At 43.1% G+C, this 119,997-nt stretch overlaps 3 protein-coding genes across 4 annotated transcripts; 2 read left to right on the forward strand and 1 right to left on the reverse strand.

The window, feature by feature from the left end:
• Positions 1-3,274: 3,274 nt before the first annotated feature.
• Positions 3,275-40,036, reverse strand: cfap74 (cilia and flagella associated protein 74). The gene is made up of 39 exons (XM_062563556.1): positions 39,921-40,036; positions 39,286-39,373; positions 39,070-39,148; positions 38,637-38,801; positions 37,825-37,923; positions 37,635-37,739; positions 37,216-37,389; positions 36,835-36,945; positions 35,843-35,945; positions 34,846-35,003; positions 34,485-34,698; positions 34,242-34,397; positions 32,733-32,876; positions 32,463-32,581; positions 28,203-28,269; positions 27,439-27,528; positions 27,044-27,226; positions 26,754-26,877; positions 25,538-25,653; positions 24,245-24,367; positions 24,007-24,128; positions 19,346-19,474; positions 14,622-14,709; positions 12,201-12,374; positions 11,095-11,228; positions 10,705-10,978; positions 9,970-10,104; positions 9,655-9,788; positions 9,165-9,299; positions 7,668-7,777; positions 7,494-7,549; positions 6,552-6,671; positions 6,281-6,436; positions 5,967-6,105; positions 5,571-5,725; positions 5,259-5,391; positions 4,407-4,540; positions 3,886-4,020; positions 3,275-3,512 (listed from the first exon to the last, which is right to left on the reverse strand). The coding sequence occupies exons 2-39, from the start codon at positions 39,371-39,373 to the stop codon at positions 3,408-3,410; spliced, it is 4,986 nt and encodes a 1,661-aa protein (XP_062419540.1). The 5' UTR covers positions 39,921-40,036; the 3' UTR covers positions 3,275-3,407.
• A 1,181-nt stretch (positions 40,037-41,217) lies between these two features.
• On the forward strand, positions 41,218-56,197 carry gabrd (gamma-aminobutyric acid type A receptor subunit delta). Of its 2 annotated transcripts, none has more exons than XM_037478614.2 (9): positions 41,218-41,608; positions 47,921-48,129; positions 49,871-49,938; positions 50,654-50,874; positions 51,758-51,840; positions 52,387-52,524; positions 52,833-52,988; positions 53,730-53,941; positions 55,170-56,197. In XM_037478614.2, exons 2-9 carry the CDS (start codon positions 48,018-48,020, stop codon positions 55,494-55,496), a joined length of 1,317 nt encoding a protein of 438 aa, XP_037334511.2. In that variant the 5' UTR covers positions 41,218-41,608; positions 47,921-48,017; the 3' UTR covers positions 55,497-56,197. The 2 variants fall into 2 exon arrangements, with proteins under 2 accessions (XP_037334511.2, XP_037334510.2); XM_037478613.2 differs by having other exon boundaries at positions 41,219-41,608; positions 48,014-48,129.
• Positions 56,198-58,939: 2,742 nt separating this feature from the next.
• Positions 58,940-63,073, forward strand: LOC119223743 (transmembrane protein 26). Its single transcript, XM_037481149.1, has 4 exons — positions 58,940-59,133; positions 60,550-60,694; positions 61,180-61,735; positions 62,982-63,073. Exons 1-4 carry the CDS (start codon positions 58,940-58,942, stop codon positions 63,071-63,073), a joined length of 987 nt encoding a protein of 328 aa, XP_037337046.1.
• The last annotated feature ends 56,924 nt before the right edge of the window (positions 63,074-119,997 follow it).

Raw genomic sequence — 119,997 nt, forward strand, 5'->3', positions numbered from 1 at the left:
TACAGCGGCGCCTCGGACCACCCGGGGGAAAGCGCTCACCGTCTGCGTTGAGCCTTTGGATGAGGAGAGCGGGACGGGAAGGATCCAGGCCTCGATGTGCCACTGGTGTCAACGCATGCGCTGAGTCAGTTGTACTAAATAAAATAGTCAAACTCTGTCAAATAGACGTGATGATCATGAGACCAACCGTTAAAAGGAGATTTCAGCTAATTTTATTCTCCTAAGAAACATCCCTTGATTTTATTAATATGGCCAATAGCGTGATGCTAAACGAATATATTCTGGTTGTTTTAATATTGTAGTTCTCCAAGAACATGTACTTTTTTTGAGCATTTTCAATCTCCCGCATTATTTTCTAACAACCCCTTTACGGCCCCTGTGGGTTGAATCCACACACAGACACACAGTCAGCCAGAGATGCACAAACACACACACACACACACACACACACACACACAGTGCAGAGACCGTAAGTAGCACTATCTCACAGTATTAGCCAGAGATCAGAGGAGAAATCAGATTAGAAAAAGAGGGAAAGCGGCAACACAAATACCGCCTAATATGATCTCATACTTTTCATAAAACGAGTGACATTACATGAGGCTAAGCTCATAATGACCTTGCTTTTTATAGGCAGGTTGGGGTACAGTAATCTGATTTAGCATAATCTCCTCCAATCTCTGATAAATGCTTACAGCATGTATCTCTTAGAGAGGTCAGATCCTATTGGTCCGTTTTGAGGCATTACTGACATCTGCTGTTCACATGGCCCGCTTCCCATAGAGTGGGACGCCGCCCGGAGATGAGCAAGCAAGTGAACAGCTTTGCAATGAACATTTCACATGTGGATATTTGTAACATCAGGTATTCCAAAAGGGAAATGATTTCTGAAATGTCCTAATAAAGAAATGTTTAAATAAATACTAGGGCCGGGACTCGATTAAAAATATTAATCTAATTAATTAGAGGCTTTGTAATTAATTAATTGAAATTAACCGCATTTTAATTGCATAAATATTTGACCTGAGAACAGTGAGAAGTCATTTTTTTCACATGGATTTTTATTTTTGTTCAACCAATTCCAGCAGACAAGTGTAGAGATAGCATATTTAGAAATATAGTACTTTCAGAAATTCAGGTAGCCTATAGGTAAGTAGACCTTCTGTAAACTTTGTTTTTTTAAGTAGACCAATACTTTCAAGTACATTCAGAACATCGGTTATTTTGTCAGACGTGGACTTAAACCAGTCATCTGGTGCAGTGTGGGTTGGGTGTGGGTCCTTGTACTCGTAGTCGGGCTAACGTCCACGCTAGCTGCTAATCGTTTTGCGTTGAGGTGATACTTGAGGCTCGATGTGAATTCCTTGTTGCACAGCTTGCACACAACCACGCTCTTATTGACGCTTCCATCCGTGTGTTTATTATAATCAGATTTCCCATTCACGGGGCCAACCGACACGGTCTCGTCAGCTTCTTCGTTCATGTTCACTGTGGTTTGTTGTTGTCTGAAGTCATGAACGCTAGTTGGTGCTCCAGTATAATCGGTCCTCCGAAACTCATCCAGTGAGAAACGTTCCGCGGTGCAAAAAATAAGTGTAAAAATGCGTAAAAATTGTTTATTGTGTTATTTTTTGTGTAATTAATTAATCTTAATTCACATTGTAATTAATTAATCGTAATTAACGCGCTAAAGTCCCGGCCCTAATAAATACCAATAAGTTGGTCCAGAGTATTTTTGTTTGTGGAAGCATTGTTTTAATCCATAGAAAGGCATGGCGTGCCCAAACTTTTTTCAAAGAGGGCCAGATTTTATTATGTTAAGCTGCCAACAGTCCCTTCTGACCTATTTTAACCATAAAGGTTACATGCAAATGATACACATTTTCCATTGTCACAATCATCTTTATTTTTCAAATGCCAATTATAAGCCACTCAGGCAGGCGTGAAGAACTCTAAAAACACAATTCTGCTTTCATTCATGTCTGGAAAGTACAAACTGTTTACGGAAAACCTTACACTTCAAAGAAGATGATAAATATCTTTGCCTCATGATCATTTGAAACAGTCATAAGTCATGCTGTCTGTTAAAGGAGCAATTGCATTTGAAAGTTTTATGATTTATTTAACAGTGCTAACGGGCCATAAATAATACATTGAAAGGGCATGATCGGCCCGGGGGCCGGACTTTGGACGCCCCTGGTCTAAGGTTACACAAAGGAATAGTTTATGCATTAAAAAACATCTTGTTTTTCCCTTTTGAAAATGTTGTCATGGAGTCCAATTTGATTTAAAAAAATATACTAAATATAAGTGTGAATCTAAAATTAACATTCAAAAAAAAAAAAAAGAATCAAAAACTGCTTTTGAGTCGCAAAAATACCTCCTTTGACTAAAGTTGATTTAAATCTTATTTTTTTATAACAAATGTTATCCAGTGAGCTGTATAGAAAGTCCAGCAGGAACAATAAGTAGAACTTGGAACGAGAAAGCAGTGGGCAGGAATATTTTCACATTTTCTGCAGATTATTGTAAATAAACTAGTTCTCAAAGCAACCCTTTTATAACACACGTTGATAATGCAGGACTTTTCCCAGAGTGGGAGGTCAACTTCCCTAACCTCCACTATTTCAAATACACTACAGCTCATTCAATTCCATGACATTCCAGGAATTCCATAACCACAGGAGGACCAGGGGGGGGGGGGGCATTAGGAGGCTCCTAGTGGCGGCTACTTGTAAGTGGAACATTCTGGTTCAGCACAGGCCTGGGCCCGGTCCAAGATAGGAGGCCAAAGACAATGTCTCAGTGGACACTGTGACAGTCGAAATATTTCCCCAACTGTGAATTAACAACAATTTCTCAAGACAACCTTTAAATAGAGCATTTGAGCTGGAGATTTGATAATCCAATGTAAACGATTAGGATCCCAGATCCCCCGGTTCCATTGTTAAATCAACCACCTTTGACTTTTTGACACTGGCCCTAATCTTTGGATTGAAGCTGCCAAAACCTGACCTCAAGCTCTCAACAATACAATAATAACAATACAACGATACAGTAATTACCACCGGCCTATTACGAATATTGATAACCGGTGTTATTGATATCACTGTTAGTGCCATCGAGCTTACAGCACCTGCTGCTTAGTTGGCATTATGCACAACCCCTGTTGGCGACCAGGCCCTTTAAAAAAAAAAATGAGGCTGTGACATGACCTGACCTGTGGCCCACCGGGCTCGTCGGAGAAAAATCCATGATTAAGACAATTAGCACATACAGTAACTCTTTTATTGATGTGATTAAATACAATCCATATATAATCCAATTTTTAGTTCATGCTGGCCACATACATTTCAGAGTGCGTGTGAGATGATTTCCAATTGGCCGGCGTCCCGACCCTGTAGAGGTCAGTCGGTCGTGGTGGAGACCAACGCCATCAGGGTGACTCTGTAAACATTGGTCTCATCCCCCGTCAAGGTAAGAGGTAAACATGTCTGCACCACCTCATAGGGCTGAAACACACACAAACACAGGAGGTTAGATGGTGGTATTGAAATAAAAGGTACCTAATAAATGACCTAAATTAATATTAAAACTGGATACAGCACAACGTACAGCCATTCATTCTCGTAAGGGTGCAAAGGCTGACAGAAGCTGGATCAGATTTGAAACAGTAAAAAACTAAAGACAGTGACTCCTTGATTGTTTGCGCTCTTCACTTTTGTATTACTTTTTGAAAATAGATAATTTAGCAAAAAATCAGACACTTATTTTCTGTCCATTCTTTAATTGATACTGTACATATTTATGCAAACTTTTCCATGCCCCTCCTCTGTACAGGTTGTTTCCCCCTTATTCAGTAACAGCCGCGGGACTCGTCTTCACCTTGTACCCACTGTGGGGAACCCACGTGACGGTGACGGTGCGCTTGTGGCCCGTCTCCACGGAGCCTTTGCTGGGCTCCACGCTGAAGCCGAGCTGCTGCAGGGACGCCGCGTTGTCCCACTGAAACTCACCGCCCTGGAAAACAAGAACACACAGACCTTCAAAACAAAAGCCCCACATTAGATCTCCTTAACAATGTTGGATCCTGGTTTGTAGTACACACAGCTACTAGATATTGCCTCTGCATATTGATGCATCGACACTCCTCACTTCATTATGTTACATTATGCTTTGTAGGTCCAACTATGTCGTTTTAAAAAGTTTTTGCTGCTTGATAATAATACTTTCTGGATTTTGGAGGCCCTGACAAGAGTACGGACGGAGGAGTCAGATCGATGGTTGATGGCAGAATAGCGTACCACACATGGATTTAAATCCTTTACGGCTTCAACTTATCAACTCATCTCGTCTCCTGATGCATCCCAGTACTCTGGATGAAACATGTGACGATGTCACATTACCTTCCTCACGGACTGTGTGGCGATGCAGCCCACCTGCAGCTCCCTCACCGCAGGTGTGATGACTCCTGCAGTGTAGCTGGCCCGAAGGGTCACCAGCACAGGGGTGGTGGGCTTCTCCTTCAGCTCCAGCTCTGCTAGATATATATATAGAGCGGTTTAGCCAGATTCAGCCTCATTAAACATCATTTTACTTCTTTACTTAAAGTCAGTGGAATTGTACGGAAATTGTATGGAATTACACATGTTCATGGTCGCTTAATAAATGTGACACAAAGTCGACATCCTCATTCATCCAAACTTTTGCTTTGAAGACATTCCCACCAGGCTCAGCCGTATTTTGTGTCCTGCGCTAATTAACAAACGTTGGATTGGTAGTGTTAGAATGTCGGTGCGCCTACGTACACACGATGAATGGTCTCATCTCTACTGTTGCAGACATGCGTTTGCTTCCATTCATTAATTTATTTCCAACAGATCCAAACATAAATATTTGACAGTTACTGACTGATATCCAGAGGTCCAAAAAGCATTTACTATGTTGGCTCACACAATTCAAGCAAGCTTGAAGAGTCTGCTGAGCATTTGATTCAGATTTATTTTCGTCCTGACTGTTCACATTGCTTTGAAACCTTGTCTTTACATGGTGCCACATTTGGATCTTCTGGAATTCTGGTTCCCTGCTGGCATAAATGATCCAATGTGTCTAGGAGTTATTATTGTGTCCGTGTCTTTATTTCTCTGACTGCGGTCGGGCATCTCGAATCCCTTTCCATTGATAATATTGATGCCTTCTGCAATGACTGCATGTCTCTTAAGACCCTGAGGAGGAGATGAAGGCGGAGGCCTGCATACCTGTGAGCGCAGGTCGTCTGGCTGCCAGTGGAGGGAGGAGGGATTCGATGGGCACCGTCAGCGCGTCTCCTCCCATCAGATACATGTTGTGTGAACAAGCTGCCCCCCTCACATCCGCCACGCACACTTTGCTCTGAGGGACAGAATCGGACCAGTGTTCAGGTCGCCTTAGAAAGCAAACCAAAGTGACGCGTCTCGAGCGGAGCCTTTCGCCTGGACCCCGTGATGCTTTTGAACCTGTGATTCAGATCGAGGTCCGGTCGAGTGTCTCCGTTCTCTCACGTCTTTGTGCGTGCGCGGCGTTGTGCTGACCTTATTCATGAGCTCTACGGTCAGCCTGTCAGAATAGCTGACAGAAGGGTGGTCGGGCCGAAAGGTGACGGCGATGTCGAGGCTTTGTCCTGGAGCAACGCTGCCCTCTGCTGGAACTGCGCTGAACACACTCAGCCCGCTGAAGTTCTGGGTTCCTACACGGGGTACAAGAAAGGCTCGTCCATCGTTCTATAGCCCGATTAATGCTTTATGTCAATATTCTATCAATGCAAGTCTCTCTCAGAGAGACTCTGGTTCATGGAGTTGTGTGCACCTGTTGCCTCTCCTCTCATTTATCCAGGTTCCTACCCAGATGTGTAAAAAAAAAAAAGAATCTCCTCCAGTTTGAGTTTTCAGGTTCCCTGTGGAATCTCTGCAGTGTTAGCTCTGCCTTACCGACAGTAGGCTGGACCGGAGAGTCCGTGGGAGTCCGCAGCAGGGAGGCCAGGCTGTCCGCTCCACCCGGAGGCCTTGAGGGCGAGAGGCTGGCCAGCAGCGCCCGAAAACCCACGGCCACCACTGAGCTGTTTTGCAGCTGCAGGCAAAACGGGACGTAATGTCAGTTGCTAGCCTGCAAACCTCGAGGTGACATGTGCAAATAACCAGTGACTGGAGTTGACGTGATAGGAGCAGAGAATATCTTCAAAAGCCAACAATCTTTGTCTTATTCGTCTTATCTTCCCTCTGCTGTCAGCGCGCTGTGGACTGACCTTCAGGACACGCACGGCGCTCTCCTTCTGCAACACATAGCCAAAGTCAAGGACACCTCCGGGGTGGGAGGAGGTGACGGCGGGGACCACGCCCACCCCACTCAGAGTCATCTCCAGGGTCATCTTCTGGCTACACACCTCCAAAATCTCACAGTACTAGAGAGCAGCAGAGTATTGTAAGTGTAAAGTATCGCTCAGCATGCACAGCTGGCGAGGACAAACCAGTGGATTCCAGCGGAAAACAGTGCCTGATGGTATATATTCTACCGACCTTTTTCTCCAGAGACGGACTGAAGGCCAGAACCAGAGTGTGTTTTTCTCCGGGTCTAATGCACCTGAGAGCATTCAGAAGGGAAAAAGGGCCGTGCACGTCCAGCACCGATGACCTCAGCTTGGAAGCGGTCAAAGAAAAGCGCAGTTTAAATGTGATGATGTTATTATCGGATGTAGTGTTATCTGCTTTAATAGATGTAGTAGTGGCATTTTAGGATAAAAACACACTACACTTAATGAAAAGTCTAAAGGATATGAAAATAACTAGTACAAAAAGTGCAATGTGGAAAATACTTCTATCTAGATATGATTATTACTTACTATCTTCCAATTATAATAAATATATTATATTATACACTCAATGGGGAAGTGTCCTTGTTACTCTGTACCAGCCGCACTACACTACTACTCACTTGAACAGTGTATCTGAGGGGTCAAAGGCTTCAACCAAATCTTATCCACACTCATTGCATGTCATTTACCATGCCTCTCTTATCTCTTTTTTAAAAATGCGTTAAAATACATTTTTAAATGACCATTTCCTGTTGCTGGGAGCATTTAAGATAAGGACTTTACTTAGGACAGCACTGCAAAATCAAATATACCCACATTTTCCGTCTTACGTGTGCTATTTAGTAATCCAGCTTGTTTTGGAGTTTTCTAGTGCTGAAGTTGTCTCCTCCTCGATATAAATTGACTATAGGGTACTCGCCATGTGGTGCTAAAAGTGAAAAAAATATATTTGAAAAACTCAACAGCAAAGTGTCTTCCCAAAGGAAAAGAGAAGAAATATGTATATCAGATTATAATGTGAACTGTCCAAACAAGTTTACATTTTCTACAGTTTCTAAGTTGAATTTTGTAAGAGTAATTAACAGTTAACAACATGAATGACTTTCTATCATTAGTAAAACTTTGACCCTTGCTTTGGACAGGATACATCCAGAGTTTCCCTTGAAATGTTCTGAACGGTAAACCTCTGGATCACTCGTTCTCCTGAAGACGGACGACACACCAAAAAAACACAATGGCTGAGTACCGGAAAATGTAATGTACGCCCGATGAACAATGCAACATTAACGCTGAAGCACCATGAACCTCCACAATCACTCACCCACTGCCACCTGATGGAAGTCTATGCTATTCTTTGCACTGTTGGATATGACCACTAGGGGGGGCTGGACAGCAGGACACTGCAGCTTGAGGTACAGCGTGTTGAAGGCACTGTGGAGATAATGAACACAACAAGCTGTGAAATACAGAGCATGCGTCCTTTGTTTTCTTAACATTAACAAGACCCGTAGACTTGAGGACTTTCATTCTAATCGCGCTGTAAGGAAAATACGTTGCTGAGCTAATAGTTCAAAGAAGAATGTTTACTCTTCAAGTGAAATGGCCTCAGGATATCAACTTCTTTTCAGCAACTTGGGTTTAAAAACAAAGAAGACATCCAGAAAACATTTATACTTACTGGATGAAAACAGACGTTATGAAGACAGAAGTGTTTTCCACACTTCACTTTTCACATACCTGAACATTCAATTCCACGTTATGTCAGACACATGGGTCCATGTCAAATTAATTATAAATAAATACTAATTGAAGACACCAACATGGAGGTATAATTGTTGCAGTCCTCAATAATTAAAAAACACAGACATGAGTACCAATGTTTCCAAATACAAGTGGAACACACCTCTTTCAGCTCAGTTTAGACCGTTAAGGATTCTATTTTCTGACTTTGGAACTCGCACATAACGTTATTCAACACTGCAAGGAAGGTGGAAACATTACTTGGCGCGACCACGCGACATGCACTCGTCCACCCTGGAGGTTTCACTTCAGCGGGGGCTCAATAGAGAGGAGAGCAGCAGAATAAAAAGCTGTTTTGACATCATCTGCACACATATTGGCCTGTGAATAATGACTGGCGTTGCACACCGTCATCGAAGGTCATTCCTGAGGATGCAAGCAAAATATCTTGCGTTTGGCCACCACAATTGGCTCGCTACAAAAGACAAATGGAAGCAAAACATAGTGTCTGGCTCAGTTTGGGTTCAGCAATCGTGGTCACGCTGAGGAGATAAGACAGTTAAGTCATCAGCTGGGAAGTAACATCTGGTAAACCCCCAGTGGTCACATTTAAATGGGTAAAATCCGATTTCAGTCGGTCACAGTTGGCTTTCACGGGTGATTCTAACCGTCCAGTCCTTCCTCGGTTCATCAGTGTGTTCCAAACTCATGGCATCAAAGTGATGAATCTTTTTCAGGGGCGGCCGAGATGTTTCCAAGACGGCGGCTGTTTTGGCTATTCATTAAAGGAAGAAAATAAGCTACATATCAACGCCACAAGATCCATTCCCACACAATCCCACACATTTTATTCACTATGAGATGGAAGCTGTAAATGCAATTTACTTGAGGGGCGTCCAGACCCTCAGGCTACACATCTTGCAGTGTGCACCACCAAAACACAATATCAAGGGCCAAAAAGGACATTTTGGAAACTAAATATTGTGAAATCAAAACACAAGGCGCAGATCGTTCGTTGTGACGCGATCACAGATCCGACACGACAGGGAGGCGCAGAGCGCTGCTGACTCGGCGCTACCTCCACGCGGGCTGGGCCTGTGGCTCGTCCTCCGGGGGGTCTCCGTCCGACACGAAGCAGGGCACGGTGCTCTCCCTGTAGCGGCGAGTGAAGGAGTGCAGCAGAGAGGCTCTGGCCTCCTCGTGCCGCTCCGACCTGGAAGGGGAAACAAATCAACAGCGTCTCCTGGATGCTAGCACGACAAAAGGCCTTCCTCTAACCTTTCCTGCAGAAGTCATGGGAATCCTGAGGGAATGTTTAAGAAGAGCTTTGTATTTTCCTTATTTCAGTGCATCAGTACAAGTCATAAATTGGGAGTCAGAATGTGAAAGATGATTCCTAGAGAATAACATATTTTTCTGAAATTTATATTTTCTTCACTGGCGTTTCAGTCCAGCGAACTGGACATGTACTCTTATGTAATTTTGCAGCATAAAGCCAGCCAACAACATAGATGAAATCAAGAAAAAAAGAAGCAAATCAGGTCTTTGTTGAATTGAAAGCCACCTACCATGGCCGCAACTCTGCTGGATTTGGTGACTCAGTTGGTTGGTCCGTCTTTGGGCCGCCGCAGGCCTGGCTCGTCTTTGGGATCACAGATGCCTTCTTCCCTTTAGCGGTGACCACGGGGACCTCTTTTAAAGCCTCGGGAGGCGCACAGACACACACACACAGACAGTTGATTGTTGGATTCAGAGGTGAGACGAATGAAGCATCTACAATCTGTACGAACACCAGCATCCACATGACAGTGAAAAGGGGATGAGTTCACAGGCTGACCCTCCCAGCAGGAGGAGGGAGGTTGAGAGGGGGGGGTTATTTGTACCTCCTGATCAGCGTGTCTGCTCCTCTCCAGCTCCTCCACGCGGAGCAGCTCGGCTCGCCGGAGGAGACGCAGCGCCTCCTCTTGGATGTCTTGGTCTCGCAGTCGGGGCCTGAACGTCACTTGGAGCAGACATCTCTGTGTGAGTGGAGGGATGGGGTATCATGTCGGGAATCCCTCATATTTACAGGATCTAGACTTGTATTTGTACTTTAAAGTAGCGGTCAGATTTCCATGCTCTTCCTCGCTATATTCTATTCAAGCCTCTGCCTTGCTATTATGAACACCTACGTTGTCAGATAGTGCTCCACTTGGCAAATACAAAATGAGCACTATTTCCTGTACTCATTGCTGTCAAATTGCCGTGCAAACTAAAACTCAAAGGCCCTTATTCACATCCTTCATATGTCCAGCAGAGTGCCTCATTGCACTGCACAGGGATCTGCAGCGAGCCAATGGGCAGCTGGCGTGTAGAACCGTGCCGAGTGGAACCGAAGGGCTTCCTCTCAGACCCGCCTGCTCTCTGATCGGTGCTCGGCACGTCTCTGTTGCAGATTGTCATTCAAAGTATAAATGTATTGTGCTAGTCCCCCGGTTGGGTTCATTTACGAGGCTAAATTAAAGGGCTTTGTTCAAAAACTCAAACGTGCTGTGTTTGAACAGGTCCTTATTAAAGGGGCATTTGGCGACATACTAATCGTCTGCAGGTTACGTGTAAAGACGGTGTGCTGCTCCGACCTCTCCCGGCAGTAGGCGGCCTGCTGAAGGAGCGATGCTTATGTCTGAATCCTCGGGCAGGCTGAAGGAGAAGAGCCTGGGGGTCGCAGGAGCCACGGCGCCCTTCCCCACTGGAGGGGTGTTTTTTTTGGACTGGTGGCTTGCTGAGGGGTTGATCAGGTGAAGTACGGCAGTGGATCGGTCCCCTAGGGCCGTGGCCCCAAACTGAACCAGAGAGTGGGAGAGCAGCAGCGGAGGGCGGACACCTGCCGCTCGGCATGACAGGAGGACATCTCTGTGGACAGTTACAGAGAAATTGATTTGATTACTTTTTAGGAATTTAGGTCATTGGACCAAATGCAATGCCAGCAATCATGCATGTATTCATTTTGGAATTTGAAATGTGTTGACCTGTTAATTCCTGATTTGCAGCGGAGCTGGAAATTGTACTCTTTGGCCTTTTTGGCACTGAAAATCAGATCTATCTCCAGGGTCTCTTGTGGGAGCAGAGTGCCGAAGCCATCATTAGGCTGCAGCTCAATAAACTGTAGTGCGAGAGAACAAGAGCAACACAAATGACACGTTTACAGTTAGAATCTCTTTCATTTTCATTAAATTAAACCAAATCTTTCATTGTATTATTATCTGGAAGTGTATTCTGCAATTCTGCCATGAATCTTACCCTCAATAATTATCTTTCAAACATTAAGCGTTTTAACATTAAGAAAGTGCTCATACTGTGTCTGTCTCTCATCTTCCCGTTTACATGGGGAGTGAGAATTTGTATTGGGGATGTATGTCAGCTGCTTGTGCCTACACTTAAGCAAATATCAGCACAGTTCTACCCTAGACAGGCTACAACATACAGCACTAAAACTGCCAGATCTGAACGAACATTAGACCAATACAGAAGAAAGTCTATACAGACAAACAGCGCTATTCATATAGCAGCGCTAATTGGAGCAGGGCTATTAACAGCGCTATGATCCCGGAAGTCAAGAGCGGAAAACCGGGAAATGTACCACAAAATTGGGATGACTCGTGAGGATAGTTGTTCCATTATTAGTGGCGGAGTGGGATTCAGGTTGCCTTCCTAAGAATGAAGGATTGACAACAGCCTTACTGCTTTTCACTCACTCACTTTGCCACCGTTGAGAGCTGTCTTAATTAAGTCACAGCTAGCTCTGCCACTGCTTCACAGCCAACTGCTATTGCTTTGGCTGTAATTTTACTGAAGTCTACTCAACGAGTGTTTGCTGTGGTGCTCAGCGGCATTTGCTGTTTCCACGGTAACTGCAGGGGATGTGAAATCGACCAAGTCTGGAAACCTAAGGACTACAACATCAAGGGTTGAACAAAAAGAAAAAATGAAAAAAAAAATGCGTGAAAAGATGGATGAACAATGGACGTCTAATTCATTTCAATGTCTGCACACATCTGACACGATCTAGTAAAGCAGCACGTTCTAAGTTTCTGCTTGTATGGATCCAAGCAAACGGACGTTCCTCACGCAGTACCTCTGGAACTGTCAGGAAGCCAAAGTCCTGAGGCAGCAGGGACAGGTTGGTGAGGCGAACGCTGCTCTTGACCGATTGGTAGATGGAACAGAAGCCAAAGTCCATCAGAGTCCGGTCGAACCGCAGCTCTGACGAGGTCACGACAGCTTGCACCGTGAAACGGGCCGGCGTCACCTGAACGCACAGACATGAAGCCGAGATGAATCAGCTGAAGAAGAGGATGGTCAGGATGGGTAACACTTTTTCTACTTCACACGCAGATCGAAGGACATCTGAGATTTGCACAAATATGTATATATGATGCTAATGAAACCAATTCCTGTTTAAGGCCAATCTTCTGACTGGGAAAGGCTTTTATGCACAAAGCCATGGCTGAGCAGATGAGATGGAAGACTTGTGTGGGCATGTGACTACGCACTTTAAAACTCGTATAGGCTTAATGGGAGATACAAGAAAATTAAAATCTCTCAGGCAAACCCGAGAAACTTTTTTATTATATATTTTTAGTATAAAATCAATCATGCAAGGCAGGGGTTATTCTTTTTTTTATTATTGTTGTTAAGTGCCACAAAATGAGTAGAAAGTTTGTTCTTTCCTCAGTCAGGAAGTAAATCTTTAAACACGTCACAAATAGGATTGAATTTCAAAAAAGCCTAGATCATTCTCTAATACCACAGGGTGTGGTATTGTATTGATTTCAGCAATCGCTACTCATACCGGTGTGCGTGTGTTAAGTAATACACATTTTTTAATCGTGATTGTGTACTAGACCATATTGATATTGGTAAGATCAATTCCTTTATTGCTATTAATCTTTTTTCGGAGAATCAAAATGTAGGGTGTTTAACGTTCCTTTATCCTAAATCACGTACATTTTACTTGTGAGCTGTGAATCGAGTCAGTCCTCAGCCGATGACCTTGCTTATTGGTCTCAGTACCATTGCTTTCCTGCCTGCTGTGACGTCTGGTGGCCATACAACGGGGTGTGTGTGTGTGTGTGTCTGTGTGTGAGTGTACATGCCAGGAACTCAGGGCCTGCGACTTGGGGCAACAGCTTTGGTGCACCACAGGAGCATCCTGGCCCAGTGTTTGGCCCAACACACACACACACACGCACGCACGCACGCACGCACGCACGCACGCACGCACGCACGCACGCACGCACACACACACACACACACACACACACACACACACACACACACACACACACACACACACACACACACACACACACACACACACACACACACACACACACACACACACACACACACACACACACACACACACACACACACACACACACACACACAATCCTCTCCACTCATTGTGGGAGAGGAAGGGTTTCTTGGACGATTTGCCAAGAGGACGGAATAGATTTAGATTTATTTAGAAAGAGGACTGGCATCAACGCAACACGGATGTCTAAGCAGCTGCTGTGTGTTCTTTAATAAAAGCTGCTGCTGACAAGCCGACGGAATTTAGTTGCTGTGAGCAATTTATTTCAACAGCTCCAGAATGAACTGTTTTTGTATTTCAAAAGTTTTTAATTTGCAAATTGGACGTGGTGAAGAGGATTTTGTATTCCCCTCAATGTATGCCCATTGAGGGGAATGATTTAGAATTTTCAATACTCAATAGCACATTATTTCTTGTCAATGTTTTGATGCACAATAAAGTATAACAAGAAATCGTAAACATTGATCCATCAGTTACATTATGTTATGGTTATCACAACAAGACAACATTAAGATTGTGTCATCAATTGGAATCTGAACTGAAATAAAGTGCAGAACTTGTAGTGAATTTATAAAGCTACGTGCAAATGGGCATAAACTGCCTTTGGATGGCTGCGCACCCTTCTGTTGACTAATGACACTAATTTACCCATAACATCTTCAATAAATTAAGTATGTGAGTGCGTATGTGTTATATCAAATTATGTTAATAACTAATTTAAAATATAAAAAACTCCTACTCGGTAGTATGCAATGTGCCATAAATGAAGGCCCCACTAATTGCTTTCTTTACCCAGTAAACACTAGTGAGCTTAACCCCATCTTCAACAATTTTGTTGTGGAATATAACATAAATAACTGCTCCAGTAAATGATAATATGATCATACTCCATGGAATAAGACGGCACAAAGATTTTCCTTTTTCTGAGAGATTCTCTGTGAAACAATTTGGGATAACCTTTATGCTTGGCTTATTAACGCCCGTGGAGCAACTAGGCCTTGGGGATGGGAGATAATTTTAGCTTTTTACCAGCAAAATAGGTTACAACTTTCAGTTGCTCTGCTTCTGTGAGGGACAAAGTAGGACACGGGCGCTGTAATGCGCGATAACAGCAGTGCTTTCAGGATCACAGGGAGGTTTACTGTGAGATAAACTGCACTGTGTTACTATAATACAAACCTGGCCGGCTACTTGGACGGCCATCGGGACCTCCAGGACTCCTGTATCGCTGTCAAAAAGATTCTCTGCATCTTTGGATAAAGAGCTTCTGTGGGAGAGCAGAACAGGTGCACTGTGAGGACACAGCATGTTCACAACAACACAATACATGTTTGCATCATCAGACAGAAGAACAAATACAGCGACTGAGGGTTGGTGAAAAAACAGTTGCAAATTCTCCCCCCCCCACACTTTTTCCCCCAGAACATCAGTCAAAAGACACGAGCCACTGTGGAGCCCCTTTAAAGACAGATCGAGATTCAGACCCCGAAGAACCATTTATTCACTTTAACCCACGACTGTAGCGCCGGCTCGCCTGGGAAAGCAAGGGAGCGATGTGGAGCGCGCCTCCACACTACTGTAGGTTGTAGCCATGGTGATGGGAGACGTGAGTATGATTCAAAGAGGCCCAGTAGTCGTGCACAGGCTTATGTAAAAACTTAAACATAGCATGTTTGGCTAATTATGATGTAAACAGTGGTCTACCCTCTTCTCCTTCTCTGGTTCCCCTGCCCCCCCCTGGCTCCTCCCTCCTCGGTCTCCCTCCTACTGTCTCCTCCGTCTTTCACCCCCTGTGTTTGCTCTTAATGCCGCTTGAAGGCTCGCCAGATGTCAGTGTCAGTTCTTTCAAAGCACCACAACCGAGCCTCGCCCTCAACACATCAGTCAGACGCGGGTCTCCTAATCCCCCCCCCCCCCCCCCCTCCCCCTGTCTCAATACCACGTTCTACTCAAACACCCTTCATGACCCGGACCTAGAAATCACGTCACCTTTCAATCTTCTCCTTTCCCATGGGTATTAACAAAAACGGGTTTTGTTTTTTATAATTTCCCCCCCGCCGGTTTCAGTTTGACCAAAGGGCACAGGGGGCGTATTTGAGGAAGCGCTCTCGCTCTGCCTGCAAATACCATCGCTGCTGGAGAGCCGCTCTTGAATTAGCTTTGGCAGGGCAGAGTGGAAAAGCGTGGTGGGACGTCGCCAGGACCATATGCTCCTGATAATTCTTTGCGGATGGACGGGGGTTTCAGATTTGTTCGGTGTCAAGCACAGATTTACTTGGGTGCTTTTCTTCTGTGGAGCCAGATTATCCGCACTGCCTCGATCCAAAATGGATTCTCCCCCCGTCTAAATGAAAGGAAAGGGGTCTCCGGCCCTGTCGAGGGTGAGGCTGTTGTGTGGGAGCTGCAGGCATTACCATGAGGCCCAGCAAGACGTAGTGAAAGGGGAAAAAAAAGGTGTTCCAACTGCACGGTACTTTACCGATCTCGAATGGTCACCGATATCTACTACTACTACTACTATCTCTGTGTGCATTCCTCAAAAACCTGGAAGGTCAAAGAGAAGACAAGAAAAGGGGAGAGAACGAGAGCGACACATTTGATTCTAGGAAAGTGGCTACTGGAGGGCTTCCTCTTACCCAGCGGGGAGCAAACTCAATGCTGCTGCTAGATTTCATCACCATTAAAAAATGATGATGAAAAAGGATTACAAAACCGATTAAGAGGCTTAGGGATTTCCCCCTAAATGGGGAAATGGATTGGTAGAAAAACAACAACAATAAATAACTTTAAACGTGAATTTGAAAAATTAAATAAACCAGACAGGTCATTTTCTTTGTTTGCAACTAACAGCGCTATCAAAGTTCCGGTGAGAGTTGTGGGTTGTGAACTATATACTAGCTGGTAGAGCTGTCTGGTGTAATCTGTAGTAAATCATCCTCGTAATCTCCCTTTTATCAGGCAGAACTGCCAGGGTGGGACACGTTGCCTTGCTCTTCAGGGATTACACCTAAAACCCGTTCATTCATGCGATCCTATCCAAATGTCATCAGGTTCAATTATTCTTTTGGTCCCGTGTGTCGTACTGAAATTCTCCTCATGCCGAATGCTTCACTTCACCCTGAATCATTGTTTCTTCAAAAGTAAAAGGCATGGCTTTCCCAATGGCCTAGGAAGGGAATACACTATAAGTAAGCGCAATAGTTGACTGAATACGTAAATACGGAGACGCAAAGCAAGTCGCTTTTGATGACAAATTCCCCCGATTTTGAGAAACAACTGACCAATCAGAGCTCTGTCCGTGTGGTCAAGAACAGGCACGTCATCTGTCTACAAAGCTAGCTCACCAGATGCAGTCATTAAAAAGTGTTTCTTTAGTTATAAAAAAACAACAACCTCAAAGCATCCAACTTCTGAGAAACACAGAAAGTGGCTGATGTGAACTCAGTGTCGGGCTGAAAGTAGTGTCCATTTGAATTGGAATAATTCCTCTCAGCTGAACAGCATCTCCAACATGTGAGCCATTGGCCTTTGGTGTTGTTCAGAGGGGATTGTGTAGTGAAAGGATATGTGAGAGGAACATGTGGGTTGCATGGTGACAAATAAACGTGGAGGAAGACGGGCAGAGAGGGATGACGCAAAGCGAAAGATGGTGGAGGATGTGGGCAGGGTGTGCACAATCCTTCAGAGCTACAGAAGCAAGGATGTGCTCACCCTCTCCCAAAAGCCAGAGGAGCGAAGGCAAGAAGCGAGCACCTGTGTAAAGAATGAAAGCTGTGAGTCATTTTCACTTCCAGATTTAACACTATGTGTGTGTGCGTGGATGGGTGAGACAGCCAGGGAAGGCACTGCTGCTAATAAGGATTTGGAAATCCAATCACAGGCTCACATTTTAAATGACACAATGTTGCTGCACGGAACCAAAGCAGAGAAGGGACATGCAGGAAGCGAGCCTGCTGACACGCGGGAAATATTGTCCATTCCCAGCAGGATCCGTGTGAGTTTTCGGGACAGGTGGAGGACTCCAAGGATGTCATAAAGGATCAATCTGATCCGACTTTGCGGGAGCTGTTGTCACTATTTAGATGGCAAAGTGCTCAGCAAGCCCCAGCATGAGTGCCTCAATGTTATTGTTGCATTGGAGTCACTGAGAAAAGCATTAGTTTTAGTAAGATAATCCCAGATGATGTTTAAATGACACAGAAGGTAGTCATTTCAGTTTCAAAGGTATTTCCAGAATCCTCAAAGCCTGAAAGGTTTCATCACTCACACAATAAAGAGCTATTCTGATGTCATTTCCTGAGTTGACCGAATAAAGGTGGTGTCCAAAAGTGGTACAGTATTTATTCTCATGCGAATTGGAATCAAAATTCAAATAAATGACCTTAATGAGTTCAATGCTATATTCCATGGATCAATTCTAGAAAACAAGATCCGAGAAGTAATAAACTTCAGAACAAATAATGAGCGCACAGGGAACTGGGTCTGGTGTCCGGCCTTATGTAAGCAGAATCAGGGTCAACATGTAAGCAGCGGTGGACGGTGGACGCACAGAGGGATGAGAGCCGTTTGAGAGTAACAGAGAGAGGCAGAATGGATGCAGAGTTAGAGAGGAAGCGGAGGAGCACAGAGACACAGGACTGCAGAGATGATTCGAGAAAGGCAAAGTGAGAGAAGCGCAGCTAAGCACGGAGGTCGAGGGCCAAGAAGACGAGAAGCGTGCGCGCGAGAGTGGGAGACTCAGAGGAGAGAGAGAGAGAGAGGGAATGTGTGATGGGTAGAGAGTAGGGAGTGGGTAGCCGTAGCTGCTTTAGCGCTTGTGAACGTTGCGCCATCTCAGCGGCTGTACTCTAATCCTCGCATTAAAACCCCTGCTGATTCACCGAGGCAGATTACTGACATTTCCCCACTTTCCCCTCTTGGCCCCCCTCCCCCCTCACTGAACGATGACCACTGCATGCCCTATCATTTTTGTCGTGTGTGAAGTGAAGATCCTCCCGACATCAATAAATCTCTCGGCCCGTCGACAGACAAAGCTGCGGTAAAATGTGAGAAGAAAAAAAAGAGGGTGGGCAGAAGAAAGCGAGCGCCCACGCTGGTTTTTTTTTACATACTGCAAGCCTCTCATATTTGGCCTGCAGCTCCTCTGTCCGCTCTCCTGGCGTTCAACTGCTGGCTCTCCGTCTATATATAGAGCACGTATTGTTGTGGAAAGAATTACCACGTCCTTCAAAGTCATTAGAAACCATTACCATCGCGCTCACAGCGAAGGTATGTAGAAGCGACACTTTTCGTGCCCGCTGGCTATAGATTGTGGCCATTTGCACACTTGTAAGACTCCACAGCTCGCCGCTATTAAAAAGCGAAGCGATCCGCTGTGGTTAACTTCAAAAAGCCGATGTTCTTTTAGCAAAAAATTGGATAGTTGGACAAGATAAAGCCTTCACAGCTTAGAAATAAGGGTTCCAAAATGGCTAGGACAAAATGTGTAACTAGAACCATATACGTTTGAAGAAACCTTTTTTTTTTAATATAGGGTTTTCTCTCCAAGACTAAGGGTTTGATAAATAAAAGTACCTCGTCATCAAAATAGAATGTTAGACGGTTTCTTATGGGGGGTTTACAGATGGTTCTAGGTATAGCCCTTTAGGTTTCGATCACCACTGGGTAAAAGCCAAAAAATACGATGCTGGTTAACACCTTTATTTCCAATAAAGAGCAATATGGGCCCACAGTACGTTTCTGATCTGCATGCGTAGCTCAATACATACGACAAGTCTCCTTGGAGCAACACAGTTTGCACTCTCACAGAAGGTTGAATCTGAACAAGGTGACTCTCTAAAATAAGATTATTAAATGCTTCATTGATCCCATTATCATAGCATCCTCTATGTGTCCTTCCTTACCTCGGCAGGAACTTGAGTTGGGCATTAAAGCTGGATTGGGCCTGGATGAAAGCAGTCTTTGGAAGGATCTCCATGTGTTTTCTCATTTCCGGGCACACCTCAAAGGTCAGCCTCAGGGCTGAGCTGGCTCTGTAATACAAGAAGATACATTTGATTAGCTTAATCCAACTCACCAAGTGCATTCCTTTAGAAATGGATCTAATCCCCGGTGATCTGCACTGTTAAACAATGGACAGGACATAACTACGACGGGGACACTAGTAGTCTATGAGATAGTGTAAAAGACACGACCACGATCCACAGGGTCCGAGAAAACCCTTTAGTTTGAAATTGCCTGGTGCTGGAGCGATGTACCCCAAGTCCAAGTCGTTGGGGTGACCCAGTTTTACAGGAGCTCCAACAGATGGTCGCGCCTGTGGCTACAGGCCTCGGTTATAGCCGGAACGTGTGATATAAATGGCTCCTCACCGTGGGAATTCTCCAACACGTCCAACCGCAGCCCACACCGGCACACCTTCAGCAAACGGTGGCGGCCCAACCGCGCTGGAAGAAGACCCTGTGTTTGTTGTGGCTGCTCCCCCCCCCTCAAAGATACAAAAGGTGGGCGATGAGCGAGCCGTGGCCGAACAGACTGAGGGACCCCTTGTTTTTATTTTTATATTTTTCGATTCCCCTCTCAAATGAAATGGCCCCCTTTGGAGAGCAAGGTCAACCAGATGGTTGTTTCCCCCGAGGCTAGGACTCTCAGGCCCACTTAGGGATATGCAGTCGCTATCTTTGTTCCGGCCAAATGACATCACTCTCAGAGGAATGTTCACGAATGCATAAATATTTAGGGAAATTAGGCATTTTAATTAACGGGGCATTTAACTGATCCTTTTTTTTTTACAAGCCGCCTTGGACCATTTCATTTCTGAGGTGATGTTTAATGATCACTTCCCAGCAATGACCATGATTTGCTTCCTCTGGGATAAAAATATGTTCATAATCCTGACTATGTAACCATTGCATTCAAATAATATTTGTTTGATTTTGTTGTGGATTCACATGTTAAACAGTTGCTGATTTCAGGAAAACTATTTATGAAAGTTATAGATGATAAAAAAAAAGAATCTCTAAGATTATTTTCTCAGAAGTAATATGCTGTATTTTTTAAGTTTACATTTTTAGTCTTTATTCTTACACCATAGACCAAATGTACTGTATGTGGACAACCATTTGTTTACTTTTGGAGAGGAGTCGTTTCTTATGGTTCGGGATAGGCCCTTTGCTTCCAATTCAAGGACATTTTAATATTTAATTTTATAATCCCAACATAAACAACAGTATCATTTCAGAAAGTGTCCTTAGGACTAAATGTGTTTGCGTTCAAGTGACACAACCCTCTGGGAACTGGACCTATTGTGAAAATGTGGCGGGCCATGATTATACTGTATAACCAATAGTAACTTATTTAAAATAAAATAACCATCCAAGGAACCACAGCTCGACACGATTCCCTTCCTGGGTTCGTTTGAGGCAGTTTACTCTGACAAAACATGACCCATTCTCTGTATTCTGCTGCCTTTGTATTATTGGAGCAACATTGATAATGACACTCATAATACTCATTGAGGTTTCTTGGCAATTGTGCCAGCACACGTTCCAGGGAAATGGCTCGTGTTGAGTTTACGGGTGCCTGCGCCTGCAGCAGTGCCTCTTTCCTCTTTCTTAAAGGGGCCAGGTGACTCTACTCCAAATGTATTGCAAAGCCTCATGGGATGCCAAGCCTTTCAACCATCCCCCATAATGCAGCACTGTCTGCTTAATACCATGTTTTTCAAAATAACTCAGCTGGAAGACTGAGGTTATTAATTAGAAACAATAGTTCTATTATAAAAAACAAAATGGTCCGAACATCAACAACACAGGACACAGGTTGGAAGTCATATTATGCACAATAGGCATTTTAGAAATACTGTAAGCAGAGAGAAAGCAAGGACAGAAGGCTTTGTGAAGGAACAAAAACTGGCTTTAAGTGTATATGCTGCCAGACTTGGGGCAGAATACTCAAATCCACAGAAGGAGGTAGTGGAGGAGGGTTTGAAGGTCCAGGCTTCCTCCTGGAAAGGAATTAAAAACAACATTCGCAGTGCTTCCAAAAAGGAAAAAAACACAGAACTTTGCCATCCGTCTGCGGAATATTCCAAACGTTGGCTCACTTCGCATTTAAAAGTCTGTTGCAGTTAAAAATCGTTGAATTAGTAGGAGTAATATTCAAATCACTGGCTCACAGACAAGAGAGAAATATTCAATTATGCTTCGTGCTTTTCTCCTGAAAAAAAACCTAGGAGGACTTGTGGGATATCTACTCATCTACTCAAAGGAAAAAGTGACAAATTGCATGATGAAAGCAGCAGCTTTCTAATTGTTCCCCCCAAAAGCCTGCCAAGCTATCTTGTGCTCAAATAAGTGTTTTGGAGGCAGAGTGACATGTTGCATGGTTTGCTACTGCAAGCAACATTTTCCCCTCTTTTATTTTTATTTTTTTACTGTGAAAGCTTCACACTGATCATTATCTTGTCACATGTGCTGGAGTGCCGGTACACCAGATGGCAGTTGTCACAAATCCCTCACCCCCACACATGCACTCCCTCCCCCACATGTAACACAATGACTAGGTGGTGGATGGCAATTCTCGACCTTGTGTTTGCATCATAATGTATCGCATCCATAATAATAAGGGCTTTACCATTCGTCCTGTCTCATTGCTTGAACCAAAGAGGATTGTGGGGATGCGAGATTACTGCTTCGTCCCTTTAATCATCTGGGTGTTTATGATCATCAATAAGCAAACGTGTCTCTATTTTATTATGTCTGCACATTTAATAAATATCTCAATACTTGGCTCTGAGTGCAGTAAGGAGACTTTGATGCGGGGCCAGCTGGCCCTGTCAATTTGAAGGGATTTCCGCGAGCCGGTTTTCTGTGAAAATGTCCGTTGTGGCTGAGTCTGGGCTGAGTACGTTTCAGGGAGGAAGTTTTAGTATTGCGCTCCGATGAGCCAGCGTGCTACATCAGCAGTGTGTGGCCTTATCCAAACTTGATTCCAAGGGTGTTTCCATGCCAACAAATAAAATGGAAATATGAAAAGCGCCACTCCCTTCTGCAATAATCTCATTGGCCTGAGGGGTTTTAATATTAACATCCTTTTTCTTAATAATTACACATCAATTCATGACTGAAAGGTTTTCAGTAACCTATTGAAAAGCAATGAGAGTGTGAGATTATATACCCATCTATCATCTTCTGCTCTCAGACAATATCCACAATGACGTTATAATGAACTGTCTAATACGCACTCTTTGGTAAGGACGTGCTGACTTGGCCTGATCTGACATGCATTCGTTTTCCCGTGTTTGTTTGACGTCTTTATCAGTGGAAAAACGTTGTAGTTTTGAACGTTGCGACATTACACAAATTCACATTTAAGTAAATTGCCTGTTAATTAGTGGGTAATGTGCAGTTTCATACGTGAAACGATTGTATATATGTATGTGAGTGTGTGTCTGACCATCTGCTCAAATTATACATTAAAAAAATCTTTTTTTTTGGTGTCTTTGAACTCATTGCTAGGTTGACCACAACTCATCACCACTGATACTGACTACAAGGACAGCCCTTTCTTTTATGGGCACTTTTCCCTGAATAACGTCGCAAAAGTAGTGGATGTGTGACTGATGAAGATAAAAAAAGAAATAATGATAATCATTTTATAAAAAAGATCACCTATTGCATTTGGTTATATTTCACACCAAATTGGTACCAGGTCTTATACAAGGGGTGAGTAGTCTTTTAATTCAACAGGTGGCTATGTTTATAACTGCAACGTGCACATCATCTTGAGAACTAGCGGAAGTGAAATTAGCCTTTGCACAGATTTTTGGCACACTTCTGTTTGTTCTTGTCTCCAAATGACACAGATAACTGCTTAGAGTTCATTGCTTAATCTTACTTAATTCGATGCGTTCAAACAAGGTTGTGGAACAAGACCTTTGATTTAATGGCTCACTCTAATATAAACCAATTGGACACCAACAAGGGACAGAAGACACTAGTCTTCTTCAATTACAGTGCCTTGTATGAGCATTCACCCGTCTTAGATCTTTTCCTTGTTGTTGCTTTTTTTTCCCTTCAAAATAACTCAACAAACTGATATCACAAAAAATCTTTGTCAAAAAGCCTAATTATACCAACCATGATTTCAAGGCAACACAAAGAGGGAAAGGTCCACGGGGGGGTAAATACATATGCAGAGATAGAGGGGCTACTCTACTCAGGTACTGTTGCTCTTGAGTGTGCCAGAAAATAAACTAACAAGGAAGGCAGATCATTGTTTCTTGCCTGTGTTTTATGCTTATGATTTAAAGTATCATAAACAAAAGATTTTGTTGTTCTACTTCATCAGGAAGTACACAAACAGTATTGCGGTTTGTACAGACATAATTAAGCGTCACGTTGGCGAACTGTTGAGTGGATTCAATGAGACCACTCGGTGTTACATTCTAGCTTTTTGATTTCGAGCCGACTGCTAAACATAAATATACAGAAAGGACAACATTTATGTATGTGTGTTTAAATATATGACTCGTCTGTCAGCCATCTACGGTTCTGGGACTCACCTGCTTTGGACCACGATACTGTCTTGATAGAGGTGGTCAAACATGCAGATCTTCAGGTCAATGCTGGGCTGCACCACACATACAGGGACACTGACTGCAACCCCCCTCACCTGGATGGGTATCTGTTTGTAATCACAAATGGTATGCAGGGAATGACGCTGGTACGACGTGTATTGCCCTGTACCCATTTTTAACTGCACCACTTATCGCGCTTTTTACACAATATATTGTGTCTTACTGGTTTGCTGATTGAGTCAGAGAAAATGATGTGGAAGTCCAGTTTGACCCTTCCTGGAATGGTTGGACTGAAAAGAACTTCCAGTTGGAGACTTTGAAAGGGTCCGATCTCCCCTTCACGAACCTGAGGGTGGGCACATGAAACATGATCAGTAAACATTGGATTTTTATAAAGATAATTTGTGTATTCTTCAAGAATTCCATGAAGCGAAAGTAAAAGTTAACGAGTTGTCGTGGTAGTGGGAGCTGTCGCACATTGGTGCAGTAACTCTCTCAACATTGTGGGGCCGCGATGGCTTGATGAACAATCTACCATTTAAGACACAATGTGATCACAAGTATCAGTCAAAATGACATTAATCAAGCAGAGGGCACCCGGGGACAAGCAACACACAAAGACAGCGAGAACAAGCGCCGAGGGAGAGGCATTGCACCATTAACCCCCCACCGGAGATGTAATGAACCCTGAACAGCTCCAGGACTTCACATGTGCCACAAGGCGCGCACAGAGGCAGAAAACCGTCTACAGGCGGATGTAAGATGTTTCTTTGCTAGACTAGGTCTAAAAGACGTTCATTCAGTGAAGGTCTTCAAACACGATCATTGTCACGCCACTATATATTTGGCTAGATTGGCTTGTTCCATATGGAACCTTCCTTGACATGTGTTGACTGGTCCTCTGATCAAAAGATCTGGTTCAGCAGCAGTAGCAGATCTTGTGTTGACTGGTCAAAGGTGAGAGATTAATCAATTGTAAATATTCATATACGTATTACTGCAAAATGATAATGGCGGCCGGGCCTGAGCAAATATTGAAACGTTGGATTGAATGAAAGGTACAACGAAAAAAGAATGGAAAAAGAAGTGGGTGAATATCCATGAAACGTTCACACTCCCTTGTCATTGAGAGATATCCCTCTGGTGGGTGTAAGGAATTCGTGTCCGGTCAGCCTTGTGAGGCAGGCCCCTCTCCGGAGGTCCATATAAACAAAATCCAGGGCTGTCACGGTGTGAGTCACCAACAAAAATAATCAATCTCCACGAGTCTCCATGCGGTCTAGCTGCCTGATCAAACCCCCTAAGAGACTCACCATATTTATAAGTCCAGTCTTTATATTTTGGATTTGCGATTTGGCACAAAAAACAAATTAGGACTGAGGCTGTCATATATTTTCTTGGATTTGGTCATTAACTGAATCATCGGACACTACTGATATTAATGTAGAAGAGTCAGGGATCACCAAATGAATGGTGTTTCTGTAACAAACTTTTTGCTGTCGGAACAAATACTCACATTTCCAAGACTTAGGTCACAGGAGTCTGAGTGGCTCTGGCTCATCTGGACACGCACATCGCTGGACGCACAAGCCTCAGGATTGATTTCTGCACCTGTAGCCGAAGCCTTGGACCCTGCCACACACAGACACACACAAAAAAAACAAGGAAAATCTTTGATCTTTGGTCATTTCTACTGTTATGTGGTTAAGTGGTCAACCTGTCAAGAGGAGCTAACGATGCAAAGGAACACAAAGGAAACACTCGTCGTTTCAAAATCCAAAATTTGGCCTCACGGTGGCACTAAGGGAAATCTCATTATCAGAAACCTGACAGTTTGACCTAGAAACCACCTCTTCTGCTTCGGAGCATGAACGGGCAAATCAATTGTGATAACAATCTGCAATCTGCCCATTAGTTCAAGAGATATCAGGGACATGAAACCCAAATACGGTAAAAACATAGTATCACCAACCCTCAGCTGCATTAACATTTAGCCTAGATCAGACAGGCTCTCCCAGCTGAATGGAAGAAACAGAAACAGTCTTTTCCAAACCAGCAGAGCCGAGGAAAAAGACTCAAAAGCTTATCAAGCATCAGAGGAGAGAAGTGCTGAGTAGTGCGATGAAGACTTCTGATCTGAGAGAACATTAAAGAGAAGATGCCTCTTTGTCATCAACTGGGAGAGCAAGGTGAACCCTTCGCTTTCTGTATGCACGCTTTGCCTTTTTTTTGTTCTTACCAGGACCAAATGTCCTAACAGAAATAGAAAGATGAGACAAATGTTGAACAATGAGGAGATTTTGTCAGTCCTCACTTCCCGTATTGGCAGGACGTTTTAGGAAACACTGTCCTCTACAAATAATGTTCATATACAGCTGCATTGGCTAATATACTGTATGTTGTACAATAAAATGATGCTCAGATTATATTTATCAGTATCGCAGCAAAAAGGATAAACTGACTCTCCAGTGTATTTTCTTTTCTCTTTTTAGTCACCTCAAAACACTTTGCTAAGACCAGGAGAAGATTGTGCGTGTTGGTTGATATTGAAACAAATCAACCAAAGCTTTTAGTCAGCATAGATTTCTTTTGATGGTCTACTCTTCAGCTATGCTATTGACTCTGTGAGGCCGTACTTGAGCTAAATGCTTACATCAGTATGCGAACATAGTCCCCCACCAGCAGCCGTTGTTAAAATTAGCATCATGTGAACGTGTGTATGACAGCTTTACCGGGCTGCTCCTGCTGCAGAGCCTCAGAGAGCTCCTGCCTCTCTTGCTTTGGTTGGAGCTCTACGGTGCCCATGGAAACAGAGCTGCTCCGGTCCTCAGACGATGTGTCTTGACTCCTTTTCTCCTGTCAGACAACAACGACACGTTGGATTTTTTACATGATACTTCATTCAAATCCCTTTTGAGCTGGCAATGTCAACCGACTGCACTTTCATCATGTAAGTGTAAATATTCTCCATCAGGCCATCAAAGGAACAGCAACTGTTTGAGGTCCAGATCGACCGTCTGACCTGGCAGGTGTTGGCAGAGACGTTGGATGCCTGGACATGGCTGGTTTCTGGACTGAGACACGAGGAGGTGTCCAAGCTGAAGAGGGTGGCAAGGGCCCCCTTGTTGGTTAAGGTGATGATCCGTGAAATAGTCTGGCCCACCACGTGCGACCCGAAGTCAATGAACTGGCTGTCGACCTCCAGCTAGAGAGAGGATGCAATAACCAACAGCAAAAAACAGATGTTGTTCATCTGTAAATAGTACTCATTTATTACTCATGAATCATCATAACTACAGCAATCTCTAGTACAGCAAAATGGACCAACACAGTCAATGTTGTACATGCTCCTATTTATGAGCATGTTTATATTGCAAGAGATGAAAATAACTATGGTGGCTGTGGGGCACTACTCACCTCGCATTTCTTTATGGTGCATGTGACGGGCACAGAGAAGGGACCGAGCGCTGACACAAAGTGGACCTCACCCTCCAAGTCCTCGTTGATCTGAAAGGGATTAGATAATGGGACAAGGGGTCGCTTTACAGTGGGACACTGAATCATGAATAAACCTCAAATGAAATGGGCCGGAAAAAGAGTCGGTGATGAGAATATGTCAAAAGTTGTATGTTCCGTTATTTCTTTATATTCTTTCGAACGGGGACGCATGAGACATATGTGAGGTTCTTGGATTTGACTATAATGTTGTATTTGTTAACAGAACCCAGGGTGCTGTAGGGAATGTCTGAGGTACCTCGTGTTTACTTGCAGAAAAGGCATCAAGTGGATATGCCACGTTGGGGTTATTAAACTGTTCATCTGAGGTGGATATGAAAAACACAACTCAAATTAAATCTAAACGGCAAAACCATAACCGTGTAAGCATTATTTTCACTTTAAATCCAATGTGCTATAGACCAGAGCAGACACAAGAAAAACTCATCATTGACTGCACTGATATAAATATCATACAACAAATGAGGTAACAGGTCGCTATGCTAATCTATTTAAACTAAGCTATCTGAAGAATAGGCACAAATAAGGCTGAGTGCTGTTGATTTTACAGTAAATACAGTATAATGACCATTTATGTACATACAGTTACAGACATGTGATTATGTACAGACGCTAAAAGGATGAATGCACTGCATAAGTATAAAAGCAGCGCTGATGTTACTAACCGTAGGTTGAAAAACAGCCTGCATGTCACATGACATCCCAGTGGATAAAGAACCTGGAGGCTCAAAGCTGAAACACAAATTACGAGTTATGCATTAAAAAAACCATTATTCTTTTACAGATTAAAATGCAATGCATTGTTAAATAAGGAAAATCACTGACTTTCCTTTGGTTATTCAAGTGGATTTTTACAGTTAGGAGAAGTAGCTTATAGTAACGAAGTAAATCACATTGATATGTCTCTGCTGTGTAACACAATGTTAAAGCAGTTCTTCTTTCTGACCCTGTGTGGCCTCACACGGTTGGATTAATGACCTCAAACGAGGCTCAGTGGAAACGCTGCTTTTGCATTAGAAGGTACGCTGCTTTCAACTAGAGAGCTTCAGATGATATGCCGAAGTGGGACATGTCTCCTGAGACTGGAGAAAATCAGCGGAAGATAGAGGTCAAGGGTCAACCTGCTGCTCAGTTTGCACAGTGCAGAAAACCAAGACAATAAAATGGTGTGGTTCAAATTATTTCATCATAATCTAGAACTTTGAAACCAAAAGTTTATTTCTAGACAAGAAGGGGACACAGAGGTATTACCAACATGTAAATATCACAGCACATGTTCGGGTTAACATTAATACGGCCCAGAGGGCCCACAACAACTCCACAACTCGCTTCCCACCAAAAAACAGATCGATAATAGCATATAGAAGGCAGCGAGCCAGAGAGGCCGCAAGATGAACAAGAAGCCGGAAGGTGAACAAGTTGGAAACATGCAACTGTGAGCATAATTAGGCAGCAGTCCCAGAACGGTAATGGTATCTGCTTACAAAGTTGGAAACAATGTAATTAGATTACAGTCATGCTCTTTTTTGAAGATTAAAATATATATGTTGACATTTTGGCCCATTTTGACCTGAATACACAATCAAGAATACATAGAAAAAATAAATAGCAGTTGAGCTCTTAATATTTTATTTGATAAACCCGGAAGGTGAATTAAGTGCAATTGTTTGATTGCTATAATAAATGCCAATATTTATATGCTTGAAAATAGTGACATCATCGGCGATCTGAGCATACTATAATAAACACCCGTGCGCAATGGACTATTGCATTTGGGTTGAGCCAACTATTTGAAGTGGCTGCTACAGCTGTCCGGATGGCTGGCTGAAGCTGGTATCCAGCTGTGACCTGGACGTGTATGAAAGCATCCCAACTGGTTGGCTAAATTTGTTTGTAATTATGAACATCACACTGCACAGAATTCCTGTTTAATTTGGTTAATTTCCTTCCCTATTGGTACGACTCTTTTTAGTCAAGACAGGCGGTATGAAATGACACGCAAAGAGAAAAAAATAGAACAGTTCACTTGGGATTCGATGCTGAGTGAGGCGAAGTTTGAAAAACGCCTGTTGGCGCCCTATTTAAAGGGCTTCAAAATAAGGCCATGCTGTGCAGTGTATCTATTGCAGCACACTGAAGTGATGAAGCCGAGAGCGCAGCTGCACGCTGCTTCTGATAGGCCGTGCTCTATTTTACGTTGAGGCTCATTGGCTTTTCCTGCAGTGGATCAATAAACCCCCTCAGTTTATTGTTCAGTTCGACAGAGGCAAAACACTCTGAAAGTGCGTTACAGTGAAGCATCAGAACTCTGACGACGTGTGACAATGCTACTTGGAAAATCTGGCTATTGTACTTATTTCACACACACAGGTGAGACCTCTTTGAATCTATCGGCCACAAAACAATGCATATTTCTGCACTTTTTAGCTTTTGAAATGATAAGAAAACGAGTGCTTTTAAAGAATATGAAGCTCCACTGCAGTTTTCACCAGTGGTCCTATTGAATTATTTCTTTGTAGATTCGTAGTCAGACAACCAGGAAGATGAATAAAACAACAAGCAGTAAAGTGCAGCATGGTTTTCTGATGTCAGTCATTGGAATTTCCATTGACAGATTACAAGCACTTCAGAGTGAATAAAAAAGCCTTAAAACTTTTTTGGCTGACATATTTCAAAAGGGCACAATTAAAACATATAGCTGTCAAGTTTGTATTTGACAGTCAAAGTCTTTAAGACAAAAGGATGACCACTTTGAAGATGGTTCTAAAAGGCTGAAACTTTTCTTTTGGCAAAATGAAGGATAGTTTGCTCTGATCATTGTCAGAACTTAGCGTTGTAATTGGCGCACAATGCATCCCGGTTAGGTCTGTGTCCGACTGGAAGCCGGGAAACAATAGCCCCACCGGCTACATGACCCAGGGCATGATGGGAAACGTCTGGTTAAGATCACAGCGCTAACTGGCTCTAATTTGAAAAACAAACATTTTATTGTATCAACATTGTATTTTTTTGTGTAATATCCACAGCCTGGATGCAAAATGAAAAGATGTTTGTGTTGCTTCACACATTTCTACTAGAGCTTCCTCTCTGCATTTGCAATGCATGCCAGCAAGTGAAACGTGATAGCTATCTTGTAAAGTACTTTGACATCTTTGTTTGGGAAAATAAATAATATTTACTTTTATCATTATTGTTAATAATCAAATGAATTTCCCATACAGTAGCTTGGGCTGGGCTGTTGAGCCCATCCAGGCACGAATGCACAGTACACTGGTCGGCGGGGAGTCGGAGGATGGGAAGCCATTTTTAGACATTCTGGGGGCGTTCAGGGAACCATTGGATGGTGTGAAAAGGCCCAGTTTTTTCCTAGTTCACATTTCTCTTCCTCCTGATGTGCTAATGGCTTCAGCTGGGAGAGCCACAAAGGGTTTGCAGGTGTCATGATCTCAACATGTAACATGTAAGTAAGCACAACAGGCAATGAATAATGGAACAGTAATCGTGTGCATGACAATGAAATAGGTGAAATAGGTGAATTTGTGTAAGCATACTTCTGTTAATACATTAGTATAAATCTGTCGTTGGGCTTATTTCTCCCCCACTAAAATGTACCTGGTCCGTCAATACAGCACCAACGGAATAATAGGTTCATTCTACCCAATGTATCGGTGGAACATCTATCATTGTTGCGGTTCTTATGGTCTGGTTTCATATTTGAGTTACTCAGCCGCTTATAACATTTCTTGGTAAGCTTTTCTTCCGACAGACTTAAATAAACAACCATGTGGGCATTAATACAGAAATGTCTCGCAACTAAAAAAGTTACATTACACTCAAATTAACAACGCGCAACATCACTAAACAATAGCCGTCTTCTTTGCTGCTGCTGAGCAGCACTCGAGTGCTGGAGGAGAAATGTAAAGACCCCAACATCTTTGACTGTAAAGGGTTCATATTGATGCGTGCCTTATAATACACACGCCACACACATGGTTTACACTTTGTTTTCGGGAGATGGACATCCATCAGCAAACAACAGGAAAGCATGACGGTAGGAGCAGGGAGTTGAGTGGGTATAAAATACACTCTATTACAGCATGTGTGCGAGTGAGGACCACGGGGGACTGGAAGGTGATACGTTCAGACAAGTGGCGCAGCACGAAGGCTCCAGAACGCCACCAGTGGCTTCCCGGCTGACCCTGCTGTATCCAGGGGAAGCTCAGTCAGGCGCAAAGGAGAGAGAGAGACGAAAAAACCACATCATGCCACGGCTGATGGGAAAGTGATACACGCTGAGTGACCCGGAGAGCGAGGCATCTCTGCTCCACCCGTGGGCTGCTGGCAGGCGGAGGGGGGGCGAGGAGACAGCAGAGACGTAGACTGACTCACCGAGGCAGAGTCTCACATGAGGAGCTGCGCTCGTGGCCATGCAAGCTGCCGTCAATATGTGGGAGGACAGGCTTTGGCTTTCACGTCCACTCCAACGTCTTTCAAAATGACAAGAAGTGGTTGTGTGGAGTTCCTACGTGGTGTTACATCAGCAGATGTTCCCATGTGATAATTCAAGCGACCAAGCGTATAGTAGCTTCATGGGAGCTTTAACATCGGTTGTTGTACACACCTGTAGCCTTGGTGTTATTTGGGGTGTCTATTTTATCACCGACCAACCTCCTTATGGCATTTGTAATGGTGAGCCGCTACGTAACCCTGACACCTCCCAGTTGTAATTACCCAGAGCATAAAGATTAATTTGAGTTAGTTAGGTCCAAGTCACGGGGCACCTCAACACAAAGCCTGAAGGAGGGGGGACACTTACCTCACCCAGGGAAACACCAGTTCCATGCATGGACGTCTACAGGCAGTTTACGGTCTTGGAGAGAAAGAGTGTACAAGACCTCTGCCACTCCCGGAATGTAAAATCTTACTTGATAGAGAGGAAGCCTTTCAGTCGGGCGGAGACCCCCAAGAGCTTGCAGTGGTTGGTGACGTAGCTGACGTTAGTCAAGACAATTTTCTTCTTATAGATTATTCCAACTTCAAAGTCCTAAAAAAGAACACTAACTGTAATATCAGTATTTCCCTCTTAAAATGCATCAACAAAAGATATACGTAGATACGTAGTTGCACACAATGCTTAATATTCTTTGAATATTCTTTTTCAGGAGGTGTACGCTGCAGAACCAGTGCTGAGGTACCTTGAAGAAGATGACCGCTGGTTTACTGATGAACGGACGACCTTTCAACTCTGTTCCATGAACCTTTTTAGCAGCAATGTTGAGTGCCGGTTCATTCTGCTTTACTTCTGTCTGCACCATGGGCCTTTTCTCATTCTGGAGCTTCTGAAACCACAAAGGGATGCAACAGCGGGTTGAGTCTCCATCAAATAATCACATAGTAAGGTGTTGACCCTTCCCCAGCCTGCTCGGTACAGGCATAAATGTTGTCCTGAACAAGAAACTGCATTTTTGAAACGCTATAAATGTTTGACGTTTTAAGAAAAGATTGCTTGGTTGGAACAGGCTGACAAATAATATATGAGGAAAACATGAGTTTAAGTTATTGAAAGAGAACCAAAAGAGGTAAACTGTGTGCTATAGGGTTAAAGTGTTTTCAAGAGCCTCATTTCACTTTTTATGATCATCTATCCCCGCTCTATTCTCACTGCATTGTAAAGGACTCATCATTGTCCCCCTCATGAATCATCTTCTCAGCCTGGTTACATTGCCGCGCTCATCTCTCGCACAAGCCATTACTGTTGAGAAGAAGCCTTTGATGAGGAAATGAGTCTAATCTGTTCGGAAGAGAGAGCGCCTCCACTCGACCTGCCGGTGGCTCGGAGCTGAGACCTGTGGCCCGGCGCTCGGGGGAGCTCGGGGAGGAGGGACGCCCGACGTCCCACATTTCAAGTGCGTGGACTGGCTGGTTGAGACAGACATCCCCCTCACCGCCAGCGAGAGACACTTCATCAACCACTGCCACGGAACAGCCCTTGAGCAAGGCACTTCATCTTCAGATCGAGGAAATGTCAGAATTTGATGCTGTTACTGCTATGAAATGATGTTGTGGATAAATAGATGATAGCATCTGTTGTGGTGAATCTGGTGACAGATCAGCTAAGCCTGTATGTGTTGTGTGAGAAAGGCAGCTCTAGTTGCCTCCCAGTCTACTGTATGCTAACATGCTAGTATTACTATGGACACAGATACCAGTGGGATACTTTTTTTTCTTAACTAGATTCTGATTTTGATCTGTGCATATAATTATGGTGGCAATGAATATGATGGTGACGATCATCATTGTTATTATCTGGTCTTCGTCTCTGTTATCATTAGTAGTGGTAGTATTTGTATCCTATTAATGAAGGTTGTTAGTGGATTCATTGGTTTAGCCTCCTGTAAAGGAGCAGCTGATGGAGAAACATGGGGACAGCACTGAAGATACTCCACCACAAATAATGTGTTGTGTTAATGCACATTTTTTGACACCTATCGGTCACATAGTCTTGAGCAGTCATTTGGTTAGTTACAGTTAAATCGCAAACATTATTTGAATAATTTCATATACATATTTCTTTTTACTTTTACTATAATATGAGATAAGAAGCACTTCCATAAACAAAAGATGTGGCCTCTGCGAATGGGACCAGGTTCATGAGTGTTGACACTGATTTGCTTTTGGTTGGCCGTGGCTCATTTTAAATGCACCTCGTAATTCTGGTCCCACAGCCCAGAGAACTCAGGCTCAGCCAGGCTGCCAGCGAGGCTCTGGTGGTCCTCGTCCCGCTGCCTGGTTTCCTCCAGGTCCTCAACATCAGAGGAGGCTGACGACGAGCTGCTGACGTCACTGAACCGGATCAGCTGCTGAAATAATGAGCGCACACGTTGGGTCGCTAAAACGGCGATTCATCGAAAGCCGTCTGGGATGTTGGGATGTTGCGAACCACTCACGTGTGTGGCTCTCTCTTCGGGGGCCGACGGCGGCCTGGGAGCCAGGTAGCGGAGGAGCTCCTCTCCTGCTCTCCCTGCGCGCGGGGTTTTGTCACAGGTTGAGGGTTTGGGCAGCAGTGCCTGGTGTCTCTTTCTGCTCTTTACCTGCTGCTCCTCCTGAAGGATTTTTGCCACAATCTCCACTCTCTTTGACTTCTGCCTCTCCTCGAATTCCCTGCGAAAGTGCGAATCAACAACACGGCATTATACTGAAATGGCAGCCGTGCATTCTTCGGCACACAGCGAGAGAAAACGCCCACACACTGCTGCATGGCGTGGGAGTGGAGGACACGCATGTGGGAGAGGAGAGGAGAGGACGTACGCTTGTTTTCGTTTTATCTCCTCTAGTTGTTTCTGTTGGTACATATGCTTGGTACTGTTGATTCCTCGGGCCTCAAGGGATTCTCTTAGTTGTCTCTGTCGCACCTCTTCCTTCTGGGCATTTGCCCTGGCTCTGCTTTGCTGCACCCGTAAGCTCTCCTGAAGAAAACACATCCATGAAGAAAATAGAAGAACATTGATCACGCCAATGTGTGTGTGTGTGTGTGTGTGTGTCACTGTCACAGAGGTATTTTTACGCTAAGCTATGAAATGCACCTGTTGAGGGTGGACTTGTAAAATACAGCACTCAGCATGATTAGGACAGCATTGGTAGATTATGATGATGAGTGTGTAAGTACTGGCGAAAACAGCAGAGAGCTGAATTTACCGCATTCTGGGATCCGTGAGGGGGTGTAATAATGAGAAAGAAATGAAAATGTGGTTTCAGCTTCACATCTCTCCTCGCCAAGAGGAGAATTTGGTCAGAGTGGATGGGATAAATATATCCAGGTTCAAGTGGCATTAAAAAGGGAGTTATAATTTATTTTTGTCCAATGAGAAATTTGCATGTAAGATTCAAATGATCAGAGACATTAATGCAAACAAGTTCATGCAAACACACAACTCTTTTATGCATATTACACTGCAACATCTGCCCCTGAAACAGAGCTATTAATGCCATAAAACGACAGAGCACAAATCTATTTTGTTAACAGAGCAATAATGGCGGTGAAGTTTTTTCTGACCCCTCGACAGTAATAATAATCAGAGATGGACATTAAGTTTAATACATGCCTTGAGTTATGCCCAAATAAAGTTATAATGCATCATTAAATAGAGTTTGTACTGTTATGCCCCTTGGAGTCTTTTGTATATGGCACTATAGATATGGTAGATATAAAGAAGTACATAATCCATAGCTCTACAGCTAGGGCTTCTCATTACTACAGAAACAACGATGACATTGCTACAGATCAGTATGAGATGGTGTTGCTCACTTGGGTGGCTGCTATGTTAGATTTCAGTGAGTTGACAGCTTGAATCCTCTTTTCCAGGAACTCCCTCCTCTGCTGCTGCTTCTCAGCCTCCTGCTGCTGCATCCTGAACCAAAGGGGGACAGTCCCAGAAAAAACAATCGGCCGTTACTGCACTGCAACATTACGTTCGATTCCCATGACCCAGAGAAATCAGTATTATCAAAAAATAACATTTACTTAAGCTCTTAGGGGGCTTACCGTTAGAAAACACTGTTCAGCTCAGGTTTCACATAAGCATTTATAAAAATCTAAACATACAAATATACATCTATTCAAATGATTTTTTTGAGGAATGGTAAGCAGAGGAAGTAATCAGACAGAAGGAAAGGCGTCTGATTGGCCAATAGCTTCCTTCACGATTCCAAGCAGGAAATGAATGTTAATCAAAGTTAGAGTATCGTCAAAGATATTTTGCTTGAGTTTATAGTGATTGTGTTGCAGACTATTTTGAGCCTCTGATTAATTGTCTGCATGTAGGCTTGTCTCATAATAAACTAGTGAATATCATCTCGGTAATGGGGTAACATGTGACCCATTGCTGCAGTTTATTGTTGTTTTGGGTCTTTAATTGATCTTTTTAACAAAAACATAATCTAAAAACATTACAAGAGCTTCTCATTCAAGACTTGTAGGTGGACGATTGGGACCGCATTTACTTTGGGCAAAGTCCCTTGCACCGGAGTGACTTTAGACTGTCCCATGGTGAAAGCTGATTTCTCATCCAAGACTGTATTTTGTACGTTTTTTGTGAAGGGGCAGTGAAATTTTACCTTCTGTACAATTTTTAGTGTTGAGTTTATAGTGTTAAGTGTGCTGTCTGGCCCACTTATGATAAATGTTGCCAGTGTGAGTAAATGTTCAATAGGATATGTCAACTCTCCAAAGAGTCCTCTGAGCAACACCAAATTCTTCATCCCAGTTGAAGGCTTTTCATTGGCTTAGAAGCCGATTACCTTCTTATGGTCTCTTTCAGGTACTTGGCAGCTGTCTTGCGGTTTGCCCGTCCCTCTTCAATTTTCGTCTGACATCCAGCCTCCTCTTTCTTCAGCGCGGCTGCCTGTTTCCTAACAGAACACAATCCTAAACACTTCAGTCATGGCCATGGCCTTTCAAGGTCGATAGAACGGATTCCCCATACAGGCTTCTGTTCAAAGAATCAATAGAAAAATGCTACAGCACAATGTCATATTACAAGTATTGCCTCCATAGGAGTGTGGTACTTTGGATGTACTTTGATGCACTAACTGTATTTAGAGAACAACTCAACATAGCAGTAGCTGTCACACAGCCACATAAAAAACAGTGTGTGCGTAAAAGGCAATTGTTTTCCCTACTGCTTGAGATGCTGCATCTTGAACTGCAGGTTCTGGCTGGCTTTCCTCTCCCGCTGCAGCCTTGTCGATGTCTTCTGGTTCTTATGGGCCTGGAAGAGTCGCTGCTCCTCCTGCACCTCGTGCCGGAGCGAGGAGAACCTGCCAAGCTCCACCTCAACCTCCCTCAGCACAAGTCTGAGGAGGCAAGATTCAGAAAGAGATGAATGTAGACCTTTTTGACTGGAGGTGAATGTTAACTACCAGAACTTGTTGCAGTAGAGGTAAGAAGCTAGATCTATATGCGGAAATGCGACTCTGAGGGAATCTCTAATGGGTGATGGAAACAGTTTTAGAAAAATAAACACTTCCTAAAACAGAGTGACCGCTTTTTTTCTTGTGCAGTGCTCCTTACTGTCAAATGATTTTCCTCTCTGACTCACTCTTGCTGCTTCAGCCCGGTGTTGATGTGGCCCTCCAGTTCCTCCTCACTCTGAAGCTCTTGACACAAATGTTTGTGTTGGGATCGCAAACGAAACACAGCCACACTGTAGATTAAAAATAAACTATGAGTGGAATACACAAGGATTGCACAAAGCAGGGACATCGCATATGTGACTAAAAAGAACTCGCCTGTCGTGTGCTGCTCTCTGACGTTCTATCTCTCTCTCCAAGTTATCCCTGTGCTCCACCAAACTTTTAATGTTCTGACGACAGAGTTTAAGCTCATCCCTGAAACAAATGATGAAGAAAACATGAAATAAAAACGGATCAGTGGAAGTGTTGACATTGAAGACATCCCAGATATGAGCAAATCCGAAAGAACATTTCCAAGTGCAATGTACACAAAGCATCAAATAATGGATTTCCTTGTGGCCATTGTGGTAAAATGAACACAATTATCTGGGTTAACAAGGTAATCTAATGAAGATGTTGAAAAGATGAGAATGGACACACACACACACACACATAAACAGCTTTGAATTCCTCAAGGTTTTTTTTGTGTGCAAAAGAACAATCTGTGACCGGGGAAAAAGGAAAATTGCGGCTCAGGGTACTGCAAGAGCTGCATCGTGGTTAAAACTCAGGTGTGCTTAGGTTCCATTAAACTCACATCTGACCTTGGATGTTTTCTGCTAAAGGAAAATAACAGCTGTTTTGTTGCCATTACGCATCACAGTTCACTGGGTCCGTAATGTGCAGACAAATAAAAAGTGTAGAGAGGACATTATGGGAAATGTTCTCTCTGTGGTCGGTTTCCTGCAAATAGCTGAATCAATTGGTGTAGAAATGATTCACTCTGGGGGAAAAGGGCAAGAGGGCAATGACCTGGGAAAGCGGAATAAAACAAAAAAAGGATCTTTTCCAGACGGTTGTGGAAAATTGTTTGGCTTCTTCTTAGTGCTGCTGTGGCTCTAAAGGTCTGCAGATTGCCAAGTCCGGACCTGGCTTTCAGCACGTCATGCTCCTTCTGTCGGTGAAAGCAGTCCAGCTGGTCCAGGTTTCGTCTCAGCTTGAACATCCGTGCTGTCTCGGCATAACGCCTCTTCCTGCCATCCACGGCCGCGACCGCAAGGTCACCATCGCCGTCAACATCATCATGGTCATCTCTACGGGCAGATGGGAAACATTCAGCAAAGGTTGCATGTTTAATGCGAAATCTGACTATGCGTGATGTAAATGCATACAATTAGACCACTATTTTGCCTGGATGTTTTTGTACTAAGGTTTTAGGATTCAGAAACATCATCATCATAATCATAATAATGAGCTTTGCTATTTTCTATCAAAATATCATGTTGAGAATTACAGTGAGTCAACAGGATTGATACAAAATCTTTAGTATGATTTGAACACAGAAAGGCAAGAATCACTCACTTATACAACTCCTCTAACCACTCCAAATCAGGAGGGAAGGCCGGCTCTTCTTCGTTAAAGGTCTCTTGGCATGAAAAATCTTCGGAAATAAATGTTTGAAGTGACCGATCCCACTCAAAAACTCACGTAAAATAGACAGTTATGTGCATAATTTTGATTGAGAATTGAGGATATCTTGCAAGTTACAACAAGGCAGCGACACGGGCTGTCACTCACCATCACTGTCCTCATCAGTGCTGAGGTGGACACTTGGCAGTCCACACCTGTCGGACGCCACGTCAGATGGACTTTCTTCAACGTCCATCTCACCTGAATTATGAATGACATTAGGAACAATTTACACTATTATCCTCTCCCCGAGATTGGTCTGAAGGCTAACACACCTCTTCAGTTCACCGACGATTTAACGTGGCATATTGTCCATCGAGTTGTTGGAAGCCAATGCGTTTATCCGGCGGACACGGCCTTTATTAACTTTATTAACTTTTTTTGGGCATAATTTGAACGTTTGCTTTTTACTTGTTACTTTCCGCTGGTGTCTGTTAAAAGTCGAAGTGTCATTTTGAGATTTTATTTAGTGCGTTAGCCTTGCCTGCCGATTAAAAGATAGACTCTGACTGATTTGCAGCCGATGTTGATTCGTATGTCTGAGACATTGCCACAATGTGTGGCAACATTCAACGACTAGATTTGGACTAGAGTGGAATTCGGCGTGCTTGAAAGGCTAGCTCAAAGGGCTAACGTTAGCTAGCTACGCAAGGGAAGCAAGGCAACTTGACGGCTAGCGTTCACACCGCTAATGCTGAATATAGGCTTTATAACATGTAACTTAATTTAACAAACATAAAGACTTTACCTTGCGCGTTAAGAATATCCACCTCCTGGCAAGATATTTGTATACATTACATGTTTACATACATTATATTTAGTACTTTTTGTCACTGCGAAAGTGAATCCGCCGTGTTTGTTAGTGTTTCCAAGGAGACGGGACGCAAGGGGCGGGGCCTGGAGACGACTGTAAATAAATGAACTTCCACCTGAAATCTACCGGTAGAATAACAGTAGCACCAGAGCCTAACGTGACTTCTAATGTTGTGATGATACACAAATTCTTTGAAAAAAGCATTGTGTGACTTCCTGTCAGCAGTTACCTTTGAATCTAATATAATATCCTTCACCAACATAGGTTTATTTATCTACTTAATGTCAGTCAATGTCTCATAGGTTCATGATCTTTTGTCAAGCATTCATGTCTGCGATCTATTTTCCACCGGGAAAGACGTTGATTTGTAATTGGTCCATATTGAATTGGCACAATGTGATTTTTACTTGCACACGTTTTTTAATTGACGCACTAAAGCTGCCCTTTAATACATCTTAATGTTTATGAGGAATTGAGAAAGAAGGGGCAACATCAAGCAGACGTAAATGTTGCTTTTAATGAGGAGACAAATAAAGCCTGCACATTGTCAGAACAGAGGATACATTTGCCATCAATCGTTTATTTATTTATTATTTTAATCAAGCTGAGAAGAGATCAAAATGCTTCTTGAAAGCTCATCAAATCTCTGTAATGATTCCCTTGGAAAATTCATAGGAAAGTTAGTGAGATGACAATACCTTGTTTTTGTTTAATCTATTTCAATATTTGTTAAGGCTTTTTTGGATCCGGTGACCTCAAGCTGCGCGCGCGCACACACACACACACACACACTTTGAATTGTCAAAGCAAAATGAGACAAGCCCGAGCTGCATGTGCATTGCTCAAATGTTTTCAACAATGTATACGAGATATTTTAACAAGGTTAAAGGGTGGCACATTGTGAAAACTCCTTCATTGCATTCATTACGAGGTGTTAAGGGGGTGTGGGGGGGGGGGCACTTTGAGCCCCTGTAATTGTCTATTTTCCCCCAGAGTGAAATGCCACCTAATGGGCGTGATATGAATGTGTCCAACATTACATAAACCCCCCCCCCCCCTCCCATTCCCCCCCCCCCCCCCACACACAGATTGAATCGATGTTTAGGAGGCAAGCAACGGAGGAAATAGACAGATTAGTGACACCCCCTCCTCTCTCTCCCTCACTCTCTCGCTCACTCTCTCTCTCCCTCTCTCTCTCTCCCTCTCTCTCCCTCTCTCTCTCTCTCTGCTCGGTTGCCGGCGGACAGACGTCGGGAGCAGCGTTGGATCGGCTCGTTGTCGCGGTCGGACCCGGAGTTTTCCTTTTCCTCGGTGCTTTCTGCTCTTGTGGCCAGGAGTCGGGGATCATGACCATGGGGTCATCATCATCATCATCATCACCATCATCCTCCTCCTTCCCTCGATCATCCTCGACTGCATCAGCACCACCGCACTCTACTTTTCTCTCGCCGGATCACGAGGAGAGCGCGTTGAAATAAAACTCCATTCCGGGAAACTTTTTTTATTTTTTTATTTTTTACACTAAATTATTTACCATAAAGCGTGTGGAATGGAGATCCCAACTTTTCTCATGGCAAGTCTTGCTGTGATCTTCTTTGGAGGGGATATTTTCACGTGGTGAGATCATATTTGCTTTTTATTTCTGTCCATTGTCGAAAACCTGTTTGTTGAAGTTAGTTAAACCACTAAAAAAGGCAAACGACCACTGAAAATGAAAATAACATAGTGAGAAGATATACAAATACTTCCCAATGGACAGTGCGTCACTAGAAAATCCACAACATCTTACTTTAGAAAAAAAAGTTAAAATATTGCTATTTTGCTGTGTAAAGCCTGCCATAGTCTCCCGATAATATCAATATACAGTAATAGTGCCAAGGTAATGCGGCTTCTCCACACCCACAACACTCTGTGTATTATGCAAATAGTTCCATTAAGCAAAGAGAGGGGATGTTTTCTTTCTTATGTATTTTTTCTAATTTTGTATAGATGAATTCCATGCAAGGTGAGTGGGTGCGTTTTGTTGTGTAACGTCGCCCACCCCCAGGCCTGCTCCATCAGGGTCACGCGGTGCCATGATGGGTTACAACAGTATACAGTCCCCTCCGCTAAAAACAACAACTAAGGCGGAAGCTCAGTTTGGAGAGTTTAAAGAAGACGGGAAGATTAACAGATGGACGCCTGCCGTCGAAAATACGCCACTAAATTCTGCTCACGACGCCTCCTGACTGCTGCACATTGAGCTGGAATCAGTCTTTTCACATTTGTTTTAGGGCATTGCACTGCAGATTTGAAGTTAGGTAGGATCTGCAGCTAAAATAAGGATCCTATGAGCTAAGACCACATTAACCTCAGTGCCATTTGGATTTGGAGTCCAACTGTGACCTCTGATTGTCAGCGTTGTAAATGACCTTCTCACACAGCTGTCTTGAATACAAAGCAGGTGACTTCTGTCCGCATGGGACACCCGGTGCACCCAGACCACGAGGGTGAGTCTCAGCACTTTATGTACGTCTTCAGTGGAGGCCTACAGCGCATTCCTCTGTGTGCGGTAAAAATGTCCTTGTGCGCTTTCAAAGGCATCCATTTCTTAGGCTAACCAGCATCCACTGCTGACCCCCATTTTCCCCCCCCCAAGACCGTGTTCTGACACGGGGCAGAGGGTGAAGCTACTTGGCTTTGGGTGGAACTTTGAAAAATCACTTCTTTTGTCCCTCTTGGCTGTCCACCAGCAGGGGGAGGAACAGCTGCTGTAATTGGATTTCCATGCCTCAAGTCACTGCTTTTAATATCATTTTATTCACAGCACAATGCAAAGTGTAGGCTTCTCTTTTGTTCTCTCGCTCGCGTACACACACACACACACACACACACACACACACACACACACACACACACACACACACACACACATAGACACAGACATAGACACACATTGGTTTGCGTGGTTGAAAGTTGCAAACGGTTTCCTTCACTTGTGCCTGGCTCTGAGCAGAAATACTCCAGTTCTCTTTTTAGCTCCTCATTTATCTCTTTCACCAAGGTTGCTTTGCTGAGTTACGCCTTGTCTCTCTTGCTGTGGCGTAGATTTCACAGCTTTTCTTTCCAGCTGAAGTGTCACAGAATGTGGCTCTGAAAAGAACACAATCCAGAGGAGCACGTACGAGATGCTTTGATGCATGTTTTGTTCACGTTTTCCAAGGTGTTGGACTCTCCTGGAGTACCATAAATGCACAGTGAGAAAGTGATGTCAAGGGGCCTGACCATGAACATACTGGCAGGTGTCATTTTGGAATCTACTGTTCAGGGCACAGTATAGTGCATCAGTTTTTGCTGAAATGAAATGAAATGGAGGATAGCTTAGTTAAGAACACGGTCGTAATGAGTTTGAATAAACAATTTAATTTATTTACACAGGCAAACTAATTTTGAGTGAACCTTACACTACGATGTTAACACACCGTTGTCACTGGAGCCAGTGTCACTTTTTGGCAAAAAAGGCATAACTAATTATCTAAACTTGACTACCGCATTAAAGTATTAAAGCTTCTCTATTCAATATTCAGGAAAGTTAACAGCATCAAACCGGTATTGTCTATGTAATGATTTAGTGGAGTAACGTCTACCCGAATAGAGAACAAAGTCGGCCTCCTTTTGAGTAGCCATCTTTAACAACAGCTCTCACAGCACTTTTCTGTTCATTGCATGTTAGCGCAACATGTTCGCACTGTTAGCCGCGAGCTGCTGGCTCAGCCGCCGCCATGTTAAAGGGGCGTGATGAGGTCATGTGATACAGCGATGCCTTGTCTGCTATAAGATCTCAAAATGCTTTGTAGAAATAAAGTCAGATGAGTTGAGACGTGAACACTATTTCCGAATGTCATCATATAACAGTTCAGCAGCAAGATGCGACGCAGCAGGTTTTAATCCCAACATGTCACGATCTCTCTGATCGGTCACACTCGTCCTTAAACGGCAAGTGGCACAGTGATCCAAACCAATCTGTGTGAGAGGCTGAGTCAGCGGGTTAAATCTGTCCTCCTGTCCGAAGAGTACATTTCCCAATAACACGGTGATTGGATCATGTTCCTGTGGCTGCATGAGCCGGCTCCGTAATCCAGACACTCCTCCTGCAGGTTGAGGAAGTGAAGGGACACGGAAATGTAAAAAAAACTTAAGACAAATTAAATATTTTGTTGTCTTTCATTTCTGTATTTAAATACGTTTAAAAAAAAAAATCTCTTTAAAGCCCATCTGCAAATGGAATGTTGGAGATGAACATAAATAATGGAAGAATATATCATTTTTTCAGTGAGTTGTTCATTTCACAACATTTTAAATCAGGGCTGTAGCTAAAACGGAAGATAATAATAAGATGCCTTTGATTATTCATTTTCAGATGGCTTTAATATCATCAGTGATTTTAAAGTAAAGCCTTGCAATAACTCAGGAACAACTGACAATGTAGCTACAGGACCTTCTCTGTCTTCTCTTTCTGAAGAACAATATAGTATTTTAGTAATCGATATATTAACTCCAATTTGGTAATATCAGATGATATGATGATCAAATATACTGTATATCACAGCCTCTCTGAAACCTTCGACTCTGATGTACACGGCTTTGTGCCCGGTTAGCTGTAGACTTCACTGTGTTTATCAAGAGGAACGGAGGCCTCATCGCTTCGAGAGACCAGCCTGTAATTAGTGGGTCAGAGGTCAGACTCTGACCCTGTTGAAGTTTCCTTGAGCCGCATCATCGGGGTGACATCATCTGGGATATATTCTAAAGAAATACCCTCTGGAGCCACGCAGGATATTTGACCTCCATTGCAAAATATTTATTCTGAACACATGTGATAGGAACAGAAATATGGACTCTGCACACATTGGTAAAAGTTAGAAACACATCATATATATTAAAAAAGTCCACACTAACTACTATGCGACTAACCCTGAAGCATGTGTACACACACAAACCAAATCACAGTGCTTTCTCTCGGCTCGATGTGCAGGACAAGAGGTTGACTGAAAAAACAACTTAGTTGGTAACAAATTGGATTTTATAACTGGGACACACTTGCTGACAGGCTCAGCACCTTTCTTTGATCAACTGGTGCCCACTTGTTTTATTTTTCATCCACATTTAATAAAAAGTTTGGACAAACACAAAGTATTTTCCACACCTATTTTTCTCTGCATCATACATTCAATTGTTTATCCACATGCTGTTTGACACCATCCTTGTTTTCAACATTCCCAATTTTGCTCGAGTATGAAGAAACAAAATTAATCAATCAATATATAAAAAGATAAATGAAAAGTAAGTCTTTACTTTATTCGTCAAGTGACAAATAAAAAAAATACAGTTTTTGTTCATTGAGACTTTAACACGTCAAATAAAAAGTACGTTCCTCCATGGATTCTATACCCAAAAGTAAAACAGTAAATATAAAGTGTTAATGTAGTCCATGAAATGATCTGTTTGCTAAAAAAAAAAAATGGGATCAATTTTTTCCTGTAACTGTCAGTGAATGCAACACACACTCAAACACACCCAGAGCTACACACAGAGGCCTATAAATGTGGCCGCTGCCCGTTGACTTGTGGATGTTTTATGATGACTTATCCAAATGGATCGAGCCGAGCTGCCCGTCTAACGTCGACGCCACATAAAAAACGGACACACTGAGCATAAACGTTACGTTCACAAAGGAGGCCCCATCAATTTGAGAGGGGCTGCTGCTCTTTGCCCATCTGTTTAATGCCAGCTCATTAACAGACGGGTGCAGATCCAGGCTTTGGGGGGAGACGTTTGTTTTCCGGGGGGAAATACAGAAGGGAGAGGAGCGCCTGGGATCAAACGCTCTCCACCGTTTGTCATGGATGGAGGAGTGAGAAGATACAGAGGTTTAGTTGAAAGTTTAGAGAAATCTCCATGGAGAGCAAAGAGACAGTCGACCCCTCACATGCCTTTCAACTCCTTGGAGGGCTGCGTATGTTGCAGTTTGGCTATTTTTGTGGTTGGAAAATGCATATTCTGGGTCAGCAAACCACACATCTGTGACATTTGTGACAATTGTCCATTTTGTTAGTTTACTACAAATGTTAATGAAAAGAATCAGGGATAAAAGATCTTGTGAGTCGAGTAAGTCTCACTGCAGTATTTTGGAATCGATAAATGATTGACGCTTCCAATGTGTTCCAATAGGAGAAGTAATCGGTGACTATAAATACATCTCGTGAATGTTATGGATCGCAATACCAAGAATGCAGAGAAGTCCCTGAAAAGGAACAGAAAGGTCCAATAAATGGTCCAATACGGTACGGTGGGATTTGTCCCTATAGCAGACACTCACTCTCCTCCCACCATGTGAGGAGGCCGCCTTGAAATGGATCTCTTTATTTCCATATTTAGAAAGTTCCAATTAGTGAAGAAATCCAGGAGTCACTCAGTGATTCATTAATTCACCCAGTGCTCTCATTTGCTTCAGAAATGACAGTGATTGCCCGACTAAAAATACATCTGCACTATAGCATTGATTCGAAAGGGAAATGTTAACGATATTCCAAAAACAATCTTTTTTTTCTTCTGTTCTTACCGAGAAAAAAAAACTATTTCATAATTAGCACGTTTTTCATTTCTACTGAAGAGGTCAGTTTTCCGGTCTGGGTGTAATGCTTTGCTCTTCAAGAAGTCGACTTTCTCCAAATGTCAGCCCTGTTTCAAAGGCCACTGACTGGCTTCCCATTGTTGCTTAATAACTGTGCCTTCGATCAGGCCCCCACATGGTCCATTTCCTGGTCAACGCCAACACCAGCCTTTGTGACTTTGAATGTCAGTGAAACCTTTCATTTCAATTCGATTCATTCATCACACGTCAGTCAGCTCTTTCACCTCCGGATGGCCGTTCGGACTTCTAGAATCAGATTCTTCGCCACAGACTGTGTGCGGGAAGACGTTAGTGGTTCACACCCCTGCTCACGTAGAATGGAAGCACGATGCATAGTGTCGCCCATTAGACCAAAACTAAAATACAACACAGGTCCGTACGGCAGCATGTATCTGCATGTCATCTGTTTACCGGGCTCTGGTTCAGAATGCAAAGCTGCCACCTGGTGGAATCTGAGCTGTGCTGCCGTCGTCGAACCCAGCACGGAGGCGATGTCTGTTGGTGTGCTGTGCTCTGGGACCTCTGGCACTCCTCCGAGGACACGTTTCGCTTTGATAAAATGTGAAACCTGTAGCCGTACAGATAAATTAGGATAAGCCTCCTCGTGCAAACACTCTGGAGACCCTAAAGGAAGAAAATAATGCCAACCAGGCTTCAAAGGTATTTGAGAAGATAAAACAAATGTCTTCATTTCAAAGACTCCCAGGGTAACCATATGTTGTTTTTAAATGACATGCGGCTGACACATAATTGCATAATAAATACATTTTTCATGAGGCTGATATGAGAGCACACCCCTTGCACTGAGTGATAGATGCATATAAATGCAGTGCTTTGCATCATATTCATGAATTAATGAAGACAAAGTATCAATAAAAAAAGAGGGCACAAAAAAAGCTTGATTTATCTAACTTTAATCTCTTATAAATATTTATAGAAAAACATGTATTCTTATTGTTGTTATTAGACTATTGTAGTCCCATAATCTTCACTAATGAATAACTCATAAGGTGGATTTATTTGATGTAGCAAAGCTACGTATATGTGAGTGGAGTTTTCTTCTTTGTGTAGATAAGCACCTTGTTACTAGCATGTTTGCCTTCATTTTAAAGCTGATTATATGTCATTGTTGTTTTTACAGGTTGTTTCTAGCAAAAGTAGCAAAAGAACTCAAACAATTATGCGGCTGTAAAAGCAAATAGAAATGTCTTTCATTTGTCTTTTACAGAGAATTCTAATCCTTGTTCCATCAACAGTTCCCGCTGGCTGGCATTGAGTTTGGGACTGTATCTGAGGCCGGGCATGGACGACCTCTGAAAGCTGCTGTGTTTGCTGTTTCTCTCCTTTAGGGCCATGCTGAGTGACATTGGGGACTATGTAGGTAAAGACATTCAAATATCCTGGTTACCAAACCTGGATGAGTTAATGAAGGGCTATGCCAGAAATTTTCGCCCTGGGATAGGAGGTGAGTATGAGATCTACTGCTCCTGGCGTTGGGTTGCATTTCACCCCCTCACATTTACAGCCATCCTTAGCATCACCCACCTCCAGTTGCAGCTAACACGGGCGTTCACATTTCATCCTCCAATTCCATTACCCTGAAAGGTTGTCTTCTTCTTTTTTCTTGTTTGACATTTGAACAAAGCCGTATTTGCCTTATGTAAATACCTGCTTTGACTCTTCCATTAGCTGAGTCATTTGTTAAGGGCACAAAAAAAAAGAAAAAAACATAATGGTGAAGAGAGGCTTTGCTTCAAGGATTGTCGAGGACAATGTCCTTCAGGAACGAGAGGTAGATGGGTGGTGCAAACAGTGAGCACCGCTCTGAAGACGTTGCTAAGAATGGCTGCAAGATGTGAAGCATCCAATGACCACAGCGATAGATTTCTCAATCTCACAGCTTAACTCAGCTGAGCAAAGGTGAAAATGTGGAGCGCTGTCACCTCACGCCTACGCACACCACCGTGACACGGCATCATGTGACGTGACAGGAAGCTAAAAGGAAGGGCTGGAATCATGTGTTTTATTGGGAGTAAGTCCCTTCATTCAAATTATATCCCATAGCCCTTTACTTTTGATCAAATACAAAGAAAAAGTGGATTAACAGACAGAGTGTTTTGTATCTTAAATATATATTCATAAATATGACTTTAGAGAATCGACAAGAGCAACTGGCAAAATATAATTTAAACCATTTATTTTGGTTTGACAATATTTTGTAAAAAATAAAATATTAAGGCTTTATTATTTACAAAGGGACCTCCTATAATGTTAAATTACATGCCAGCAAAACAACAAAATACAGTGTCCTCTATTACAGTGCTTATTGTTAAAAAGTATATCAACAAGATCACCACTTTTGAGTTCTTGCTTTGGACCTTATTTCAAAACCTCTATTGTATTTGTTTAATATTCCTGTTAGGTTTTATGACGCAAAATATGCCATATTAACTGTAACTTTTTAGCATATGGTAAACCATCTTTTCTATTTGATTAGATCTGCAGTTCATGTCTTTAAAACGTATTATTAATCCGTGCACAATCACTGGTGAGGGTAATATGTTAAACATGCTTGCTATTACATAAGGTGACACCCTCTAAGCGTGTGCCGCTGCCCTTGGCGTTCAATGAACATGCCATTATAAATCACCACACACTGTACATCAAGTCTGCGGCCAACCAAATAGGATTTGAAATGGTTTAATATATGATTCCATAATACTCGGTATGAATAGCTTTTCTGCTATCAGTGCGCCCCCCCCCCGTAGTTTCTGCCCTCTAGCATCCGATCACAGAGGCACACTCCAAGCTAATCATACGGCAAACTGGTGAGTGGAAATGTTAGCGCGAGTGCTGGTGTACGTGTGTGTTTGCGTGCGCGTTTGCCAGAAGCCCCCCCCCCCCCCCCCTCCCCATCCCTCTCCCCCCTCTGTGCGAGTCCATGATAGCCCAGTGCCGCCGTCGATGAATGCCCACGGTGTGATGTGCCACTTAGCGTGGTTGAACGGGATAATGCTTAATCTCTATGCACCGTAGGAGCGTTTGAGGCGTGGGTTGATGGTGGGCGGGAGGGAAAACAGATGGGAGATGGAGGGCCGAGGGGAGGAATTGATGGGCTCAAAATGAGCAAAATGGGTGTGTGTTCGGAGGAGAGGTTTGCTTTCTCCTCTCACTTTTCCTCCTCCCCCCCCCTTAACCCCCCACAGGTCCGCCAGTGAACGTGGCCATGGCCATTGAGGTGGCCAGCATCGACCACATCTCCGAGGCCAACATGGTAAAGTATAGAGGAGCTTCCTCCACACAGATTCCCTGTCAGTCCACTGCTGCGGCACAAATCAAAGCTTTGCTATTTGCATAATCCTGATTCATCCCACTTGCAGTACTCAGTGTGAACATGTGTGACACATTGGCCGAGTTGTTAAATCATTCGATACTCTACTAGGGATTTTGGATGGAAGGAGGCAAGTCTAGCGGATGCCCTTTATGCATGTGGCGCTGATTCTTTTTACACAAATCAACATTTTCCTTGCTTCAACGGTGGAAAATCCACAAGCATTCAAATAAATGCTGGCCCCTGGGCTAGAAACCAGGTAAAACTGGATACTACATAGCTCCATCTTTTTACTCTTTTGTCACTCAAAGCAGACGGGAGACGTCCCGGCGACCACGTCCACTTCGTACGGCTTTAAGCGAGAGGCACAAACGACACACGTTTCCCACGTTTTGTGGTTTTCTTCAAAACTAAACTGATCAACCACAGTTGAAGCTTTATTTGAATTGACTTGTATAGGGTTCAGACCTCAGGCGACACGAACTGGCTTTGGAAAGAATATTTTGTGAAATGAAACAAAGAGCAAGTTTTATTCCTTTTTTTGCCCCCTACTGCTGCAGCGTAGGTGTTTCTTTCTGTAAAGTGTGTGTCACCATGTCCTTGACTCAGCCTGCACGTTTGCACGTGTGTCTGTTTGTTTGTGCGCTCCCCTTGGCAGGACTACACCATGACCGTGTACCTGCGGCAGAGCTGGCACGATGACCGCCTGTCCTTCAATCACACCAACAAGACGCTGGGGTTGGACAGTCGATTTGTGGACAAGCTGTGGGTGCCCGACACCTTCATCGTCAACGCCAAATCTGCTTGGTTCCACGATGTCACCGTGGAGAACAAGCTGATCCGCCTTCAGCCCAACGGAGTCATTCTGTACAGCAGCCGGTACGAGCAGGCGGAGCATTGCATGTGTTTACCCAGGAAACACAATAGTTGACCTGGATGACAAACTATATAATTCTTCGTTCCCTTCCCGAACACCCCACATGCATTTTGTCTTCTGCTGCCTCTGTTGGAGGGATGGCATCTTTTTTTTAGTCAGCGCCTCCCAAAAGGCTACTAATGAGAGAAAAGGATGAATGGGATGGTTCTCTGATCCATGTCCTCTATGGTGAAGCCTTTGTTAGGATTAGACAAATCAATCGTCTTAACGTGTGGAACGAGGGACAGCGCTGTTTGTTTCTGTGAGTGTATAAAAGGGGGCCTGGGGCGGGGGGGGAGCTGTCCAAAGCACTAAAACACTGTGGAGGAGCCGCAGACTGAAGGGACGGGGCCGGGAAGAGAAAGTACACATCATCAAATGACAGAGAGAGAGAGAAACAGCGGTTTCTATGCATTTTAGTAGCATTGCCTGAACACGTTTTTCTATTGGATCATTAGCATCGGGGGCTGTTCCTCATTCAACAGGTGCCAGACATTTATCACAGGAGCCAGTGAAAGTCAGAGATAAAGGGTGAGTGAATATTTGAGGTGTATTTGACAGGTGGCCAAAAACAGGACTCCAGGTGAATACTGATGTTGCCCCGTGTCTCTGGGTGTGTAAACATGTGACTGTTTGCCAAACATTTGGCCATTTCACTTCATGACAAACGTCGGTGTTGTGTTTACTGAATAATGTTGCTTCCCCCCCCGGAGAACATCTTGTAATGGCAGGATAAACAGGTGGAACCGTGTGAAAGTGAGCCGTTTGAGACCACGTTGGTCAGTGTCAAAGAAACATCAGACGATGCACGTCGGGTCATAATTGACTGGGCTGCTTTGTTCCTAGAATCACTTCAACGGTGGCGTGTGATATGGACCTGACCAAGTATCCCATGGATGAACAGGAGTGCATGCTGGACCTGGAGAGCTGTAAGTCAGCATTTACATAAATAATGGACACCAAGGAAAGACTGTATGTACAGGAGCTTTGATTTTGGCATTTTTGCCATCATCATCTTGTCTTTTTGGCCGAGGACATTTGATATTTCTGCAACCAGAAGTGACACAAGAGGGGTGAGGTAATAACAAACAAATGATAAAACATGTTGCGAGGGACCTAAAGGGCTTCTAACACATTTTTGTGAACTGAAAACGGACTGTGAAAGGGTTCAAGTTGTAAAACTCCCAGAGATGATAACGATGGGGTACCCACTTGTCAATGACCAGATAGCCCCTCCCTGGAGCTTCTGTGCTGTATTAAAGACAACTTGAAACTTACCTTTGAGAATAAACACTCCAGTTTACAATGGATAAGTGGTCATAAATCAATAAAGACTGCTATTCATTTGACCTCTTTGGCATGCTGGCAAATCATTTTAACAAGTTGAATTATTGCCTCCTGGTTAGAAGCTTTCTCCATTACTACTTCTACCCTGATTGTGGGCTGGACTGATGAAATATCTTTCTTCTTTCTAGATGGCTACTCCTCCGAGGACATTGTGTACCACTGGTCAGAGAGTCAGAAGCACATCCACGGCCTGGACAAACTAGAGCTCTCCCAGTTCACCATTACAGACTATCGGTTTGTCACAGAGATGATGAACTTCAAATCTGGTGAGAATGTTAGAGGCTCTTTTGAAGCAAGATTTGGATTTGAACTTGAAGCACTTTTCTGGTCATTTTCTATGCATAGAAGGAATGAATCAAGTCAGGCTTGTTGATGAGCCAGGCAGGAGGTTCAAGAGAAGATAGAAGTTGCTGCTGGGAAAATCTACACAGCACTTCTTTTATGTTTTATCGTGGGGTTTTATCACCAGGGGCACAAATGATCACAAATAATAACGGCAAAGCAATCAAGCATTGTGTTAATTTCCTAAAGACAGCAAAGCATTTCAACGCAGTGTCTGTTTTCTCCTTCCCAGCTGGACGGTTCCCGAGGCTCAGCCTGCGCTTCGAGCTGCGGCGTAATCGAGGCGTCTACATCATCCAGTCGTACATGCCTTCCATACTACTGGTCGCCATGTCCTGGGTGTCCTTTTGGATCAGCCAATCAGCAGTCCCTGCTCGTGTGTCCTTGGGTTGGTAAACGTTTTTGATGCTCTCCTTTTAAACTTTTAAAATGTCATTTTTGAAGGTGGACAAGTTGTTGCTCCTTCCTCTGTGGAAAGGTTAAACCACGCAATGATTTACTGTGCTGCAGCATGCTCAGGTAGACACTTTCATTAACAAGACTGCATGTCGAAAATCTTCATCTTGACCGAACAATAGTGACTATTTTGCAATTATTAGAGCCTTACCGGTGGTATGAATGTTAAGTGCATGGCGCTGATGCCTTCAGAGAGAAAACCAAGTCAAAATATACTTTAGTTTTCTCTCATTTAGTGAGGAATGTTGTGCATTACGCTGACTCATTGAAACCTCATTGAATGTCCAAGTTCATCCTCCCAGGAGCACATCCTCCTCAGTGAATTTCATGGCAATATGTACGCCTATTAGATATTTAATGAGTAAAAGAGGAAAATTGGTGCTTGACATCTGGCCAGATGAAAGGCCTGTTGGGATTTATTGCCTAAGTGTCACGCAGGCAAAAAAACATCATGTGCCGTTCCCTTCCAGTATCGTGAATATCATTTCAAGTTTACTCTCAAACTTTGAAGGAAGTGATGATGATCGACGGCCGTTTGATGAGTTTTGTGACGACAGGTTTCGTTTATTCTTCGATGCGAATACGCTGAACGACCCCCTGGTGCGCCAAAGTCATCACGCCGCATGTCGTCAGCCGAATGAGCCCCAATCTGCGTGCTGTGCTGCCTCCACAGGGATCACCACCGTGCTCACCATGACCACGCTGATGGTCAGCGCCCGCTCCTCCCTGCCTCGCGCCTCGGCAATCAAGGCATTGGACGTCTACTTCTGGATCTGCTACGTGTTTGTGTTCGCGGCACTCATCGAGTACGCCTTCGCGCACTACAACGCTGACTACAGACTCAAAGAGAAGGCCAAGGTGAAGGCCAACAAGCTCAGCTCGGAGGTGAGGGAAGCGGCTCCCGTGAGGTTCTCCCATCAGCAGGTCACAATGTGGGAGTGCTGGGGGGAGGCGGGGGGGGGGGGGGGGGTGTTGTGAGCAATGAGCACGCCTTTTCAAGCGTAGACCTGTGACGGCGCTTCAAACCCCGGCGTTTGACGAGCAACCATCGCGCTGACCTTCAGCGAGACAATACATCTCTATAGAGCGTGATGGGGAAATGGAAGATTTCCCCTCAGGGAGTAATGGGGCCTCTCATCAAACTGTCTGTTTGCTTTGCCGTGGATATATATCTTACTGAGGTATTCCTTCACAACAGGAGATGGATCAAATACAATGAGATGATAGAAAGAGTAAGCAAAAGAAATAAAGAAGACAAACAGAGAACTAGCAAAGCTTGAGTCCTTCTACTCTGTATTCAGTGGGAAATATTGTTCTTTGTGCTTTTCCACTACAAGTATCTATACGCTTTGAATACTATTTAATGTGTATATGTCAAATCTATGTTTAGAAATTAAGATTTTTGAACATAAATCAAAATATTTGACTGCTGGGCAACTTAGTTGAATAGACCCTTTGACTCACTTTTCAAGCAAAATCATTTGTAACTATTTCAATGCAGGACTTGTAACGGAGTACTTTTAGTGTGTGGTATCCATGTTTTTACTCCAGTAACAGATACAAATACTTACCTCATTGAGTAGTTTTCCTCAATCAAGTCCCGAAGACTTTCTAATCCACATCGTTCCAGTGGCGATTGTGAGCAGTCCTGGATTGTAATGTTTCATTATGAAAATATCTAGTGGCTTCAAATAAAAGAAAATGTACAAACGCCATGTCTGTAGAGTAAAGAAATCCACAAATTCAAAGTACTACTATTATGAAGCAAAATGAGTGTAAAGTGCGGAAAATGCAAGAGGGGGTTTGACAAAACGCTCGAGGCATTCTACGGCTCTTGTTTCAAATCTTTTGGGATTTTTAATGATGAAAAACTGGATCATGGTATTCTCCTAAAACACATTTTTGCTACTTCTCTTTTGTCTTTTGATATTTACACAGGGTTTACACATTCGTACGGTTTCTCCACAACTAGTCCATCAGAAGGCAGATTGGCGAACCAACAAGTTTCCCTGATATGATTAAATATTCAATTCTGAGTGACTCAAAACGACACCGTTGCATCTTCAGAAAGTGCTCACACTGGTCTCTCTCTCTCTCTCTCCCCCCCCCACAGTCCATTGTGAAGAACGGCAAACAGGCCATGGTCCTGTTCTCCCTGTCTGTCACTGGCATGAACCAGGGCGTGATGATTTCCAACCGCCACGGTCGGCCCCAGCGCTCCAGCACCGAAATCCCCGGGGAGGGGGGCCGCGAGGAGGCCGAGCCGAGCAGGAGGAGAAGGTCCAGGCAGCCGGAGGAGAGCGCCGATGACAAGAAATGCTGCTCCAAGTGCGTGTGCAAGCCCATTGACGCAGACACCATCGACATCTACGCCAGGGCCGTGTTTCCTTTCACCTTCGCCGTGGTGAACGTGATCTACTGGGTGGCGTACACCATGTGAAGAGGAGGCAACAAGGTCTCTGCGAATGGCTGCCATCCAGGACTGTATGTAAGAAACTGTTGGAGTTGTGCCACTTCAATGCTGGCAGACTGGTGCAGCGGAAATATACAGGAGGCCTCCAAAAAAAAACTTAAATACAAAAAACCTCAGGAGGAAATGAAGTGTTATGGCCAGGCGATTTGGAAATATGGAGGTAGTTTGGAGTTTAAAAGTGTTAGCAGGATGTAATATTTAAAAAGAAATGTGCTGCAGTGATGCAAAGGACTAAGTTCACATAAAACGTGAATCCAGACCTACACACGTCATGCTGTTATAAGAACTAAACACAGGACACCCAAAAAAGTATTCTGCTCACACACGCGCCGTACTGACCACAACGCACTTTGTGCAAATAAGCATAGTCGGCTTAACGAACTCAAAAGCAACAATCTAGAACCGCCTGTTATCTCGAAAAACCAAAAAAGCCGCCCGAACCAGAAGGATAACAAGATGAGGTGTCCCGCTATTCTGCATGGCCGATATCTCACTCACCCTCCTCCCGCACCATCGCCGCCACCCCCCCCCCTTCCTCTCCAGCCTTTGGTCCTCCACCCATCTTCTTTTCAATTCATTTTTTGTCTTCAGGACACCGTCTGGGGTGTCTTATCTCCCTCTGCCAGTTCTGTCTTTTTCCTCTCCATTAAAGGACTTCCTCCACTACAGTACCTGCGTGTGTGTCTCTCTCTCTCTTTCTCTTACTTCAAATATTCACCCCAATCAGAAATCCAAATGGTTGTTGGGCTTGATTATTATTGATGAAGAAAATAAATGCTGGAATCCGTTGTTGGAGGTGAATATTTGTCAATGCCAAACATCCACTACAGGGACTATAATTTTTCTGAGTAAAGTATTTGTTTATCCAACTCATTGAGATCAAGTTTGGTGCTCTAATGAATCTTGTCTGTCTTGTCTGTTAGTATGAACTGGGAAATGGATTTTAGGAAAGTTAAGGATGGTAAAGCACTGCAGCTTCCCAGTGAAAAAATAACCTAGTTTTTTATCGCATTCAACATAACAGTCTTGCCTTTATGATTATCGCTGCACTCTGAGTTGTCTTGTCTTACAACTCTCTCATTTGATCTACATTAGAAGCAAATGTAAAATTTATCTCAAGTTTGAAAATGCAATTTTCATAAACCATAATATTTGGATGTTATTGTGTTTTAGGAAGGGTACCCATAATAGAGCTAAAGTTTTGGTTGGATTGTGACACGTCCTGTTGAAGGGGACATCTTATTTACCCGATGTGGTCTCTGGTTGAAAGGTCCGAGAGTCACCAAACGCATTAGGATTCATCCCCCGGGAGGCATTAATATTCACCGTGAAGGTCACGGTTACTTCTCACAATAGCTTTTCACGTACATGGAGTTGGTCAAAGGAAAATCCTGACGTAACAATGGATGGAAAAGGTCAGGGGCTCTGTACGAAAATATACCGACAAGACCCTGATTGCTAAAAAAAACAAGACAACAATATAGGCAAAGATATGTCCTGGAACATTTAGAAACACATTTCACTTTTTTTTACTATAAAATGCGCAATATCTGTGCATTGCAACTACAGGATGATAAGGTGAAGGTTTGGTACAGATTAAAAACAATATGTACCTGGAACACATTGGTCCAAGTAGCCGTAACAAAAATCCACTCGGGGGGGGCATTAACATCTCCAAGACCTCTTGCAGCTCCATGTGTGTGTGCTCCATGAGTGCATAGGCTGTTATCAGGCCAGGCATGGGTGGGATCGGGGCAGGGCTGGGGGCTCTCTGAACGGGGAGCGCCACAGGCCGGCTTCTCCCAGGGAGATAGCTTTGTTCTGGGCCAGGAGAGGTGACATCATGACGGATGGCGATGAAGAAGTGGGCGCACGGGGACAGGAAACGCTATCTCTCACAATGGCACCAAAGGGACGTGGAGACGCGTACATACTGCTCGCTGATACCCGACTCCAGTGGACTTGAACAGGAGTCACACGAACACACACACACACACACAGAGCATTGACTTGTCTGCACGTCCAGTGGGTCTCGGAGGTGTCATATAAAAAGGCAAAACCGGACTGACACTGGCCTTGTCAAAGTGTGTGACCGCTCGTTTTTTTGACGTTTTCTACTGCTGCACCATCCGAGAACGTTTGGGGAATACACTGAAGAATCGGATCTCCACCAATCTCAGCGAGGAGTCCTGCTTTTTCTGTAGGTCTGTAGGTCTGCATGCAATCGCCCCATGGACATAGCATTAATTATCATCAGGGCATATAGACATTTTGTTCTTTCAAAATAAAGACAGGTCTTTGTAATTGAAGACTGATTAAATATATGATATGCAACTTGTTTATTTATGGATTTAATAATAGATAATAAGGCGTTTGCATTATTTTTCCTATTGCTTTTGACTTGTTAAATAGGGAAAGCTGTGAACCTTTTTTATTATTAACTATTCAGTGAAACTCTCCATTTGTGGTAAATGTTCTATTGTGACGCTGCTCTTAAGAACTTAGGTTTATGCACAGTATTAGTTAAATGTGTGAGGGGAACATGATGGAGACTGGATAATTTTTTATTATGGCATGATAAGGACATTACAACTTTTAAAAATTTGTTTGGATAACTGTTCCACCCGTATCAATTACAATTGAACAAATAAAAAATCTTGGGGAACAAGAAAAGGTTATGCTTTACAACCAAAGTCCCTGGCTGGAGTTGAACTGAATGGAATGTATTTGAACAACATGTCTCCAAGTCATCACATTAATCCAGAGATCAGATTTAAGAGAACCCATGCAAAGCCTCCAGGAGATATTTAACCTGCTTACTAATCGCTGCTTGCTTTGAATTCCCCCAAAGATCAGAAGCTTTTATCCTGAACCAACTAATTGACAGTGAGGACTGTTTGTACACACATATTATGCAATTGTTATTTATAATTAAAGCTCACCCGGGAGGCATAACTTCTAAGTATAGCATTTCTTGTTGTATGTTTGATTTTTGTCTGCCTAACTGACCATTCTTTGTGAGTTTAGTACTTCAAATGTATTGCAAATTGGGCCTTTGGTAATGGTGTACTCTGGAAATGCCTTAAATATATTGCAGTTGAACTAAATGATAAAGGCCTTTGTCGTTGAAAATTTTAAGAGCTTGTAAACTACAGTTGTGTCAAAGTTTTGCAAAAATTCTTTCAAAGCCTCAGCCTTCACTAATATTTCAAGAATGATCTGTTGCACAGCAAATGTGGCATAGTTTATTTTACCCTACATTATGTCCTTGTAAGTTAGTATCAAACAAACAACGAACAACTTCCATCCAAACTCACTTCAGAACTGTAATTTTTGAAAAACATGTGTCCATCATTTAAAGTAAGTGGCACTGCATAACTATCCTCTCCACAGGCTTTCTGTGGCGCACAATGTGTCGGCTCCTGGACGTCCTGCTGGCTTTGCTGAGTCGTTTCCTGTTCGTGGTCCACGGGGTGGTGACGGTGTGGCGTGTGGTGGCGGTTAAAGAGGAGCCACTTTATTGGCTGCTGCTGACAGGCGTAGCCCTGCTGGGCGTGGAAATGGCCGTCACTCTGAAGTGTACCCAAAACGCAGAGTGGAAATGGTAACATTTAGGTCCTTTTGTGCCCAGATTAGACCTTTATGCAAAAACTGCATTGTCTGCAGCCAATACGAATGAGGCTGTATTAGCTATGCTGCTGTGCTAGAAGTCTTTTTGCCGGTATATTTGCCATATAACAGTCATTCTGATGGAAGACAGAAGAAATAAAGGTCACCAAACTCCTTTGATTTTTATAATCTGTAGTCTGCAAAAGCCTCTAGAAAACTTCACAGCAATCCCCAGTTACCCCAGAGATATTTCAGTTTGGACCAAACAACCAACAAGCCATTCTCATCAATCCATGCTAGAATGACTACAGAGTTGCCTGCATCCATGGCAGACAATGCCAATAACATTATACACTGATCCATTCGACCTAACCGACCTGCAGAGGAACTCAGAGGAATTAATGTGTGGTACTCATAATATACAACAAAAAAAGGTAGTCCGAAATATAATACCTGGGATTACTGGATTTCCCATAATGCAACGCCATAGTGGGTCTTTCTTAGGCCATGCAGGGCTGGTGAAGGAAGCCAAATGAACCGTACAACATTTCCAGCTGTTTCTAAAAAGCGACACAGAAGACATTGTACAGCTTTTCAGAGGCTCATCAGATATAAACTATCCTGAATCTGCTTCAGCTATGATAAGCAGAAATGTCTTTCTAGGCAAAATGTATCATTTACAAACCACTTATTTTTAATTTGCAAAGCAGGGACATGAGGATTAAGGTGTGAGGGATGTGAATGGTGAGTAAACAACTCCCTCTGCTAATGTTGGTGAGAGGCAGCTTCTCTGCGGCCTATAATATTCTGTGCCACTAGTCTCTTTCTCTCTAACTGTATATCAAAAACAAATCTATTCCTCAGCGGTGTCACTGCTCTGTGTTTTCTCTGAGCTTATGTTCTGAGCCTGACATCATGCCTCTGTCACTGTCTCTCCTTTCCAGTGGTGGAGAAAATGTCCGCTGCTGGCTCAAGCCGTTTTTCTGTCCGGCTGGATTCAAAAAAGAAAAACAATCATTTGAAAAAACCTAAACTGACACCAGCCTATATTACGCAAGTCTCAAAAGGATATGAGCATTTAGTGTCACACCTCGTTCCACATCAAGCTCATTCGGGAGCTCCGTGACACATACAGTGAACATCCCCGGACACAAGCTTTCTTCAGGCCTCTCTCTTTCTCACCGAGTCTTACTTTGAAGTCCTCTTCTCGTAGAGAAGGCTTTGCACTGTCAAGAGGGATTTGCATATATGATGAGAATAATTGCCTCTCTGAAATTCGATGCTTCTTTTGGAAAAAAAAACACTTTTTTTCTCCTTAAGCGGGTGGCAATGAAAAAAATAAATAAGAAAAAAGGATGTCCCTTAAAATAACTTCCCCTCCCCCGCCCCTCCTTTGGCGGCTGTCTTTCAGGTTCTCCCCCATGGTTTTCCTCTACCTCAGTACTGTCATTCCGTCCATTTGGTTCCTGGAGCTGAGCCTGCTGCAGTCCAAGCTGCCTGTCAACAATTCCTCAGGCCCCGAGCTCCCTTTGCTGGCTCGCCTCCCGATCACCGCGGTAGGCGCCCCGCCACAAAGCGGCGCTCCACGCCTCACCCTCCACGCAGCCGCATCCAAGCAACACCTGATAGCAGATCAGATTTAAATCAGGCAACGGGGCGGATGAACTATTAGTCGCGGGAAATGTGTAATTGAAACAGTGAGATGAAGTCCAGATAGGCTCCTGCTCGAAAGAACTCTCAGATCTCTCCCCTTCCGGGGTGAGTTTAGTGGCGTTTCTTTCAAGTAGGATTTGGGAACTTTTTTGCCCCCTAGCTGCGCTGGAGGCCGGGCGGCAGCTTTTGAAAGTGGTAGACGGAGTGTTTTGCTAATGTTGTGTAATGTCAAGGGGTGCTGTCAGGATAAACCTCATTATCCCCGACGCAAATAACAGTATCTCAATGGGTGATTGGATCAGAGAAAGCCAATCCAGATGCAATTATTATCAAACTGTGAAAAAGGATTAGTTAAACTTGACTAAAATGTGTGTGGCTGTGTTCTCAGGCCATCGTGGAGCTGGACCCGGAAAACTGGGTGGCCGGCCTCGAGCAGACCATGCTCATAGTGTTGGTTCTGGGTCGCTGGCTGATGCCCAAGGGGGACATGTCCCGCGACCAGCTCTCCCAGCTGCTCATGGTCAATGTGGGACTGGGCGCCGACATCCTGGACATCTTTGACACCTTCAAGGAAGCCGAGGTCAAAACCAACCAAACGGTCGTCTACATGGGCCTGGGCCTTTTTTCATGGGCGCTGATGCAGTTTCCTCTGGTGCTGACCCAGACTCAACTCCCAGAGGGGGAGCTTCCACAGAAGAGTGGGAGCTGTGTCACCCGCCGCCCTGCTCCTCCCGTCACCTCTGCCTCCTGCTGCTCCAACGAAGTGTGGAGCTTGCTGCTCACTGTGGGACTCCAGGACGGCCCGTTTCTGATTTACCGGCTGTACCTGATGCTCCAAGAGCAGGTGCTCAACCAGCTCATGATCTTCTTCACCTGCAAAAACATCCTCATAGTCCTCTTGGAGCTATACAGGATTTTTGTGGTGCAGTGTGAGCAACGCTCTGGTGATTCGGAGTTGGGGAGGTGTTCTGCTCTGGTGCAGCAGTGTCAAACCCGGAGGGAGGATGAGGAGGCGGAGGAGGACGAAGAGGAGGACGAGGAGGAGGAGGGAACAGGTGGAGAGCAGCCGAGCTTTCATACCGACACGGAGAGGGGTACTGAGAGAGAGGAAGATCAGAAAGGTGTACAAGGTTAAGAAAAGCCCAAAATGCAGCGAGGCACGACTCTAGCCCTCCGGAGGGGGGGGGGTGCGCAAGGACGCCTTTCACACACCAAGCAGGAAAGTCTAAATCTTTTGCATCTCAAGCATTCTCAGAGACTCAGAGGCTCTCTGGAGGTTCAAGGAATAGAAATAGAGCACAATAGTAGAGAACGAGTCCCCATTGAAAAGATCAGAGAGGACATTTTGCAACCCTCTTTTGAAGAAAACGATAACTCTAGAAGTTCTACACAAACTACAAAAATCTCTTGGATTCATGAGACCAGTGAGCAGATAGCTGGAACCAAATCACGTTGCCTTGTGCTCAATTTCTTTAATCAACAGCAGCTTGTGGCTCTCATTACGCAGTGCATGTGTTTTTTTTTTTTGTATAACAATTGTAATGATGTGGGGTTTGACAGTCGACACTAAACAGATCTAATTCATTCGGTGGACTAAGATGACAAAAGCATGCCCTCATGAACCTTTCTTAATAAAGATGCTTCGGAAAAGCAACATGCTGTTTTTTTGGTTGTTGTTCTTTTACTCTGATCACCATGAGATGGCAGTGTTGCCAAGTCAACCAATGCGCGACACACATGCACATTGTTGACTTGACTGGAACATGAGTGCCTGGTACATGGAAAAAAAATCAGACCTGTGAGCAAGCAACACGGTAGCGCAGCTGCAGTACCGAACTTCCTCAATTGTTTACTTCATACATGAAAATCGTCTCCATGGAACCTCTCCTCTGATGCAATGAGGAAATAAGGCATTTGATGAAATCATTTCAAAGATATAGTCACCTTCCGGGTGCGGCTTTTGCAATAAACATTCAGATGAAGACAATCTAGAGACATCTCAAACAGTATAACAAGTGGGAGGAGAGTGAAGAGGTTTGCTTCATTTTCCGAGGTTCATTTTCCTCTAGAGCACAATCAGCCCTGTTCGAGAGCTCAGTGCATTTTTATTATGCCTGAAAAAGCACACTCGTGATTACGTGGGAGTTGTTCAAGTTTAACATGATTCGCCCTCCCTTTTTCTCTTCCGAGAGATGGAAGGGGCTTTTGAGATGCATACCTCCGCAGCGGACAAAAGCAAGAGGCTCTTTCGAGAGCCCACGAGGGCCGAGAAAATTGTTTAAGCCGAAGCTCTCGGTCTTGAGTTTCGCTGCTACTTTGGAGTGGGAACAAGCAACCCCCCCCCCCCCCCCTCCTCCCTCCTCCCTGCCCCATCCACTCTCACCTCAATCCAGACAATCCCTCTCCTGTCAAACCAGGGTTTAGATGCAGCCCCTCTGGTACTTGTCCCTCGTTGCGTTGGAAGAGCAGCGCGTGGCGATTCAAACGGAGGCCTTTCCCGCCCTGCCCTCGTGAAACATAAGGAGTAAATGGAGGAGAATGGTGTATTTGCGTGTGCGCCCTCCCTTCGGATGGACGCGCTCGATTGAACGGGAATACGATCGAGAGTTTCTCGAGTCAACGACAGTGGGCTTCTTTCAGGAGATTCTCTGGAGAGCACCACTTTATTTCCCTGCCTTTTCATCTCTGTGCGCGGCACTTTGGTCTAAATTATTGATGGTGGAGCCAACTAGTAATAGAAGGGAGAGAAAAAAAAATTAATGTAAAGTCCCCATTGAGATGTCGAGTACAGGCTAATGCTCGATTCACAAAGTCACTCCCAAGCAAATGACATCGGGCGCAGCAAAGACGCGGAGGGGGCGAAGCCGGGGGTTCGCGAGAATCCGCTATTCGCGCGACAACGGGGGATGTGGGCAATACAAAAAGGGTGATGAAAGAGTCGCTTGCTTGTGAAAGAGTCCTTTTCCTCCTCAGATTAACTGCATGCTTTAACAAGATTGTGTGGGCTAGTGGGAGGATGGGGATGTCAGCTGATCCACGGGCTGCCCTACATAGATGGAGAGGGAGGAAGACAGCGTGAAAACTCAGAGCCTGCGACTCAATTGCGGCATGGATGTGAAAAAGATAAATAAATAAATCAATCAACCCTCACAAGCCCCCGGCTGAGAAAGATCCGCTCGCACGGCAAAGAGTGATGCTGTCTCCAGGTGCTGCTTTATAAAGAACGCTCCTACACGTACATCTCGCGTTTGCTTTGCTAAATGAATTGATCAAAGTCCTTGCGTGTGATGTTGTTCCCTGTGAAACATTTCAAACCTGTTAATACCATACCAGGTTTCCCCCGAGGACAAACTGGAGTGAGTGATCCCAGTCAACACATCGTTTGGTTGGAGCGGTGTGAGTGGGAGGCGTGCTGATTTAGATCCCGCGGCCGTGCTAGAAGGGATCGGCCCTCCGTTGCCGCTCTCCTGGGACGAGAGCCGCGTGTCACGCCGTGCCATTGGGAAAATAACAGGCGCAACTTGTTGCATTTTCAGCTGTATTCTTGGATATACGTCAAATGCTAAATGTACACAGTTTTTTCTGCTTTCTAGGAATTGGTGAAACCCACAAGGGAGGGGCCCGGGCAACGCTGAGCTGATCGCTGTGTCTCTCGGCACCTGTGAAGATACCAGAAGGTTAGATTTAGGCATAACATTCATTTTATCTACGGAACGCGAGTAGACAGCGATAAAGGTATCTCTAAAGGTGTTTATGTACCGTGTGAGGGATATGCATTAAAAGGAGCATGAGGTATCAGAATGTATAGCACCTTTTCTTACACAGGACCAGCACTGGGAGTCCCGGTGGGATGGTGGAGCGCGTTGGCTCCGACCTGGCTGAACTTTGCATATTTTGCATATTCTTGCCCTGCTGTAAGTTTGTATTTTAGATATTTTTTTAATGGAAATTTAGATCCCATGGACGTGTATTGGAGTTGAAATGCTGCTGGGATTTGTGTGGAGCACGTGACTAGTGATGAGCTGTCTCCATTATAAGCTCTGGATAAAAATTAAAGTGGACCACGAGTCAATATTTTTAGCTCAGTTGCTGTTTCTTTAAGTAAGGACAAAGTTAAAAATGAAATGAACAATTAATCAAATTGGCCCGAGGCCATGGCCCCAGAGTAGACTTGGTTTCTCTGGGGCCTCTGAGGTTCTGGGGGCAGCATTTAATACAGCTTGTGATGTAGTGACTTTATATTTTTTCCTTAAAACTTTGCATAAGTGGAATCAAGAGGCATTTCATTGACGTTTGGATTCATTCTGACATGAGTGGATGTAATCACACGGAGAGCATTTGCAGAGATCCTGTTATGTTCCTCCACTAGAATCTAAGTCCTCCCTTTATGATAATGAAATGAAACATATTGAGTTATGCTACAATACTCCAATTAGTTGTGCAAAAGATTACAATAGCTTGCCCAATTATTAAAACTTTTAATGATAATGTATACAAGAGAGATTCACAATTCACTCAACCTGAGCAGGTACATTTCAACAGCACCGAGAATCTCCACCACATGCCACGATTTCACTACTTTGTGTCAACTAATCACAAAGCCTGAACACACGGAAGTGCGCCTCATCATTTTCCAAGACAAACCTGTCAACATCGCCACGGAAACGTTACAGCAGGAGAGGAGGAGTGAAAACAAAAGCAAACTTCAAATGTACTCCACAACTTTCTGACAGTTAGCTGGAGATCCAGAGCGAATGTATCGCCATGGATGGGAAAATAATGAGCTTCACTTCACTGGTTGTTGATCAAGGATGTTGCATGGTTCTTCATGGCTGTTTTCACATAGAATAGACTTTTGAGATGGAGTCGACACTGTAACATAGAGGTCCAATTAAGGATACATCTATGGAAAATTATGATTTAACTTTAAAATAACTTCTCTGCACATTGCTCCCAGGACCAGGGCGGACATGAATTACCCACTTTAATCAACGAGGAGCATCGCTGGTCCTCGAGGATTTCAGACGTCCTTTTTAAAGTTGTAGGGTCAGCTATATGGAAGATGTAAGCCAAACATCTGGCATTCGCTTTTATTATGTTATTATGATATATTTACATCCTTTATCATAATAAAGCAATCAAATACATCCGAGATGGACAGGAACAAGAACCATCCATCTTGGTATACTACAACATACTCGTAGAGTCGTGGCTATCACTGCCAAAGGTAGCGGTGAAGTCAACAGCTGTTGGGCAAAGATCAGGGCGGATGTGGAGGTTGAGTGAGCCGTTTTCTCATTGGAAGATTGGCGGTCAAACACATTAAACCCAAACTGCTCCCAAAGGCAGTACTATTGGTGTATGAATTGGTGTGAATGTGTATTGGTTTAGTGCAGGAGGAATCCAGTTGGTGGCCTTTGCGGTGAAGGTCTGAATGTGTGTGAATGGGTAAAAGTGTTGTCGCTCCATCCCCTCATATTCTCAATAAGTTTGCTAAATTTAGTTTGCAGATCCAAAGACAAAACAAAGTTGGAGAAGAGAAGGTGTTGAAATGTGTCAACATGTTGTCCCTCAGTCTTATTTATATTCATTTCATTTTCCCCCGGCTTTAATTGCTTCTGTAACCAATTCTATGCAAAATGCAAAAGTAAGCAATGAATATGAAATTCCTCTCTAAACAGAGCATTTTGAATTCTTACCCACGTGGCACTTTTGAAGATAACCGTTCCGACAGTTAGCAGTTTGGTCAGTCAATCACAGGCCACAGAGGATGTATTGTTGAAATATTAATTGGCCGCCTTCTCTGCCATCGTCCCGTTCCTCCCAGCTGGGAGAGCTGCCACTTTACCCACTTCCAATCTACAACATGGCCTCTGGTCAGAGAGGCCGAGGTCACGTCAGGACACCGTTCCTAATGAGGAAACGCGGTCGTCTGTCTGACTGGACGAAATAATTAGGGCAGTTGGGAGCACTCCACGAACAAACGTTTTTTGGAATTTAGTTCAAGTGTCGCTGAGCCATATGCCTCGCGATATCCCCGCAATGTGCTGCCGATGCCCTAATTCTGTCCTCCACGCAAAGGGGCCGGCTACTTCCTGCTCGGATGCAGTAAAGCTGCCCAGAGATGGTTGTTGGTGAAAGACAAGTGTCTTCATGTAAAATTCACAGTGGGTGTCAAACGCAAAAGGGAATAATATACAGTAGTTTAACTTGAATTGAAATAATAGCCATGGAGGATGTGTTCTAGTTCACTGGATCTACTCGCTCGATATTCAGTACATGGTATTCAAATCTAAACAACAAAAAACAGTGATCTCTCCACATGGAAATGACTTAAGGCCAACGTGGAGAACATACCACTTTAACACAAAGGCCCAGCTCAACCCACAGGCGATGTGTCAGTTACTTTGGCTCTGCATCATGTTGAGAAATGCGTAATGCATGGGAAACCTTGAACCTATAGAAATGGAAAAAAGGGCAATTTATTTAACGCTAACAGGTTATTTTTTCATATTTTCATTTGTTTGACTAAAAGCATGAGTGGATGCTTTAGCCAGTACTTATTGAACAGATTTTAAGTAGAGAATCAATTTTTAAAATCAAACAAACAAGGATGAATGCGAGATTCCTCATAGCCTTTGTCTAACTTGATAATCAGATGGAAATGCCATGCCATTGTGTTTATGTTAGGAAATTTCTGGTTGGGAAATTATTATTTGTCGGGCAAACTTTAAGATAAGGAACAAAACCATCATGCCACAATCCAGCTGTCTGGATTTCATCCACACTTACAGCTGTTCTGTCGAAATCAGGTTGTAGAATTTTACGTAATGACCATACAGCTTTAATGGTGCTTTTTAAAACACCAGTCTGGGCTCTGGAGTGTTAGCAATGAAACACACACGGTGTACAAACCATATCATTTGGCTTCCTTCCTTATTCGGACACACAGTAACATGGTCCCCGAATGAAGGTCAGGCTCTGAAATGCTCTGCAATGTGTCAAAGAGAGTTAATGCAATCACTTCACTTTACGTGCGTCTTCACTGACCTGACAGGATTTACTGTGGAAAAGGCCCCTGGCATGATATCGGGGTTCTAAGTGTGTGTGTGTGTAATGCCGGACGGATTTGGAAAATAGAAGGGAAAAAAATGTAGATTGAACCACGCTGTAATCGCACAAGTGGTCCCCAAGTGAGTCGCTATAATCAATAAAAGCCTCTGAAAGAGGACAGGCTGTTCCTCGTAATGGCCGTTACCGAAAGGCTGCCATAAAGATAAGGCACGCAAAATGGTTCCTATCTCGTCTTCTCACTCCATAAGCTCTGTGCTCTTTACACTTTCATTATACAAATATTCCATGAAAGACAATTTAGTTATTTTATCTGGCATGTATGTGTTAGAGTCAATATCACGGCGTGTCAAGTGGACAGAAAATAGCCGTCGTCATTTTGGTCTCGAGAATGCAATGTGCCACCACGCGGTGCAGGACTCTCTTCGGCGCTCCTCTCGATACTTGAACGACTTCTTTCGATAACAAACGCCCCCCCGCCCCCCTGTGGGAGCACCGTTGTATCCGCAGCAGCACCACCTTCAACCAGAAGCATTCCTGTGCACTTACAGCCCTCTCAATGATCAGCGGTCATTGATTACGTGGTAGATCGCGTTGTGGGCAGGATCTCTTTCTTGGTTTGGTTTACATAATTACATTATGTAGGACATGGGCAGCCAGAAGCACTTTTTCCTCTTTGGAAGACTTGAAAGAGTGAATGGAGCTGATCTATTTCAGGAAGTGGGTTAGTGGTGAGGGGAAGAGGCTGGATTTAGTGAATAAACACATATTCTACACATTAGGATATTTGTTATTTCACCATGCAGCCCCTGGTGTCCACACATCTGTAGATAATGAGATGATGCATATCAGGCACATCTCAGTCTGGATGAAGCTACTACATTGAGTGCACCGTATGCTTACTTCTGTGTTACATACGTCATGCATTAGATTCAGACCCATGTGAGGATACGTTAGCAGCATGCAGGGATTCAATTATTAGATGTACAGCATTCACTGACACTAGCTCCATCTTTTGGATTTAACGATAACAGCTTTAAGAAATACAGAGAAGGTGTCACAACGAGCGGGTATGAGGGCAAGGAGGGAGGACTCGGATGCGGAGTCAAAAAAACAAAAACATCAAAATCCCAAAAGACCGGAAGTCAAATTCAGCCGAAACTCAAAATTCAAAACTCAAAAACACAAAAACAAACAAGGCCAGAAGGAGCGGGGGGGGGGGCGGCAAGGACAAGACAGGGACCTGGAACAACAACATGCACTGTGGACTACGTGGCTTGTCATAGAGACGAGACACTCAAAACATGCAATGACGCCACAAGGAACCAGAGACACACATGGCTTTAATACACTGGGGAGGTGCAGGTGATTGGACACAGGTGGAAACAATCATCGACACAGCAGACAATCCCAGCGGAAACTGGGCGCTGGCCTCCACCTCAGAGGTCAAAGCGGGGCCCAGAGAACGGCGACCGGAACACCGTCCGGAGACCCGGGGCGAGCCAGGGTTGGCGTTGAGCCGGGCAGCCACTCCGCTGAGTCCATGGGTTGCGTCATTCTGTCAGGGTGGTTTGTGCAGCCAGAGGCAGGACTCTAACGCAGTTTAACAAAACTTTTTTTTAATAAATCCAAAATCAAACAATTCGAAACGGCAAAAATCCAAAACCATCAGGGGAAAATACACTGCAACATCCAATGACGCAACCTGGGACAAGAGACTGACATGGCTCAAACACACAGGGGAGGTGCAGGTGATTGGACACAGGTGGAAAGATTCATGACACTGCAGACAATCACAGGGGGAAGACATGACAAGGCAGGAAGTGAAGTTACCCAGGAACACAAGAGACATGAGACTACTAAATAAAACAAGACATGAGGTATTGAGGTGACAGAAGGTATTACAAATTTTGGACGATTGATATCTGGAGGCAGGGCCTTGTCATAGATGGGGAGATCATCGAGATATGATTTTACCTACGAACTGTAGAGGACTAGAAACAACTTTATTTTTGTCATATACAAGTAGGTACATGTCATTTGACCTCTGCTTTCAACGCAGCTTAAGCATTCCAAAGACAAGCACGTTAGGTCAATTGGTGACTCTAAATTGCCCCTAGGTTTGTGAATGGTTGCCTGTCTCTATGTCGGGATTGATTGGCACCCCCCGTCCACGGTGTGATCCGTCTCCGTCTCTCAATGCCAACTTGGATTGACTCCAGCCACCCTGCGAGCCTCCAACGATAAGCGCTGTAGAAAATGGAACGGAATATAGCGGAGGAGCAGATGGAAAGCAGCTGTGGTAGACTGGAGCAGGTGAGGTGGTAATCAGGAGGAGATCAGTTGGGAGCCTCGCTAACACACAGGACAGGAGACACAGAGGAGACAGGAGGAAACAAGAGGCATGGTGGTACCGTGACACGCTAAAGCAACCTGGGGTTCAAGGACAGGGATACTTTCACTTTCAATGAACCTTGTGATTAATGGACACCGCGCTCCATCCACTGAGCCACGGCTGCCCCAGTAGACACCTAAAGTAGTATGAAGGCTTAAGGTTTTATGCTAAGCTAGGTTAAACTCTTCCAGACCCCAGCAACTAATGCACAGAAATAGGATTACGTTTGACCTTCTTATCTCACCTTTTAATCAAAAGATATGATTTTTCCTGAAAAGGATTTGACCCAAAATGTTGAGCTTTTTAACCATACTTGGCACAACTCGCTACATTAAAATCACCCCTCTGCAGTTTGCTCAAGCCAAGCAACCATTAAATTGAACTGGAATTATGCTGAGATTGAAGTAAAACCCAAATAATCTGTCGGCATTGGTTCAGTCATAGCATTCTTAATGCGCCGCTGAAGTATTACAGGACTTGTCCTTGAAACTGTGAATTGACAAAGCATACTCTTTGTTATTCCCCACTCAAAGCGCTTCCCATGCAATTGTACTTGTAAGGCTAAGACTTCATTTCCACAGCACGATAACAGCCTCGCCTCACTCTTCCCGAGCGACAGACAAGGATAAAAGCATCCCAGCCGGTCAAAAACAATTTGACAAGCTAATGGATTGGGGGTGTGCGGGGGGGGGGGGCTTGTGTTCTACGCCCAGATTCCACTAACATGACATTGCATGCTGCTGCACACATGTCCCGCAATTCACCATTTGCGTGGTGGTAACGTGTTTGGCACTGGTTAATGCCTATTAATGTGTTACTGAAATTACAACTGACTGGCTTTGATGTAATGGGGACTACGTATGTACTTAAAAACTATCCTATCCAGATCTCCCCCCAGTGAGCAGGCCGGGAACGGAGGGCAGAATCCGAAAGGAAGGTGTAGCGTTCGCTCCAGCTCTGGCTACACACACACACACACACACACACACACACACAGGCCTCGTATGTCACTGTCAATACGGGCCCTCATGAATCCAATATGTACAGCAACGAGACACAGCTGCAGATTACTTGCCATTGGATAACAAGCTAAGTGGTTCCTGTGTGCATCAGCATGTCACTGCTCTTCTATACAGGAAGTGAAATCTGCACAGCAAAAGTTATTCAGGTGTGTGAACAACGTGCACGAGAAAGCAGCAGGAAAACCCTTTTTGCTGATCCTTTGTGTTTGAACAAATAATTGCATTAGTCTACGTGACGCCTCAGAGATGGACAGGCGACAAAGAGAAAGAAGAGGAGGGGGCATCGTTATAAATGGAAATATTATTATAGTAAATAGGAAAATCATCAGCAGTTCTAGTTTAGTCCAGACACATACGTAGACATGGATGGACAGAAAAGAGCAGGGATTACCATCAACATTTCCATTAATTGGATATCAATCTAATCAGATGCCCCCCTGAACTGCATGTGATACGAACGTCAACTCCACACTAAATCCAATATATACAGTGCAGTGTGTGAGTATGAGGACGGTGATGCAGTAAGTAGTGAGCACAATACTGGATAAATAAGACCTTTGAATGTCCCCGTTAAAGTTTTTCCAGGGCTAATGTGAGGGTTTCAGGTATTTGTTTAGATGGTAAAGCACTTGTAATTTGTGATTGTGGGCTATTCAAAATAAATTCAATTGAAGACCACAGTTTATTTTTCAATTGGAACCATGACGGAGATGGGTGTCCCTTTTTCAAAAGGTGTGAAATGGGCCTATTTTTTCTGAATGTTAGTCATTATCTGGGAGCAGTAATATTTGGGAAATAGCTCTCTGAGTCATATATTAAACGGCCTATCGGGGGAAAAGTGTTTGGTATGTTTACTCTGCAGTACCTTAGAAACATAGCAGACTTTTCCAACGCAACCAATGTGCAATCTTTCTATTTTCAAGTAATTATACACTAGTAAAACATATTTAGGAATAACATTCCATTTCAGCTTAGATCCTCCTAAATACTACACACCTGCGCTTTACTTTAAAGTTGAATTAAACACTATGAAACCAAAATGGCGTGGCATTGACTGACAGACACAAACTGGGGCGGTCAGGCCTGCTGAGCTGAATCTTCCCGACTCCTTGACATCGGCCTCCAGGCTCCTGCAGTGAGAGGCCGAGGAGTCATGTAGGAGGAGGGTATGTATGCTGAAAAGAAACTACAGACGCATCATAACACAACGTTATGACAACGCATCGGTCTCACCTGGCCATCGGGATCTGAAGTAAGGCAAGGCCATTTTATTAGTACATCACATTTCAACAACAAGGCAATTCAAAGGGGTTCACGTAAAACCATTTCAAAAGAGATCTAAATAAAGTTAATAACATTGAAACATACAAGAAAAACAGTCATTAAAAAGACAACGTTAAAAAAATAAAAAACAGAATAAAATTGGCAGTCTAGTTTAAGGGTACCAAAACGGTAAATTAAAGGCAGCAGCAAACAGTCTTTAGTCTTTAATCCCGATTTAAAGGTGCTGAGGGACTCAGCAGACCGGCAGCTTTCTGAGACTATGTTCCAGATATGTGGAGCAAAAAAAACGTAACGCTGCTTCTCTATGTTTTAGTTTTGACTCTGGGAACAGAAAGTAGACCCGTCCCAGACGACCTGAGGGGTCGTGGCGGTTCGTAAGGTGTCAGCAGAGCAGACACGTACTTTGGCACTAAACCACTCAGGGCTTTATAAAACAACTGCAGGATTTTGAAGTCAATTCTTTGTTTGACGGGAAGCCAGCGTAAAGACCTGAGAACCGGAGGGATGGGATCCACTTCCCTCCATCCTGGTCCTAGTGAGGACTCAATCTGCAGCGTTCCGATTGACTTTTTGTGTATATAAATGCATGGAACGGTTTTTCCAAATCTTGTTGAGGCATAAGCCCTCTAATCCTTAATATATCCTTTAGGTGATAGTAGAGTAATTTTGTAACGGTTCCGGTTGAAGTCCTAATCATAAATAATAATTACAGTAGAAGTGCTGGAGAAATGGGGTTTTACTGTGGTTTTGGTGTACTATCAGGCATCTGCTTTTACAGCCATGTGTATTTGCTTTGTTGCGTTAATTGTTTGCCCTCAAAGTATACCGTCTGCTGCTGAGCTGAATGTGAGCGTGGGATTCTAAAGCAATATCTTACACGAGTAAACCACGAGCCATTGGGAGTGAGAGGTCCACAGGTCCACCCTAACCAATACTCCTATATTGTGTCCGTTTTACGTCAAATTCTTATTAGCCCTCTGAAATAGAATTACAAATCAAACCTCTCGTATGAAACCAGCAGCAGTACAGTGTATGAATGAAAGCACGTATTACATCGGCAATATAACACTTATGGGATTTTCATAGCCGAGTCAGAGTACAGGATTTTTCTTCTGCTTTTTGCGAAGGCGGGCGGCCATCAAAGTTTGATGAGAGATTTGTTTTTGATGCACTTCTCACAGCTCCCAGTTCGGGGGTTGCTCCGGTGCACATGGTGGAGCTCCCTCACTGGATGATCTACCGCAACACTTAAAAGTTGGCCGTCTAGTTTTATAACCGCATTAATCATTGTTGCTCTCCGATGCTCGGCGAGCACCCGCAGACACTCGTGGGAGGGCACAGCACAGCGGGGCTTTCCATGAAATAAGACCCAAGCGGGCCAAGGGCCACTCCGTAGCAGGTCCAACTACCCCGTATGATATCCCCCTGTTGCCTTGCTATGAAGTTTCGTCTTGCAGTCTGACATGAGATTATTTCACGATGCCTCACGTTTAGCCTACAGGGGATTTATGTTATCATTGTACTCCAATTTCGTTTTTTTGTACTATAAAAGCACACAGGTAAATGCAATCTATTTCACTATTTACAGCAAGTCATTTCTCATCACTATGGAGGGATTTCTTTAAAGATCACATATCAACCCGATGTACGTTACCTGAGGAGGGATATCAGTGTCTCCATAAGTCCACGAATTGTGTCTGAAAAATCTGTTTTTACACATCTGTGTTTTATTTACTATATTTATCATTCTTTGCATGCTATTTGACACGGAGTAAGCTTCTACCCACTTAACCATCCTAATAACTTGATTACAAAATGAAATGATGATTCACTGTGATTTAGAGCCTTCTCCAGTGCCACTTAGACTTAGACCCTTTTTGGTATCACAATGATAAAGACATGTTTCTTAAAAGGACACGTGACTCTGATCATCAGATTTTCACTGCCACAAAATACAGTTGATGTTACCAGACCAGAGGCAATTGACTGATGATGAGTGATCATCTAAGACTAGACAACCACCTGCTTTGCTGGAAAATACACATTGAAACCTGTGTAACAGACTCCATAAGGGACTTTACTCCCTAAGGAAATTTTAGGTTATGTGGAGTGAGCATGCTGATGTGCTCCCATTCAATCCTAGAGCATCATAAAATATGGAATTACAGCATGGTCTGGCAAACTAAACCCGTGCAGCATGAAAAGGCCGACATGCCAGTATGCACGCAACAGCTCTGGGAAAGAAAGACCATGAATTCATACAGAGCATGTACGAGTAGGCAACAAACAACGCTGCAGACTCAAAACATCCCCTCTTCCCTCAATACCAACTGCTGCCATCGTGAAGAAAACACTGGGTGCAAAATCATATCGCTGATTTGGATGCTAGTTTCACGTTATGCATGAAAACCACAGCAAAATTACTTTTGACTGCGGTTCATATCTCAGCACCTATCAATAGCGAATGCCGACTTCTTTCAACCACGACCACTATCTCTCCTTCACTTTATTATTTTATTTTGGCCTCAACTTAACCAAACCTCAACCACGAGTCGACATACATGATTCATCTCAAAATATTTTCAAAAGCATACGTGTTGGCCCAGAGGGGGATCCTATAGTCGGGATATGGAGTACTCCATTTCCAACGTTTTCAATCCCTTTTTTCTAGTTTAATCTACCTCTCTCACTTCGGCAGCCCTTTTCTTCCTGAAAATAACAAGACACCCAAATCCCAGCCTGCAACAACTGTGAGTGCTTCTGTTTGTTGCTCCCACAATGCGTTAAAAGTGCAAAGTGAATCCCCCCTGCTCGCCTCCAACAACATTTCACCATAACCAGAAAAGCAGACAGGGGCACTTATTGTGCTCTGTGTGGAGTCAGAACCCGCGCTGCCTGATTGGCACCTCATTTGCTCAGCCTAATGGAAGGAGGTGGCCCCCAGGGGTGACGGGAACCACGCAGATGCATTGTGTGAGTGACAGGCCCGCTACATCGTTAGAGACAGTCCCCTGGCCTTGACTTTGTTGTACACCAGACGCTCAAACAAGGCAGAATTAAGGAGTCTTTGATAGATGTAGAAGTAAAAGCTTCTTAGTTGGGTGGAGCTGATTTATTCAAGGTTTCATGCTCTTGCTCATGTAGCAGGAATATCTTTGAAAGTGGGTCAAACTGTAGGTAAGTGAATCAAATATATTTGGAGTTGTTGGAAATGTGAGATGCCTCAGTTTAGAGCAGAGGACACTGTGGACCAGACTGTAATACTTTAAAGTGGCAATACAATTGCATCAAATGAACATGTAAAAAAACAATGTGGTGTGATGTCGCTCAGAGTGAAGAACCTACAGAGAATCCGAAAACAGTTCTGAGTTTCAACCCATTGTCCAGCTGAGCAGTCTGCAGATGTAAGGGAGCAGCGTGTGAGACTATTTGGTGGAGAGGATGCAGATTGAGAGCAACATCATTCGCATCCGCTCATTTCTTCCTTACTCTGCGTATCAGAGAATTGCCGTTTTCCTTCCAATAGCTGAAGGTGTCCTCAGTGTTACAAGCAGTTACTCATCAATGAATCATTGCTTTTCAAATCATATAGGGCATATTAAAAACAAACTAAATTGACTACAGGATTCGTAGTTATTTATTATTTAGATCTCACCGAACAGTTTCTAGAACAGCATCAACAATGTTCATACCAGCAAAGTCTATTAAAAGTCAATAAACGGAATATCAAAGTGGATTAAACAGTTCTGCTCAAACGTCTGAATGACACCTGGATTTACTTCTGGCCACATTGACATGAAGTAACAGCACCTTTTACATTAAGGACAAGAACAGCTTCTGTAACCATGGTAACTGTCCACTAAAAAAGATGGCAACAGCTGTAGCCTCAAATGCCCAGAGGGTGTAAAGATTATAAATACGTAACAAAAGCTGTATTACTCATTTTGAAAAGTACATTGAATTCAGCTGCATGAAACCTTGAGAGTGAACATTAAATACGAGTCTTAATGAATGAGAAAGTGCTGGGTGTGAAAATAAGCCTGCACTCGTTGCAAACACGTGACAATAAGTCAATGTTAACATTGGTAAAAGCTTGTTTATGCTTGAAACAACCTTTGTTTGAATTGTATTAATATAACGTGACATTGGAACTAAAATTGCACTTTCATGTACCACCAATTTCATACTTGAGTGTACTTAGTCAAGTTCCTCTTTTAAGCAATGTTTGAATAATATCTTAAAGTAATAAACAAGCAATGGCCTGAAGCCAGGCAGCAAAGAAACACCATGAATATTATAAGACCTGAATAGTTTCCTTATTTTAATTCAGTGCAGTCTTCAATACAGAACTCTCTATGTAATGAAAAGGAAAAATAACTGTTGGAATGTGAATGTTAGCCGGTCGACCACTTTAAAAAACCTAAATGAAATATCTCAACATTTCTTGGATGGACTGCAATAACTCCTCAGACACCCGTCGATGCTGCTGAACCATCAGGACTTTGGTGATCCCCTCCACTTGTCTTTTAGTGCCATGAGCAGGTCAAACACTTTGACATGGATGGAGTGACACAAACGACCTCCTCCCTTTCCTCTGGAAACACCATGACGTTGTCATTTGCGGTTTTAAATGCAATATCTGTTGGACTGATGCGCAGAGTTTGGAGCAGACAGTCAATGCCCCTCGTAGCACCACCATGAGGTCAATACAGAACTCAGACCAAGCACCTCTCCTTCTAATCTAAAGGACATTCCTGACTGCCTCATCTGCACTGTGTGTAGTTCTAATTAGCAAATGTTAGCATGAACATGCTAAGACCTCCCGTTCTTGTTGGAGCGGCCATTGTCACCCTGTAGAATGTGCATGTGGGCATTTAGCTTAAAGCACAGTTGTTTGTGATCAATATGGGTATCAACGGTAATGCAGCGCTACATACTGTATATCACTGTCATGACGTGCAGTAATCGATCCCCCCCTGTGATGCTTGTACACCTAGACCTCAATTCTCATGCAGCAGTCTGTGTGAAGTTTTCCACTGGAGGCTTTCCGCTGATGGAGTTTGGTTTTTCTATTCAACACATCAGAGCTGGTGTTACTGCAGAGAAACTAAATTCACGGAAAGGGAAACTATTTGGATTGTCCTCAAACTTTAACACGTTTGATTTGAGAGTGCGCAGAAACTCATTCAAAGTGTCGCAGTGCAATTTGTTTCCTTTCTCTAAGAAGAAAGTCTTCCCTTTTTTTCCAGTTTGTTATTAGACTGAAAACTTTGACCTGTAGACAGAGACAACCGACTGCCTTCTAAGACAAAGTTGAACCAATTAGAGAGGGAAAGTTGCAGCGAAAAAGACAACACAGAGCTATCTGCTGCGGATGCAAATTAATGTAACGCACACACACACACACACTGCTGTGGATTCATACACGGACCGAGCTGTGTGCTGATGGAGAAGTGAAACAGAAAGAAGCTCATGTCCCCTTTCTCTTTATCTTCAGGGTTTCAGGGTCTTCCAACTCTAAATGAATGCATTTCAAACATATCCTTCTGAGGTGCAGATGCCTTCACACCACCAACATTTAAAACATTAGAAAACAACGACAACAACTCGTGTTGCCATCAACACCGAATCCATCCCGCTGCTGGAGTGAGTCACCTGGAACGCCACGGGGAGGCAACGCGCCATCAAATGCAGTTTGTGAAGTTGTCAAAGCGGACCGCCGAACCATAAAGTTAGATCGGCGTTCTCCCTGTTACAATAGGCTGGATCCGTCATTTCACAAGCTCTCTCCGCCTGAACAGGACGCACTGTTGAAGAGTTAAAAAGCTTTTCTGACAGTTCATGCTTTATGTTCAAATTACCTCTCGCTTTCATCCCCCTTGTGCAATTTCAATTCTGTGGCTTCCTTGCTTACGCGCTGCACAAAAGCACACACACACACAATTTATGTATTTATTCATTTCCTCTACGGATTGTTCAAAGCGATGTACACATCACCCTCTCTTGACGTGTGAAGCGCGGGTTTTTAATTATTCATTCGTCTATATCTAAAGCAGAGATATATTCCAGCACTTTTCTGCTGACAACCGGGGCTTGAAAACAGAGCAAAGCGGAGGACAATTTGAGTGAGCAAACAACTCCTACAGGGTAGTAATATCACTTCAGTAGTCCGCTCCCTCACTCATCATCATGATTTTGCGCTCTCTGTGACACGGTGGAATAAATCACTTTGCTACAAGATAAACTCCCTTCAACTAAGACACAAGATAACAAACACAGCAATCTTCCTTCTCACCAGTTTGTGGGTGTACATTTTTTTTTGACACAAGACACTGCAAAGACCCCGTGTGCATTTCGATAACCACTTTCAGGGCTTAATGTGCTGTATTGTGGCTGCATTTAGGAACTGAGGTCAAAGTCTTTGGAGGCCGGGTTACATATTTGCGCGTCCTATTGTGTTGTATAAGCCTCTTTGGTCACTAATGGCCGGGAGCCTTTTAGTTCTCAGCCATTAGTTTCTATCTGCCCGTAGTTATTCAGCCTGGTGCGGTAATACGAGACAGGTTTTCAGCAACGAGCCGCTAAAGGCTGAACAGAGAGAGTGACACTTTGGCATGTTACGTGAGCGACACACTGGCAAATTTATAGGACAGCTGCTAGGAGCTCACAAGGTGGCTCGTTGTTTTCAAACGTTTTAACAGTGAGCATACACCCAGTTAGGTTTGTGAGGCACAATTCAGGGAAAAGATGCTGTATTTGTAAGTGGATCTTCTTGAAATATCATTGTTACAAGACTCGGGGAGTGAACATGGCAAAACTTCTTATGCCTGGGCCACCTACAATTTTAATTACTCCTTACAATATGAGGGTATTGGAGGGAATAAATCAAATGTTGTTATGTACTGATTTTGAAAGGAATGTCATTTTTTAAATGTTTTATTTAATACGGGACTGTAACGAATTCTCCGTCTTATTTAGGTCCCCACAGTTGCACAGTTGACCCTCCTTACCGGACTACTCGACCCAAGATGCGTGCCCCTGTTTTTTTTTTTTTACATGCATTTCTGCTTTTGGGTCAAGTACCTGTAATCCTTACAAAAGACTATGACAAGAGGCAGATGTTATAAAATAAACCTAAAAACAAGAGATGGGATGAAAAAGGCTATACATAAAAATGAGAATAAAACTCTTATACAAATAGTAACAAGATGTCAACACAAACAAAGCAAATACATGGATTACGTTAAAGTAGAAAAAAATCTCTTTTCAAACCAGAATGACAAATAAGATACAGCCGGTGAAATAAGTATTGAACACTCAGTAAATATATTTACAAAGGCGCTATTGACAAGCTGTCTTGAGACAGCTCTCTGCTTTTACCCATCATGGGATGTGTCTTGTGTGACACGTTGGCAATGAGACCTTTTTTATAGGCCATCAGTTGGGACTGAACCAACTAATAATCCAGACCGTTGCACTGACAACGGTCTGGATTGCTTTTTAATTACTGACAGTTTTCAGCTGTTGTCTCGGCTCTCCATACCTTTTTGCACCTCTCTTTTTCCCTGTGTCATTTCACATTATTACACAACTTTATTTCTGAATTTGTTTTGTTTTCTCTGTATATATATATATATATTACTTGGGTTGTTACCAACATCTGGTGAAAAATGGTGACGTGTTCAATACTTATTTCAATAGCTGTAAGTGTTTCTCCATCTGATGGATTCGGTCTTAATCTACTTTTAGCAGTATTATGTTCTCCACCCACCCACTCCTCAGAAGGATATCTACTTTGTATTGGTGCTGGTCAGGAAACATATATTTACTTCTATCTACCTATTCCAGTTGAAAGTGAACCAACATTGTAAATTTATTGGGTTGTAAAACCCAACATAATGACAATAAGATAAAAGGACGGTTACATCTCTCCCAGGCTTTGTCATTGGGAGAAACCCCTTTTTAGTATTACTGGTTGTTTCATCAGCCGTGTAGCAGCTTAGCTTTGAAAACACGTCGGTTTCCCTCCTTAAAGTAATAAGGGAACTCGTGTTCGGAGACGACGTGTTTACCCACAGGTCAGCTCATGCAGCGTCCAAGTGTTTTAGGTCACTGCCTGAACAAGATGTGTTTTTATTTTAAGGGTGAGACTCCTCTTCCCTGTATGATTACTGTGGAATGCCCCTACTTATCCAATCAGCACTTCAAACCTTTAATGCTTGTGGTAAAAGTGTGCGTCTATCGCACTCAGTGAGTCCAATAAGCCTTTATTATGCATTCAGCAGAGTCATTTCTTTTCTTAACGATGCTTGTCGAACCTTTTACGGCACCATGAACGCTGTGCTTACCCCCGGCTGTGTGTGCATCTAGCATTTCTCTGCTTTAGGCCCCTTTGCATTTTTGGAAAAGCGCCCTCAATTGAAACCTACTGGGCTCAGTGTTTTTTTTCTTCTTTTTGCAGTCCTCCAATCTCACAGAATACCAACGTTTCCAACTCACAGTAACCAAACACAATAAACAACAGCCGGCCATGTGACTGACAGATCGTCAGCTTTTCTGCCGTCGCCCGGCAACAGCGAAACAAAACCGCGGTGCGGAGCTCGTTTTTTTTTTTATTGTATAAGGGCTGCTTCCGCGAATGTACAACTGTTGTCTGTTTTTCTGTTATCTCAGCGCCGTGGACACGTAGGCAGCGTGTGCTGCTCGACCTTCAGCTTGCAGACTTTGTATGTGGGTCTCCCAGCAGCTCCTCTGTGAGCCCCCGCTGTGTTTACACGGCGTCTGTCATCCAGAAAGGTGGCTGCATCATGGACAATTAATCACCACGGAAATTCACCAGACTCGTAGTGATTACTTTTAATGGCAATGAGGCTTAATCACTGTAATGCCATCATAATTAAATTATGACGGGAGTCCTTATCCGTTAAACATGCATACATTATGTGGTATTCCTTTCATCTTTTGCGCAGTACTCCGTTGATATCTGTTTAATTAATTTACGTGTTGTTATTACAGCTTACCACGTTCAGCGATCACATTAATTCCCTCAAATGTTATTCCATTGGAGTGGTAGATTTTAAATCATACAATTAGAAGTTTTAGAAACCTCTGCTTCATTCGTACTCACGCATCTAACTGGCTAAGATGTTTTTCAATTCAGTAAGGTCCTACTATAAATCCATCGAGATATTCAATAATCTATCACCGTATCAACCACAGCTGTGATCACATGGCGCGCATTACGAAAACATCTACAACCGGAGGGAGCTTTGAGCCAATCGAACTGGACTTTTAAAATTAGACAACAAATATGCTTTGTTCAGACGGGACACACAGCAAAGCCACCACCTCGACCTCTTCACAACGTCAAGTTACACAGACTCATTTGAACTTTATTTGTCAAAAACAATAGTATTGCACAACGTGTCTTTGAAAACCTATTTCACAAACGATTCATTGTATGGATGTTTTTTATTTTTCGGGGCCACGGGTGGATGAGCACAATCTGATACAAGAGGTATTTAGTTTGTTGACCTTTTGGCTTTATACACATTACATTCACAGACAAAGTCGTATCCATCATTGTCGGTTGCTCATTTAACGTCGAGTTATGTTCTGCTGATGCTTTTAGTTGCCAAGAACTTTGCTGCATGGGGTGCAGAGTGTTTTCTCACATGTTTAGGTGAAGAAAAAAACACTGATTTTGAAAATCCATCAGTCATTCTTCCCACCTGCCACATTGGCCCTCTCACAAGCAGCATTCGATGACAGGGACATTAGCATTTTAGGATTTACACCTCAGAAGCAATGAAGCAGCTATCTCGCATTCGTTGGCGCAAAAGATCTCCTGAAGGAACCGGTGATCGGATTTAAACTCCGGAGGCATTCTTCATCTAGCCCCCATTCAGTCTGTTCAGGTGAGCCGTAATCTGCTTTGGAAGGGATGTAGAGACCTGTCCTGAATAGCTTTTGTGGTGTTATGCCAATATTGTGCTACTTCTGCCTTTCTGACAGTCAATATTTGCACAGTTACACAAGTGGAAAATGTAAACACAGGTTGGTCTGAGCTTAAACAAATGACTAATGCTGTCATTTGTCCGGTAAAGACGCTCTGTGCCAATATTAGACTCTGGGATTGCCGATCACACCAAAGGCCGGTCGGAGATAAACTGCGTGACGCCGGCAGAAAAAGTTGGTTCCGTCTCCACTTTTGGGGATGCTGGCGCTAAAGCATCTTGAACTGATTGCCGCGGGGCTCACTGCAGCTCAGCCGATGGCAGCGAGGGACGGAATAAGCCTCTCAGTGTGGAATGACTATACTTCCAAATGTCTTTGAGTCATAAAACATAATGGATACAATGCACTGTGCGTCTGTGGTGTTCAGATTCTTTTGCCCAGGGCCACAATTTGCTGGAGACAGGCTCACTTTTCCCAGCAACATTTTGTTTTGTTCATCCTCAGAGCAATCACAGTAGTTCCATAATTTCTCACACATCTGTTCTTCACGCTGCAAAACAATATGAAGTAGCTCGGGAGCGGGATCACTTTGGTTTCAAAGGTTATAAGAAGTGGTAGAGGCTCGATGGCACAGAAACTCATGACATGGAAGGATGAGAATGGGGTCAAGTCCACCCTCCTTAACATCACGCTTCTCGAGAAGATCATGTCAAATTTTGATCAATGGCCATCAATCCCCTCATTAAACAGGAACTTTAGCATTAATTCATTTATACATACTTCCATACAAAATAAGCATGTTTTGTACTGAATACCGAATAATAGGTATTGCTACAAATGTAACAACATCGACTGAATCCCCATTTCAACAATTGAATCTGGTTTAGTCTTAGTAGATAAATACAGCCCTTAAAGCCACGTTCTGGAAAACTTGAAAACATGCTGTGAGAACTTTAACCAAAGGCTCAGCTACTCCATCGACAGTAACTTGAGCGCTTTGGCACGAGAGTTAAAGCGATAACGAATAATACAAAAAAGTATTAAAGAACAGTAGAATGTGAAGCTGTTGAGAAAACTAGACACCTTGTCAGTTTTGTTTGTTTGGTTTTTTCACAACAGCCAGTGAAATGAGTGCAGGTCTTGACACAGCAAAGCCTTTCTTTTGTCAATTTTATTTGCACATCCATACATTTTCGCAAAGATGTCTCACAAAAAAACACAAGAGAAGATTTTCTAGGCATTACATTTTCAAAATATACACTACTGTGTATGTAACCCCCCCTTTTCTCTTCTTTGTCCGTAAAGAAGCGGGCTACTTTTAAATAGAACTCGATCCCCGGGCCACACCAACACAGCGAGAAAACGACCAGACAAATTATATACGTATCAAAACAATAATTTATTTCTATTTAAGATAAGTTTAAGAATTTTAAAACACATCAAGTAAAAAGCCAGGAGACGATAAAACCCGAGGGATGATTCGATCCAGCGTAAAAGAACCTGTTAAGGTTCAGTCCAGAGTGTGATTTGATCCGGGTTTTCCTCAGTCCCAGGCACCGAATGGATCACTCTCACGTGATTTCAATGAGTCCGTTCTACATGAAGGAGTCCGGGGACCAGGGTTTCCGGGGCGCCACTCTGCTCCTTCACTACGCGTCTCCCCAATATTGTTCCGCCGTCAGCTGCCGGACCGGGCACCTTCCCTTAGGGAGTAGCGGACGTTGCCCTTGGGGATTCCAGGAAACGGCTCCAGCAGGGCACAGGGGATCCAGCCAGTGACTCCGGGGGACACACGTCCAGCCGTCCGAGCCGCTGCTTCTCGTGCAGCACGCCTATCCGTTCCCCCTGGAAAGAGATCTCACCTCCTTTTATTGGGAGGGATCTTCCAGCTGGCCAATCCGAGCTAATTAGGTGCAGGTGTGTCAATTAATCGTGAGAGGGAAAGAAATACAAATTGACAGCTATATTCAATAACGCAAAACCACAGCAACAACTAAGAAAATCACAGCAAACAATATATAGAGACCACAGCAAACAATAAGTAACTATACAAAATAAACTAAACTCAATCACCTGCTCACTTAATTATATTATGTGACATGTACAACGCCACGCAGACTCTAAGCCAACTGGGCAACAAGGCAAACTACTGCTTCCCATGAGGCCTTTTAATTAGTCTAAAAACCCGTGCACATTAAAAGCAGCCACGTGCACGTGATACGAGGGCACAGAACGGCATCAGCGTGTGGAATGGCTTCCTCGTGGGACAGCATTTCTGCTCTATGTGCACAAACGGGGTCCCGAAGCACGGGGATGTGAAAAGCACGAGCTCAACCCTGTGCCGGTCCACGGGGAGCAGAAATGCTCCTTGAGGAGGACGCTTGCTGATGGACCGCACAGGGGATGAAGAAAAAAACAATGGAGACACAACGACAGTAACGATGGAGAACTGGAAAAAGCCATGACAGGAGGCAGGCGGGAAAAACACGTTTCTACCTCATGTTTGTTCAGCCGGGGTGAAATAACTGCTGTTGATGACGTTCAGCGGCCACTTCAAAGTCGACAAACTGGCTTGCAAGTTGTGAGACACAATGTGCTTCAAAAGTAACATTATGAAAACACATTGTTCCTTCTCCTGATCTTGGTTATTCTGCAGCTTAATTAAGATTAAAGAGCCGTGACAAATGAAATGCTTCCTGACAGGGGTTGTTGGGCGGGCTTCTCTCGCTATTTTGGGTTATTTTAAGTTTGAATAGGTAGATACCCGGCTCAGAAATGTACCTGTACAAAAGAGAACAGTTGAGAAAATATTATTGTTTGGTATATTTAACAAGCTCTTAGGACACAGCGGCTGGCTTTCACAAGCTGCCATAAGTTCCTTTTGACCCATCAATCTTGATCAATTGAGGACAAATTAATATCAGGCAGTGAAGAAAGTTAAGGAGGTTTTTCTGATGTTAAAGCGAGCTCAGTAGCGTTCGGAAAAATACTGCTTGTCTGGTAACTTCGCCGAGTGCCACGGGGCATCACCTCCGCGTTAGATTTTGCTATATTAGTTCTCCGAGCTCAAACGAGGCTCATTAGCTGGCTTGCACTAATTACTGGACATATATCAGAGCACTCTAGGGTTTCTCACGCTGCATGCTGGGAAAAGTGAAATGCTATTAATCAATCCGGCCTCCTGTTTAATGTCTTGGACTGTGGAAACAAAAAAACAAATGCTGATTGAGTCAGTGATGCGGAAACAGAGTTTGTTCGACGCAAAGGAAATAAGAAACGATGCTTTTGTGGAAGAGTTCTCCGAGGTCTACTGAACGCAGGCAGATATCAGTTCCATCAACACTGGTAAAAATTAATTTCATGCAATGAAGTTAATTGGCCAGCTGAAAGTAATTTCCAAATGTCTTGATATGTAGAACATTACCTTCATGCAAAATGTTTCAAGCAATCAAGGAGACGTACTTTGAATTGCTGTGTGATTTAATGGCTTGAGGAAAGTTGGGCTGCAGGAACCAGGAGACGTTCCAGCTCCATTAAAAAAAAAGACAGAATAGTGTTGTCTATAACAAACATTGTGATCTTTCAAATATATTGTTATAACCTCACATTCAGCACAGTGCTGCCTACGGAGCTCAACACTCCCATTTGAAAAAATGCTCCTTTAGTGTCACACAGCATTTGAGATTAATTCATGAATTTTAACGGCTTCCATTGAGGGAGATTTTGACATTTTCAGTTGTTTTCAATTACAAAAGACGAAAAAAAAATGAAAATCCACTACAGCTTAAATATGTTTTAATCAGAAGCCAAGTTTCTCTGTAGATTTGCAAATAAATAATTCTCACTTTTAGAACATCCATTTTGATTTGAACAAAAAGCACTTTCATCCACTAAGGAGTTGTTGTCAGATTTCATTTGTGGCCGGCTTGGTTTGCTTTTTATAAGCTACTCATCCAGTCAATTGAAAAATACAAGCAGACAGCAAATCATAGTATAATGCATTTAACTCCCCCCCACCAACATATTAAATGCAATAAACTGACAGGCTGGACACGACAGCTTTAAGAGAGCAAACCCAATCAGAAGAGGAGGGAACAGGATGAGCTATTTCATCCAGTTTTTTTGCAATAGGCAATAGGTCTTTGAAAAGAAACACTAACACCTGTCGCAGGTCGGTTCCCTCTATCTACATATAGACACGGCCTGTCATTGCCCCCTCAAACCTTTACAAAGCATCATTCAGGGTTAGAGGAAGGTCTCGGTGAGAGTGATTACAAGGTTAAAGGTTAAGGTACTACTCACAAGTGTTTGTTCTCTCTTGTTCGGTTTAGTCCATAGTTGTGTATGTGTAAAGATAAATGGATCTATAGACATGGATTTCTTTTTTCTCTTATGAGGATGTTCTCATATTGACGTTTATCCTAACCTTAATCAGGTAGTGTTGCTTTCCACAATTGATTCACCTGCCACATTTGAACAGGGAAAACCGGATTGAATACTGTTTACATCAAGTTAAATAACCATTATTTATTGGCACAAATAGCCTTACATTTACATTTGTAATAAGTTGCATTAATAAGCAATAAAAAACACCCATGAGTTTATTTACTCAGAAGATGAACTCAGAAAACCCAATTTTTTGCTGGAATAACGTGAATTTGTTTGTCTAATGGCAGAATGTATCTGACCTGATTAAAGACACCAATAATGCCTCTAATATTTGCATATGTAGTTCATATCGAGCCTTCAGTTCACTAAAGCCTCTGTTACATAACTTGAACTAAGTTCACTTTTAAATGGCTAGAAGTAACTTTAAAGTTTAAACATCAAAAACATTATGCCTCTATACTTTGTGGTTTTTATAAATATTTCAGTGGTTTTTATCAGAAGAATAGAACATACTTTCCCTTTGAAGACATGTTTGTTGTTCTCTGTGTTTGCTCTTAAATTGCTTTTCGACTCACAAGGATTCTGGAGAAGGGGAAATTGGGCGGACACATGTTGATACTTCCTACGCTTTGTGCAGAAGCTCTTGTGGCCACTTTTTGACACATAAAAATTATGTAGTCCGATTTATCTTTTCTGATGTTTTGCATCACATTCAAACGCTCTCCGACGTTCAGGGGGACCAAACATTTTTGGCAGATCACCACAGATATCAAATCAGTTCAAAGTGAACTTTTCCTCGGTTCGTCGGCTGAGCCACAGCACAAATAGAACGCGATGAGTAAAAGTAGGGTGTTGTTAGCTTTGAGCGAGCGCTGAAACACACCCAGCTGAACAATCTCCATTGGCACGGAAGAGACCAAGACAAATACTGCAGTTTTCTTTTCACAACAAACAAACCCCCCAAAAAGGACAAAGGGACTTTGTCCTCCAAATGTCGTGAAGCCCAACAGCAGCTGACCTGCTCTCTAGTCGAATTGCACGTGTGTAGCACATCTTATCGCTTTTATTCTAAAACTTTAACATCTATCTTCATGTCCATCTGATGACTTATTATTGTCCTTGTGCAGTTCCCCTCTGGGGATCACTAAAGGCTTACCTTAAATAACAGTATCGCTTGAATAGATTCATGGTTGAATAAACACGTCATATCCACATCTATCTGGACCTCCACCTCAACGGGAGCATAGGAGCACTCGTCCGAGGGTCTCTGGAAGAAGTCAGGAGAGGGGCGAAAGCCTTCTGAGCCGAGCAACCTCTAATACACTGACGCTACTGAACAGGCAAGAGGGGCTGTATTGACTTTGATCTGAATTGAGCGACTTTCATGGTCAATTTTACACGGGCCGCTAGCTCTGTGCATCAATTCACTCCGAGGGGAAATGAGATTCCGTCTTCACGACTGGACCGACTGCAGTGTGGAGACCAGATACGCGCTCCCTCCCTCCCCCATGGCTGGAGGGCGTGCACACAACATGCAGCTGACCTTGTATTGTGAGATTTGTGGTGACCTTCAGTTGAATTACGGCCTTATTCTACTTATTCTAAAAAAAATAGTTCGTCAGGGGGTTAGCATTCATGTTTATTATCCCCATTAAGATCAGTATTCGGACGTTAAAGGCCAGCAACAATGCTTTGTCTTAAATTAGGTATCAGGGCGATACAATCTTAATGATGCAATTCAGTAGTTAAACATCTTACTCACATAAAACTAATGTACATCCTTTGTTCAGATTGTCATTATTGGTAATGTTGTCACCTAATATCATTAAAAGTTCATTCCAAGTGTTCAAAAATTAATTTCAAAAAACAAGTAGGGGAAATTTTGCTATTTATTACAAGAAATGTTCAAGGCAATGCTAATTTGTGAAACCAAAGACTGCCTGGAAGCTCTCTGATGTGACGCTGCTTTGTAATTTAGCTTTTCTGAAGTCAACCTTAGGGGAGACTTTATATTAACCTATTTTTTTCAACAACAGGTTGCATCTTTACCAGTCTGTGATCTCACAAATGTCTCCAGCAAAAATAAAATTGTTTTTGAATAATTAATTATTTAATAATTTGGCTCGACCTGGGTAAAAATGGCCTCACGCCATCTGAACTGCATGGATCTATACCATTGAAGATGTAATCCCCCCTTAAGGTGGGCATGCATGACCAAATCCTATAGAGATGCATGGTATGCCAAGGTTTGAAACGGGGCTAACTGGTAGGTCGGAAATCAATCTAAAAACACAAAGTAATCTTTAAAAATATCCCCAGGTCTCTGCTCCAAAAAGCTAAATACATGCCGTCAACAAAAATACACCATGAGGAAAACAAACAAATACGCGCCATTTAGTCCGCATGGGAAATGGCTCCTAACTAATAAACGGAGCTGCGTTAGTGAACGACAGGCCTCCGTTATGACTTTGAGTGTAAAATGATCAAATGATGATTGCTGTTTACCTGCCTGCCTAAGTGGGTAGCTGGACATTTTGCCTGTGGTTTGTTTGCTGCGTTGCAGGTGAGTGGATGGAGGACTGATGGGACCAGAGTTCTCTTCAGGCCCAGCTGCTCTGCCGTAGTGGGTCGCTGATTCTACCCATCGGATTCGCCCTTTAGGAGATTCCAACAGGGGCCAAGTGGGTTTCCAGGAGTTTCTTTTTGTGAGCGTTTTCATTTTTACAGTATTGTGCATTTGAAATCCCCCAAATCCTTTCATTTTTTGCTCCTAAGTCAACACAAGAAACACACCTGACACTACAAGGTTCTAGTTTAAAAGTGGCTACTTCATCTTGTCCACCAGCCATATGATGCATCTCTCCCAGTGGTTCTCCCGCTAAAGAGCTTCCGCAACTGCAGCGGAGGTGTAAGTGTAGGGATAAAATTAATTAAAAATGCAGCAGAACATCAGCAGGCGTCCTCATGCGCTCTTCTGGTATGTGTCATATAAAGTGCATTTTGTAATAAATCACAGCTGTACTCACTCTCATCTGTTCAGTCGGACGGCGTTGCAAGGAGATGAAGCACAGGAGCATCTCAAAGACTTGAGTTGCCTTTTGGTGGTAAGACTCTGGTGCGCTTTAGATTAACCAGTCATCACTGACGGATGGAACATTTTATCACATCAAATTCACTCGACAAGCTCGTGTTCGCCGTTTTTGTTTCACGCCATAATGCGTGACAATATAGAAGCTAAAGGATCTATTTCTGTTGTTTTTGCTGGGACTCGGAGCACACCCCCTTTTAAAAACAAAATATTGATTGAATTATCTTTGGTGAACAATTCTCTATTTTAACATCCAGCAGACGGCGTTCATTGACACTCACAGTTCCACCACTGAATGTCGCTGTATGGACTTTATTACGGTCTGTTTTATTTACAGTTTGCAGCGGCGGGGGTCCGGGGCTCTCTGGGTGAGCCGAGCATGGCGTCCACAGCAGGTCTCTACAGGATGTGACCCCCCCCCCCCACACACACAATTAAACGGACCACATGTGATTCAAGGTGTACTGAAAATAGCGAGGCTAGTGGATTGGTTCTCCAAAAGACTAATGTTACACTACTTACTCCCCGCTAACGTACTCCCTGGGGATCAATGGAAATATCTTTACCAAAGTCAGTGGGGCTCATTGTCGTAGGTTTGCATGGACATGACGGACCAATATTTGAGCAAACATCTCTCAGAATGTTACACACAAAAACAAAAATATTGGTGATATATTTCAAGATGTTATCCAAAACAATTGGTGCGCTGTGCTGTTCTTTAATCCCGTTTGATTTCTAGACAATCAATAATGAGAATTTTCTCAGCCCCTCCACAGCAAACCAAGGATGTCAACAGCAGACAATTGGGTTTCCTCCTCCTCAGCCTGGCAAATGATGGTGAGACAGAACTAATGAAATATTAATCAGAAATTGACTTAACGTTAGATTTGGTCTATTACTTTCACAATTGTGAGGTGTTTAGAAATGTAGTTATAGGTTGTATGCTACCATTTGGAGTAGTTATGCGTCAAAAGCACAAACAACACAGCTGGTTTAAATGTTTATGATCAGGTGATTGTACTTAGTTGGTAAAGTTCGTAGACAATATGACCAACTGGAATATATTCCATATAAAATTGTATTTTCTGTCTTGGAAACATATTAGAAATATTGGAAATATTTAAAAAATGTCTGGACTTTCAATGCCATAATGTAAATGTTTTGAATGTGGGAAATCTTGCTGAAACACATGAACAAATTTATTCCAGAGGTAAGGCAAGAGGAATTCCCGTTATCAGTAAAATAAATAGGTGCACATAAATACACTGCTAGAGCCACCTCTCTTCCTTCTATCCATCCATCCATCCATCTTATCCTTCTGGACCGTTCTGCTGCATTTGACACAGTAAACCACCAGATCCTTATTTGCTCCCTTCAGAAACTTGGTGTCTCATGCTCTGTTCTCATTCTACCTTGACGGCCACACCTACCTGGTAACTTGGAGAAGATCTGTTTCGGAACCATTGTCCTCCTCTTGTCCTGCAGTTCCTCAGGGTTCCGTCCTGGGTCCCCTCCTCTTCTCTCTCGACTCTGTCATTCGCTCGCATGGTTTCTCCTACCACAGCTATACCGATGAAACCCAACTAATTCTCTCCTTCCCTCACTCGGACACTCAGGTGGCGGCACGGATCTCTGCCTACCTGATTGACATCTGTCAATGGGTGTCCGCTCACCACCTGAAAATCAACCCGACAAGACTGAACTACTTCTCTTTCCAGGGAAAGACTCTGTACCTGACATAAACCTGACAGTTAACTCCGGCATCTTCTTGTTTGTCTGTATTGTCGCTGCAGAAAGCCTTTACAGCAAAGTTTAAATTTTAATTGGCAGAAAAAGCCCTTGTTGGGTCAACTCAAACACTGTCACAACTGTGGTTGGGAGAGGCAGGAAAGAGGACTCAGGTGCAAAGTTTTGCACAATCGAAAAAAAGTAGAGGGGAGGAAAAAAATAGATGAGACGCAAGATTACGCTCAGGACCTGCCATGATGACTACCCACTGGTACAAACCACAACATGCAATGAAGCGACAAGGGACTCACATGGCTTAAATACACAGGGGAGGTGAAGGTGATTGGAAACAGGTGGAATCATCGACACTGCAGACAATCACAGGAGCAGACAGGACAAGGCAGGAAGGGAAGTTACCCCACGGACACAAGAGACATGAAACTACAAAATAAAAGACATGAAACCAAACACAATTTTTTTTAAAAACATATTACCATTTTTTTCTTATGGTCAGGACAGTCTTGTGGAATAAATAATTTGAGCATATTGATACCTTTGAAGGAATCCGGCAAAAAAGCTAGTACTTGGTTAGCAATTTGCATCTGAAAAACTCCACGAGATGGTGTGGGAAATGAAATTGTGGCGGTGAAATAACAGTGCCCCCCTTCCAAAGTCGAAGCTTTGAATTCAATCACTGTAAATTTGATTAACAACAAACCCAGCGCTGGCCTTGGAGATTAAGTTTTGTTTAATTTTTCATAAGCTCTGTCAAAAGACGGTGAGGGCAGCATCCCCCGTGGCGCTGGATCAATGAGCGGATGTGTCACCCGCTGAGGATAAAGCTTCCAGCTTGGTCACGTGGCATTTGTTTGTCGTGCTCTTTATTATGTCAATATCTAAAGTGCAGCGGCCTGATTTTGTCGACACAAACATGTAAAACAGAGTAAGAGCCCGCATGTTACAATACTCTAAATCTAATCCTGATGCTTTTCTTTCCTTTTCTTTTCTTGCGTGTGTAAGCCTCACAGAACATAAAATCAGGGACTTCATTGCTAGGCAACTAGTCTTTGCACAGAAATGGGGAGGGTGTTCAGTGTTTACTGTCATAGATCTGTTGCTAGTGGGAGTGCAAAAAAGAGAATAGATAAAACATAGATAAAACAGATACCAGTCGACTTGAAATACATCCAAGTAATTGCTGAATCAAACAGGAACATGTATGACCCGTTAGAGGTCCGTCCCTGCTCGTACTCAACGCCCACCCCCTAATGTGGCACATTATATTCTCACGGCGAGAGAGACGCTCTCTGGATTACCGCGCCGCAAATTTACTGGGTAGACTGCAGAGGGAGAGGGAGCTCTCTGGAGAATGGGAATGATGAGGTAATCATTCACCCTGATCTGAATTAATAAGGCCTCATTAGGCATGCAGCTCTGAATAGAGCCACAGTGTGGATTCACCCCACCATCTCAATCTCCTTCAGTTGGATTTGGCCTCTGCAGCCCACCGGCACGCACTGTGTTCGTTAGGAGAGCTCCATGTCTCATTCGCACTTGTGCATTGGCCTAATCTGACATGCATGGGAATTGTTCCTCTATCGCAGGGACAGCCTTGTGCTGCATGCTCACGCTTTGACACAACAAAATAGTTGAAGTAGGAGGACTTCTTTGAAAGTAGCACAAGATGTTAGTTCAACCGTCTCAATGTACTGTTCAATAGATTTAATTGCATCACATATTCCGGCCAGTCCTTCCCTGTCTGTATGCTCTACCTCACGAGCAATTCTTGATTTTGAGTCTGCTATTGCAAGTGTTAAGTTCTTGGTCAGAGTGAGATGGCTTGAAGCCCAACAGGCAACTTGAGAGCTCTCATTCCATTCAACTGACAGCAGCGTTTATGGGTTTGCACCCCTGTGATGTGAACCTAAATGTGCAGACAGCCCCATTGAAGCTCACCATTGATTAAATGGCAAAAGACTCCCCTTCAATCTAGATTTTATTACCCAGAATAAACACGTTGCATCAGTGCTTGAGCTTTTGTCTCCCTGCCAGTCTGTTTTGCAATCCAATAGATTGTAGTGGCAGATCTCTGAGGAGTGGCAGAGAGAATTGTTTCATGGAGTGGAAGCCTGTGGTTTTGGTTTTATTCCCAGGGAGTACTTGCCCAAGCAGACTGAAGGGCACTTTGGTTCAGAAAGCACCCCACCTCGCCTCAATCTAAGTAGATGTGACAGGTAGCCATGGAAAAAATAAAAACAGATAAACACCAACAAAGACACGGCAGCAAAATTACGGACGTAAACCTTTGCCCGCCTTAACATTTCTCCGCTGTACATGGTATTCTATTTGGTGGACAACCAACCAGGAAGACCAGTAATAGAAACAGTTCCAGTTTGATGCATCTTGTTTATTTCCACTTACCTCAACCTTCAAAAAAAAAGAAGGTAGGATTTAGCCTGAAAGGTGAAATAACATTTAATGAAAATGACATGAAAAAAACAGTATTTTTAACAGTATCATTTGCGGTTTCATCAGAATCGTTCACTGAGGTGTGACGAGCATGCAGAACAAATTTAGTGGTAAATTATTAACCACTTTGTCATTAACCTACTTCTGCTGTCTCGTCAATATTAAACTCAACTATGAATAAAGTAAGAAGGGCCAGATACTTGGAGACATGAAATAAGGACATCATGTGGATTTTATTTATTCAATTGTTCCATTAGCTAACTAAACCTAAGTGCATATTAGTTACCAAGACAATGCTTCACAACATGAAGCATTTAGATTTGTTGTTTTTTTACTGAGGCAGGCTGTGAGTAAAAAGACAGTATTCCCAGAGGCAAGGTCCTTTATAGGACAGAGCCACACTGTCCGTCAGTACAATATTTTGCATTGCCGAACACAGACTGTTCAAAAGGAAGGACAGCCACCGTTACTCTGCTGGTGCAAAGATGTCCAAATGGAAACCGAAGCATTTGTGGACAGAATGCATAAAGAGAGAATGGCTAGCTAGATTTGTGACCAGTTTTAATGGATATAGACTAATGTAATCAAGTTTGTGTTGGAGTGAAGATGTAAGTGTTTCAATGTAAAAGCCTATTGATCCAGAAGGTAGCATGTAACAGAGTTTATTCTTTCTAGCCTCTTCTTGGTCAAATACATATTGACATCCAGCCTTCGGGATATGTGATGGAAGTAGATTGCACATGAATGAAATGATAAAGATCTTTTGCTTCTTTGTATTTTTGTTGAAAAACCCTTTATTAATCTTATATTCTACTAGTATCCCTCAATGCCACCACCTACTTAGCAAGGTAATATGATGTTGATGTTAAACATCTACAATGAGGATAAACAACTGCTTCCACTTTATTAATTAAAATAACCTACTGGCTGTCAGTCGTGAGCGCTGCATTTTCTACCTGGGCCTTGTGTGCCGTCTTACTACCCTTAAATAACCTCATTGTGACCCACAGTTATAGGTTATGTTGTGTAAACACCTCATATTCACCTGACACTAGCATTTAAAGTTAAATAAAATGCTACATGAAGCTCAACACCTACAAGCACACTGCAGATACATGAATACGCAAAGGAGGCGATGCTGTGTAATTATCGAATAATGCATACATTTAAATCCATATAATTAACTCAATTACAATAACAGACCTACAAGAATCTGACATTTTTATTTTCATCAAAGCATGACAAAACAACCCATCAAAACTAAGGCACTAAAACAGCGCACAGTCAAGAGCATGGGCTATTCAAATATTATTTACATCACAAGGAACAATATTGATTTGTAATTAAAACTACACAATGGACAAATTAAATTGCTGGTGCAAATGTAAAAACACGAAAGCAGTTCACTTGCCAAATGCTGTTCATTATTTACAGACAAAGCTCATCCTGAACTCTTACTAAATAGTAAGACTTGCTAGCTAGCTTTCTGTTTGACAGTTTGACACACTGGCTCACCGACCAATCACAGCGCACATCAATGCGCACATCAAGAGAACTGTCCCCATACACTTTAATCTACAAAGCTATCTAGAGGACCGCTGGCCTCTTTTATATAGAGGGGTCAATCTGGATAAAAGCTCTCTTTAAAACAAGCTGCACCGGAAAAAGCATTTGCATGCTGGAAGCACAGCAATAGAGGAAGACTAGTGAATGGGATAAGTTATTAAAAAACATGTGTATTTATTTAAAAAATGTAAATGATAAAATATCTATAACTTTTGGATTCTTTTTAGGCCAGCAGAGAAGGCTTAGCTGGCCCATCACTGCTTGCAGTTTGCGCATACATTATCACCATCATAAATAACTCAGACTTGGCCTCTATCGAAAAAGTACTACTCAGGGTAACCAATGACCTCCTCAATCTGAAGCTGTCAGCGTTTGGATCCTAATGGATCTAAGTGTATCCTTCGTCACAGTCAGACCCACACCCTGCTCGACAGCATAGAGAAATATCTGATCATAGCAGGAAACTGCACTGGGGCATGGGCCACTCCCCTAATCCTGTAGTACAAGGAGTCCCACAAGGTTCTGTTTTGGGCTCCCTTGTATTCTAAAATGACTGCCTCTCTGGCACAGCATTGGAAGGTGCAGATGATTGGACACAGTCAGACAATCACACTTGCAGAGGAAAAAACTCCAGGACAGGAAGTGAAGGTAACCCATGGACACGAGAGGCAGGAACCTACCAAATACAACAAGAATTAGCTTACACCATTACACAAGTTAACTACAAGCACCTCGAAATTGAACTAAATTCTTTATTTTACTGAATGTACTCGCATCACGTTATGTTTGTTACCCATCTCTAGTTGTCAGCCAGCAAACCCTGGAAGATATAGTAGTATCTCTAAGAAAGCAAGGACTGTGGAGGTGAACATAACATTAGACATTGGATGAGTGTCATGTCTGACCTTTTCACAACTTCTATAGTGTTTCTAATTTTTATATATATAGCATCCGTACCACGTTCAATACAGGTGCAGAAGAGCAATGAACAGCCTGATGATGAGTATTGACGTTTGACTGCAAAACAGGAACAAACAGAAGATTGAGCAGCACCTGGTCAGGTGGAGCTTGAGTCACTAGTAAAATGATGAACATTTCATTTGAACCCACCCACAGACGAACCAGCAACGCTGCTCCTTATATAACCGCCATTAAGTATGCATAAAGCTCCAGCAACTGTGGCATGCAGCATTAACACCGAAAGGTCACAGAGATTCAAGGCATGTGGATGTGCATCGATATAGAGCCATTAGTCAGGCCTCTCCTGAGAATTCTCACTTTAATACAAATCCTCCTATGTGACAAGCGACTTGAGCAGCATGAACTCCCCCTTCAAAGTTGAAGTGTTCTCTTGTGACAGAGCCCACAGTCTCTCAGCAGAACGTGAGGAAGCAGCAGGCACTAGTGGTTCCCGCAATTTGCCTTAATGGTTTTACACACCTCATACATGGAAACAGTCTATTTCATTTACCTTTGCAGAGCAGGGAGCTGAGAGGACATTGAGGTTCCAGCGGATAGGTGCCGTGTACAACAGCGATAAATAATCCAGAGGGTGTGTTCAACAGACAAATGGCTTTTTGCTTGAGTTCCGTTCCTCCTGTGCAGCCCCTGTGGGTCCGTCGTCTTTCTCTGCACGTTGTTTATTCTCACCACCTGCAGCTCTGATGCTCAGCCACTTTCTTATTCAACTCAGGAGATCGTTCAAGTACGTACAAGGAAATTCTGACCTGCCGGCAAAACACTGTTTAAAAAAAAAACGTTTTTCACACTTAATGGTCTCTACGGTTGGTGTATTAAAGTGGTTTCAATGTTTTGACCAAAATGGGCTGCATTTGATTATCTTCTCACACCAGGCAAGAAATGACATCAATCAACTTTGTCACTTTGATTCCTTTTTAAAACCGCTTTCATAAATACAAAGAAACCCGTTCATGATTAGAATTGTGTTTGTTGGGGAAGTTGTAAAAGTGGTGTGTCACATATCAACGCGTCAACTAAGCTGAGGTAATGGGAATGTCCTTGGATTTGTGAATTTCGTCATGAGGTCATGAAGTTTTGGCTTGTGTATTGTATCGATTTACTACAATACAGCCATCAGTTGTCAGGATCTTTATATCCAAACTATAAACATCCACTTCATTGTGGGGCTAAAGGAGAAGTCAGTAGGATTCATCCAACCGATGTCTACAAAAATGTCATGGCATTTAATTCAAAGGTTGTGTAATTTCAGTCTGGACCAAAAGGGTGAACTGACTCAAGATTTAACAATTCCTGTACGCTGCTAGAGTGCCTAAACAAACCTGGCGATGTTCTCTAGTAGTCAAATGTTAATGGTAGCAAAACATATCTTTTCTCATGGCAATTTATTTACCACTGTGAGTTGCTACTTTTTGGCTGGAAAATGCAGATTCTGATATACTTGGGATAAGCTAAAATAATTAGGGCTCTTGTAACGAGATGGATAACAACGTCTGTCACACAAATACTGCACATCCAGCCGTGAAATGCACGGGAAGAATCCCAGATGACGCGAAAGGCATGATTTCTGTACTTTTCATGGGGATTTGGGTTTCACCGAGCTGAAGTTCAGAATGCTTAAATTAACCTGGAGTGTTTGGTGAAATTGATTCAATTGCCCTACCTAGAACTTGGACCAGCCTCAACTTTTACTCTAACGCACTTTGGTGCGGTTTCAAATGGTCGGCCGCTGCTTCTCACAGACATTGCACAGCAGCTCACTTCACCCGCTGCTTCGGTGGGTTATTAGCTTTAGGACCAAAAAAATATAGCCAGGTGAAAATGTCCTTAAGGTCTGCTACCATGACAGACATACGTCATATTAAACACTGCGATTCAATCATTTGTTGACACAAGAATATTGATCAGTGAATGTCCTTGCACTTATAGGATACCACTGGTTAGCACAGACAGGGCAAAGAAAGTGTTCAGTATTTTTTCACGTCAACTATCTACAGCAGTTACGTTAAAATGAGTGCAACTCAACTACCATGCTTTGTTTTAGTTTTTATCCAATACTGCCAATACAATACAGTGATGTGACAATGTACAGCTGCTACATAATAATATATAAATTTAACAAATTACTTTAAGACATACTTCACAACATGGCCCACCAAGTGTCTTCACCAAATGACTGCATAATTATACAATTGGGTATGTTTAAATGTTTAAAATGCAATTTCACCCACAGAGTACCCCTCGTTTTTCTAATCTCCCTGCTGCAGCACTATCGCACCGCTTAATGTAAATTTAACATAAACGTGCAAGTAGCCACACCATTGACGTGACTTGAGGTTAAATTCAGCACAATTAATTAGGAAGTGTTGAAACGGTTAGGTGTTAGGGTACCTTTTTACTGGTTATATCTGGTTTATTTGGGATTACTATAAAATTGGTTTTAACCAAGAATGAATGGGAATAAGATGGGATCTTCCAAATGCTGGACTATGTGTTGTGCGTTTACACCACTAAGTTAATTGAACATACTTAGAATATGAAATGTTTTTGTAATTGAGTTCATATGTGTCAAGTGGTAGCACTATTACAGGTCTGCCCATATGCTTCCATTATACAAATCACATAATCCAGTGTTTTAGCTGCTTTGCGGGATTTGCTTTTGCTTGATTACTCAGGAGCTATCTGTTTATCTCCTGCTTGTGTAAGCAAAGACCCATTTAAACAGCTATTGTCACACAGTTTAGTTACACATAAATAATATCACTCTGGAAAATGCTCATGCTTTAAAAGGGAAAATGTTCTAATGGACAGGTCTGCCTGTCTTTTTGAACTGAAAAACTGCCCATATAATTATAAAAATATATTTGATTTTAAATTGGATAGAAATATACAATAAATATTATTGTATAAGATGCAGCATGTCCCAGAAATCTCAGCCCTCACCAGGACAGCCTATATCCTACAATCCTACAGTTTCAGTTAGCCTTACAGCACAGCGGCCAAAGGAACATGGAACAGCACAGTCATAGGGTGAGTCAGCAACATTACACAGTACTTGCATTGTACATTGTGGCACCTGATAGCTGACACCTGATAACATTAGCCATGAAAAGCTGTTATGTTCAAGACAATCCCGATGTTGCTTATTCAAATGAAAGAATAAACACAGTCACTTACAGCTCAATTCCTGGTGTCAGATTGGTATATTGGGCCGATACCCAAAGCCCAGCGTGGTGTCTGGAGTTTGATGATTCAATCGGTGAAACTACAATGTTCTCCCTTAACTGGCTTACTTATTTTATTGGTAAAAACATGTGACTTTAAAAGTCTGTTGTGGTTCTCATCCTTAATTTCTCCAAAGAGTAAACGAAAACCAAAGTCATGAAAGACAGTGTAGTGCAAGTTGAACAGATGACCTTTCTGCGTTTCCATTTCATTTGATTTACAGTATTACTTTGCAAGAGGTGTTACACTGAATAATGGCCTCTTATTGATTTGTGTTGCTCACCTTAGTGTTTGAGAGATGGAGGAGGGGGAGGGGGTGTAAGCAGGGGAGCAGCCACTGTTAACATGAGACCTGTTAGATAAAGTCCTTAACTTAGACTGTTAATCACCATTGCTAGACTCTTGATCATTACCATGGCAACCGTGCATCATGTAATCTGATTATATCACTATATATCATCCACCAAAAAATGTGGATCATATGATTGAGAAAGCTGATGTGTTACTATGGTAACGTTATCTCGTGGTGCCTGCGATGAACAGTCAGCCTTCCCAGAGATCACTTTGATTTCTCCTCTTTCTATCAAACAACATTTGCAGTGAAACAGGGAGAGAATTCATCTAACATTGTAACTGTATTAAATCATTAGTATTGGACAGATAATAGGTGAATATAATGGTTGAGGAATTCAGTCCTGTATGTCAGCATCTCTTGGCTGCTAATGGAGAAGGGGGGCATTAAGGGGAACTTGTCCAATTTTGGGAATCGGGGATGGCTCTTAGCCATGACTGGGGGAGCAGCCATTCAACTGAACAGAGCTGTCTGTCTACTGCACCTTTTCATCCATTGGGTTGTCTGTTAGCACAACAGCTAATTAGTGAATCAGAAGTATAAAATGTGCCGTGAAAGCAGCTTTGAAGTGCTTAAACGTGGAGGCGAGGCTTCCACCTTTGCATCAACTGACAGCAGTCATTACCTGCATCGTCTACTGCCCACTCACTCTTCTGTAAGAGAGGCTAAATGGAGCTCACTGACAGTCTGTTCGGTGGGAGACTACTTCTTCTTCTAATACTGCCTCAAAGCAGTGCCGCTCCCGTTCACTCTATGTGTTCATTTACTTCTGCAATCCTGTCAGAGTACAATTCAAGAAACAGCTCCCTGCTGGTTAGCACGGTCAAATCAAAAGCAACTCAACTTCCAAATGTCCCCACAAGGGTCACGATATTACTGACCAGTTGAAGATTACAACTTCCTCGACTGAAGCCACCGCAGAGATGAGGAAAAGAAAGTGAAAAACAATAACACTTTATCATGTATTTTTCCATTTGATGTGGGCAATTACCTGATCATAAGAGGGTATAATTGAGCCTTCTATCTTTAATAACTGAATCTGCAGGTTCCAGGACCAGATTCCAATCCAATCACAAGCCGGAAATAAGGTTGAGATGGGAACTGAACTCCAATTGTCCAACAGAGAGCACCATTCATTTCACTAGGAGGTGCAAGGAAACTTTTTTTTTTCAAAATGGAGATGCATTTATGCATCAATTGACCATTCAAAGAGCAGCAGTTTTGTTTGCCCGATTGGCTCCTCCAGTAAGGATGATGTAACTGTATGAAGTGGAAGAAGTGAAGGTCAATATAATTTAGCTGTACCCATTAATGCAATTCAACCAATAGCAACACTAGCAGGTTACAGACGCTTAACTTTAGTCCAATCAATACCTTTCAAGCACAGATAAGGGATTAAAAAAAATAAACCGAGAATAAATTACTCAAGGACTCACATTACGAAAAAACACACAATCGGGTCAGCTCACGTGGGACGCTGTCTCCGGATCTACTGAGTAGCTAATGAGCAATCACTTAACAGCTGTGCAGGGGAGCTGGCGGTTGACGAGTGCAGTCAGGTGAATCTGCAGTGGACAGGTGTGGAACAGCAACATCTGGCAATGAGGACATCTCGTCGGTGAGAGAGATGGAGAAGGGGAATGGGCTCAGGGAGAAGATCCAGACGAATCAAGTTGATTAGAAGTGAAGGTCCGTTAACCAGCCTTTGAGAAGGAAGTGTCCACAGAGGAGTTTTGAGACGAATGAAAAGTTTTAGAAACTGGGCCGTGGAGTTTGAAGGATGTGGAGGGGGCTAATGAATGCATGATGCATTAAGAGAACTACATGCAGAGAAAACCCTTTTTTTGTTATTTTTCTGGCTTTCAAATGGTTTTGCCCACAGAGCATACATAAGGGGGTTTTGATTATTACTGCTCCCGGCACACATACACTAAATAAGATTTCTGATACGGCTCTTTAAAGTTCTACTGAAATAATGGATCCAATTGAGATTAAGACAAATTTTGGAGTAATTTGGGAGTGAGTGTGGATGAAACAGTCTGCATTGTGTGTCAGACTATACCAACCATATTCCTGCTTGAATTAAATGGTGTCTGAACCAGAGTTTTTAATCTTAATCCAAAAGTAAGGATGTCTTAACTTTTTATGCATTGATTTTTGCATTGTACCTTTGCAATTTTTCCAGTGTGATGGGAATTTGCTGCAGTAATCATTTTAATGTAAACATTATCATTTACACAACTGTTATATTGAAATATTTATTCTTAAAAGCTGTGGTGATTTTAGATCATACAGAATTATGACTCGAATTCAAATATCTATAAATAATATACCTTTGCTTTGGGTTATTGTGATTGAGCTAGGACCTTCTTCACGATTTGCATTAGTTTCCGTAGGAATAAGTACAATGTTTGGCCCACAGCACAACCAATATAAGAATTGACAGGAAGTTTAGAGTTCTCTCAATAACTCAGACGCAGACATAATGAGAGCATAAAATACAAAGTCAAACAACCTTCACCCAGGAGACCTATTTTACCCTGCTCTCGTCATGTAAATGATGCACTTACCCAAGGCCACATTTCTCCATTACATAAAAAATGTACTTATTTTAAACCAAAACAATCTTTCCCTGAACCTAACCATGTATATTTGTATCCTAAACAGCTTCTGCGCTGCGGGGGCGTACGCCTGCGCACCCATCGCTCCCGTTGCTGTACATTCCGTAGGAGAGTGCCCGAAAAATGCGAAACGAGGATAGTTTGCATTATTTGTTACCATGGGTTTGTGAGGGAGTAGATAAAAAGGAAGAACAGAGTGTGAGCAGGGCGGCCGATATAGTGCGTGGATGAGCCACCTCCATTGATCTCCTGCCATCCAGAGCCGTGATACTCGACACTCCCCAACAAGCTGGACATGCACTTATTCTGTCTCTTTTTTTTAATACAGGGCCCACACACACAAAGACAAATGCTCTCTGTCAGCACGCCGGGCTTTTAGCCAGCGCCGCTCAACTATTTTCGGGGGGAAATGCCACATCTTCTCAGTTCAAAGACCGGTAGCACTAGAAGCACTTTCAACTCACATTCACCTTAGCTTACGTGTAGCCTTTGACGTGGAAAGGAAAAAGAAGACATTCTTCTCATTTTCCGGTGCAGGAGAAGATTGTCAGTTTAAGCCGTGATAGACAGCTTGAAGAGAAATGTTGAGGGAGAAAGGGAGGGAATGGCACACTTGCAAGATGTACCCGTTCACCAGCGCTCTCTGTTTGTAACAACTGCTGCCTGCTCGATTCCGCTCTGTTCGTCCACACAGCTGCGGCAAAGTAACTCGCATTTGTTCACGTGTCGACAGGCAAGCGAGTTCAGACTGACACCCTGGAGTTTGCAAATTTGATGATGCAAGCGATATTTCCAGCAAGGTGGCTTCTCCGATGTAGCTAATTATACTGAGTGCAAAAAATAATATACATAACAATGGGTAAAACCCGAAAAGTGGAGATTGTGAGGAGACTGTGAAATTGAGTAAACAAGGATGAGCGGTCTTTGAGCCGCTAGCATATGTTCTCCAAAGAAAACAGATTCTTTCATTTGGCATCTATGGATTGCCACGGACATATGCCTGGAATAAGTGAAAAAAAAAAACGAAACAACAAAGTCGCTCGATCCATTTCACACACTGTGCGGTCCTCGCTGGAAGTGGGAAAGATTGGCACGTGATAAATCACCACAGTGCTTGAGCGTTTTGCATGATGAGATGGCAGAGGAAAACGTTAAATCAAGCCCGATTTGCTAATTGACTTTCTGCAAGACCCTTATCCCTGTGCATTGTGGCTGCAAGCATTTCCCATGCATAAATGAAAATGATTGTCCCGGGGAAAAAAAAGGCACATTGCCAGAAACCCAATCAAGATATTATTGTGGTAATGCATGGCTTTGGGGGCCGTTAACAGTAGCAGCGTGTCCCTCCTGCTCCAGCTCCGCGCTGCCTCTTATAGTCTGTCATTTTGTTGAATCACACAAAGGCAGCCGGATAAATCAGTTTGAATTTGAGCAACGTCAGCAGAGCCGGCGAGAGGAGGGGTGCTGTGATGTTAAATGTGGGAGGGCTGACCTTGAAGAAATGTTCAATTTGTGTTCGCGGCAGGGGCTGAATTTGGGAGATGCCAAAAAATCCAGTGGTTAAGCATAATGTTACAATCTCCTTTCATGACAATGAAATAACGTCAAATGACACAATCCTTACGCAAACGCAAAACTATTTCTAGTAGCATGACACTGTGCTTTATTCAACGCTTCTCCATGTATAAAGTCAAAGAATCCACCCCAGTCTTTTCCCTCTGCCTCATACCTTTGCATCCAGCCTAGCACCCAGAGAGATATGTACAGAGCCACTCTGGTATGTCAAATGTAAACACCAGAGCCTTCCAGATATCAATGAAAATTTATTGGAACACACTAGAAGGACAATTGACATTCTGCTGAATATCTCTCTTTAGACTAGCGGAGGAGCTGTAATGATGAGAAATTCTTCAGTGAAGAAGTGTCACCCCAGCAGGGTCTGGATGTGGGAGCAAGGGAGTCATCGCCATGGAAACAAGCACAACACTGACTGAAAAGAGGCATACACAGGTCATATTTTAAAAGCAGGAACTGGGCTGCAGAGGAATGAAGGCTCTAATTGATTGGCTGCTGAAGCTGAAATACCTGGTTCCATATATTTTTTTGTGCAAATTCATCTCAGACTGAAGGATATATTATTTAATTTATCCTGTTATGTCACCTGGAGGAATATGAAGCACTTAAAAAGGAGGTCCATGATATCAGCCTTTATCGACAAGTTTTGCTTTAATTCTTTATCGTTATTTTGGTGGTTAGTTGAAACAAAATATTAAAAAGCGTTCTCTAATAAAGGAGAGTGGGATCCACAGCCATCTGTATTTGCATCACTTCTTTTACAGGGACAAACTCTTCACCTCCACTCCCTAGAGACAGATCATAATGACCAGCATGACCAACAGGGTGATTTGATTTATTTCAAGTCGCTTCTGTGCCCCTGTCATCGAGAAAAATACTCTCCTCTTGGAAAAAAAAATGAGCTAGAATAACCACGGTTTCCTCAATATTGGTGAAGCAAAACACCGTGAGGGTGCAGTGGATGGATTGTGGCCATTGGAAAGCCGGCACAGCCAATATCACACATGGTTGGCTTTGTTATTAAGATGAGATATCTTTTGGGGGAGCCGAAGTGGACGGACCACAGAATGACAGTGGTTGGAACTCTTGGAGGAAGCCTGATAAAGGATTAGTGACAAAAAAAAAAGTCCAGACTATGGAGAGATATTACCAACATTACGAAAAACATATCTGTAGCTACTAAAGCTTTACGAAGTTATTTCCTATCTTAGAATATGGAACCTTGGAGCAGAACTGGGAACCAGTGGCCTGTCCCATTGTGAACCGCATCATCTGAGGACGTTAATCACATGTCTTCCTTACTATTTCTGGTGATGTTTCTTGGGACTAACAAATTAGATGGCCACCACCCCACCTGGCAGTGACATTGCAAAAGGTCAAAGGATATTTAAAACCATGTTACAATTTGAAGAATAAACTGGGAATGGAAACCTCAGTACAAGGCCTTTAAGTAGCTTATCCGGAGCTTTCTTTCCTTTGCCGTGATCTTCATCGGCAGTCGAAACTTTCCCCGGATGTCATTGGACTGAGTTGTCAATTTGTAGTCGCTGCTAAAGATCATGTGATATGGTCAAAAGAGCCACTTTATTGACCTAGTTGTTTATTTGTTGTATAAGCGACCTGAGGTTTCACATTAACACGCACACAATTCATTTTTCTGATCTAGAATAACAAGATTTGCTGAGTTCTAGACATCTATTGGAGCCACCAGGTAGAGTAGTGTTGTCCATGTTGAGGTTCTGACAGTAATCTAATTTAACAAGTTGTTGTCACAGGGCCACATTGGGACAGTGGACTTTGTCTTACTGACATACACTCCTTCTGGCCACTTAAGCAGTGAGGTGATCAAAGGGAATGGCTTTACCTAGTGGGAGAAGTTTGTCACTAAAACTGAATTATCCTAAATTGAAGGTATTACTCCTTGGGCTGCAGTACCGGAATGTTGTAAATCACTCTGCTGCTGAGTAATACATTTTTTTAAAAAGCCAGTCGATGGATTAAAGACACTCTGGCTATGAACTTTTCTCTTTTCAAGCAACGCAAATCTAACATTCAGGACCCTTGAAGCAAAAGCAGCAATCGTCCTTCTAGCATACGCAGCCACTCCGTACAAATACTATTGTCTGCCAGGGGCTGAATAATAGTGTGTTTAGATAAGAGCTTGTGTGCCACAGGCATATTATGAGCCAGTTAAAGGGTTTTACTTGCTTTCATCTGCAATTCAAAGGATTTTGCTCTACGAACAGAATCATTTGCCTCTTCTGTCCTAATGCCCCCCCCCTTCTGTCTCAAGAGTAAATTAAGATTTAACGCACATTCAGTCATTCTGGTTTGCAAGGTGGGGGGGGTTTAAAGTTGTCTTTTTTTTTTTTCACCCAGTCTCGCCCCTCATCTCCGCACCGCTCTTGCTCCATAGTACTCCCCTGCCTCGCCGGGTTATGGCGTTGCAGCACAAATCCAATAAGATTCATCACAGGCTCAAATCAGATTAGTTTAATCCAGTGTAAAGCAGGAACAAACGTACTTCCTCTCAATATCGAGCACCGGAATCCTGACAGAACAATGAAAGCACTTAATAGCAGCTTATGACTAAGCATATACGGCATCCGAGCGCACAAGCAACGTATGCTCTGTTTTTAAGGAAGCGCCTAACATTGCTACTCACGTCACGCGTCACTAAGCTGTGTGTACATACGGACGCATAAAAACGGTTTTGAGTACTATGTTCAAAGGAACCAGTTGGAGTCAGGATTGTGCTGACGCACACGTCAACCAGCATGTAAGCACACTTTTTGCGAGACGTTTAACACAAGTACTGCAATGTAAAAGCTGAAATAGGCACATTGCACACAAAAAGAGCTTTCTCGACAAATCAGGGTTAAAAGACAGCCTCCTGCCTCTTTCTTTTACAGCCCTGTTTGTTCTCATTGTTCGCCAGCTTCCGAGCATAGCAATTTATAGAGACACTGTTTTAATCACCTTTTAATCAGTTCAGTTCTGCCCCGTCTCTTTCTGCTGGATTCAATCGCCTCTCTGTGGCATTTCATTCATCCTCAATGCATCGATTCATGATCAACGTTGCGGGCAGATTGTGACAACACTCCCGAAATTATTCATATGTTCATTGAAAGGCTTGTGAAGCTAACTTCAACAGCCCAGCTAACACAGCCCTCCCATTCCCCTCTCTGCAATAAATTGAAGGTTTCGAGACAGGTTATTTAAATTATTTATATCTGTTCTGACTTACACATTGCTTTGGTTTCCTTGTTAATGTAAAACACTGTGGTGTTCCGGCCACTTTGCTGATTGTAGAGCCACTTCGGCTGAATACCTCTGCTTAGGCGGTGTGTGGGTTTTATTCTCCCTTTGCTATTAAGCAACTCAAAATCTGTAAACTTTAAGGAGGCTGCTCAGCTCTGCTTGTGTCCGGTTTGCATGTAAATGGCATTAGAGCATCATTGCAGGGAAAATGGCAAATGCAATGTAGAAAGGCCTTTGGTTATGAATGAAATGTCATGCTGCATGTGCTGATGCTTATACGGCATGCAAGGATACATCGCCACAGTAGTGCTGTAGCTGTGAGCGCGGCAGACAGTAGCATTAACATTTTCCTCTCTGGTTTCTTCCACTCCCGGACGACCTCAGGGCTCTCTTTGTATTTGTCTCACAGAGGGTCTAGTTGTCAGAAGGACGGTGGACATACGTTAATGATGCCCAGACAGAGTTTGGTAAGTGGTCAGACAGATGCGAACTGCAAAGCAGATGTACCCTTTACTGAGCTGAATGTCATTGGCTGGCATTTCCCACCACGCCTCAGCTGAAAATGGGCTTTGAGCATGAAGGGGAGGCCCACCTCGGTCTGAAAATACACAGGGAAAGACCATTTTGCAATCAGATGTATTAGGTGCTGATAATGCGTTTCTTTAGATAAACTTCAGAGCAAAGCCTCCTTGAAAAAATGATCTGTTTCATGTGATCATTTGAACACCGTGCGGTTGATGGCTGTATCTTCTGCAATGAATAAAAGTATTTTTGGGGTTAGGTTTGATTAGTCAGCCGGGGTGTTTGATGCTTCCAAATTCACAGTGGTTTTCCTCGCTGAATCCAAATTATGCACACTTGTTCTGCACTTTTAGATATAAAGACTTGAGGGGTGCCTATCTTTGCTATCTAGAGTGCCAAGAGCCTTCCAAATACTCAATTCATGAAGTCCGTAAGTGGCCACATGCAAACTTTCTGGAGGGATCTCAAGGGGGTACGTACAGGGCTACCACCCTGTACCTCCAGCCTCAAACATAATGATGACAAAATGGGCCATATCTAACTTTTGGAAAGACCAGCCCTGTCTTTCCTCCAATTGCAGTAAGTCTTTGAGTCCCCAAGAGGTAGCGGATGCCCTTGTTGCTGAGGGAAAGTCAAGGGATCGCCACAGTGATTTCAATCCATCCAAAGGGGGCATGGATGTGTACCTTGCTTCATGGCATTCCAACTAATAGTTGTTAAGTCTTTCCCTCAAATCGAATTAATCTCATGGTGGCAGTAGAAGTGTCAAGTGAAATTCAGTAAGATACGACATCTGGGAACCATGAATCCTTGTACAAAACTTTATGTCAGTGCATCTGGTGGATGATGAAAAAAGGATTAGCAAAACGCTTTAGCTGAAGGTAATGGCGTGAGTAGGACTCTTCCTCTGAGGACCATGAATGTTTGCAAATCTGCAGATCTGGTGAACATTAGAAGTTCCTCCCGCATTGATTTGAATATCATTGAGAAGGCGTATTCCAAATTCCAGCCCAGGAGTAGCTCCCCCAGCAACCACTGGTTGGAAATGTAAAGATCCATTGACCCCGACTCGATGGGGCTCTACCGTTTCTCATTCCGAAATATTTAGCCAATGACGGGATAACTAAGACCAGTCGTAAGACCTCTCTGTTACGAGAGAAAGAAAAGAGTTTATAGCAGCGGGGAAGTGGAGGGACGATAAGGTCTAAGTGTTTTTTATCCCCCTCCCTTCTTTAATTCGGAGACTGCCGTCGGCAGTAGCAATAACTGTAGATTAGCAGTAGGGGGATTTCTCTGGGGACAGAGGCTACAGAGGAAATCGTTCCAGGCCGTTCCTCGGCAAATGTTTTTCTTTCCAAAGGCCAGATCTCTCTGCTTCATTGTCTTTGCAGCCCCCGTATTTCCACCAGTTTTACGGCTCTTCTGAGGGACAATTTGTGTGTTGGGCCATAGTTTTATTTGTTGGTGCTCGGCGAAGGGTAGGAGAGGACCTCAAATGAAAGCCATTAATCACCTCACAGGCTATAAGAGATAATTGTGAAGGGAGAGCGAGCAAGACGTTGAGAGAGGGAGAACGAGTGAGCGGGAAAGGAGAGGTAAGCGAGGGAAAGGAGTCTAGGGAGAGCAAACAAAATAAATCAGCAAGTGTGGTGTGGGGATTCTTGCGTACAACAGCCTTTGCCTTCAATTTCCTCAATCACCCGTTCTCCCACAGCGCTGGGAGTGCTTTGATTGACTTCCAGGCAAAAGAGTAAATTCCGTGATGCCCAATTGATGGCGCCTCGTAACGTTTGTTTAATTTACACGACTGTATTGGACCTACATTTGGAGTCAACGGGCATTGCACAGACAAATACTTTATGGATGAATTGTGAATCTGTGGACTCCCGCTGAAACAGAGCAACAATAAACATTTCACCTGCTGTGAATTATGTTGTTACTCTTTAGAACAGGGGTGTCAAACTCATTTCAGGTTCGGACCAGATACTGCCGACTTTGACCGAACGGATGACGGGGGGCGCTTGCGGTCCGACCGACGGTTCGCTGACGGCGGGACGTATGCACTGCACTGGACGGGCACGAGTTCAACATATGTAACCTAGACAAATAACATCGACAGTTCAATATGATAAAATGTATTGTTTAAATACACGTATTCTGCCACATGATGGTGGAGATGCGAACACGTTTACGCTGTGATCTCCTTAAACTGTCTCTGCTCTGCTCACAGAAGCAAAACAATCTGTGAACAATAAATATCAGAGCCAAGAGCAGCGAGTGTAGTCACCTACTGCTGCTAACACATCCCGTCAGACCAGGATTATTTATTTATATCCGTTAATGAACTTTTCTCCTCTTGGTTACCCTGGTAACCGCTGTCATTACAGACGGTTGCGTCGATTCTTACTGTGAAAATCTACGTACTTCCGGTTTAGCGGCTACGCTTCGTATTTTTATTTTACGGGAAAAACCACAGAATTAACGGAGTAAAAAGTTGTCAGTTGGTCTTGGGATAGTTGAAAGTTGACCCAAGCGGTATGTAATACAGACTGTGAGGACGACACACGGAGAGTGCATTGTGGGATTTGTAGTATTATGGTGATGCGTGCGATATACCGGCGGGCCAGCTCCAATAGTAAATAGATTTGATCATGCGGGCCAAAGATAATTCATTCACGGGCCGGATGTGGCCCGCGGGCCTTGAGTTTGACACGTGCACTTTAGAACAATCGGAGTTACGCTCTAACAGTGATAACTCCCTATGTTGAAATATACTGTATATGGATCACATATATGTGGTACAAGCATGTTTGTGCAGCCAACAGCTTTTTAAAAAAAAATGTCAGACTTAATATAAGGCTTCATTCATGAATATAAAAAAATAGGCAACCTGTTGATGATGGCTGACAAAAATGTGAGTGATCTATTCATCGTGGCATCATGAATGAATCATGTTTCATCCCTGAGACAGGGAAGTGAACGGGTCATGCTGGAGACCTTAAATGAAATGCAAATTGCTGAAAGAATGAATGATTTCTCAAATTATCTCATTCTCCCCTGCCAGTTCTCCCTGAACTTCTGATGAACTAAAAATTGAATTTACATAATTAGTCAAAACAGCAGACAGACGTGCACACAGTTCCCTAGATTAGTTTTTTAAAAAAGCATTTTTTTTTTTACAATTCTCTGTCAATATTCTAACAAGGCAGTTAAATTTTATTTGACAAACTTTAATAACCCATCATGGGCATGTCACAGCTTCAAATCCAACAGAACACACAGTTCATGAGTCTAAAGTCTTGCAGGGAATCTTCTTCCCTTTTCCTCATACGCGGTATCCTGCCTCGTTTGGTCCCCTCAGGCAACCACTGAAGACTATTCTGTTTCCTCCCCCCAGTGCTGCCTGTTTAGATTATTTTAAATCACCTAGTCGGGTAATCAGAAACACTCCCTTGCAGCTATAATATCCACTGATAAATGACGTCTATTCTTGCGTAAGAGCAAGTCAAATTTGACTAATTGCATATTTTAATAATTGCTCTGAATCTATCAGGTCGCTCCTGTTGAGTTTCAGCACTGAGAACCAAGCCCCTTTATTCTAATCTGTTCTCCTAATGAGGGCAAGTTCCTTTTATTGAGCACCTGCAAACTCCCAGCTCTCTACAAGTCACTGGATCCAACATTGTCGTTATTTCTTAATCTTCAAAACGCCTGAGTGGTATTGATCATTCTGCTCATGAGTCAATGGCAGTGTTATTTGGTGATATAAGTCTCCCACTTAATGTGGGTTGCGCCAGCACTCTGCATGGACCAAACACATATTGGATTCAGACAGAGATGTTTCACAACAGAATTAGAAGGCTGTCAGTTGCTGCCAAACCTTTGCAATAGGATATGTAAATGGACAGGGGGGGGGGGATGAGCTGGAGGGAGAAGGATGGAAATTATCTTGAAATATAACACTCTGAAACAAAATAAGTGTGAACTGTTGCGGCTCGCTCTCACAGTGCCTGTTCTCATGTTACTCGCATCACTCAGATTGGCTGCAGCCTTTGGATTCCCTGCCACTTTTATGGTGTCTATTTATTGTTGGCTGTTGAATCATTTTACTTATCCACCCTCTGGATATGTGGCTTTATTCACTGTAACGTCTTTGATTTAAGGCCCAATTAACAAAAAAGGCACCATAGGTGCTTGTTTATAACACTCTGTGTCAACGATGCCTTGACTCTAGGCTTTAGGCAGAGTGCACATAAGCATTCTGCAAGCCGGACCCACACCAAAACAGGGTCTCACAACTGTGTCCTTCTTATCTCTTTCTTTTCTTCATCTCACTTTATCATCTCATAAATACATTCAAAAATAATGAACGAGGAACGATATCATAATTACGAAATGCTAATCTTGCAATTACATTGATTGATGATTTCATAATGACGAGATCTGAATCTTCTCTTCGGGTCTCATAATTATGAGATATGCTCGCGGACTGTGAGAATTTGTGATACGACAATATTTACCAATATAAATATATATTTCTGGTTCAGTTCTTCACTTTTAGCCTGAATGCCTGCTTAAAGAAGATTTCACATTTGGTCATAACATACAAAACATATTTGAGTAGAGCATCAAGTTAAAATCAAAGGATGTGGCTTATTTTGGTCCTTTTGTTTGTCATGATTACATCACATGCTGATGCGTTTATCCAAAGCGACTTGGCACATTCTAACCCAGGGCTTACATTTTGCCTGGGGAGCAATTCGGGGTTTAGGGGTCGGGTGTCTTGCTCAGGGACAATTCAACATGCCACATGGGGCAGCCAGGATTCAAACCACCAACCACCAACCTGCAGCGCGCAGCAGCATCACACTAGGAAGATTTCACTTCATCCCAGTTTTTTTTGCGACGTTCCACTTAAAGTCCTCGGTCCTCCTCCTGAACTGCGGCAGCGGCTCACTCAAAAATGTACATCACGCGTTTTGCCTTAAGCTGTGATTAAATTAGCTCATTACCATTACTCTGTGGCCGAGTACAGCGCCGTTTTTTTTGCACAGGTCGAGCTGCCTCAGAGCAATATTCAGAAGTGAATGATGTCGGTGGTGCGCTCATTAAGAGGAGGACACTTTTAGGTTTGTGAAGACCTTCTTGAGGGGTGCAGGATCAAACGCACAATAAAAGCACACTCTGCCAGCGCCAGTCTTTTAAGTACTGGACGTTTTTTTGTTTTTTTTGTTAAGGAAGCCAGCCACCAGGCTCAACAAGGAGGAAACTGGACTGCAGTTAGACAATCATTCATCTTAGTGGATTTAGTGTTTGGAATGGGTTTTAATTGGATAAACATTCTACCCTTGACCCATGAGATGGACGTATCAATAAATTCTATTGTACAAATTTTCATTTCTTTGTTACTTTCACATCACGTAAACTAAAGTATTAAGGGAGTATTAAGTTGTGCCTTAAGAGAGCCAGATCCCAGAGAAGGTGTGACCCTCTTGGAAATCCCAAGTGTTTATGCCTTGTACACAAGATGATGGAACATCCGTCTGTGAAGTAGGATGGAAATATTTGAGTTATTATTTTCTCGCCCCTCAAGGTTTTTGATTTTGAACCAGCCTAAACGGCTGACTGCTGAGGCTTCCTCACAGAGCATCTGCAACGCTGATATTTTAATATTTTCTATATTAGAAATTCTCCATTTCCTTCTTGCTTCCCATTGTTGGAGCAACAGCTCCAATTCTCAAGCAGCAAAATATTACAAAAAACATCTCCATGGGTCTATATTTTGACTTGCAGCCAAAACTCCACATTGTTCATTATGGGGAGTGTTACGATTCCTGACAGGAACACGAACAAGGACATTTTCCCTAAAGAAAGTATTGTGCGTTGGACCTGCGTTGGGCCAAAGGTAAATTTCTCCACAACCACTGTCACGGTTGACATGTGCTCCTTAGTGGATGATCACAGATTATTTTTGGCCTTTTATCCAGAGAACTCAACGAATCACAAATTACACAAACTCTGAAGATTTATCAGCAACAAATAGCTCTATCAGGCTTCAGCGAAGTCTTCGATCAATACCTTTCCGAGAACATCCGTCCCTCTTTGTGTGCCGGCAAAGGAGATTTGAAATATTTCTCATTTCGACAACAAATACGGGTTACGTCGGATTTACGGCTGCTTTGATCTCGACTCCTTTGAACGATGCTTTGGACGAGAACCTGTTGGCAGGAGACCCGTGAGGCTGACGAGAGAGAGAGATATATCCACGCCGTGACCTTGTGGAGCCATAAATCATGAGTGCGGAAGTTGAGGAGGAGCCAGAAGGGGTCATGAGATTCATCTCCATTGACTCTGAGGTTAAAGGCGTCGGCTGGATACGGTGACCCACAATAGAGCGAGGTATGTGGCACGAGCACGGGTCCATAACCGCCCTGCGGTGTTATCGGATGCAAATGTCCTCCCTTTAAATTAGTTCACATTCCTGTGTGTTTTCTTTTTTAGTAACTTGATTGATACATTGAGTTACACGAGGGGGGCATTTGTATTGTTGTATTTTTTATGTTATGGTTATTAGTATGCTCTATGATGCAGCACAGATCATAGTAGTGTAATTTAGTGCTTCCTTCTGGTAGATTGCCGCCAACAGCTTGGGAAGTTGTTTCCGAGATGGGAGCATGAGCTTGAATCAACACAAGACGGCAATTTGTCCGATTAATGTCGGAGTCTCTCCCAGCCTCGGAAGTAGATTCAGCTTGTTTTGAGTTGCTCCAACGAAAAGACATTGAGGCATTTAAGAAAGTGATTACAGAAATTATTTAAACATTGCATCATACATTGTTAATACAGTCTGCGGACAGAGAACTTACAACAGCTCTCTCTGAAGTTATATTTCTGTGTTGGCTTTTGTTCCAGTGAGTTTGGCAGATGAGGGCAGTCAGATCCGGGGTGAAAGACTGCAGCTCCAAAACCTCCTTCTAAATCCTGCTGGAATATTCATGAGTGTGGAGAAGATTTCATCCGCTGTATCAGACCGTCTTCTCCATCAAAGGTGTGCCAGCGGCCTGGTAGGAACCATCGTCCTTTCCTTAACCTAACCTGCCACTGGTATTCTCTAACTATTCGCTGCTCTGTCGCTTGAGTACCCGATGAGGATGTGAAGAAGGATTTGGCCGACAGTTAGAGTGTGGGTGTATGGAGCCAAAACCAGGTCAAAAGTTTTTGAATTCAAATGTATTCAAAATGAAAAATAAGTGGACAAAAAGTATTTTTGGGTTGAATAAAGTTTTCCCTCATGTTTTATAATTATTTTGAATCAAATATTTTTTTAAATCTTCACTTATATATATTATTTGGTATCTTTCGGTCCGATTTTATGCTTTCAGTTGCTTTTTTTTCACATTGAGAAATGAGAATCACTGTCAGATTACGGCTGATGGGTTGAGGGATTACACTTTAGCCTGTTGTGCCTCTTTAGCGCTGTACTCAGATCAGTTACCTGCATTCAACAAAAACTATTCAAGCATCAGCGGCTCAAACTAATCAAAATACAGATGCCAAAATGTTTGTTGAGATGACTGCAGGTTGTGCAGTTTATGACCCAGTGGTCATATATGTGCCTTGTATGCTCGATGCTGTGCACTTCAGGGCGAAGTGTTCCGTTTCTGAGCTAATGAGCTATCCAGAGCTCGTGCTGCTCAGCCCCACACGTGCAGCCTGGTCCTCCCAATGCAGACGGACACTTAAGGAAACCTTCTTGTGAGTGAGAGCTTCTGCTTTAGTGGTTTACACAAACAGGCAGACCTTTTTTTACTCTGGCGGTAATAACCCTCAACATTGGCGTTGGCTGTTTCGTCTTAAATTAGATAAATGATGTAATTCTCTCAACGATGGTTTTAATGGGCCACCCTCTTCATCTGCGGCTTTCTCAGTAGTTCACAGAAAGCACATGAGTGTGTACACTCTGTGTGCCCAGCCTGCTGACTGCTGAAAGAAGGCCCAACACAAGGTCAGGACAACATATGTTACCCCTCATTTTCTTTTGTTGACGAGCCCTCAATTGACCTCAGTTGAGTTCGCGGCCACTGTCTGGTTGTTTAGGCGAATTTTTATTGTCATAAAAAAAAACAGCGATCAGTAATAGACCGTCTGGGAGAAGTTTTACAAGAGCGGGAAGACACCCTGTGCTAACAACCTCCCCGTGTTTGGAGGGAGGAATGAAGTCTAATTAGCCATTATAGATCCAAACCAAGTGCAGTCGCGCTACCTGCTTCCAAGAGAACAGAAAGGATGAAACAAAGACTGCACCAGCACTTTGAAGCCCACATTTCCGGTGTGGGTAATTATGGAATAGTTTTTTTCTGTTCAGATGATCAGTTGACACGGTAATACAAAGAAGCTGAGGATTCAGACAAGGATTTTGGAGTAACAGTGTGGTGCTTAACATGCAATTGTGCCGCGAATTACCCCCCTCTGCTAATTATTGCTATAAAATTAACAACCTATAATCCAACATTATGATATACTCTATAATAACATCAGCACTGAATGGGACCAGTCGGGCTTCATTATTTTGGTACCTTAATTTTGCTAACAGTACTTCTTTGCAGATGTCTGTTATGTGGTTTTTTGATATTTTCCTGCCTCACAGTCTAATGCACTGCAGCGTGTTGCTTTCATTAGAAGCATAGTTACCCGCATATATTCTTCATTAAATCCCATCAAACAGATAGCAAAAGGGTATATATTAAAAACTATGAATTTAATAATCCACAAGTATCACCATGGTGACGGAGGAATACAAATACCCTTATTAGCAGAAGATTATTTTCAAGCAGGAAACATTTAAATAATTTCCCAGTCTTTGTTCATACTGATGCTACAACAACCAAAGGCAAGCTATTAAAACACTGATACACTTTTTAGCTACGCGAATACTTGCAGGCGAGGGACACGGGAAATTCATTTTCCTGTTATTGCAAAATTATTCAAATGAGAAATCCGTCAATAATAAGATTCCCACAGAGAAAATAACCCATAACAGGACCTATGGGATGAGAGATTCGATAAGAGGCCGCGTCCCGCTGGCTCAACATAATAAAGGGAATTTTAAGGCCCGACGGGTTCAGTGTGGTAGACGCTCGAGTACATGATGAATGCTGAGCGCTCTACAGCTGTGTTATCTACGATGGCTTTAACGACAGCGAAGGCACCATTGGAGCTTATTAGAACCCGTGCTAATTTTTTTTCTCCCCTCTTCAGGACGCAGCGAGAACCCAATTTTCATTCAATATAATCTGGCAGTTTAACATTTGCTATAAAAACCAATGGGGCAAAGGCAGGTATTGAGCGGGGTTTTAATTATCTCAGCGGATGTGTGTTTAGCACTAAGGGATGCTCTATTCTTTCAGGTCCTTTCCCCCTATAGACACTCCCCTCTAGTGTGGACTTTCTTGATATTATTCCTTCCATTTTTTTTTTTTAATTCGTACTTCATCCAATGGACAAAAAATAAATAAATAAAGAGAGAGCCATTATGATCATCATGCTCAGCTTTAGACTGACCTCGTTGTATCACATTGTCAGGGCTGCAGGCAGGTTTTAAAGGGTTTTGCAAAGCCAAATTGCAGATTCTGTTGTTGCAGCTTTTAATTGGTGTGAAATTACTTTTTTGGTGGTAGCTACCCGTGGAATAATTGAGTTTGATATGGTTGACAGACACCCCATGAAAGAAGTTTTATTACGGTGTCGGCCTGACACAAGACAAATAAACAAATAGAAAGAGTATGAGTCAAAGCCAAGTGTGTGCCATTACATGTGTAAACGTATAGTACCAGAATGGGCCGCCTGCCAGTGTAGTCATACATACTTGAAGGAGACAAATCATGCTAATTTTAAGACTCATACTTGAATTTAGGGTTTCCACATGAACACGTTCACAGGCTTTGATGTAAAAAAAAAGCATATCATTTTTCTTGTGTTGTCTGAATGATGCGCAAAAAGGATTTGTGCAAACCCACAGCTTTTCCCCAATTATTGCCGGCACATGGTCTTCATATATGGAATCAATCCATTTTGTTCTCGTGCCTTCTAAGCCTGGGACGCCATGTAGAGAGATGAGTGGAACTGTGCAGCGTTTCGGGGCTGGTAAACATGCCAGACAGACCCATTAACGTGTGGAAGCACTACCAATGTGGCCTTTTCATAATATGTCCCCTTTAATTACATTATTCAAGTTGTGTGTTCAGTAAAATATGTCACTTTGAACGGCACAAAGGAGGTTTGTTTGCTGATAGAAATCTGCCTTTTTACAACTTAGATAATAATCAGTCAGATAGTTAAAGATGGCAGTTTTCTGTTAGCAGTGAGTGAGAGGGAAAAAGGCCAAATGTTGACCTTCATGTCTCGGACTGAGCTGTACAAAAGCCCTATTTGACTTAAATAGCTGCTGTAGAGCAGGTCATCTTATTTTCACTGCAGTATGGGAGCTGCTTGACCTACAGTATTGGATCAGACTGAACACTTGTTTGACAGGGCACTCACACTTCCGGTTCTTCTTCTTCCTCTATTTCTCGGAGAGTATGCAATCACTACTTTTCACTGAAATCTTATGAAGATATGCAAGTAAAATAATATTTTACCACCATGTGACAATTCCTGATGTTTGCTGATGGAATTTAAAATGTATCCTTATCAAGCTCATATCTTACAGAAAAGACTCAAAAGAACCCGGTGCCAAGTCATACATGTCAAAGCACATCTTTTGTGTTCATAGCGGTTGGCAAGTAAAGCTCATTTGGGATTTCTTTTTTTTGTTGTTGATATTTTCTTTTTCATTTTTTCCAGCATAGAATTGAGATAGTGTTGTCATATTAGACACAGAGCGTGAGGGGGTGTACCCCCATGATAGCGTTAGCATAGATTTCTGGCGTCAGATAATTGAGTAGGCTGCGGAAACTGAAATAGAGCGCGGCATCGAGGGAGAGACAAACACTGCCACTGCACATCACAACATTAACAAGAAGAGAAGCCACGTAGACGCCAAACACAACATCCGGTCCAGCCGGCCAAAATGGACATAGGCCTTGGAGTAGTGTGATTGACAGTAACACCAGCATGCTATTTCCTCGAGCTGATTTTGTGTGTGGATGAAAGGGTTTGATGCACATCGAACGTTGTGCCGTAATATCGCATGGTGGGGGGTAAACTTGAGGTGCCGAAACACACACAAAGAAAGACATAATCTCTTTTTCTTCTGCGTTGGTTCTGATCCTTTCTTTAACTAAGACTCATTCCACATTGCAGGTGTCAAAGTTGTCTGACCAACAAGAGTTTTTTTAGATGCTATAATAACGTCAGTTTTACTTTTAGGAGTCAAAAGTGATAATTATAAAGTAACAAGAGGTCCTAGACATTCTTAATGCTGATTTTGGCACATAGCTAAGAGGATACTTTCCATTCAGGCCCTTTAAAATTGCCTATTACTTCCCTAATGCTAATTCCAAAGCTTTCGGTGCCGGCATTAGGTCCTTGTTACTGGACCTCATCCGAGGCAAAGTGATTGTCACATGCTTGAACCACATCACACATGTTTATATAACTGATCCGTTATCTGCCGTCCTGCCGTCATTTTAATCCGGTGTGGATGCCACTGAACCACCAGCTACGGCACCCGGCACGTACACACTTTGCAAAGCCTTTTATCTG

The sequence above is a fragment of the Pungitius pungitius genome, chromosome 1, assembly GCF_949316345.1.
Source record: "Pungitius pungitius chromosome 1, fPunPun2.1, whole genome shotgun sequence".
Classification (NCBI taxonomy): Eukaryota; Metazoa; Chordata; class Actinopteri; order Perciformes; family Gasterosteidae; genus Pungitius; species Pungitius pungitius.

Coding starts and splice junctions, on each gene's coding strand:
- cfap74 (XM_062563556.1), bottom strand. CDS start 39,373: ATGGACGTTGAAGAAAGTCCATCTGACGTGGCGTCCGACAGGTGTGGA. Junction 32,877..34,241: donor TGTGGGACCAGAATTACGAG/GTGCATTTAAAA, acceptor TTGTGGTTTCAG/AAGCTCCAGAATGAGAAAAG. Junction 7,778..9,164: donor CAGGCCCAGCCCGCGTGGAG/GTAGCGCCGAGT, acceptor TTATCTCCACAG/TGCCTTCAACACGCTGTACC.
- gabrd (XM_037478613.2), top strand. CDS start 41,541: ATGGAGATCCCAACTTTTCTCATGGCAAGTCTTGCTGTGATCTTCTTT. Junction 51,841..52,386: donor CATGCTGGACCTGGAGAGCT/GTAAGTCAGCAT, acceptor TCTTCTTTCTAG/ATGGCTACTCCTCCGAGGAC. Junction 52,989..53,729: donor CCCTGCTCGTGTGTCCTTGG/GTTGGTAAACGT, acceptor CTGCCTCCACAG/GGATCACCACCGTGCTCACC.
- LOC119223743 (XM_037481149.1), top strand. CDS start 58,940: ATGTGTCGGCTCCTGGACGTCCTGCTGGCTTTGCTGAGTCGTTTCCTG. Junction 60,695..61,179: donor CTCGCCTCCCGATCACCGCG/GTAGGCGCCCCG, acceptor CTGTGTTCTCAG/GCCATCGTGGAGCTGGACCC. Junction 61,736..62,981: donor GCAGTGTGAGCAACGCTCTG/GTGATTCGGAGT, acceptor TTCTCTTCCGAG/AGATGGAAGGGGCTTTTGAG.